The sequence below is a fragment of the Aquarana catesbeiana genome, linkage group LG13 (assembly GCF_042186555.1).
Source record: "Aquarana catesbeiana isolate 2022-GZ linkage group LG13, ASM4218655v1, whole genome shotgun sequence".
Lineage (NCBI taxonomy): Eukaryota > Metazoa > Chordata > Amphibia > Anura > Ranidae > Aquarana > Aquarana catesbeiana.
This window is the reverse complement of record NC_133336.1, coordinates 67,849,514-67,956,506: the sequence shown is the minus strand read 5'-3', so window position 1 is coordinate 67,956,506 and position 106,993 is coordinate 67,849,514. Positions and strand designations below refer to the sequence as shown.

Here is a 106,993-nt window from a genome sequence, read left to right as displayed (position 1 = left end):
CCACAGTCCCCAAACTATCTGCTGATAGAACAGAGCCTTGGGGGTAAGTTGCACAAGCTCAGTACTGCTACAGAGTTGTTTTTACTTGGAAGAGTACATGTGATCAGCACAGGGCCAATCAGCACTGTCCAGACAGAGGGTCAGGGGTCCTGCAGCTCCATAGGACAATCAGGGGAGAATGAAAACTTCTCCTACAAGCGTTAGCCAGACACTGATAGAGAAAAGGTATTTAGCCGTTTATACTTACTAAAATAATTGCATTTCCATGTTCTGTGTACTTTGGGAGACCAGATATAGTGAATGCAGGGTCCTGGGTTTAGTAACACTTTAAATAAAGTCTTTAACCTTCCATGTTAGTAACTGGCACCTCTAGGGCCTATCCATGAGCATCAAAAGCATTCTACATCTGGCATACAAAAAAGTACATCTCAATGCTGTTGATCTCCAGCAGCCCTCTTCTTATCCACAGGCCTGTACTCAAATGATGGGTATGTGGTATTTCTCAGGGTGGGCTTTCTGATGGTAACAACAAGCAAACAATGCATGCAGACACAGCGCCCCTAAAAGCCTATTCACACCAGGACGGTCCACCCTGATGCATCAATGAAAGTACATTAATGTGCATTTTAATAAGGCAGCCTATTCATTTGAACATTTTCCTAACTTACCACGTCAAACCAAAAATTGGACCTGCAACATTTTTACATATGAAGCACGCCGTGACACATAGTAACGCTTTACGGTGTGTTGCAGTGCTTAAAGCGGACCTTCAGTAATTTTTTCCCACTTTCCATCTATTAAATCTTCTGCTCTTGTTGTTTTAACTTTGGATAGCAAAACATATTTTTTGTCTGCCAGTAAATACCTTATACAGCACACTTCCTCTTTCTTGTCTTGTCATTGGCCTAAGCTTATGACATCATGGACAGCGCTATCTCTCACTCACTCTTGTGAGAGGTTGCCAGGAAAGGAGGGTGAATGAGTCATAAGAGGGCCAATGAAAGCTACAGAGCAGGAGGTGTGCCTCTGTGCATTTGTGTAAATCCAGAAAGTGAACAGGCAGCAGCTTCAGCTGCCCACAGTTAAAATGGATGCTGCCAGACTTAGTGGAGGGAGATTTCTGCAGCATATTTGACAAATAAATACAGAATCACAGTATATATAAAATATTATGCAAAGCGGTTGAAGGGAAGCTTCAAAAATGGCAAAGAAGTTTTATTACAAATTACGTGAGCAGACTGCAGTTCCTCTTTAAGGTTGTAATTCACAATGAAAGCTACCACAGCACACAATGTGAATTAAAGGAACAGACTGATCAATAGGACCCTTAGTCCCCACCAGAAGAGAACATATCTGCATTTGGAGCCTGTATCAATGTGCATGCTTTACACAACCCCAAGCATATAGCCATGTACAGTCACATCTTCTAATTCATTTCAATGGACGGCTGTAGGCAGCAGCTGCAGGTCCCAGGAAAGTGGTTAGGCGGGCTCTGCAGGCTGTATGGCCATGTGCATAAAGTTTCTAATTATTGGGTTTACATCCACTGTATCCCCAATGCCTCCTCTGTATCAGAGGACATACTACACCGCCAACCTCTTTTCCCCATATACTTTAAAGTGGACTTCCACCCATTCTGACATGTTCCTGGGATCACAATGTCACCTACAGTACAGTCCTAAACAGATAGTAAAAAAAAAAAAAAAAATCCATTTCTAAACCACCCTCTTTATTTTCCTCCTTTTATGTACTTAGGCAGGACTTCTGGTCCCAACCGACTACGCAATTTCTTTATTAGGCGATTCCCTTGGGATATCAGCGTCATCTATCCCAGGTGTCTTCGGGAAGCCTTCCGGGTTCTCTGTTGATTGACAGGTTACCATAAGGGGTCGGTAACTTCTGCCGACACCGCCATTACTACGGCAACCTGTAATCAACAAAGAACAATGTGAAGTATCATTACTGCACAGACCTGAAGGTGCATGCTGGGTATCCAGCTGCACCGAATCCTGGAGATACACAGGATCGGACTTCAGATGCCCACATCCTCCATGGCCCCACCTGCCGGGATTAAGTAAGAGATTATAGATAAGAAAAAACCATAAGGACAGTTATCACAGAATCCAAATTAGAGAGTAAAGCCTCATACACACGATCCGATTGTTGGCCAACAGAGCATCAGACCTTTGTCCAAAGGGCGTGTGCCAGGAACTTGTCTTGCATACTAACGGCACACAATTGTCGGCCAACAAACACGAAGATAGTGACGTACTAAGTGGAATTTCATGATGCGAAAATCTGACAACAGATCGTTTGTCCGCCGAAAATTTACTAGCCTGCCATCCAACATTTGATTAGAACCCCACCGCTCAAGTAGATCCACGAACAAAAAGTCCTTTACCTCCAGAAAAGGAGCCCCAGGTGCTGACTAATGCATATGCAGATGAAGATAAATGGAAGTGTTCTGGACAGCCGCACACCGATAGAAGTTTCTTATGCCTTTATTTGTAAAACCAGGATCACAAAATATACAGGACACCAAAGCAGAGTGGTACAGAACAGCTGACGCATTTCACACTTATGCCAAGTGCTTACTCATAGTATGAGTAAGCACTTGGTATAAGTGTGAAACGCGTCAGCTGTTCTGTACCACTCTGCTTTGGTGTCCTGTATATTTTGTGATCCTGGTTTTACAAATAAAAGGCATAAGAAACTTCTATCGGTGTGTGGCTGTCCAGAACTCTTCCATTTATCTTCACCTGCCATCCAACATTTGTTGATGTTAAGTTGGACAACAATTGTCTGAAGGAGCGTACCAACGCTCTGATCTTAGGCCAACAGTCTGTCATCACACAATTCCCTGCCGAAAATCCGATCGTGTGTATGAGGCTTAAGAGTACTAAGATTTACAGGGGGTGCTTTTGTTTAATCGCTTAGGAGACTGGAGCTCTGCTTTAATTTTAGAGGTTTTTCGGCATGGAGGCGTCTAGAGTCAGAACAAGTATGTGTGTTGTGAGGTTTCATCCACTGAAATATTTCATTAAACATCTTTAGAGTCAGCTGGTCTGAAGTTGCATTTATGTTCTATTATACAGACTAAACATGAGTTTCCGCATTACACAATAAAAAAAAATGTAAATATACTCCTCAAACACAGTGGGGATGACTTCCTAAAACTGGAGTGTCCAAAATCTGGTGAAGGTCTACATGGAAATCAATCAGCTTCCTGGTTTCTTTAGTCTTTCTTACACGGGTTAGTCAGCATTGTTGGTTTTTTCTCAATTGTTTTATTGCTGGCAATGGTTTCGTTTACATTAAGCTGTCAGTGGGAAACCCCGCTGACAGCTGATTAGCCATTTGTTGTTAAGGACGAACGGGCAGCTCCGTGTCCCATTCCTTAACAACCAGCTAATCACAGGTTAAGGACGCTGGTGACTGCCCGCTCCTTAACAAAAACGCTACCCCTCCTAAACACTGCAAAAATGCTGGCAAAAAACGCTAAATACTAGCAGTTTTTATCCAGTGTTTTTTGAGCAGCCAGTGTGCAGATCGAACCCGCCAGGAACCCGTCACGGCACACCGCCAATCATAGGCAGCGAGGCATTTCCCGACTGGCAGCTACACATACACAAACTGCCTATGATTGGCGGTGTGCAGTGCCGGTGTTCTGTCGAGAAGTGCCCCCCCCCAACGGATAGGGCCCGGGCTGAAGGGCCCATGCGCCATTAAGTAACAGCACAACAGCTGATTTTAACATCAGCTGTTGCGACGGCGAGACGGCGCACAATAGCCGACAGAATTTTTATTTTCTGTCAGATTGTGCCCCGCGCTCCCATGGTGAGTTCGTGTCCATGATGGGCGGATTTCTACACATTGTGGGCGGAATTAGATGGCCAGTGCAGGCAAAAAACATAACTTTGCGATGGGTGCATTTTTACATTTCTTGTGGGGGGAACTAGACATTGAAAGATATCTACAAGAAATGTAAAAATCCGCCCATCACAAAGTTATATTTTTTGCCTGCACTGGCCATCTAATTCCGCCCACAATGTGTAGAAATCCCCCCATCATGGACATGAACTTGCCATGGGGGGGGGCCATAATCTGACAGAAAATAAAAATTCTGACGGCTATTGTGCGCCCGCGCTGTCTCGCCGTCACAACAGCTGATGTTAAAATCAGCTGCTGTGCTGTTTCGTAAGGCGCATACGCCCTTCAGCCCGGGCACTATCCGATGGGGGGGGGGGCTTCTCGACAGAACACCGGCTTCCTGGCGGGTTTGATCTGAACATGCCCGATACCAATCACTAACCGTGACTACGTCAGATCTAGGGTTGCCACCTCATCCCTTTAAACCCGAACATGAATTACACAGGTTCTGTGGCTGATTAAGGTGGGAATTAAACTTACTTGGTGCCTTATCTGCATTTAATTAGCCTGAGAACCTGTGTAATTCATATGTGTTCAGGTTTAAAGGGATGAGGAGGCAACTCAAGTCAGATTACTGGGGGATCTGTAAGAGGAAGGGATCAAAAGATATGAAGGCAGTACAGGGGAGATCACTACTGAGGACACCCATCACATAGAGGACTGTCCCCGCTCTGCACTCAGGGGACCCCCCCAGACAATCATCAACATGACTACTAACCCCTTCTGCCCCCCCCCCCATATCAAATGTCTCCCCATCATCTATATTCACCCCCCCAATCATCACCATGACTACTAACCTCTTCTGCCCCCCCCATATCAAATGTCTCCCCATCATCTGTATTCACCCCCCCCCAATCATCACCATGACTACTAACCTCTTCTGCCCCCCCCATATCAAATGTCTCCCCATCATCTGTATTCAAGCCCCCCCAATCATCACCATGACTACTAACCTCTTCTGCCCCCCCCATATCAAATGTCTCCCCATCATCTGTATTCACCCCCCCCAATCATCACCATGACTACTAACCTCTTCTGCCCCCCCATATCAAATGTCTCACCATCATCTGTATTCACCCCCCCCAATCATCACCATGACTACTAACCTCTTCTGCCCCCCCCCCCCCATATCAAATGTCTCACCATCATACAGCTACCCATTCCCTTCCTCCCCATTATATGCCCCCCCATCCTCTGCCCTCCCCCTCATATGTCCCCCCCATATGTCTCCCTATCCCCTACTGCCCCCCCAATCATATGTCTCCCATCCATCTCATGTCCCCCTATCATATGTCCCCTTATCATTTGTCCCCCTATCCCCTCATATGTCCCCCCCATCATACATCCCCCCCCATTATATGTTCCCCCATGCTCTATGCCCCCCCCCCTCTTACGTCTCCCTATCCCCTGCTGCCCCCCAATCATACATCTCCCCGTCCATGTCTCCCCCCCCCCCCCACATCATACATCTACCCATTATTATTATACAGGATTTATATAGCGCCGACAGTTTACCACCCCCTTCTCCCCCATTATATGTCCCCCCTCATCATATGCCCCCCCATATATCTCCCTATCCCCTGCTACCCCCCCCCCCCCCCAATCATACATCTCCCCGTCCATGTCTCCCCCCCATCTCCTGTCCCCCTATCATATGTCTCCTGTCAAATGCCCCCCCATCCCATACTCCCCCCCATCGATCCAGAAGGTCCGGCCAGGCCCAGGCGAGTCGATGCAGGGCCCCGGGACCGTGCCCGGTAGATCGGACTGTGACCCTCCATAGGGCGGCCTAGACTCTGATCACTACTGGGTGTCACATGGCCCCACACTCCGCCCGGAGCTCTCCACACCGGCCGGAGGTCCCCGGGGGAAGGTGAGGTGCCCCTCTCCGCCCTCCCAGGCCTCTCCCGCACTAGTACATGAGGGGGACACACGCAGCCACCTCCCCTTTGGCCCCATCCGCGGCCTAACCAGGCCCGGGACCTCACCTGCTCCGAGCCGCCGCTGCTGCTCACGCTGCCCTCGGCCTCCTGTGCGCTGGATATGCGGCCAGTCCCCCTGCTCTCATTCAGGTCCCTAGACGGGAGGAGGGAAGGGCGGGGCCGGCGGAGACTAGCAGGGAACAGAGGGCGGGACTGGAGCAGAGGGCGGGGGATAGAGGGGAGGAGAGGGCGTGAACTAGAAGGTAAAGGGGCGAGGCCAGGTGGAGGGGCGGAGACTGTAGAGGAGGACAAGTGGGGTTCGTGGGGAGGAGGCGGAGGCTTAGAGGGGTGAAAGAGCGTGGTGTGAAGGATGGGCGGCGACTAGAGGGGAGGAGAGGGTGGGGTTGGGATAGAAGGGGAAAGAAGAGGGCGGGGGGGGGAGGAGCTGGACCGGCTTAGCAGCACGTCTGCGACGTGTCTCTGTGTCCACGCCCACTCGGCAGAGATTGCCGGGTTGGCGGCGATCCATCTGGACGAAGAGTGATGAGAAATCTGTGCAGCGTGGTCCCCATTGCAGAAATCAAAGACTAGACTATATACAGTCAGTGTAGTGTGATGTGTGTGTCTGGTGATCAGTGTAATAAAGATAACATTGTCTGTGTACAGATCGGATAAGATCCATACTGGATCATTATTACCATATGAAGGTGACACACCTCAATTGAAATGATCAATGGCTCTAACCTAGAACCAAAGACCAACCTTTAACATTCTGTATATGGAGTAAGAGAGGGTTATAACTCCTTGCAGATTAGGGGTTTTGCTTTCCATCCGTGTCCCATTGGGGAGATTCCCCTTCACTTCCTGTCCAACAGCCAAAACAGGAAGTGAGAGGAAATCCATCCAGGGTGAGACAATACCTGGTTGTCACCAGAACTAGTGTCCCTCCACCCCAGTTTCCAGGGGATGGCCCCCACTGTGAGGCGTCTGTTCCCCAGCTGAGCCATTTTATATCTTGTGCCACAAGCTGTGACTTAGAGCCTTCCCACTGCAATGTTTACACTACACTGCCTGGCTCCCGGGGACATTGCTGATACTGGCAGAGAGATAAGACCAGTATGAAGAACAAGAGAATGCCCACACCCCACAGTGAGAATGATAATGCTCAAATATTCTTCATTGTAGCCGAAATGGCAGAGATATCACAGGAACATGACTTGACGCGTTTCACAAGATTGTTATGTACTTGTTCACAACACCAGTATGGCTTCAACACAAGCCATTTAAATGCACAGCTCAAAGGAGACGCACCTGAAAGGGCTTGGGTTAACTGTTGGAATTCCTTTAATCAGAGACTTTGGGCGACAACTGTTCACTTCGAGTAAGGTGTTGGCAGCAGTTGCTTTTCTATATGTACTTGTCAGGAGTTTATCTTGCTCAATCCTGATGTGGAGATTCAAAAATGAAATTTCTTTACAGTCATAGTTAAAGCTCGGCTTTATGTTCCTATTGTTTAGATTGAGCTCACCAATGAACTGCTCCAAGGTTTCAGGGATACTCTTCCAGAGCACTAGGACGTCATCTATGTACCTAAGCCATAGAAGAGCATGGCCAAGGTACATTTCCGAACAGTAGACCACCTCCTCTTCCCACCAACCTAGGTGCAGGCATGCGTATGCAGGTGCCCATGGTGCACCCATGGATGTGCCTCTAATCTGTTTGTAGTTAACTCCCACAAGTTGGAAACAGTTATTGGTCAAAGCAAACTGCAGGAGTTCCAGGAAGAATTCATTCTGGGCTGCCATGTTTGTAAAGTTTGAATACAAAAAGTGTGCAATTGCTGCTAGGCCCCAAACATGGGGTATAGATGTATATAAGAACTCTACATCTATACTTACAAGGATAACGTCAGGTGGAACTGAGAGAGTATCGATTTTCATCAGTACATGTCTTGTATCTTGTACAAAGGATGGTAGTTTCGTGACCATCTCTTTGAGAAGAGCATCAAGATATTTTCCTATTCGCTCCAATGGGCCTTTAATGGCCGAGACGATGGGTCTACCTGGTGGGTTCTGTAGTGATTTGTGGACCTTGGAGATGATATAGATTGTTGGCGTATTAAATTCTGTCACCTTCAATAGAAAGAAATGATAGAAACCAAGAAAGACAAGATGCTAAGAGACAAATTGGACTATGATACCAACTTAGTCTATGCATGGAAAAGCAGACGATTTTGGGGTAACTCATCTGGCAAACATGTCAGCTTCTCTGATACCGAAGCCGAATACATTGAGGATTCAATGGTTACATCAGACTCTGATCATTCGTTTCGCACAGCCGCCAAGATCCAAACGACAGGATAGGTATATAGGGAAAACGAAAAGGACACTAAAAGTGAGGATAGGGGAGCACCTAAGAGAAATTAGGGAGAAAAAACCCAGAAAACCCCCTGGCAAAACACTTTGCCCAATGCCACGCACAGTGGGAGTCCCACAGGCATGAAGGTAAAAGGGATTTACGTTCTGAAATTGCCCACCAGAAGAGGAGACTTTGACCGTATACTCATCCAAAAAGAAAAATGGATATACTGGTTAAAATCCCTCGCGCCAGTGGGCCTCAATACAGAATTGAACCTGCAAGTCTTCTTGGAGAGCTAATAATATTTAGTCCCAGTGATCCAGTTGAATGCCTAAAAACTGGATCACCACATAACCAAAAGGCTGGGTGGCCTTCTCAGGGAACTTATGTTTTTACTGGGATGACCACCTAACAGACATAGAGAGTTGATGTCTCTACCCAAAGATATGAACAAGTTTATACCGGTCAAAATGTCCTAGGTTTGATAATTTTTACACCACATGTACTTTTATTCTTCTGTCTGTGTGTGTTTTTTATGTTATTTCCTTCTCCCCTTCTCGTTCTTCTTCTTCTTTCTCCCTTTTTTTCTCTGCTAGTTACTCCATAAAGCCAATGGTTTACAGTAGTGAAGCTAATCAAACAATGATTTAAGCTGACTGAACTTTTCAGCGATTAATGGCCATTTTTTGAAGATCATCAAACATCATTTTGAAAACATGACACCTGTCCCTTTAATACACATTGATGGGCGGCGTCCTCACAAAGAAATGACGATGTAAGGGAGGATTGCCGTCCAACCATCGTCCAGATGAAGCTACATTATTCTTAATAGCGAAACGCGTTGATGTCACAACCGTTCCGTCATGTAACGCCGCTTCCGCAAAGCTCCACAAGCTGAGGAAGCAAACAGTGGCAGGGAGACATCCAATCGTGCATGGCAATCAGCCGAATGCACTGAACAACAAACAGACAGTCATGCATCGGGATATGTGAGTAAGACACGCTCATTAATAAGCCATGGAAGGGATTACGGAGGACGGCGGTAACCCGCATATCCATCGTACAGCACAGTAAAGTACCTCCACTACAGGGCGATTGCATCAAGCCCATAGCAGGACACTCCAAGTCATACTAACTGCACATACTAAGTCCCCTATTCCCTATCCTATAGGGATTTGATGATATAATCCATACTGTACCACCCTGCAGGGACCAAAACCAAATACCAAGTCATACTAACTGCACATACTAAGTCCCCTATTCCCTATCCTATAGGGATTTGATGATATAATCCATACTGTACCACCCTGAAGGGACCAAAACCAAATACCAAGTCATACTAACTGCACATACTAAGTCCCCTATTCCCTATCCTATAGGGATTTGATGATATAATCCATACTGTACCACCCTGAAGGGACCAAAACCAAATAACAATTAAGGTTCATATAATACCAGGAGTATGCAGTTCCTCACATAAGGATTTATATCACCAACAAAGTTGTCATTGGTACCGGGACCTTTCATAAGCAAACCCTTTTATATTGATTGGACTTCCATTCAACATTTTCTCTAGTTCCAGGGTAAAGCCACTATGGTCATCTCTTTGATGGAGTAATCCCGATCATTGTCCCCCATCACCACGTTAGCTTTCCTCTTTCCATTCCATTTTCCCCAACCTATCCTCCCTTGGAGCTACACACAGGTTAAGCTGTCATTTATTGATACAGCCTGAAGTAAAAATGATACAATAATTACTATTGTACCTGTATATTAATTTGTCTAATCCCTATAGTTAGTTAGTCTATAAAAACTCTGACCACATGTTACTGATGATATCACTATAATACAAGGTTAGCTATGAAATCAAGCACACAGCTTAGTAAAACGTATTTATTTCCCAAGAGGACAGGAAACGCTAACATGAAAATATTAAAAGGATATTACAATATTACAAAGCTTACAATCAGAACATATAATACAAGAACATCAAGGATACTTATCACAAGGCTCTCCCCGAGGCTTTGTATCATCAGCTATGCTCAGATGTTGAAGAGAGGGCCAGAGCCATGAGGCTTAGGCCCAAGCCATGATCCAAAGGGAAAAGGGAACAAAATGCCTGCGTGTGCTCTTTTTACTCAAACATATACGCACACTCGTAGCCACCCCCTCTTGCCTCCTTGTCCAATGAGGTATTGTCAAGCGGTAATTCTTCTAATATCTGCCCATTCTCCAGGAAGCCTGCTGTATTGTCCACTAATCATCTCTATGAGCCCTGGGCCATCTTAGCTAGCCTTTATTTTCTTTGAAGCCTTTGATCACACATATCACCCCAGGTGGGCTTGAGCCAAGCCATTGTTATTCTGATATGCTACACAGCTTTGATGTGTAGCTGATTACATTCCAACTTAGGCCACCTGGCTGCATCAACCAGGAAATGAAATACCAGAAGTATGATATTAAACCATGTTGACTTCCAACACAGCCACTGCTGTCTTTTCCTAAAGATATAATTATGATGAATTTTCATCTGACAACTTACCTGTGTGTTGTTTAACGGCGTTCGGACGTTTCTTTTTAATTGTAATATGTAGTGTCCTGTGTCTGTGTGTATGTTTGATGAAATATTCACAACTGTGATTTGTTGTAGGCCAATTATTGTGAAGCTGTTTTTCTTTTTTGATATAGGCCCTTGACTGTCCCAAAAGTTTTAATACAATCAATTTTGAATTTTTGATACTCTAATATGATCGATTTCTGTTCCACCTCACTAGTTGACGTGGATAAACACGTGCCAAGCCTGCTCCCTTGTTTTCTGGATGTTAGATAGGTCCTTGTTCATTGCGGATTACAAAAATAGGGATGATCTACTCAAGGGTACCGGATGGGTTGATCGCAAATGTACTAAGAAGATTTTTAATAAAAAGCGACCCATGTTCGGCACACCATTTATTCTAGAGTTTAAGGACATTAAGCGGATTGTGCATAGATACCTTCCCATCGTCTCTGAGGATAGGACTTGTGCCGATCTCCTGAGAGATGGAGTAAACATGGTGTCCAGAAGGGCCCGCACACTGGGGAATTATTTACCTCCCAGCATGAATCCTGTTAGAGAACAGTCTGTCACCTGGCTGCATTTCAGGGGCTACTATAGATGTGGTGCCACTAGCTGTCCTTGTTGCAGGCATATTCATAAAGGTAATGTTAAATGGTCTTTTTCCACTGTTAAAGAACACAGATTGCAGTCTTTTTACAATTGTAATACTAGATATGTGATATATATTATCACATGTAAACTGTGCAACATACAGTACGTAGGTCGCACCACTAGACTTCTTAGGGACACATTTTATGAACACCTATTTAGTATAGAGAAAAATCAATCCACTAACATTGCCCATCACTTTAATCAGTACCATAATTGAGATATCTCAGCAGTGGCAGTACAAGTGCTCCCAAGAGAGGGGGTGATGTTTTTAGACTTCTGCGTAAAAGGGAAGTCTTGGATTTTTGATTTCAAAACACATATGTCATACGGTCTAAATTTTGAATGGGATATAACACACTTTTATGAATGAGGTCTTGGCATATAATAATGGAGTATTTATGTGTTATATTGTTCCCTGATGTTATTTACACCAATGTCTAGTCTAGTGGTTGCGTACTTTGCCTGTCCCCATCATGCAGAGATACGACATGAGAGAAGTTATTTCTTCTATGTGATACAGCTTGGATACTTTATTATCTTTGTTTATTGTTTTTTGTTACATGTATTATTATTTTGTTACAGTGATATTATTCCAATATTGTATCATGTTTTGTCTCTGTGTTTTTGATGAGGGCGGTTTATTGTGCTTCTTTTTTGTCTCTTTTTTTCTTTTTTTTCTTTTTATTGGATTATAATTTTGATGACGTTTTCTTTCCCTTTTCTTTTTCTTCTTTCAAATCATTTTCAGACATGTTCCTAGATGTGACATATCTGATAGTGTTATTATTTTATCTTTCTTTGGTCTAAAAACACCTAATGATTGATTCTGTTTAATGTTTTTATATGTGTGTTTTAAGTGTTTTATTAGTCAGCCAATCAACCCAAGCCCTTTCAGGTGCCTCTCCTTTGAGCTGTGCATTTAAATGGCTTGTGTTGAGGCCATCCTGGTGTTGTGAACAAGCACGTAACAATTGTGTGAAATATAAGTCATGCTCCTGTGATATCTCTGGCATTGTGGCTACAATAAAGAATATTTGAGCATTATCCCCCTCGCTGTGGTGTCCAGCCATCCTTTTGTTCTTCATACTGGTCATTGATGGTGGTGAGCCGGGGCGAGCACCTGCTACGGGTTGTGGACTGATTATCGTCAGAGCGGTGTTCATATTTCTATTTGGAGAGAGATAAGACACCAGGATCAATTTGTCACTTACTTGCCTGACCCCTAATCTGTGGAGCACTACCTACCCCCTGACCCTTGAACTCTGTGTGTTACTTACTCCTGAACTCTTTGTGTTACTTACTCCTGACCCCTGCACCCTGTGTGTTACTCCTGACCCCTGCACCCTGTGTTACTTACTCCTAACCCCTGAGTATTTCCTACTCCTGACCCCTGAACCTTGAACATTACTTACTCCGGACCCCTGGACTCTGTGAGTTAATACTGAATGATGTGCAATATTTACTCCTGACCTCTGAACATTGTGTATTACTCCTGATCCCTGAGCATTACTTACTCCTGACCCCTGCACTCTGTGTGTTAATACTGAGACTTGTGCATTATTTACTCCTGACCCCTGAACTTTGTGCATTACTTACTCCTTACCCCTGCACTCTGTGTGTTAATACTGACCCCTGTGCATTATTTACTCCTGACCCCCTGAACTTTGTGTATTACTTATTCCTGACCCCTGCGCCCTGTGTGTTATTTAATATTGGTCCCTGTGCATTACTTACTCCTGACCCCTGAGCTGTGTGTGTTACTTACTTTTGAACCCTGTGTTACTTACCCCTGACCAGTGGCGGCCGGTGCTAAACTTTGGGGGGGCAGCAAACAAACCCCCCCAAGGTCCGCACTCACCCCTCCACAGTCGAAGTTGATTTGCTAGTGTCACAAGTGGGTGGGTTCACTGCGCCCCCGAGCCCAACCTTTTTTTAAAAAACCTCATAGAAACCTATTTGTCCGGCACCCCGCATGCATACCTGCATGCAAACTAGGTGGGGGGGGGGGGGACTTTGGACTGGCCGCTCCTGCTCCTGACTCCTGAAATTTGTGTTATTTACTCCTGACCCCTGAGCATTATTTACTCATGGCTCTTGCACTTTGTGTGTGTTAATACTGACCCCTTTGCATTATTTACTCCTGACCCCTGAGCATTACTTACTCCTGGCCCTTGCACTTTGTGTGTTAATACTGACCCTTGTGCATTATTTACTCCTGACCCCTGAACTTTGTGTATTACTTACTCCTGACCCCTGCGCACTGTGTGTGTTACTCCTGACCACCTGCACTCTGTGTGTTATTTAAAACTGACCCCTGTGCATTACTTACTCCTAACCTCTGAACTTTGTGTGTTACTTACTTCTGAACCCTGTGTGTTTCTTAAAGCGGGGTTCCACTCAAATTTTTAACTTATTCTTACCCCCTTCAGTTAATTGCATAGATGTTCAAATGCCGCACAAACATTTTTTTTATCGCTGTAATTACCTTTATATTGTACTTTATTGTGGCACTTCCTGTCTCTCCTCCCATGGGAGTAGGCGTGTTTATTGCCTTTCCCCGGCGCCGCACTGTCTCCTGGGAGCTTAGTGTCAGGCTTCCCAAGATTCAGTGCGGGAAACAATGATCATGCATGTGAACAAGCTGTGAATGAACAGCATTCACCGCATCCAGGATGCTTCACATGCCCACAAGCAACATGGAAACAGCCAGCATCACATTTTTTAAGTTATTCTTCAGTACGAAAACAGACAGAAGCGGAAATATTACACCCAAACTGTGAGTATTATTTTGGGGTTAGCAAAGTGTCTCAATGACCTAAAAACAAAAAAAAAAGATTGGTCGCCAGACTCCCGCTTTAATCCGGACGCCTGAAGACTGTGAATTACTTGATCCTGACTCCTAAACTCTGTGGATTAATTAATCCTAAATCCTGAACTCTGAGTATTTATTGACTCCTGACCCCTGAACTCTGTGCATTACTTAATCCTGACCTACAAACTCTGTGCTTTACACTCTCTTGACCCATAACAGCATATTCATTTAAGTCCCGCCCACTGTTACTAAAATATGACCACTCAAACTCATCATGGCAGGCTACATGCACCATATCATTGTTCTTCTTGTGGTGCCCAGGGTAATTTGTCTTTATATTTTTAACGTCTGCCTTTTGTTACAAAACTCTGTGACCAGTTGTCTTAGGGCATGTTAAAAATGGGTGCGTGAATTTGTGTGTGGCTACAAACAAGGGTGTTGTTTTGCGAGCATGGTCAGTAGGGTGTCTCCAAAATTAATTTTCAAAATCTGGTAACTTTACCCTAGATCAGTGGTTCTCAACCACCAGGCCATGGCCTACTGCTAGTTTGTGGCCTTCCTTCCTCCCTGGCCCCCATAGTACCCCCCAAACCTCCCATAGTGGCACACTATGCCCCAGGCCCCATGAGAGCCTCCACAGTGCTCCCCCACCTCCCACACCCCAGCTACCCAGCATCCCATGCCCTCCAACCTTCTTAGACCCCTTTAGAAACCTCACCCCCTACAGAGCCACCAATTCTGCTGCAACATCCCCCAACTCTGGGGTCCCCAACCACTGGGCCATAGGCCTCCCTGCAGCCGGGCCACGAGTGCAGCGGGCAAGCGGGCCGGTCAGCAGGCGTGTGGGCGAGCGAGCAGAGAGATGACATCATCACTCACCACCCGCCATGTATCACCTCAGTTCCGCCCTCACTGTGCAGCCGCAGGCAGAAGAAAGATTACATCATCCCTCACGGCCCACCCTCACATGTGCTGAAAAGCTGGGGAGAGAAGCCACTTTCTCTGCTGTCAATGTTGCAGGATAGTGACAATCGGCATCTGGTGGCAGGCAACGTGGCAAGTGACAATCCGTATCTGGTGGCAGGTGACGTGGCAAGTGACAATCCGCATCTGGTGGCAGGTGAAGTGGCAAGTGACAATCTGCACCTGGTGGCAGGTGATAGGGCAAGTGACAATCCGCATTTGGTGGCAGGTGACGTGGCAAGTGATAAGCTGCATCTGAAGGCAAGTAACATTACAAGTGACAAGCTGCATCTGAAGGCAAGTGACGTGACAAGCTGCATCTGAAGGCAAGTGACGTGACAAGCTGCATCTGGTGGCAAGCGACGGTGGCAAGTGATATGCTCAGGGCTCCCATTGATTCTGCATTATGATGAGTTGAACTATTTAATTTTATATTACACTGTTATAATATAAATAATGTGCTTCAATCATCCTGACACCATATCAACCATGGTGCCGTGATGATTGAAGCACCAACATCAGCCATTGCCCCAACAAATTGCCAGCAAAAAAATGCATCATTTTCTAACACGCAGTCGGTCCCCGGTACCAAAAAGGTTAGGGACCGCTGCCCTAACTCACTCCACGATCCCTATTAGGCCCCCCACGGTGACACCCAGCTCCATCCAGAGCCTTCCAGCATTTCAATACACATTTTTCATTCCCATACTTTTATTGTGCGAGTATAAATTTTATTTGTTACTTTTCATGCATGCAATGTTTTTGGAAGAATTTACCATCCTTGGTCTCAAGTAGGTTAACAACAGGGATGAGCTCCGGTGTGTCTGGATACTAGTCTCAGCAAACCTGAGCTATCCCACCAGAAAGCTGTCACTGCACAGCGCCAATCATAAGTGGTTGAGGCATTGCCACGCCCCCCGTATAAATGTGGAAGCAGGATGGGGAATGTTTGGGTCTCTTATGATTGGAGGTGTGCAGCTCCAGCTTCCTGGAGGGATAGCTCAGGGAGGTTCAGAATAGAATCCCAACATGTTTAAACTCATCCATAGTTGAGAAACCAAGTCTAAACAAGCTGTTTTCCCTGCAGTCTGGGGGCAGCTTCACTGCAAGGGAGAATTTTAAGAGGTTGCAACAACATCATGTACTGTATGTCTTATCTTTGTGGTAGACACTGCCATTTATTTCCATTTTGGACTGACAACAGAGATGGTATGTATGACATACATACATACAGTATGACAACAGAGATGGTATGTGAGCCTAAGTAAACGAACAGGCATATAAACGAAGGCTGATATAAATATGTGATATACGAGCCCATCTGGTAGGACACCGTTCACTTTGTAGTTGTTGGGAGGTGTGAATACAGATTCTGTGTCAGTTGCTTGAGGATCAAGTGGCTGCAGCACTCAGCAAAGTACGCAGTAATGGCATGCTCTCTCTTGTAAAACTGGATTTTTTTAATGCCTTCTGTCTGTGGCGTGGCAAATCTACTGGTTCCAACCTGTAAGAGTCATATTTTGCCAAAGGTGGCTTCTCCCATAAAATTAAAGGTTGTGCAGATGTCATATTCTATGCATTATAGCATGGTTTCAGCATGGAAAGGTTTGTTGGCTGCAGTAATTCTCTTAAACTGACACTAATCTCTGGTTAAAAAAAATTCTATTCAAGCATGTATTCTTAACTTAAATGTCCCTTCTAATGCTCTCATCCTCATCCATTGCTGTGATCTGACTTCCTGTTAGAGGGTGGCTACGTTCATTCTCTGTGGTCCCACTGTATGTAGCAATGTAGACACCCTCTCCTCCTCACTCCTCCAGAGATTGATTAGAAATTATGAATTTTGAACTATGGGATTTGAAGTGTGCATAGAGCAACGCATATGGCCACAACAAATGTGCACCGCTCGTTTTAAAGGGAAGTAAGGGGTAACGGAAAGGTTATGGAACTCACAGAGTACGTTACAAGGAGGCAGAAGACACAGTAAGAAATTATGTTATGAAAAATAGATTACAGGGCCATTAAGTGGATGTGTAGGAATTATTTTCGGAGATGAACAATATCCCTTAGTGTCACTCTTAGACAGGGGTCTCTAAACTATGACCCTCCAGTTGTTCAGGAACTACAATTCCCATCATGCTTAGTCATGTCTGTGAATGTCAGAGTTTTACAATGCCTTAGTGGAACGTGTAGTTCCACAACAGCCTGGAGGGTCATAGTTTGGGGATCCCTGCTCTAAGAGTATCTAAAGGTAAAACTTTTATTAGCTTTTGTTTTACGCTACCTATTTTCCCGCTAGGGAGATCCACCCTCAGACCGAGGAGGCCTGCATTGCTGCACAGTGCTCTGGATGGTGGTCTAAGGAGGCCTGTAATGTTGCATAGTGCTTTGGACGTTGGTCCGAGGAAGAGGCCTGTGTAATCCATACAGTGCTCCGGACGGTCAGGAGGCCTGTAAATGCTGCAAAGTTCTCTAGACAGTCATCTGTCTGAGGAGGCCTGTAATGCACACAGTGCTCTGGATGGTTGTCTGATGAGACCTGTAATGCTGCACAGTTCTCTAGATGGTCGTCTGTCTGAGGAGGCCTGTAATGCACACAGTGCTCTGTACGGTGGTCTGAGGAGGCCTGTAATGCTGCACAGTGCTCTGTACGGTGGTCTGAGGAGACCTGTAATGCTGCATGGTGGTTTTGGGAGGAGGCCTGTACTGCACACAGTGCTCTGGATGGTCGGGAGGCTTGTAAATGCTGCACAGTTCTCTGGATGGTTGTCTGTCTGAGGAGGCCTGTAATGCACACAGTGCTCTGGACGGTCGTTTGAGGAGTCCTGTAATGCTGCACAGTGCTAAGTACGCAACACCACTAAGCACGCTAGGGTCACTACCTTGCTTGCTGGGAGGGGAAACACTCACAGGCTTTACAGGTGGAGCTCCAAGGAACTCAGAAGTTCACGTGAGTAAACGTCTCTCCCTCACATTTCCATTCTGGTTTTGGAATGGAATTCATTTTTGTCAGAGGCTTATTCAGTTGATGAAAATGTAGGGTAATTTTCATTTCGTTTTCGGCACTGGAAAAATTGCGCTGATGAAAATGATATTGCAAATGTTTTCGTTGACGAAGTTAACACTGGTTATCAGAAACGGGAAAAGAGGGGAGATCTTCTAAACTTATTTCACTGACCCTGTCTAAAGCTGGCCATACACAATTCATTTTCATTTAGCCAGAGATTCCTCCATCCACACAAATGAGATAGATGGAGGAATCTGCATTATGGGAATTCATCCCTGGACTTAGTACCCCTCAAGGCACTATACAGCCCCGTCCAACCGCAGCTGCTTTTAACCATTTATGCCAGCCCTAGACAGTTCGAATTGTCTAAACCAGCCGGGATTCGAACCGTGTGTGGGCATGCTGAATGCACCAAGTTGATTGATTGATCTACTTGGGTACAACCAGCTGGCCGCATTCATTTGCGATTATCTCTAGCGGCTGCTTTAGCCACTAGAAATAATCCCTCTCTTCTCCCAGTGGGGACAGCTTCCCCCGACCACACCGGGAACAGACAATTGCTCTGCAGTAGGGATTCCCCTGTCAGCACGGTCTGTGTTGATGGGGGAATCGCGTGAATTTCTTTCCTGTAACCCGTGGTTGTGGGAAAGAAATGCGTACCGCCTATGGTCTGCGTTACAGAGTTTCACAGGCTGCCGGTAGAGAGGCTGGATGGTGCACCAGTGTGCATGAGACCTTAAAAGCCATTGGATATAAAGGTAGCAGTTCCAGAAGGAAAGGAAGCAATCGCACCATTTACTGAGCGATCCGTAAGGAAGATGTAACCCACAGTAACATACAACCTCATTCGCCCTAAGGGAACCTACCTGCTAAGGACTTTGTCACTAATGGATTTCCACCTGCAAAGGTATGCCTGTACAGTCTAGGAATAGCTAGTTAAGGTGTGGACTGTATTGTTGCAGACTTTACTGACAGAATGTCTCCTGCACATAAGTCTGATAGCCTGGTACAGATGTAAAAGATGTCACCACATCGGTGGGGAATGCTTCAAGCCTTGCTGCAATCTAGGACTGGGGATGTCTTGATACCACTACAAAAAAAACAAACAAAAGAGGGCACACCAGCCTAGTTCATTATCCCACAGCATTCATTTAAGGTCAACAAGTATAATACTTACAAACCTGTGAATTAAAATCGCTGATCGAGCTACTCATCTATAGCCCAGTAGTCCTAGACTTGGCACACTCCAGAGTGCAGGGGGATCTCACAGGGATCCTTAATGGCTAAAGAGTTTCAATTGAAACGCGTTAACCATTTAAAATCCCGGTGAGGTCCCCCTGCACTCTGGAGTGCGCCAAGTCTAGGACTACTGGGCTATAGATGAGTAGCTCGATCAGCGATTTTAATTCACATGTTTGTAAGTATTATTCTTGTTGATCTTAAACAAATGCTGTGGGATAATGCACAAGGCTGATGCGCCTCGTTTTGTTTGTTTTTTGTAACAGCCTTCAAGTAAAGTTTCAGTAATTGTTTCTGAGCCTGGTCTGAAGTTATTCAAAGGGGTGCATGGCGGTACATGGCTTATTAGGGCCTGTAAAGCACAAATGGGGTACAGGAGGAAGGCCATTACAGAGGGTTAATTTGTCAGGAGAGTTGGAATAGGAGAATAGTTGGCACTTACCAGGAACTGGTGAGAATGAATAGCAGCCAGATGGCGAGGAGCAGTGCCAGGTTAAGGTGACAGGTCCTCCGGTGGGGATGGGGTTTAGTGCTCTGGCTCCCTCTCTAGTGGTAGGTTCCCCAGAAAGAAACTGGGACCGACCCCATGTATCCAGCCGTAAGCTATGGGAAAGTGGAAGAGTTAATTAAGTGCACGCATGAGGTTCGCACTAGTGCACAGCAGGACCCCATTTTTTCACTGGGAGAGAGGTAGCAGAGATATGCTGTGTGCATAGTAGGGCCTTAAAAGCCATGGGATAAGCAATCACAACCATATACGTAAGTTTTCCTGTACAGGTTTACTTTAATGCCTCAATTTTAATTTCCTCCATTAGTAGGCCTCATGGAAATGGCAGTATTAAAAGAGAAGTATTTGACTTTGTAAAAAAAAAAAAAAAAAAAAAAAAACTAAAAAATTCATACTCACCTAGGTGGATGTAGCATTGATTCAATGCTTAATGCTGCATCTGTACCCCGCCGACTCTGTAGTGAGAATTGAGTGATCAAACACCACTTATCGCTCAGTTCTCTCCCTCTGCTCTATGCAGAGAGCAGTGATTGTCAGTCAGCGGTTCTCTGCTCTCCTCTCCAGCGCTCACTGGAGCGCTGGGCTGTGGGGGGGGGGGGTGTGAGGGGCTGTCTCAGGCTCTCGTTGAGAGGTTGAGCCAGGTGCTGGTCCAGGCTGCTGGGTGGATCCTGGCCATATAGTCAGGATCTTTTCAGAGCCTGGACTGTATCCCGCTGTCGACTGAAAACGGGTTGCAGAAGTGCAAAACAAACTGCACTCCTGTGATCCATAGGGGAAGTATGGCCAAAAAAGCTTTGGCTATACTTCTTTAAATTTAAAAAGTTAATTGCTCTGCATCTGAACCCATGTGGACAGAAAGTATGTTTAAATAAGATTAAGAGGCAAACAATACATCCACCAACCCCCCCCCCTGGGCAGTTAGGCAGTCGGATCGCCAGCACCCAAACCCCCCCCCATAGTACAGCATGTCCCTATTGCTCCCTATACCTGATGTTTTGTCACCCTTCTACTTGGAAGCTCCTGCTTCCTTCTCCTTCTATTTGTCTGACCCTCATGGCATGCGCTGGTAGGGCAGCAGCGCCATGTTGAGAGTCTGGGGCTACTCCATCATCCCTCTTGGCTGTATATCTGGATGGGTGACCTGTTGGTAGAGCGATCGGGGCACAGGAGAGGCAAGGCAGTGAGCAGAGGAGAGGAACAATGTGCGGATTGTCCACAGGAGCTCGGTCTTCTCACATGCTGTGCTCAGCTCCACCCCCACCCCTTCGGCGGCCAATACGATCGCTTCTCCTCTCAGCCAATCAGATCTCAGGACCCACTTCCTGATTGGCCGGGAGGAGAATCAGGAAGACAATAGCAAATGTTAAGTCACTATTGTCACACAACTGCGTGGGCTCAGGGCGCAGTGCTCTGCGCCCCGAGCCCACCCTTTTTGAAGCCAATTAGAGCCTCAGGCTCCAATCATGTGCTTCTAAAAAAAAAAAACCCCATTGGAATCCATGCATCCGGCGCCCTGCATGTAGATTAGGGGCCGGGCGCATGGATTAGGGGGGCAGTGCCCCTGCTACCCATATGGATGGGCCGCCACTGGTTAAGATGCATACCTTCTGTGCTGCTGCTGTATACTGTTGTTTACATTTCATGTCACATCAGTACAGGATGACTTCAGCCTTCTAAAATGACTAAAAGTCAAGATCATTCTGTGCCTGGCCAAAGCTGCATGAATGCCTCAATCAGGAGATGTAAACATCAATAGTGTGTAATCAGCACTGGTGGCACAGAATGACCTTCAGTTATTCAGAATGACTGCAGACCGAGGTCATTCTGTGCCTGTGCTGTCATTTCTGCCTACACATTGTTTGTGTTTACATGTCGGCCCGAAACTCACCAGGCAGCAGCGGTGAAACATTTACGTGCATACACTGTAAAATAGAATCATATATGGGCCACAAACGCAAAGTTTCAGTTGATAAAGCTAAATGCCATGTTCCAAAACAAAGTTGTGTGAATGGGCCCCTAACATGTAACACTGCTGAATTCAGATCTACATAAATAAAAGATCTGAACACAGTCTATTGTATGGTCGTGTACATGAGCCCCCATGAACAACCTGAGCAGGACACATACACTCTCATATTATCGCTCGGTATTACTGTTGCATACAATGTTTTTGTATAAGTGTTCTATGGAAGTAATGTGTATTGTCCGTTTAGGTGTCATATATAAATGCCTCCAGCCTTCCTACACATTCCTACATGTCACTTTCAATCTTAAAGCATAGAGCCATCACATTTCTGCATGTATACTCTGACACCTAAACATCCTTGGCATGCGGAAGACCAAATCTTCCAATTTATAAAGACATCAAATGTCTAAAAATAAGTAACACACAAATTAAATATGGAGCAGGACAAAATATATATCATATGCATGTAGCACCCTCTAGTGTGTAAATAAATGTAGCACCCTGGGGTTAAGTCAGGGAGCTCCTCACAAATTTACTTGCCAAGAGTAGTCATCTTGGTCGACTGATAGAGATCTATTGATTTCTCCCTAAGTTTGGCCCTGTTGCACTTTTCTTTTCTACCACTAGGTGGCTGGGAACTTGATGGTACTAGATATGAGAAGGGCAACCTAAGGTCAGTTTATGGGTATATGAAGTACCTCAGGCAATGGGCAGGGGTTTTCTTAAATCCCTTGGCCTGCTGGGAGAACCTATATATTCGGGTGAGGTCAGGTGATCGGCGTTCTGTACCACCTGGACAGCTGTCTGGATGGAAGTGTGTCGTATGCCCCGGGCTGCTAGGCTAGAGATTGGGCCTATCCCGGGGGCATCGGGCTGCAAGGCTGTGTGAGGGTCTATCCAGACGTAAGAGGGCAGCACAGTGTTGGGACTGCGGCTTACAGTCCAACCGAAAGTGACGGAGAACCTGTCAGTGGTCAGAGGTAGAAGGGAAGCTGTCGCCACAAAGGGACCAACCACCTTTACCGGGGACCACAGTGAGTAACTGAAGAAAGTACCGGAACCATATTCTCACCGAACGGGCACAGTGGAGAAATCGGGAAACTTCAGGAGGTGATCAAGTCAGGGACCCAACCTGCAGAGGAGACGCTTGCAGGGCAGCCTTGTGAGTCAAGCCAGGGACCTCGCCGGTTAGTAGGGGTGAAGCTTAAGAAGTATCTGGAGTGCCAAGCTAAGGACCCAGCAGAGAAGCAGGGGTGACGTTTGAGGGAGATACCACCTCCAACCTTGGAGGAGCTCAAGGAATTCAGAGTCAGTGAATCAGAGTGTCTAGTGAGAGACCGGGAGCTCAGTGTTGAAGAACTACAAGAGGCAGTTGTAGTGGAGCTGAAAGAACTGTTACGTTTGAGTTAGGAACTGTTAAAGGACTGTTGCCATAGGAGACAGCATTCCTGCATGTGCAGAAGTGGCGCCTTGCTGGGGCCTTTCCCTGCACGGCTGTCCTCCTATTGAAGTCTCGGATTCTGCCAATTGAATCTATAACTACTTAAGGATGTCCTGGCCCTAACCATTTTTTCCCCAAAAATACAAAAAGGACTGTCAAAAGAAATAAAACCTCTTTTACATCCAAGAAGTGTCTGGCGCACAATGACTTTCACCATCTTTGCACCCACTATGCCTCACAACCCACTACATATTGAAGGATGTCAGCTATCTTTGGCCTTGGAGGTCCTCATTAGACTGGACAAGGCCGGAGACCTTGCTACATAAACAAAACTCTACAAATAAAGTAGACGCTAATCTCCAAACTAGTGACCTGAGTTTCAAAAACGTGCATCTTTCCAATTGTGTGAATTCTTCAATTGACATCCCAAAAAAATATATACCAATGTCACTATAATTAAACTTACGAATCACAAACTCGTAACAAAAAATGTCCAATCAACATAAATATTTGTGGAAAAAATATATATAAATAATAAAAGAAAAAGAAAGAAAGTCTTTTGTAATATTCAACAAACAAAGTCCAAAGTTATTGCACTTGGTAAATTTCTTCCCATCCACCGTGCTTCTATATAAGTAATTCTATCACGTAACACAAAAAAGTGCTCCACTGCCAGTGATGCTATGAATGCACTCACCAGAGCGCCAAGGCCCCCTGGGCCAATCACGCCTTGTTATTTAGCCAAAAAGACCAAATTAAAAATTCACTGCTTCTTAGGACAATCAGCGTTTCCTCCTTCAGTCAACATGTATTCCCCTCACATGTACATCAATCACCAAGAAAGGAAAATAACAGAGTAATCGTGTAACACAGTTTTATTACAAATTCTCCCATTAAAGCTCATCCCACAATCCATGCGCTTACATGTTAGAGTGGCCAGACCAGCACCAGCTTGATCAGCTTATCTGTATTAAAATGTAGCCCAAAGATCCATAAAATGTGACACCGTCGTTCCTCTTACCAAGCCGCGGCGTGTGTTCCACTAGCAAATCATATGTGACGTCACTTGCGGTTGTGTTACGTGATAGAATCACTTATATACAGTGCCTTGAAAAAGTATTCATACCCCTTGAAATTTTCCACATTTTGTCATGTTACAACCAAAAACGTAAATGTATTTTATTGGGATTTTATGTGATAGACCAACACAAAGTGGCACATAATTGTGAAGTGGAAGGGAAATGATAAATAATTTTCATTTTTTTTTTGGCGTGCATTTGTATACAGCCCCCTTTATTCCGATACCCCGAACTAAAATCTAGTGGAACCAATTGCCTTCAGAAGTCACCTAATTAGTAAATATAGTCCACCTGTGTGTAATTTAATCTCAGTCTAAATACAGCTGTTCTGCAAAGCCCTCAGGGTTTGTTAGAGAACCTTACTGAAAACAGCATCATGAAGGCCAAGGATCACACCAGACAGATCAGGGATAAAGTTGTGGAGAAGTTTAAAGCAGAGTTAGGTTATAAGAAAATATCCCAATCTTTGAAGATCTCACGGAGCACTGTTCAATCCATCATCCGAAAATGGAAAGAGTATGGCACAACTGCAAATCTACCAACACATGGATGTGCACCTAAACTGACAGGCTGGGCATTAATCAGAGAAGCGGCCATAAGGCCCATGGTAACTCTGATGGAGCTGCAGAGATCCACAGCTCAGGTGGGAGAATCTGTCCACAGGACAACTATTAGTCGTGCTCTCCACAAATCTGGCCTTTATGGAACAGTGGCAAGAAGAAAGCCATTGTTGAAAGAAAGCCATGTGGGGGACACAGCAAACATGTGGAAGAAGTGGCTCTGGTAATATGAGACCAAAATTGAACTTTTTCGCCTAAAAGCAAAATGCTATGTGCTGTGGAAAACTAACACGGCACATCACCCTGAACACACCATCCCCACCGTGAAACATGGTGGTGGCAGCATCATGTTGTGGGGATGCTTTTCTTCAGCAGGGACAGGGAAGCTGGTCAGAGTTGATGGGAAGATGTATGGAGCCAAATACAGGGCAATCTTAGAAGAAAACCTGTTAGAGTCTGTAAAAGACTTGAGACTGGGGTGGAGGTTCACCTTCCAGCAGGACAGCAACCCTAAACGTACAGCCAGAGCTACAATGGAATAGTTTAGATCAAAGCGTATTCATGTGTAAGAATGGCCCAGTCAAAATCCAGACCTAAATCCAATTGAGAATCTGTGGCAAGACTTGAAAATTGCTGTTCACAGACGCTCTCCATCCAATTTGACAGAGTTTGACCTATTTTGCATACAAGAATGGGAAAACATTTCACTCTCTAGATGTGCAAAGCTTGTAGAGACATCCCCAAAAAGACTTGCAGCTATAACTGCAGTGAAAGGTGGTTCTACAAAGTATTGACTCAGGGGGGGCTGAATACAAATGCACTCCACACTTTTCACAAATTTATTTGTAAAACATTTTGAAAACCATTTATCATTTTCCTTCCACTTCACTTATCCTTCCACTTTAATTATTACTTTTCCTTCCACTTCAATTATGCACCACTTTGTGTTGGTCTATCACATATAATCCCAATAAAATACATTTACCTTTTTGGTTGTAAAATGACAAAATTTGGAACATTTCAAGGGGTATGAATACTTTTTCAAGGCACTGTAGAAGCACAATGGTTGGGAAGAAATTTACCAAGTGCAATAACGCTGGACTTTGTTTGTTGAATATTACAAAGGACTTGCTTTCCTTTTTCTCTTTTCTTTATATACCGTATACATTGTTTGTAAGACTCCTTTCACCAGATAAGCTCGCTCGCTCGGATCCGCTTTTCCGTTTTTCAGGCGGATCTGAGTGGGCCACCTATTGACTCCTATTGGCAGGCGGGTGTCAGCGGAGATGCGTCCGCTGATACCCGCCTGCCATCCGATCCACTCAAGACAGACATATGGCGATACGCTCGCCATCCGTCAGACTGATCGATGGGATCTGATGAAAACGGACATGCTGTCCGTTTTCGTCCGATCTCCCCATAGCGGGGGTCTGACAGGTCCCTCCCCGCTCAGTGAGCAAAGACGGACCTGTCTTCGGCCGGATCAACGGAGCGATCTCCCGCTGAGCAAGCGGAGGCGGCTGAGCGGGCCCGCCCCGTGTGAAAGGGGCTTACACGTTTGTGATTCATAAGTTTAATTATAGTGACATAGATATATATTTTTTTGGGGGACATCAATTGAAGAATTCACACAATTACACGTTACACAAAGATACACGTTTTTGAAACACAGGTCACTAGTTTGTATTTGAGGAGATTAGCGCCTACTTTATTTGTAAAGTTTTGTTTATTTAGTGTGTTTCACACTTAAAGGGGCAGCTGTCGCATTTTTTCACATATTTGTATGGTGTAGGTTGGAGTCATTTAATATATTTTTACAGAATTCACCCTCTAGGATGTGCTACACTCTAAAGTGAGTGTAAGAAAAAAGCATTTTTCTGGCCCAGCGATAAACCTTAGTCAATGAATTTGTGTCGGGGGTTATTAGAGGCCAGGGCTGGATGACTCATCTTGGCAGCTTTCTGGTGCCTCTGTTTCATCACATTTGGCTACCCATCACATTTTCCTACCCACTGGAGTGCGCATGCGCGATGCCGCCATATGCGTTCCAACACTGTTGTAAGACACCACTTTGCCACAGGACCCCTCGCGAGCTCGCTTCGCTTGCCACGCTTTGGGCACGGCCTCGCTTCGCTCGGCATAATTATAATCTAACACTATGTCCACTTGGATAGTGGGGCTTGAACCTGGACTCAGGGGTGTGGCCACAAATTTCTGCGCAAGCGCAGATCGCCACAGTGTTGGAATGCATATGGTGGCGTCGTGCATGCGCAGTCTGGCGGGTAACCAAACGTGATGGGTTCCCATATGTGACAAAACACCTCCCCTTGGTATCTGGAAAGTTGAAGAACATTTTGGAACTAGTGGGTGGAGGTGAGGAGGAGCTGCCTTGAATATGTATGGACTCTCAGCCAATCCCCAGTAGGGCAGGGATCTTGGATAACCCATAAATAGACATGGGCCATGCCAGCAGGGGAGTCAGGTGGAAGATGGAGAAGCAGTGCTGGGAAGAGGCTGTCGGTGGCCCTTGAGGTTACCCCTGCCGGGGAGGGGTTTTACCTCGGTCTGGAGTTCGGGAAAGCTGGCCTGGAAGGATCCCACCACAGGAGGCAGTTGGTGGGATTTATGCTGGAGAGGCAGTGCGAGAGAACAAGCAGAGACAGTGAGTAGATCAGCCTGGTGCAGGGACAATACAAGGAGAGAGACTGTCAGCTGTAACTGTGCTCTCTTGAAGACCGTGGTGTGCCAAGTCTTCATCTAACCTTGCCCTGGGGAATCTTCATGTGCCAGTCAGGAGGACTGGGAGAAAGAGCAGCCAGGGGTGGCTGGTGGTAGCCAGGTGGGCTAGCATTTTGTAGGCAAGTGGAACAGGGATTAGTGGCCACAGGGAAGCAGACGGAGAGATGTTGTGCTGTTCACTTCATTTGTGATACTTTTGTCAAGGGACTGAGAGTTCCTGCCTGTAATGGGCCTTTACTGAACTATCAATATACTACTAAAGGAACCAAGTTTGTGCAGGAGGAATGAAGGACAAGCTCTGTGTAAATAGGGAGGAAGTTGTCCCTTTGTACTGTGTCTGGCCTTTTTTAAGTTGGGCATCCCATAATTCCGTACCCCATTCAACCCTAATACATGTTACATGTTCCACCCTGAATACGGGTAGAACATGTAACATGATTCAAAGGTGAATTTAGCCTTTAACCAATAAAGGCGATCACTTAAAGTGTTACTAAACCCACAACAGTAAAATCAGTCTGTATATGCAGCATAGCATGCTTGTTATACTCACTGTGGAACTTAAGGGGTTAATCCTCTGCATTGTGTAAGAAGGCTGTTTTATCCTGTATGCACAGATCCTGCCCTCCTGCATGGTCTATCTGGAGAAGGCCAGCTAACACAGGCAGGGTAGCCAACCTGCACATGCTCAGTTGTGTCTTATGCTGGAGAGAACATTTTCTTGTTCTTAGAATTAGCCAAGTCACATGATATTGACATCAAACATGTGGGCGTGTATACAGGCAGTAGTGGAACTGGAAATCTCCTCCTACCTGAACTCCCAGCACTGGAGAAATTGTGCAGTTTATCATGTAACCGTGGTATACAGATCATCCAAAAAGGTATATAGTGGCAATATTTTAATGTAAAAAGAAGATTTATAAGCTGTGGGCACTGTGAAGGGGCTGATGAACTATTTTCATATTACTGGGTTTAGTAACACTTTAAAGGGGTTGTAAACCCTAGTTTGTTACCTTAATGCATTCTATGCATTAAGGTGAAAAACATTTTGTAGTGCAGCTGCCCCCCAGAGCCCCCCTTTTACTTACCTGAACCCGATCGTTCCAGCAACGAGCACAAGCCCAGCATTGGCTCCCGCTGCTGTCAATCAAAGCCATTGACGCGGGACCCGGGGGCGGGGCCAACTCCTGCTGTCTGTGTCAATGGACGCAGCAGGAGGACTCAGGAGCGCTCCCGTATGAGTGCCCCTGGGGAATGCGAGTCTCCGTTGGAGCACTCGAGAAGAGGAGGAGCCAGGAGCGCCGCTGGGGGACCCCAGAAGAGGAGGATCGGGGCTCCTCTGTGCAATACCCTTGCACAGAGGAGGTAAGTATGACATGTTTGTTATTTAAAAAAAAAAAAAACAAACCTTTACAACCCCTTTAGACTCCAAACTTTGTGCATTAATCTAATGGCTAATGTGGTAAAACACTCAACTACTGCTACTGCACATTTATTAAGTGCAGCTCTGGATGACCGTGGCATACCAGCAATTTGTATCTGCCTAAAGAGGTACACTCATCAACAAACAAAAGGGATTTCATGAACCAGGCTCTGCTTAATTAAATGTGAATGTTAGCAGATGGGGATGATACCCTCACACCATCTGCATATAAATGAAGCTACCTGCAAACACCCAGTTGCTCAATAGATCACAGATGGGTGTGTTCCTCTGAATTGGAAAGCATATCAGAAAAAAGGGGAGGGGAGGAAAACGAATTCTTCAACAAGGAACCAGCAGGATAGCAAAAATATATGATTTATTATAGAAAAATAATTCCACATATACACCAAACAAAAATCAAAAAATGACAATGAGTGAACCAAATACCACCATTAAGAATAAAATAGACAACGTTGTCTAAGAACAGAAACAACACACAGATGGCCACCACATACAATTACAAACAACTGGCTGGATAGACAAGAACCGTCTCATATATTGTATTTGGAAAATAATGTTAAAGGCCAGGAAGTAAATTATTAAATTATTGATAGTTTTCCAGCGTTTCCTGTGTTCTTTGGCTTTACCGTTTTTGGGCTTTTTTTCATTCAAAACACTCCTTAATAAATATAAAAACTTCTAAAAACGTCAAAAGCTTGACGCGTTTAGACACATTTTTTGGCGTTTTTCATTTTTACAGCTAGTTTTTAATGCTCCTGGAAGCACAGGCTGTCGTTTTTTCTACTGCCCCTAAACGCTTATGCCTCCAAACGCCTCTGACAGTTTATGTTTGCATGGACACATGGAGGGGCTTTTAGAGGCAGTTGAAAAAAAAAGTCAAACGCCCCTAACAGCAGCTGTAAAAACATCCTGTGTGCATGAACATTAAAGCAGCTGTGGGAGGGAGAGGAGGAGAAGGGGCTGTCAGCTGTTTTATTGAAAGCTATACAGGGAGATCGGTGCTTGTAACTCCCCCTACCATTGCACCGATCATCCCCCGCTGCCCATCAAATGTCCCTAATCTCTCGGCCCTCATGCCCTCCTCCGGCTCCCGGTCTCCTCCTGTGGCTCCCTGCCTCCTCCTGCGGCTCCCGGTCTCCTCCTGTGGCTTCTGGTGTCCTTCTGTGGGTTCCCGCCTCCTCCTGCGGCTCCCGGTCTCCTCCTCTGGCTCCCTGCCTCCTCCTCCGGCTCCCCATATCCTCTGTGTGCTCCTCTGCTCCCCCCGTCCCAGATCTTTCAGGATGGAGAGCGGAGGAAGGAGCTGGTAAATATGTAATCTGCCGGCTCCTTCCTTTTCTGAATGGACAGAGTCACTGACTCTGTCCATTCATAACTGAGCATCGTGACCTGTGTTTAAGATGTCTCAGTTTATGAATGGAGAGGAGCCTCTGTCTCCTGTCCATTAATTTTCAGTGCAGTCGAGGCTGCAGAGAAAGAGACTGGGGAATCTGTGTCCTCAGTCCCTTTCCCTGTCTCAAAGGGGAGATGTCTGGGGTCTGTTTAGACCCCAGATATCTCACCAAAGCACCCCCTCTCCCTCAGCAGAGCTCATAAAAAAAAAAGAAAATGGTAACAAATAAATATTTAAAAATTCAAAATTGTAAAAAAAAGAAAAAACAAAAACAAAAAAACACTGACAACGCCCCCCCCCCCCCACACACACACACACACAAATAAAGCATTGTAAAAAAAAAAAAAAAAAAAGAACAAAAAAATATAAATTGTAAAAATAATAAAAATAAATAAAATTGTAAAAAAAAAAAAATTGTATAAAAAAAAAAAAAAACAAACAAACTACTGACACTGTCCACTTCCTTACTGACACCATCCACTGCCAACCCCCTCCCCCAAAAAATAATTGTGAAAATAAAAAATAAATAATTAAAATAAATTCAATTGTAAAAAAAATAAATAAATAAATACATTTGAAAAAATGTTTAAATAATAATAATAAAAAAAAAAAAAAAAAACGACTGACACTGTCCATTCATAACCGTCAGCAGCCTCACCCCAACCAAAGGACTGTGAAAAGTATTATTACAAAAAAAATTAAACAAATACAATTGTAAAAAATAGTAAAATAAAATAAAAATAACCTACTTCACCATCCACTGCTCTACTGACACCGTCCACTGCCCTCCTAAAATATTTGTAAAAAACTAATACAAAAATAACATTGTAAAAACTAATAAAAAATAAAATAATAAACAAAAAAAAATTGACATTGTCTTTTGCTTTACTGACACTATCCACTGCCCCACTGACACCATCCTGCACATTCTACCCACCATCATATACTCCACACTCTTCTCCGGCACATACTACCCACTGCCATATACTCTGCACTCCTCTCCCTTAGCTGATCATTATATTAGTGTCACTGTTGATGCCAGTGTCAGTTATTCAGTTAAGCCAGCTATAGATGATTAGAATCTTGCCTGGTTTAGCAGGGACTGGCTAAGATTCAACCCATCTATGGGTGCACGCCTGAACTCTGCACTCAGTACATAGCGCACCTCTGCACTTCTTTGGCAAGAATAAAATACAAAATCTGCATTGAAAATGTTTTTCTTACCTTCTTAAAAGTTGGTATTCATATCCCCAAAAATTCTAATAAGTTTCTTTTTTTTTTTATATCTCATTGACAAAATGTGAGAAATAACGTATATATTATACAATCATTCCATAAACACATACCACATACACTGCATATATAATTTGAGGAAAATATGCTTATAAAATAGTTTGCCATTTGCCAATACAAAAAATGGGGTGCTCTGTGCCCCCCACCCCAAAGCACCTTGTTGATGGGGACAAGGGCCTCTTCCCCACATCCCTGGGCGGTGGTTGTGGGGGTCTGCAACCAGGGGGCTTATCCGAATCTGGAAGCCCCCTATGTGATTTTGTACTCACCCAAAAAAAGTGTCAAAAATAAATAAAAATAGTAGACAGCTTTTTGACAAAGTCCCTTATTAAAAATGAAGAATGTCCCCCGTCGTAGCTCCAGCGTGTCTTCTTTTTCCATTGATGTCTTCTCGCTCCACTAATGTCTTTTTCCACTGGTTCTTCTCGCTGCGTTGATGTCTTTTTCCTCTGGTTCTTCTCCCGATGCTGGCTTTGCTGTTGTGTCTCCTCCCACTGTCTGCCATCTGTTAAATAGCCATGGGGCGTGGGCATCGAGTGACGTCATCCGGAGATCCTGCACCCTTTGTGATGTCACTGCCCCATCATGCCCCAGGCGGTGACATCACCGGATGGCCATGCTCGATGGCTATATAAGAAATGGCAGACACGGAAGCCGACACATCAGCAGAAGCTAACGTCAGGAGAAGACATCAGCGGAGCAAGAAGAAACAGAGGAAGATGATATCAGTGGAGCGAGAAGAATTGGAGGAAGAAGACATCAGTGGAGAGAGAAGAAGAACCAGATGAAGACGACATCAGCGGAGTGAGAAGAATTGGAGAAATAAGACGTCAGCGAAGGGAGAAGAACCAGAGAGAGAAGACACGGAGCTATGGCAGGGGACATTCTTCATTTTTAATAAAGAATTTTGTCAAAAACCTGTGTACTGTTTTTATTTATTTTTTACATTTGTTTGGGTGAATGAGTAGGGGTACTTTGTACTCCATACTTAATTACATGGGGGGGCTGGGATCTGGGGGCCCCTTGTTTAAGGGGGCTTCCAGACAATTTCTTTTGGTGCAGTTGTGCCAGTGTTCTCAATACCTTCCACATGTATTGCCTACCCAGAACAGCCTTCTTCATGATGGGGGGGCTTTCCTCTGCCCTTCCAAACATGCATCACGGAGCTTCCAGGTTACAGGAGGGGTCTGGACCCCCTTCAAGGCTCCTGGGACCCTGTTTTACATGAACCTTTGCCATTTTACACTGACTGGCTATTGCATCCATTTAAGTTTGGCTATACCTTTATCAGTATCACCATTACAGGAGTGCCTATAGTATTGTGGAATGTCCAGGGTCTTTGTGATCCCCTAAAGAAATCTATGATTACTGCTAGCCTCCGCAGATATCACCCGGGTATTTATGCTCTCCAAGAAACTCACCTAACTAGAGACAGCTTATCCTGTGTACAATATGCCTGGGCTGGATGGTCCTATCATTCCACTCACTCCTCCTAGTCCAGAGGGGTGAGTGGGCTGATACACCGCTCCCTTGTATTTAAGGAGCTTGATGTCATTGTAGACAGAGTGGGGAGATTTATATTTTTGCACTGTCAACTTTTTACGGTACAATGTATTATTGCTAGTGTAGCACCCTCTACCTTGGGTAGGTAGGTGCTAGTATAGGTTTTTGTGTAAGCTGCCAGCACAGGTAAATTTAAGCAGGCCTATGCTGTGAGCTAGGCCTGTTTGTTTTTATCTTGGGGCAGGGGAGCATTTTAGAATACCAGTAGGTGACTGACATACACTTCAGCTCTTGGAAGTCATCTACCAATGCCACCTACTACAGGGTTTGGAAAAAATTCACTCAGCTGGCAGAATCTAGCAATTTCAATCCGCTGGAGCCTGGAGTCCAAAATATTCTACTCTTTCTGCAGTCGGGCCTGAACTTAGGCTTAGGTCTCAACATCAATATCAGCTTTAACGGACACACGCTGGGCACCAAATCCCCTCGTAGAACGTTTCCTGAAGGCAGTTCTAAGATTACGCCCTCCTAGAAAAACTCTTTTCCCCAAATGGGATCTGACAGTGGTCCTCAATGCCTTGGCCAATCCACCCTTTGCTTCCACTGAAGAGTGTTCATTGGAGGATATTACCCGGAAAAGACCTTTCTGATCACCATCACATTAGGGCGCAGGGTGTCAGAAATTCAAGCTCTATTGGCACAGGAGCCTTACGTCACTTTTTTTTGGACAGGGTAGTGCTGCAGCCTATTCACCAGTTTGTCCCGAAGGTACCCTCAGTTTAACATCTCAATCAAGAATGGGTTCTCCCGGCCTAAGGGGAGGATCCAACCTCTTCAAGACTACATGAATTGGATGTGGCCAGGTCCCTGAGGCGTTATTTAGAGCTGACACAACAATTACGCAAGGATCAGCGGCTATTTGTTATTCCCAAGGGCGCAAGGAAAGGAATGGCGGCTTCCAAAACGACCTTGGCCAGCTGGATCGTGAAACTAATCCAAATCGGGCTAGTGGTCTCTCAGTCCCAACTGCGGTGAATGCTCACTCAACGCAGGAAATGGCTTCTTCTTGGGTAGCTTTGGCTCAGGTCTCTCCTGAGACAATTTGCAGGGCGGCTAGTTGGTCATGCTTCAACACCTTCATGTCGCACTATAGCCTAGATCCGGCGGTCCTCACCTCCCGAGACTTTGGGAAAAGGACCTTAAAACTGTCTGTTCTGTAAACTCATTAAAAAATTATTATTGCAGTACCCTCCCTGTAAGCGAGTTATTTACCATTGGTATGCTGCCATGAAAGGCACCAGGAAAACGGAAAATTGAATACTCACCTTTCCGTAATTTTCCTTTCCTGGTGCCTACCCATGGCAGCATACACCCTCCCTTCAATAATCCTTAAAGTTCTGAAGACTAGTTACAAGAATACCTGAGGGGGGGGGTAACTTTTTTTTATTGAGTTACGTGGTCCTGTGGGTTGGTCGAGGGCGGAGCCACCAACCATTGGTATGCTGACATGGGTAGGCACCAGGAAAGGAAAATTATGGAAAGGGGAGTATTCAATTTTCCGTTTTCTCCAACTAAGTTCAATCCCCTAATAAAAACAACTAAAAACAAGCAAAAGACTGTTCATTGACTGAGAAGTGTGTCTAATGGAGGTCTGGGAGCGGGGTGAAATGTGTGGATGCTGTAACACGTAGCAACATCGCAGGGCCATCGCTACTCTATAGTATCTGTTCCGGCAATATTTTCATGGGGAGTGTTGCAGTCCTTATTGGCGTACCTGCTAGACAAGCCTGGGGTACCTCTCCTACTGATGAGAGACTTTAATTGCTATCCACCCATCATTGGATAAATATCTTTCCCCTACTACAGGACATCCTGACAGGGGCACTGTCCTCTATAGATTCATACAGAAGGTGGGTTGGATTGATTTTTGGAGAGCAAAGCACCCCCAGGAGAGGCAATTCTCCTGTTTCTGCAAATTGCATATGTCCTTATCCAGGGTTGATTTATGTCTGCATACCCTCTCCTTGCTGCCCAGCATTAAGGGTATTACATACACCCCCAGGGGAATATCAGACCACTCTCTGGTGGTGACTTACTTAGAGGTCCAACCCACAACTGCTTTAGCTTGTGTCCCCTGGAAGCTTAACGTCTTTTGGCTCAATTTTTTTTCCCTTGCACACTGTAGACTTTCTGCGGGCACATGAAAACCAAATTAAGCCTATCCCACACTCACCTTAGAATTGTACCAGAGCCGCAGCTATTACCTTTTGTACCACCTCCCCACTCTCTTTAAAACGTAAGCTTCATGAGCAGGGCCCTACTGTCCCTTCTGTATTGAACTGTATTGTAACTGTGTTGACCCCCCTCTACATTGTAAAGCACTGCACAAACTGTTGGCGGGTATAATAATAATAGTGTTAAACGAAAGACCAGTGGCCTGAGGGTTGAGCTTAAGCAGCAAGTACACTGATTGGAACAAGTGTATATCAATGATCCCTCGGACTCTAACAAGAGGTCTTGGTTATCTGCCCAGGATGCTCTAGATGGCTTAGTGACACGCTCGGCAGATAGGAAACATTTCTTCTCTAAGCTGGCCTTTTTTGAGGAGGGGAAGCAAACAGGGAGGTTACTGGCCAGAATTGCCAGGGCTCAGCAGTCAGGGGATACTGTAGGCGCCTTGTGGGCCAGGGACCACTACTCCAGATTCCATAATTGAGGAAATGGTTTCTTTCTATTCTTCTTTATTTTGTACCAAACAGGTGTGTATGCATGACGATGCTTGACTCTCCGATAAGTTTGGAGGAGTTACAGGCAGCGGCTGCTGCGTTCCCTAACTACAAGGCACCAGGAGATGATGGCATACCGGTGGAAGTGTATAAACAATATGGGGAAAAACTGTTGCCATTCCTCTTAACCACTTCAGCCCCGGAAGGTTTTACCCCCTTCCTGACCAGAGCACTTTTTACAATTTGGCACTGCATCGCTTTAACTGGTAATTGCGCGGTCATGCAATGCTGTAACCAAACAAAATTTGCGTCCTTTTTTTTTCCCTGACAAATAGAGCTTTCTTTTGGTGCTATTTGATCACCCCTGCGTTTTTTTTATTTTTTGCACTATATACAAAAAAAGAGCGACAATTTTGAAAAAAAACACAATATTTTTTACTTTTTACACTGTGTCTGTCTCTCTGGCATAATGGATAGTATCATAACTCACAGCAGTGGCGTCTGGTGGGCTTTTCTTCTGGGGGGGTGGCAAACAACCAGCACTACCCCCCTTTGGGCGGTGCAGCACTGATGCACCAGGGGCAGCTGCGGGGCTCATGGCACTGTCAGGCAGCACCCCCACGGAGGTCTGGCACTTACTATGTGGCAGGCTGTGTCCTCCTCTCTCCTCTCCTGCTGTGTCCTTCTCTCCTCCTGTGTCCTCTGGGCAGTGGCAGCGACGGGTCCAGCTCCAGCATGTCTCCATTTCCACAGCACTAAGCATCCAATAGGATCATCTGGCGCTTTGGCCAGTCGGTAAACAGGTCTCACTGAACTGCCTCCTGATTGGCAGGGAGTAACTGTAGTGTGAAAATAGTGAAAATGAATTTGCTATAGTCACACAATTAGGTGGGATCGGGGCGGACTCTCTGTGCCCTGAGCCCACCCTATTTTGAAGCCTATTAGAGCCTCTGGCTCTAATCTGGTGCTTCAAAAAACACACCCCCACCATAGGAATTCATGTGCCCGACGTCCTGAAAGGGGCTGGGCACATGGATAGGTAGGGCGCGGCAGAGGGGTTGGGGGGGGGGGGGCGCATGTGCGCCCGCAATGCACGGGTCGCCCCTGACTCACAGGCAGCAGGCACTCTATCATGGCTCTGTACACAAGCATAACAGCGGCCTGCCTATGTAAGCAAGGCAGATCGCCGTTCTGTCAGTATGGAGGACATTGATCCAGGGCCAGGGATCTATGCCTTCCCTTAGTAAAAGCTCCTCCCCCACAGTGAGAAAACACTTGTGAGGCACACATTTAACCCTTTGATTGCTCTAGATTTTAACCCTTTCCAACCAGTGTCATTAGTACAGTGACAGTGCATATTTTTAGCATGATCACTGTATTAGTGTCACTGGTTCCCACAGTGTCAAAAGTGTCACTTAGTGTCCGATTTGTCCGCCGCAATATTGCAGTCCCGCTATAAGTCGCTAATTGCCGCCATTACTAGTATAAAAATCTGGTTACCTTAGTTTAGAAGGCATGTGCAAGCCTTTGTTAATTCCCTCATTATGTCTGTGCTAATGTATGCAAATAGCTGCATACAGCTGTCTTCACCCGTTCATGTCTATGGGACGCTGTACACAGCTCTAGGACATCACAGACATCAGGCAAATGCAGTGTCTTTACGCTACGCAGGCAAATGCAGCCATGTTCACATAGGCTTAGGGCCAGTTCACACAAGCGGCTGCACTAGAATGCAGCCAATGGTGTGCTGAACAGTGACAGCGGTGCTGATGCACTCTTTACCCTTTTTTTTTTTTTTAAACAAACTTCAGGCTCCATTTACATCTGAGTATCGATAACTGCCGTTTTTTCGGGCATTCTTTTAACCACTTTAGCGACCAGCCGCCATCATTATACGGCGGCAGGTCGGCTCATTCCCGCGAATCGCTGTACCTGTACGTCAGCCTCCTTTAGGAGCCATAGCAGGTGCCCACTGCGCGGCGGAGGACCCGATGCGCGTGGCCGCGATGTCCGCCGGCCACCTGCAACCTTGGGCACGAGAGCCAGAATGGGGAGTTGTGTGTGTAAACACACAAATCCCTGTTCTGTCAGGGGAGGAGAGACAGATCTGCTGTTCCTGGTAATTAGGAACAGCCATCTGTCTTCTCCTCCAGTCAGTCCCATCCCCTAACAGTAAGAAACACACATGAGGGAACACATTTAACCCCTTGATCGCGCTCTAGTGTTAACCCCTTCCCTGCCAGTGACATTCACACAGTAATCAGTGCATTTTTATAACAGGGATCGCCGTATAAATGACAATAGTCCCAAAAAAGTGTCAAAAGCGATCTGTCCGCTTTAATGTCCAGGTCCTGCTAAAAATCGCAGATCGCCACCATTACTAGTAAAAAATAAATAAATAATGAAAATGCCATAAATCTATCCCCTATTTTGTGGACGCTATAACTTTTGCGCAAACCAATCACTATACGCTTAAGGCGTTTTTTTTTATCAAAAATATGTAGAATAATACATATTGGCCTAAACTTATAAAGAAATTTGTTAAAAAAATTGGGGGAATATTTATTATAGCAAAAAGTAAAAAATTTTTCTTTTTTTTCAAAATTGTCGCTCTTTTTTGTTTATAGCGCAAAAAATTAAAAACGCACTGGTGATCAAATACCACCAAAAGAAAGCTCTATTTGTGGTAAAAAAAGGACGTCAATTTTGTATGTGTATAGCGTCGCAATGACTGCACAATTGTCAGTTAAAGCGACACAGTGCCGTATCGCAAAAAATGGCCTGGTCATTAAAGCGGAGTTCCAATTAAAAAAAATAATAAAAAATCAGCAGCTACAAATACTGCAGCTGCTGACTTTTAATAATCGGACACTTACCTATCCAAGGGTCCAGCGATGCGGGGGAACAAAGCCCTGCTAGTCTCCCCCTCCTCTCTGTGGCGCCGGCATTGTCACTGTGGGCGCCTGTCTGTGGCTTCACAATCGGGTACACACTATGCATGTGCGAGTCGACGTTTGACGTGTCCCAGATGATTGCCGAGAGGGAGGGGGGAGGTTTTTTTTAAAGCGTTTTAGTGCGGTGGTGTGAACTGGCCAAGTAGGAGACAAGGCTTTTTGTCTTGTCTTGCGGTGGGACTGCATTGGAATAGTTTTCCATTGCAATACTACTGCACCATGAACAAGCCCTTGTCCATACAAAGTTGCTGATGCTTGATGGCCGAACCCTACAGGGAACAATCTCCCCCATGAGGGGTCAGTGACAGGTGCAGCCCGATTAGGACACCTGGGCTCAAGCTGGAACACATAAGTGCAGATTGATATTTTAAAGGGTTGTTCTGGCTGGGCTGACCCTGAAATCTCTTGTTAGAACAGGTGGAAGAAGAAAGTAATCAGTCACCATCATTTTGTTTCCAGCAACAACTCTGCAGCCCATCCAACCAAGCTTTGAAATAATGCATCCTGGGATTTTTCTCTTTTGTGAGAAACTTCTTGCTGAGTGTGGAAGAAGTCTTACAGGATGGATGGGGAATCCTCTCTGGAACGATACTTAGACCAATGTGAAGCTCAGGTAAATTGGATGCTATTGTTTAGAAGGTGACAATGTTCATCATTTATTTTATTTCAATGACTTTTTCTGAATTCTGTTTTTAGACTAAACTACAAGGGAGATCTATTCTTGTAGTATCAAGCATTTGTTAACGGGGAGGGGACACCAAAAGCAAACTTTATTTTATTGCGGCTTGTGATGGCTGCATTTGTTTTCTTTTTTTAGGCATTTTTTCCTTCATTTTCATCCAGCTAGTAGGCCTTTTATTGTTCACAACAGTGATTAGGGCCGGTGTGAATTGTAGTGGCAGTTTTTGCTGCGGCTCTCAGCAGGTAGGTGCAGCCACTGGCCCCATTCACTATAATGACTGGTTGCCCACAGCTGTTATTCACGGCTCTTTGCACAGCCAGCGATTAACTGCGGTGATCACTTCTGGATGCACACAAAGCGCATTCAGCAGCAATCACTACAGCCAATTGCTGGCTGTGCAGACAGTAGTGAATAGCTGCGGCTGCCGGCAACCTGCCCTTATAGTGAATGGGGTCAGCGGATGCTCCTACCCCTTGAGAGCCATAATAGAATTATTCCTGCCACTACTTTTCACACCAGCTCTAATCACCGGTGTGAATGTAACCTTCAAGCGTTGTGACAAACCATTTACCACTGACTGGGGTGCTTACTTTGCTGAAATTGCACATCACCTAGATGGCATGTGAATCGCACAGCGCGTTCCTATGTGATTCATGGGGTGAAATGGCCCTCTTTTTATTGATGTAAAGCATCCCCCCCCCCCCCCCCCCAAAAAAAAGAATGTGTTGCACTGGTGTGCACTGAGTGAAAACTGACACCACATTTAAACCTGGTGTGTTGCCCTAGAAAGCATTACAGCATGCCATGCTAAAATATGTGTTAAATGTATTTTTGCTTCCAGCTGTAGGGCCCCATTCGCACCTCTGCGATTTAATGCAAAACGCAATAAATGCATGTGTCGGAAGAAGCAATGTTAATAAATGAAACGATCCAGATCACCCCATTGCACTATGGCTTGAAAAATAAGGCTTTTTTTTTTTTTCTGTTCATGTGCTGTAATGCTCAATAGAAGAATGAAACTGTGTGTGTTCATGGGCTGCAACGCATTTTAATTGCAGTAACAACCAACAAAAGTGGAAATGCATAGACGTGAATATTTTCCTACCATAAAAACTTGCTTATCGATACAATGCATGGGGGGGGGGAAATCAACACCAGTGGTTTAGGCCTCATTCACGTGCATGTCCCTAATAATACACCTGTGCAAAGGGCCATCTTTCTCTGCACAGGTGTTGCATCCATGTGTAGGCAATCCCATTCATGTCTACTGGTGATGCAATAGCTGCTGGTCTCAATTTGACAGCCATGAGGGTGTATGTCTCTGAATGCTTATTATCATACTGTGTGGGATTTGTTTTTTTTTTTTTTCTTTTGTTTTATTTCCCCCTGTGGCACCACCTGATGCTTAGGGGGTGCCATTTAGAGTTAATGGCACTCCTGCATGACTACTAAAAGTGTTGTTTAATATGATGTTTGATATATTAAGATGAACATTTTGAGACAGAATGGGTTGGTGTGTGTGTATATGTATATATTTAAAATAAACACAGCTTTTACTAAGGGGTTAACACCCCCTAGTCAGGTTTTTGCTGACATGTCGGGGAGATTTCCCTTAACCTCCTGTACCGGAGACACAACAAAGTGAGAGAATTTCTGCATAGTAGGGGGGTTGTCCCTCACACGGTTGTTGCTGCACAGGTGTCCCAATTAGATTTGGCCTCAGCTCCTGTTCTGGTGACAATTATAACCAGGAAAAAAAAAAAAGACGACTTTACCAAATAGAACAATAAATTAATCTAATCCCTATGCTCTTTTAGGGTCCATAAATTGATCTATGGGCAATACTTTATAATCTTGCCCATATTGTGTGTTTGGTTTTTTTTTTTGTTTTTGTTTTTTGTTTTTTTGTTTTTAAACACCATCTGCCCCCTGAAATTTTATTACGATGAGCAACATGCAGTCCTTCAGTCTGGTAAATGCAAAGCATGATGAGAAAATATGTAACCTGGTGAACACACATGGCAGGGACAATACACCTGTGTGCTGTTTCTCCATGTTTGTGCTGCCACCTAGAGTATTCCAATAGAAAGTGCTCCTTCCTGCCTGCAGTTTTTCCAGCAACCATCCCTGGAAACTTCTGTCCCAAAATATTACTGGTCACATGTACACTAAAACAATGCTCTTCTGCTATTATTTATTGGATTGCATTTAATATGATTCTATTGAAAGAAATTGGTACTCTTTTTACTTTATTTTCCTTGCGCATGATTGGGTGTTCTTTACAAAGTGAAGCTTTATCTCATTTACTAAGCACTGGAACAACTGCACTTACCTTAAGGCCTCATGTACACTGCTGCTGGTAAACGGACATTCAGAGGCAGTTGGACGCTTTTTTTCAGCTGCCCCTGAACTTATCCAATGTTATCTTATGTGTACATGTACACAGGTTCGTTTTAATGGCGTTTTTAGGCAGTTGCATTTAGAGGCTTTTCTTTGAAGGCAAAAAGAGTTCAGATGCGTCTAAACGCGGTACCGGCGTTTTCGTTTAGAATCATTTTTAAAGGTGCCTTTTTTGTAATGTTTAAAAAAAAAAAAAAAAAAAAAACTTAAAAAATGATAGCAAATGATGAAAAACCACTAAAATATTTAAAAAACTTGTAATTGCTTGCAATGCTTCATAGACCATTTATATACCCCTAATGAGCCCATGATCCAATACACCACTAGCATTGCTGTTAGCCAAAGTAGAATTGGAATTTGACCTATATGTTAGATTTGAACCAGATGACCCCACCATTGAGCTTGACCCCCAACTTAATCAAACATAGTTACATGAAATTTAATATCTGGCTTTTTTTAATTTCCTCACATATGCTCATTATGGGATCCATAGTAAAAGTACCAAAATTGAGGTAGATACAAGTACACTGCTGCTCTTAGCTGCTGCTGATGGTTTCACAGAATGGCTGAAATAGTTAAATAATACTGATTTTTTTTGTGCTTTGGGAGGGTCTTATGATATCTTAAATAAACGCTCCTACACGCGAATGCAGCTAAACGCGGCATGCAAACGCTGCTAAACGGGCATCTTTAAACGCCGGATTTCAAGCTGTCAAAAAAACGTTCAGAAGAGGTTGTCTCAGTGTCCCGTGTACATTAGGCCTTAGTAAATAATCCCATTAGACTCAATTTACTAACCCCCCCCACCCCCCCCCCCCCGATGGAAAAATTGCTTCGCTTTCCTACTTAGAACAAAAACAAACTCCCTCCTTTTATTCTGGAGGGGATAAGTTATGTTAACACCTTTCAACCTGGATCCTTAACCCTTAACCACTTGCCGACCGCCCTATAGCTTATATACTGCTAGAGGGTAGTCGATGTGCACAGGATCAAGTATATATACATTATCCTGCACTTCTGGGTAGCAGGCGCAAATGCACAACATCAGCAGCTTGTTTCCGCTGTGATTATACACAGCAGGAGCCGATCAGCAGATACAATGGACTCTATGTCCTCCGGCGATCATTCGGTACTAAGGCAGAACGGCAGTCTGCCTGTGTAAACAAGGCAGATTGCTGATCTGTTGGTAGGGAAAGCATGGATCCTGTGTTCCTGCAAAGCAGGGACAAGGATCTATGTCTTCCCCTAGTAAAAGAACTTCCCACACTGTACATAAACACTAGCTAGGCACACAGTTAACCCTTTGATCGCCCCATATGTTAACCCCTTCCCAGCCACTGTCAGTACAGTGACAGTGCATATTTTTAGCACTGATCACTGTATTGGTGTCACTGGTTCCCAAAAAAGTGTCAGCGTCTGCTTTTTCTGCTGCAATATCACGATAAGTCGCTTGTAAAAAATAAGAATTCCATAAATATATCCCATAGATTTCTAGATGCTCTAACTCTTGTGCAAACCAATTGATATACACTTATTGGGATTTTTTTTTTGCCAAAAACATGTAGAATACATATTGGCCTAAATTGATTAAGAAATGTTATATTTTTTTTTTCTTTTTTTTTTATTGGTCTGTTTTGACTTATAGCGCAAAAAATCAACACAGAGGTGATCAAATGCCACCAAAAGAAAGCTCTATTTGAGTACAGTGTTGCACAACCGTGTGCAAATGGCAGTTAAAATAATGCAGTGCCCTATCACAAGAAATGGCCTGGTCATGAAGGGGGGTAAATCTTGAAGAGCTGAAGTGGTTTCAAAGGCGAAGTATAGCCAAAGCTCCTTTGGATCACAATAGTGCAATTTGTTTTGCACTCTTGTGACCTGTTTTCATGACAATAGATGTCGGGATCCACCAGGTCCCTGGACCAACACCCGCCTCAGCCTCTTAGCAAGCCACTGAGAGGCTGAGCTGGCCACTCCGCCCTCTCCACAGCTCCAGTGAGCGAGGAGGGGGCAGAGCGCTGCTGACTGAAAGTCTGCAGCTCTCTGCTCACGGAGCTGTCAGAACTGAGCCATTGGCGGTGTTTGATCACTCGGTTTTCACTGTAGAGGCACCGGGTGGACAGATGCAGCATCAGACCAATGATGCATCCACTTAGGTAAGTTACAGTTAGTCAGGTTGAAAATTTGCTACAGCAGGGGAAAAAATACCTTCCTGATCCCCCAAGAGGCAATCGGATTTTCCCTGGTTTAACTTTACCTATAAATGTTAGTAGAATCCAGGCCTTTTTTAAAGCAATCGACAGCTTGCCAGAACCACCTCTGGAGGGAGTTTTTTTTTTTTTCTACATTTTCACAGCTCTTGTTGTGAAGAAACCTTTCCGTATTTGGAGATGAAATCTTTTTTCCTCTAGACGTAAAGAGTGCCTCCTAGTCCTCTGTGATGACCTTAAAGTGAATAGCTCAACACCAAGTTCACGATATGGATCACTTATGTATTTGTACATGTTGATCATATCCCCCTTAACCGCTTGTCGACCAGCGCACGACGTACGTCGGCACAATGTTACGGCTGCGCAAATGTGTGTGTGTGTGTGTGTGCGCGCCTGTACGTCCCCTTTTAATAGGCGGCATTGTGGCCATGCGCCGCGTTCTCCGTGACTGTACCCCGCTGACTCAGTGTCCGCCAGTGTCCCGCGATCGTGTCACGGAGTGGCAGAATGGGGAGATGCCTATGTAAAGAAGGCATTTCCCTGTTCTGCCTAGCAACATGAGAGGGATCTACTGCTCCTTGTCATCGGGAGCAGTGATCTGTCATGTTGTAGTGAGCCCATCCCCCCCCCTACAGTTAGAATCACTTCCTAGGACACACTTAACCCCTTGATTGCTTCTAGTGTTTAACCCCTTCCCTGCCAGTGTCATTTACACAGTAATCAGTGCATTTTTATAGCACTGATCGCTGAATAAATGACAATCGTCATAAAATAATGTCATGTGTCCGGCTTAATGTCGCAGTAAAACAACATTAAACCTCATTTGCAACTTGGTTGTCCAATTAGACAGTGCATTTAGGTCGGCTTTTGGAGATGTTGGGATGTAAGGATGTTATTCCACTGCATAGCTTAGTATCATCTGCAAAGATAGAAATGTTACTTTTAATCCCATACCCTATATCATTTATTAACATATTAAAAAGTAAGGATCCCAGCACTGAGCCTTGGGGTACACCACTGATAACCTTAGACCATTCAGAGTACGAGTCATTAACCACTACTCTCTGAATTCTGTCTTTAGCCAGTTTTCTATCCATTTACAAATTGATATTTCCTGTCGCATCATGGCAGCATACACTTTGGGTTGTGACTCCGCCCCTCACAACCTGATAGGACCACATAGCTATAAGTTGTAAAGATGGCCCCCGCCCCAGTATTCTCTTATTTTTTCCTCACCTGAAGGACCGAAGATATCAGAAGCACCCCCTTACCGAATTCGCCCCAGCCAGGTTCTAGCCTCTCCTGGGTGGAAGTCCTTGCCTGTACAGCCCCTAAACGAGCTAGATGGAAGGAACCCCACTCTGGTGATCTCAGGGGTATGTGCGGCTTCCGTATAAGCCTTAAATAGGCTTAGTTGTGTGCAGTGGTCTCCATTTGCTTTTTCCATTCTGTGGTGTGGTTTGCTGGGCGCTGTGGTTCCTCTGTGTCCCCTGGTTCGTGTGGGCGCTTCCGCGCATGCGCAGAGCGCGCTCTCAGGGCGCTCTGGCGTCTTTGCCAGGTTCCAAGATGCGCATGCGCGGGCGGGACGTGAACCCGGCGGCCATGGCGGTGCATTTAAAAAGGACTGTCATTTCTGGTGCCTCCTCTTACCTGAAGTTTACTGGCTGTATTATCGGCTCTGTTTTACTCCTGGCGCTCCCCTTCCGGGGTAAGTGTTGCTCCCTTCCTTACTGTACCCTTGATTGTCTATTTGCTTGCTTATACCTGCCTGTACCTCTCTAGGTGTATCAGTTTTCTTCCTTTCCATGGAAACTGCTGCCCCAGCAGATCACCATCAGCTTAATAGGTAAGGGGGGGGGGGGGGGGGTGTTCATGGTAAGTAGTGAAGATTGAAAAAGAGAGCAGGATTGTGCTAATGCTACCTAATTAGTAAGCCCTACCAGGTCATCAAGGTCGTCAAAATCAAGACGAAGGGAGACCTCACGCAGGAGAAGCCGCTCCAGTCATAGGCGAAGCCGCTCACACGGCAGAAGTCGCTCAGCACACAGGGGAAGCCGTAGGAGGAGCCGTTCCTACTCCAGGCACAGACATTCCCATTACAGAAGATCCCCTGCTCGTAGGCGTCAGTCTCCTGCTCATCCTTCCCGTCCAGCGGGGAATGCATGCGGGGCCACGGCCCTTCCAGACAAATTGGCCTGCCGCAGATATATGGATGAAGCCACCAGGGAGAAAGAGCTTGTCACTATAGAACCTGCCGGGGTCCCTGCTCTGCATGTCTCAACTCCAGATGCGGAGGCTACAGCCCAAAGCACCTCACCATCTCATCCCAGCACGTCAAGGGAACAAGAATTCCCATCGGACGATGAAGAGCCGGAGGCGTCAGCTGGGTTTGATTTCTCGCTCATAGGACCCTTTGTAAAGTCGGTCAAGGAAGCGATTAGCTGGGAGGAACCCGAGGAGGTACAGCAGAAACGGAGAAAATATTTTCCGAACCTCAAAGTGTCTGAAGCCTTCCCATTTATAGAAGAGCTAGATGAGCTTATTAAAGAGGAATGGCAGAATCCGGAGAAGAAAATTTAGTCTTTCCAACAGACTTGCTAAGTTGTACCCTCTGAAGGAGCCCAAGGTGTCTCCCTTGGTTTCCCCTCCGGTGGTAGACGCTTCTTTGATGCGCCCAGCCAGGCACGTGATGCTCCCCATTGAGGACGCAGTGACATTCAGAGATGTATTGGACAGGAAGGTAGATACAGACCTTAAGAGGGCCTACATCTTCGCAGGAGGGGCCTGCAGACCAGCAGTGGCACTGGCCGCCGTCGGAAGAGCTATTTCAGGTTGGTCGTCAAGCACCACAAAACTCTTTGCCGAGGGCGCAGATCAAGACCAGATCATTAAAGCCCTACAGAAACTCAGCCTTGCAGGGGACTTTGTGGCGGAAGCTTCCGTAGATACCATCAGGTCCGCTTCAAGATCCACTTTAGCCACTGTAATGGCCAGAAGAGCGTTATGGCTTAAGCCCTGGTCAGCCGACCCTGCCTCAAAATCTAACTGGTGCCGGATTCCATATGATGGGGTAAACCTCTTTAGTGCAAAGCTGGATACAGCAATTTCCAAGGTGACAGGCAGGAAGTCAGGTCTCATCCCTTCAGACAGGAGACCAAAGCAACAAAAAGCACCCCTCTTTAAGCGCGTCACTTCTGCGCAACCAAGCTCCCTCCTTCCAGAGGAAAAAGGCTGTCCCTGGTACAGTACATCCAGGATCTGCTGCGGAAGCAAGCAATAGCGGAGGTCCCTCCATCTCAAAGAGGGCAGGGTTTCTATTCCCCACTCTTCCTGCTAAAAAAGAAGTCAGGGGATTTCCGCCCTGTCCTGGAACTAAAAAACCTCAACCGGTCAATCCGGGTAGAAACGTTCAGGAGGGAAAGCCTACAATCAATCCTCCAAGCGATAAATCGGGGGGATTGGATGCTTTCAATCGATCTTCAGGACGCATACCTGCATATCCCTATCCATGCAGAGTTCCAAAGATTCCTTCGTTTCACGGTAAACTGGCACTTCCAGTTTCGAAGTCTCCCGTTCGGGATCTCCACTGCACCCAGGACATTCACAAAGGTCCTATTGCCCGTGATAGCCCACCTGAAAGAGAAAGGATTGAGGGTCCACCATTATCTGGATGACATCCTGCTCCTCTCGGACAACAAGCAGTCGCTCATCCAGCATCGAGAAATCCTGGTCTCCACCTTACAGTCCCTAGGGTGGCTGATAAACTGGAGGAAGAGCAGTATCCATCCCACTCAGAGAATGGTCTTTTTGGGGGCCGAGCTAGACACAAGGGAGAACACGGTAGAGCTTCCAAGAGGAAAGATTCCTCCCTTAATTCATAAGGTGAAGAAAGCCATCTCAGCCAAGAGGCTACCGGTCAGAGTATGCCTCAGCATCCTGGGCTCCTTAGAATCTACCATTCCGATGGTCCAGTGGGCGCAGTGGAACTCGAGGCCTTTCCAAATTTCCTTCCTGCGCCAATGGAACGGTATCTCAATGTCCCAGTCGATCTACATCTCTCAGGAAGTGAAGCAGTCGTTGCTGTGGTGGATACGACCTCGCAACTTGAGAAGGTGCAAACACATAGTCACTCCTCACCAGGAGACGGTGACCTCAGATGCCAGTCTGCAGGGGTGGAGAGCCCACTATCAGGAATACGCGGCTCAAGGGCGTTGGCTGTTCAGGATACAGGATGTAGTGTCGAATGTGTTGGAGATGAGAGCAGCATTTCAGGCCCTCCTGTCCTTCAGTTCCCTCTTGAGGGGGAAGCATGTCCTCCTGAGGATGGACAACAAAGTTGCAGTTGCCTATATCAACAGGCAGGGGGGCACCAGAAGCAGGTCCATAATGCAGGAGGGCCGTCCTGTCCTAGAATGGGCACAGCTGAACCTGTCAAGTTTAAGGGCAGTTTATGTACCTAGAGTCCAGAATGTGCTGGCCGACTTGCTGAGCAGGAATTTCACCTCCAACCACGAGTGGTCTCTGAGCTCACAGGCCTACGCTGTCATATCCCGGACTTGGGGTTCACCAGAGATGGACCTGGCTGCAACACCAGAGCATGCGAAGTGCCGGAGATTCCTATCCAGGATACCATTCCCTTCGGCAGAGGGGACAGATTGCCTCCTGCACCCCTGGAATTTTCATCTAGGATACATCTTTCCTCCAACTCCACTTATAGTGAGGTTTCTCTTGAGACTCAAGGAGTCATCAGCACTGGTGATGGCAGTGATTCCCTTCTGGCCGAGGAGGCCATGGTTTACCACCCTGATGCAGCTGAATACGGCAGATCCCCTGCCCCTTCCGTTGTCACCAGACCTACTCTCCCAGGGTCACCTTCTTCACCCAAACCCAGAGAAGCTACACTTGATGGCCTGGAGGCTGAAAGGGCTAGGTACCTAGGGCAAGGCTGTTACCAGAGGGTGGTGGATACCCTACTCCAGGCCAGGAGGCCTTCTGCGAATAGCACGTATAGGCGAGTCTGGGAGAAGTTTATCGCCTTCGCTCAACAGCAAGGTTGGGACTCATCCTTACCATCGGTGTCACAAGTCCTGGAGTTCCTTCAGCTAGGCCTAGATAAAGGTCTTAGATCAAGTACCCTAAAAGTGCAAGTCTCGGCCCTGTCCGCCTTGACAGGAATCAGATGGGCACAAGGTCCCCTTGTGGTCCAGTTCCAGCGGGCCTGTCTGAAGTTGAGGCCTCCTAGGAAACCTTCCTTCCCAGTCTGGGACCTCTTGGTCGTACTGGAAGCCCTATCTAAGGAGCCCTTCTTTCCTAATGAGAGCATATCCTTGTGGGATCTGATGCTGAAAATCTCATTCCTGATAGCCATAACATCGACTAAAGAGGTGTCAGAGATGCAAGCTTTAATGGTCAGTGATCCATATCTGGTTGTATTTCCAGACAGATTAGTCTTAAGACCTTCGGACCGGTTCATCCCCAAGGTATCCTCATCCTTTCACTTCAACCAGGAGATTAACCTTCCAGCACTCACTACGGAACAGGGCGATCCTCACCCACTGGATGTCAAGGGTAAAGTCCTGAAGTATCTCTCAGCTACCAGATCCATCAGAAAAACGGAAAGTCTCCTAATCATTCCACATGGATTCAGGAGAGGTCAAGCGGCATCCTAACGCACCATTGCATCATGGCTGGTGAAGACCATCAAAAAGGCCTTTTCATTGAGTAGTCATCAAGTACCTGAGGGCTTAAGGGCACACTCCACCAGGGCAGTGGCAACCTCCTGGGCGGCATATTGTAGAGTCTCGGCGGAGACAATTCGCAGAGCGGCCACCTGGTCTTCCAGGAACACCTTCATGTCCCATTACAATGTGGATTCCGCCTGCTTATCCACAGTGGATTTTGGAAGATCCGTTATCCAGGCCAATTCTTCTTCTATTCTTTGTTAATAAACTTAGTTTGAATTCCCACCCAGTCTTTGCGAGTTACTCCCCAAAGTGTATGCTGCCATGATGCAACAGGAAAACGGAAAATTGTATACTCACCTTTCCGTAATTTTCCTTTCCTGTCGTATCTTCATGGCAGCATACAATCTCCCACCCGTCTAAAGGTGATATATACGGAGAATACTGGGGCAGGGGCCATCTTTACAACTTATAGCTATGTGGTCCTATCAGGTTGTGAGGGGCGGAGTCACAACCCAAAGTGTATGCTGCCATGAAGATACGACAGGAAAAGAAAAGAAAATTACGGAAAGGTGAGTATACAATTTTCCGTTTTTCAAGCCTGTAGACTTTAACTTACACATGAGCCGTGTGTGTGTGTGTGTGCGCAAAAACAATGTCAAATGCTTTTGCAAGATCCAGGTATACCACCTCCACAGCCACCCCTCTGTCCAAGGTTTTACTTGCCACGTCCTAAAAAGAAATCAGGTTTGTTTGACAACTTAAAATATTTTTTCCAGCAAGAACTCGTCTGTGGACTTTTATTAAACTCTCCAGTATCTTCCCAACTATAGACGTTAAAATAACAGTTACTTGGTAAAGACTTTTTAAATATGGGATCATAAGTGTAATACTGGAAAAAAACAAAACCCCATACTTCTCTTTTAAATGAAAGACAGCTATGGATATTTTATAAATGGTGCCAGTTTGGACTAAGGTAAATGCACTGCTCAAAAAAATTAAAGGAACACTTTGAAAACGCATCTAGGAGAAAAATATGCTGGATATCTATACTGATCTGGACTGGTTAATGTGTTAGGAAGGAAAGGATGCCACATCAATTGATGAAAATGATTTTCAACCTACAAAAGGCTTGCATTCAAAAACACCCTGGAAATCAAAGTAAAAAAGTGATGCAGCAAGCTAGTCCATTTTGCTGAAATTTCATTGCAGCAACTCAAAATGGTACTCGGTGGTTTATATGGCCCCCACATGCTTGTATGCATGCCTGACCACTTCAGGGCATGCTCCTAATAAGATGACAGATGGTGTCCTGGGGTACTTCCTCCCAGATCTGGACCAGGGTATCGCTGAGCTGAACAGACTGAGGTGCAGCCTGGTGGCGTTGGATGGACCAAAACAATGTCCCAGAGGTCTTCTATTGGATTGAGGTCAGCAGAGCATGGGGGCTGTGACAGACCTAGCTGAGAGAGAGACTTTTGGAGGGGACTGAATGCTAGCCTCTTGCCGATTGATCGTGGGCCCTGGCATTTGGGGGAACGGTGCTCTTTGTGAGCTGTATGCCTGGGGACCCTTGAGGTGGTATTACTGTGGATTCGGGTCCTGGTCCCCTAGGACACCCAGACTCTGGGGACCCTGGATTTGCCATATTAGAAATAGTGGCTGATTCATAATGCTGGGACAAATACTGTTAGGAGAAGCTGATGTCAATTCCAGCACCTGTCTGTCTGTTGCCTGCTAGAAAGTGTATTGTAAATAAGTCTCTAGTATGGGATCTAAGAGTCATTAGATCCCCATTGTTTGTGTTAATTAACTCTGCTATTGTGATAATGTTGATTGGGTTTTCTGAGCTACAAGATGGCCAGTCTGGCCTAAAGGTCATGTCTGAGTCATCTAGGCTGTCTAAAGGGATTAGTTAATTAGCCCATGTTAATTAGGTTTCTGGTCACAGGTGTATGTTCAGAGTAATATGAGCCGGAGGTACGCACCTCCTCTTGTATAAAAGAGCCTGTATTTTTCAATAAGAGATTTCTGGTTGAACTTGCATACAGCCTGCCTGGTGTTTGTTCTGAGCTACACAACTGGATTAGAACAGCACATAGCTGTAGTTCTAGTCCCGGAGTATCGGATGACCGAACCATCAGATGTTGCGATCTGCAGTCTGATTCTATAGCCACAGAGGAGTGTTGGGAGAGTGGAATTGAGCGAGCAGGGGCTTGTTACAGGGGCCATTCTATGGTAGCAATTTCTTAATCCTCCAGGAACTGGCTGCATACTCTTGTTACATGAGGCCAGGCATTGTCGTGCACCAGGAGGAACCCCGGACCCACTGCACCAGTGTAGGGTCTGACAATGGGCCCAAGGATTTCATCCCGGTACCTAATGGCAGTCAGGGTGCCATTGTCTAGCCTGTAGAGGTCTGTGTGTCCCTCCGTGGTTATGCCTCCCCAGACCATCATTGACACACCATCAAACTGGTCATACTGAACGAAGTTACAGGCAGCAGAATGTTCTCAACGGCTTCTTCAGACCCTTTCATGCCTGTCACGTGCTCAGGGTGAACCTGCTCTCATCTGTGAAAAGCACAGGGTGCCAGTGGCGGACCTGCCAATTCTGGTGTTCAATAGCAATAGCCAATCAAGCTCCACGGTGCTGGGCAGTGAGCACAGGGCCCACTAGAGGATGTCGGGCCCTTAGGCCACCCTCATGAAGTGTTTATGATTGTTTGGTCAGACATTCACACCAGTGGCCTGCTGGAGGTCATTTTGTAGGGCTCTGGCAGTGCTCATCCTGTTCCTCCTTGCACAAAGGAGCAGATACCGATTCTGCTGATGGGTTAAGGACCTTCTACAGCCCTGTTGAGCTCTCCTAGAGTAACTAACTACCTGTCTCCTGGAATCTCCTCACTGCTCTTGAGACTGCTAGGAGATGCAGGAAACCTTCTGGCAATGGCATGCATTGATATGCCATCGTGGAGGAGTTGGACTGCCTGTGCAACCACCTATAGGGTCCAGGTATTGTGCTACCAGTAGTGACCCTGACCCTAGCTAAATGCAAAACTAATGGAAAACAGTCAGAAAAGATGAATGGGGGGGGGGGGGGGGGGGAATGTCACTGGCCTCCACCTGTAAAACCATTCCTGGTTTGGAGGTAGTCTTTGTTGCCCATCTAGTGCACCTGTTAATTTCAAAGCAGCTGAAACTAACAACCCCCTCTATTTAACTGACCAGATCAATATCCCAGGAGTTTCATTGACTTGATGCTATACGCTGATTAAAAAGTGCTCCTTAAATTTTTTTGAGCAGTGTATATATTATACCTGGCTGGACTAGACTCTGCTACTCCAATGATCTCCACTTGCTTCAGAGTCCCATGCTGAGTGGCTGGCTGTTCTGAACACAGGAGGACGAGCACCATTCGGAGAATGCTTTGCAAAATCTGAATTCTGATTGAACGAGGAGGAAAGTCGGGACAGTGACTAAAGGGATTGCTTTGCATTCATTCTCTGGCGCCCTTGCTGAGATCCCAGCAGGACAGCTGCTTGGCACAGCACCTGTAAGCAAGTGGGCACGTTCCCTGGAATTCATAAAGACTGGTGCAGACAGATTTTGAGAAAAGGTCTCTCGTGTGTCCTTAGTGGTGCAGCATGCTCCAAACTCGTGTACTTGTCTACAACTTGTACTTTGGGTCATGCTACACCACTTTTTATGAAGCATGAGGCACTTTTTGCAAAATATGTCTGTGCCAGTCTCTCTGTGCACCAAAAAAGTTGGTCTCAATTGGCTCCACATATGTAATATATGAACAGTTAGTATTTCCTTTTGAATTTGTTGCGCCACATTGTAAAAGTAGCACATTTCAGAACTACCTTCATTTTGTGCATAGGTCATGGTCGGCACGCCGAAAGAGGTCTTAATTGGCTCCAAATTCATAATGACCAGTTGGTCAGTTGAACATCAGTCAGGAGAGAGGTGGCGGGTCACGTGAGTGCCGATCAGTGCTCTAAAATGAGATATATAGCTGCATTTTATATTTATAAGGCACAGACACAGGAGCAGTTTAAATGAATAAACAGAGGATGGTGTAAAAAACAAAACAAAAAATAAAACAAAACAATTTGATCTTCAGGAGCAGAGGGGGTGGACACGGACACTGAGCTGACAGGCAGGGAGGGAGGCGGAAGAGGACAGAGGAGAGAGCGGATGATTGAGGCCCATAAACTGACCATGGTGTCAGGGCTCAGCAGCCATAAAACGTGGTCAGCTTACAAAGGGGAGGGCAGAACCAAGCAGAATCAACCAGGTATTTCAGGTGATGCAAGGGACGAAAAGTGACCATTGATGTTCTTTAACCACTTCAAAACCAGCCTCGTTTTGGATTTTAGGTGTTTAAGAGTTTGAAACAGGTTTTTTTGCTAGAAAATTACTTAGAACCCCCAAACATTATATATTGTTTTTTTTCTAATACCCTAGAGAATAAAATAGCGGTCATTGCAATACTTTTTTTTTGCACCGTATTTGCGCAGCGGTCTTCTAAGCACACTTTTTTTGGAAAAAATTCACTTTTTTGAAAAAAAAAATAAGACAACAGTAAAGTTAGCCCAATTTTTTTTTTATAGTGTGAAATATAATGTTACGCCAAGTAAATTGATACCCATCATGTCACGCTTTAAAATTGCGCCCGCTCGTGGAATGGCGTCAAACTTTTACCCTTAATCTCCATAGGCGACGTTTAAAAAATTCTACAGATTGCATGTTTTGCGTTACAGAGGAGGTCTAGGGCTAGAATTATTGCTCTCACTCTACCAGTCGCGGTGATACCTCACATGTGTGGTTTGACCACCGTTTTCATATGCGGGCGCTACTCAAATATGCGTTCGCTTCTGCGCGCGAGCTCGTCGGGACAGGGCGCTTTTAAAAATTTTTTTTTTTTTTTTTAATTTTATTTATTTTTTCACTGTTTTTTAAAAAAAAAAAAATTTGGATCACTTTTATTCCTATTACAAGGAATGTAAACATCCCTTGTAATAGAAAAAAGCATGACAGGTCCTCTTAAATATGAGATCTGAGGTCAAAAAGTCCTCAGATCTCATATTTAGACTAAAATGCAAAAAAAAAAAAAAAAAAAAGTCGTTTAAAAAAATGACACAAAAAAAATTGTGCCTTTTAAGAGAAGTGGGCGGAGCCGTCGTAATGACGTCGCTCCGGCCGTCACATGGTATAGAGACGGGTGGGGGCCATCTTGGCCTCACTCGTCTCAGTACCTCAGCGGTGACAGGTCCCGATCTCCTCCGCCGCTACCGACGGCTCCGGTAAGCGGCGGAGGGTGCGGGAGGGGGGTGGCACCTCTCCCGCCGCCGATAACGGTGATCTCGCGGCGAACCCGCCGCAGAGACCACCGTTATCGTGTACAGAATCGCCGGCCCTAAAGATGGATACCTCGGTTGTGGCAGCAGCTGCTGCCGTTACCGAGATATCCATCTTTAAAACAGAGGACGTCAATATACAGTGGGCGGTCGGGAGGCGGTTAAAATCCTTTTAATAAAATGAAAATTTGATGCAGATCAACCTAGTCTTGTGAGATATTACCATTCATGGGTTTGATACAGCAGATAGACTGCATGTAAAATGCTATTCCATGGTTATTATTCCTTGAAATTAGTTTGTGGCATTGCCAGCTTGTAGGGATGAGCCAGCGGTTCAAGTTGAACGTAAGTTTGACTGAAACATTGAGTGTTCGTTTTGTTCTAAAAGGAACTGAACATATGGGGAGTTTGCGGGAAATTCGAGTGCCGCGGAACGCCACCCCATAATGCACTGCGAGATCGCTGTGCTGTATGATTGGCCAAAGCATGCACCTGACCTGCATGCTTTGGCCAATCACGGCGCGCTCTGCTGAGCCATAATTGGCCAAAGGCAGGGTGCCTTTGTGGCCAATCATGGCTCGGGGGACTAAGTCCATGCCCCACACTATATAGGGCTGCTTGCATAGCAGCTGTGTATAGTGTTGTTGGTGTGGACAGAGAGATAGCTTGAGTTAGATTAAGCAGGCAGGTTATTCAGTTAGTGGCAGTGTAATATCTGTCTGTCGTTTCTAATACACTTCAGGCGGTGTACACAGTATCTAATACAGTGTGGTGTTGCAAAACAAAAAATATATCATGTCCAGAAGACCACAAAGGAGAGACAGACGCTCACAGGCCACTAAAAGAGGGCAAGCAGCCTCTGTCAACAGTGGTGGTTGAGGACATGGTGCATCCTCTGCAGGTGTCCGTGGGGTACGCTTGTGTGTGTGTGTGTGTGTTTTTTTGTTTTTTGTTTTTTTTTTCTGCTGGCCGTGTTATTGAGACACAACATGCAGAAGAGTTGGTGGAGTGGATAACAAAGCCATCCTCATCCTCTGTCACCCAGGCTCTGAGTAGTTTGCCTTCCAACGCAGCTGCTAAAGCGGCCTATTCCACTGGCTCCTTATCCAGTCACTCCTTCCGTAGCCCCACTATAATGCACGGAGGAGTCCCCAGAATTATTCGACCACAGTGTTGGTTATATGCTGCTGGAGGATGCGCAGTAATTTGAAGGCTCCGATGTTGGTTCACAGGATGAGGAAGGGAGTAACGTGAGCCTAGAGAGAAGGGGTGCCAACGAAGGGCAAGAAACTGGCAGTCATGTTCTCCCAGCTGCAGCATACTGCCAAGTTTGCTCCAGTGACGAGAAGGGAGGGGATGATGAGGTTACTGACTGTACTTGGGTGCCTGAGAGAAGGCACAACTCCAACAAGGCAGGATGTCCTCTAGGGGGCAGCTTAAGGGCAGCAACCCTATTGCTTCACACCGCAGAGCTCCACAGGTGCAGGGCGCTGATGAATCCCCGCTGACTTTTAAAAGTTCCTTGGTGTGGGCCTTTTTTGACGCGTGTGCAGCAGATCACACCGTTGCTGTTTGCAACCTATATCTGAAGCGGATAAAGCGTGGCCAGAACAGCAGCCGCTTGGGCACCATATGCTTGACCAGACATATGATGACCTGCCATGCAGTCCATTGGCAACAGCACTTGAAAGACACACATCATAAAAAAAAGCAGACTTCTTGTTCCTCATCTGGGATCTCCAACCCTATTATACCTCCAGTCCTCTCAAAAACCTGCACTGAGAGGAATGAAGGTATAGCAATAGGTGTCCCAAGTACCTGCAGCCAATCTGCTAGCAGTACACCACCAATTGATTTTTAGCAGGCAAATTTCCCTACCCCAGATGCTGAACAATAAAAGCATCTAAATGCTATCTAGGCCCAATTGCTATCACTGCAACTGCTGCCTTTTCAGCTGGCAGACTTCTCCCCCCTTTTAGTGAGTTTGTGGAATGTGCTGTACCTCAGTGGCAGGTTCCAAAATGCCATTTCTTTTCAGGGAAGGCCATTCCGGCTCTCTACCAGCATGTGGAAGGCAATATTTTGGCCTCGTTGGACAGGGCTGTCAGCAGTAGGGTTTATATTACCACTGACTCATGGTGGTGTTGGAGCTTGTTTCGCCACCACGCCTCCAAAATGCTAGTGGTGATCCTGCCACAGCTCTCTCCTCCACCCCCTCCTCTTCCTCCTCTATAGCCTCTTCTGCAGATTTGTCCTCTGAACCAGCAGCGTGTACCTGTGCGAGTATGGCACCAGGAAAGGGGTGGAGTTTTGCTTATATTCGCCACGCTAGTGGCTACTGATCAAGGATGCATGCACTGTCCTGTCACCATTTGAGGAGGCCACAAGGATGGTGAGCAGTGACCATGCATGCATCAGTGACACTGTCCCTCTAGTCTTCCTGTTGTAGCACACGCTTTGTGGAATCGTGGACATGGCACTTGAGGCAGAACAGCAGGAGGAAGAGGAGGACTTCCTTACCACTTAAGGCCCCCTTTATCCAGATAGAATTCCTGCAGGCCAAACACACAGGAAGAAGAGGAGGAGGAGGAGGATGGTTGTATCAGCATGAATGTAGAGGATAACTCGGCAACCGTCTTAAAGGGATGGTTTTCAGTACCCAGAAACCCAAGGAGTTGTACATGGCTGGGAGCATGTAGCTGGGGATCATGTGATCCTTAGTGACCCAGAGGACTCGGAATCGAATGCCTCTGCAAACTTGTGCTGCATGGCCTCCCTGATTCTGCCAAGCCTGCAAAAGGACCCTAGGATTTGTGGTATCAAGGAGAGGGATCATTACTGGCTGGCAACCCTTCTTGATCCACGTTACAAGGGTAAGGTTGCAGAACTCACCCTGCCTTCGCAGAGGGGGCAAAGGATAAAACCTCTTCAGGAGGACATGAAGAAAGGTTTGTACAATGCATTTCCAGACCCTGGGGGATTACAATTTCCTGGTGCTGAACATTGTGTTGCTGAGGCTTCGTTCAGTCAGAGGAAGAGCGTTGGAGAAGGTAGCTGGCTGACCGATGCCTTTTTAAACAATTTTTCAGTCGCCAGCATCTGCATTACATGGTGCAGGAATATCTAGGGGCAAGAGAAGACTTGGAGACCTTTCCAACAGTGCATCCACTGGGTCTTGAGGATGGATAATTGGCCAGAACTTGCTCAATATGCAATTGAGCTACTGGCCTGTCCTGCACCCAGCGCGCTCTCTGAATGCACATTCAATGCTGCTGGAGGGTTTGTAACGAATCAAAGAGTGCGCCTGTCCAGACTCTGTTGATAGGCTCACATTCATAAAAAATCAGTCTTGGATTAGCAGCTATCAAGCACCTGATGCTGATGTAACTGATTGAATTTGCTATGGATGTGGGATCCTTGAAGACTGCCCATGATGACTATCCTATTCCTCCTCAATCTTGATGATGCTAGCTTCCAACAATATTTTTTGGTTTCCAAAGCCCAATTATTCTGAGGGGTTATAGTGCTGTGGCACCACCAACCAAGGCCCAATTTTTCTGCCCCTGTTTAACAGGGGCATGTAAAGTTTTTGTGTTTATAATATTTCACAGCAGGGCCTGTTCCTGCGCTCAACAAGAGTAACTGTGAGGGCTTACAGTGTTTTGAATCCACCAACACCAAAGGCCCAATTTTCTGCAGAGTATATAGTATGTGTATATATGTATATATATGTGTGTGTATATGTGTGTGTATATATGTGTGTGTGTGTGTGTGTGTGTGTGTGTATATATGTGTATATGTGTATATATATATATATATATATATATATATATATATATATATATATATATATATATATATATATATATATATATATATATATATATATATATATATATATATATATATATAATATGTGCCTTGGGTGCCCCAAAGGGCCTGGTACTGGACGGGGGGGGGAAACCCTTTGCTGAGTTTTTTTTTTTTGTAATGATTTTCATTTTATGCTGCCGGGATGCGACCAATACATTACAGCCATGACTAGTTTTGTATTACGTTTTTTCCTTTTTAAAAATGTCGTTTTTTTTTTTTTTTTTTTTTTTTTTAGCTGTGGTAGTATTCTAAACATAGGAACAATACGCTACTTTACAGACCTACTAAAGACACTCCCCCAGACACGATATTTAAAGGAATATTCTTTTTATTGTTTCACTTTAAGCATTATTAAAATGACTGCTCCTGAAAAAACAGCCGTGTTGTTGTTGTTGTGTTTTTGTTTTTTATTTAAACTTTTTTTTTTTTTTTTGTTGCATTGATACATGTCCCCTGGGGCAGGACACGGGTCCACAAATGCTTTTTATGGCAATAACTTGCATATAAGCCTTTAAAATGAGCACTTTTGATTTTTAAAGTCCTATAGACTTTAACGGTGTTTATGTGTTTTAACAAAATTTTTTGTCCGTTAGCATGTTTTGCTGCAAACTGAACCAGGGGGTGTTCGGCTCATTCCTAGTGCAGAACCAGAAGAGAGGTCTGTGAAGGGGGGGAGGTGGAAAGAGGTAATTGCAGCCAGGCTGACTGGCAGGGCCTGAAGAGAGCTATATGGGCGTGGTAGCTGAATAGAGGATAGCTAGCACCTGAACTATTTGTACACCACAGGGGCCTGGGGTCCCTGCCTGCAAAAGGCAGTTCATTTAGCCCTGGCTGAAGCCGTGTCAGGCCTACCCATGCAGTGCTAGCTAGCCTGGTGGAATAAGTCTGCAGCAAGGGAAGTGCTGGAGGAGGAACGGTGAGCAGCAAGTGTTTGTGCTGGAGCGACGCTTGTGGTGTATTTACCAGAGTGTATATAGGAGTCCCAAGCACGTTTGCACTGAAAATTCCTGGGCATCCCCTTAATTCCCTAATCCCCTCAAATAAAAAAAAAAAAACCCAAAACAAAGCTATGGACTGGTCTGTGTCTTTGAGAAATGGATGTCGGGCTGTGCAGGGTGACAGGTGAACCACAACATTCATATAAAAGAAAAAAAGGCGCCTCTAAGTGCATAACTTTTAATATCCCCAAACAAGATTAAAAACACTTACAGAATCAAGGATAAGAAGAAGCATAACATGGATGTACGAAGCAGGTGATCCGGCATCAGAAGGTCCCAGGATAAACAACCCAGGCTCTGGGAACATTGGTGAAGCAATCACGTCGTCTGAGTGAGTCAGCATGGAGCATGAATCCCGGAAATGACGTCAGAGGGAGGGGACGACAACCAGCATGGACCGCAAACAGGAAATATGTCATCAAAATGGGACGCGTTTCGGAGCTACTGATTGGTTCCTTCAAGCCAATGACAACAGGTTTGTAGAAGCTGAGCTTCTTATAGTCTATGGGCGGAGCTGTGGGTGGAGCTATGGGTGATAAGGGGGGGAAAAAAAACAATGCTGCAGCATCCCAGGAAGTAGTGTGATCCATGGGCATAGAACTGCACAGTAAACCTAAAGACAGAGCGGGATGCAGCCCGCACACGAAAAACGGCAAGGCAAATACAGCAAGTATATATAAAAGGAAAGGAACTTGAAATCAATGAAAAAATATGTATAAAATGGAACAAAACCGTCAAACCGTACATTGCTCCTCAGTAGCAGATGCCACTAAAAAATTATCGTTTAAAAAATGATCACTGGATCAATATATGGGGATAACAAACAGAATAAAGTTAATAGGTATACATACGTGTGCATGCATGTGCGCACAAGATACAAAAAACGCATAGATGCAAAAACAAAACAAAAAAAGTCCATTGGATGAATCATTATGCGCGCATACATACACACGCGCACACATCCTATAGGTAAAACAGAATATAATTGGCCAATGGAGGACTTGCCTAAGGGGAATATGGGCACTGTATAATGAGCATACATATGAAAATATGAGGATGTAATGGTAAATGAAGTTCTAAAGTATGGCACTGATTTCAAAATCCTCAGTTAACTCTCCAGGGGCCAAAACATTCAAAGAGAAAATCCAATACCTCTGTGGCAAAGCTTTCGGAAACGCTCAGCTGGGGGGAGGTCTCTAGGCATCGCCTCAATAACTCAAACCATTAGACTATCAGTGGATTTGTTATGGTATTCGAGATGGTGCCTAGGGACGCTATGAGCGTCTAATCCATCAGTAATGAAACGGCGATAATCGCTCGCGTAATGGTCTGATAGTACGCCCAACATAAAAAAGGCCGCATGGGCATGTCAAACAATAGACTACATGGTCAGAAGAGCATGTGTGAAAGCCCTTGATAGGGTATGTTTTTTACCTTTCACACAAAAATCCTTCTGGCCATGTTTAACAAACCGACAGGTCTTGCATAGTGGCATTGAAACATGCCCGAGATGGCTAGAAAGGTTGGAAGGGAATAACCTGGGCGTAATGGCTTACCCTTAAGTTTACTAGGTGCCACCTTACTTTTAATATTAGGGGCCTTTCTATATCAAAATTTGGGCTTATTAGATAGGACAGGAAGAAGGTGCTCGTCCTGAAGCAGCAAAGGCCAATGCTTCCGCACGATACCCTCCATCTGTCTGTAACGAGAGTGAAATTGGATAAGCGCAAATCATCCTTATTGTCAGCATGGTTGGATAGGTGCAGCTCTGTAGTGAGCGTAAGCTGTTTGCACAATATCAGCTAGAAATTCTTTGTCAAGAAATGTATCTTCCAAGATCTTACTCTGGATGTCATAGTCACTGCTTCTAGTAGAGTTCTTAAGTCTACAGTATTGGCTTTCAGGTATGTTATTAAGCCATTGGGGGTGGTGGCAGCTTTTATAATGAAGAAAAGAGTTTCCCGCTGAGACGATTCCCATCCAACAAAGACACTAACTGCCGGATCCTGACATTCTGAGCGCCCTTGACATATGTTTGATTGAACATGCCTTTGGGATTGCGTACACAGCTGCTAGCCTCATTCTCCTTTACCTGGTGCCAGACCTCTTTAAAATATTTGGGTGCTTATTTACCAGCCCGGTTTTCCCAATTGTACACCTGTAATTATGTCCCGTTGCTTTCTATTATCAGAGCGGACCTACAAAACTGGGACCGCACTGCTTTTTTTTTTTTTTTTTTTTTTTTTCTTTATAGATGGGCCGAGTCAATGTCTTAAAGATGAATCTGTTGCCCCTTTTATACGTTTCTATTTTTTATACGTTTATATTTTTTATACGTTTCCATATCACTGCCCCGGTCTTTTACTCTCATCCCTATACAGCTTGTTTTTGAAATGCATCTGGAATGGGAAAAGTCCTTGTCTGGCCCTACGCACAATACAGCGCCCTAAAAGAGGGAGAGGTATGGGTGTCCTGGTCATCTGTAAATATTATGAAGCAATAGCTTTGCAACGGATCTTGGATTGGTATCACAATGTGGGTACTAAATTATGGGTCCTGCTTGATAAATTTCTGCAAGGCAGAACTTCTCATGCTCCCTTGATACTGCCCGGGACTATCTGAGCTCGTCTCTCCTCTTGCTATCCATGCCCTAGCAATTTGGGATGCATTAAACAAACAGGGACAGCTTGCCTCTTTGATTTCTCCTCTGGCTCCCTTGGAGGGGGGGTGGGATTTCCCCTGGTTCACTCTGGGGGAACATCCCCCTCCTTTTTCAGGTCTTGGTCCTCTGATGGAGAGACGAGATGTGGCAGACTTATGCTAGATCAGGGTTTATTGCCACTGGCTACTCTAGGGATCCTTCCCTATGGATGCTTGGCGCTATAGACGGCTCCAACACTTTGTTTGCAGCCAACCCCAGGCCATTCCTTCTCTTACCACAGCGTCCCCCTTTCAGCGGCCCATATCTCTGCCTCTGTGATCCCTCATGCTTTATCGGTGCTGTATGGAATGTTGCAGTCGCTGGAAAGCAGGGGAAAGCCTATCTACATAAGGGAGTGGGAGAGAGACCTTCAGCTTGTCTTTACCGAAACCCAGTAGGACCATTTATACCGTCTCACACATACGAGTTCTATGGACACGAAAATGCAGGAAAATAGTTTTAAGATGCTCACCTGGTGGTATAGGGTTCCTACTAAACTTGCTAGGATTTATCCATCTGTCTGACACTTGCTGGAGGGCATGTGGCCCCAGGGGCTCATTCCCCCACATTTGGTGAGGGTTCCTCAAGATAAAACCCTATTGGCAGGACATAAGATCACAAATTAGGGCCATTCTGGACATTGAGATTCCCCGCTGGAGTCACTGCTGCACGTTCCTATTGGCCTTCACTGCAAGTCCGTCTTGCCTCATCTACTCAATGCGGCCAGGTGGTTAATCCCGATATACTGGAAGAGACCACAAATTCCTACTCGGGCTGATTGGATCCCTTAGTGAATAATATAATTGCTGATCCTCAGCCACACCTGATCAGCCACAGTACTCCCGTATATGTTAGTGATTTTTTTTTTTTTTTTTATTCTCCCCCCCCCCCCCCCCCCTTTCCGTATTCCTCCCTAGTTCCTACTCCACGTTCTGGGGCCTACGTCATCTTTAGACTTATGCGGTGAGGGGTTATCTGAGGCAGCTCATTTATGCTTATGTTCCTCAGATAAAGTTTGGTTATGATGCTCTACTTGCCTCGGTCCCCCCTTTTCTGGTCATTATATTGAGCACCACGAATGACGCCAACGTGGACCTGTTTGTATGCTTTGCTTTTCTATGGTGTTTTTGCCTTATGTTCTTTGTTATATGATGCAAATTTTTATTAAAGATTACATTAAAAAAAAGTTGACTATGGTAAGCACCCCTGCCAGTGTTAATTGGCTTGTCCAATCCCTGTAAACTGATATATCTGGAAGAGCGCATGTTCTTTTGAAAAACCCTTGCTGGATCACTAGATGAGAAAAGAGCCTAAAAAAGATTACAAATGCTAACATCTCATCTAATTGGTAAGTTGAGGTTTGTTTTTTGAGGTTAATATGGCATTAAATGCATGGTAATACAGATGCATATCAGAAAAAAAATGTTGGAGGTAACAAGCTCCTTGTGTGCCCCCCTTCCTTGTACCAGCCCTGGGTAATATACTGTTCTCCATAGCTCTAAAAGGTCTGGGGAGATGTTTTTAATTTGACTTTTGACTTTACCAAATTGCCTCCCATTTGAATGTGACGCAAGTGAAGGATTGGTGCCAACGTTCCGAGCCCTGCTTTTGCTTAAAAGTGCAACATGGCACTCCATAAAGAGCTTATGGAGACACAGAGCAAGCCCACATGAGTGCCCTCATAGAAAGCAGCTTCCTGTGGGTGGAGAAGCCAGGAGCGCCAGTGTGGGACACAAGAAGAGGAGGATTGGGGCTGCTCTGTGCCAAAGCTGCACAGAGCAGATAATTATGACATGTTTGTAATAAGGTTTAACATATTTTATTTTTTTTAATTATAACAATCACTCTAAAGCTTTTAAAGTACTCCTGAGCTACCTCTACCACATGCAGACATGTACATGTCTACATGGATATTACATGTAGATTGATGGAGGTCCCACCTCCCTTTTTATTATAAGACACAGGCTGGTGGGGCATGACACAACCTATGTCAGAATTGCGCACACACACACACACACACACACACACACACACTGTTGCCAAAAATTAAAGATATCATTTCAAATGTTTATTATATATTGGAATACAGATTGAAAATATCAAAGGCTTTTTTGAACATGTGACAGGCTGGGAAAGATCTCAGTCATGTGACAGCTGCATATCAATTAGGAAAAAATTACTTCGTAATTATTTTAATTTAAACATAAAAAATCATGAGTCCTCATCAATATATAGAAGGGAGAATGTAAATTGTACAGTGTGCTTTTAGTATCACTTTAAGCTCCAGTTTGGGGCTGTTAAACACAAATCCTGGAATTGCTGACTGCTGCGTTTAAACTGCTAGCGGGCTTCAGTAGTGTTCAGCACTGCATGAAGCATCTTGAGAGCGTGTTGGTAGCTGGTTTAAAGTGACAGTAAGCCTCTCTGTTAAAATCCATGTTTAACATAGTCAAAGAAAGCTGATTCAAGTTTGCTGAATGCCTTACCAATGCTTGAGGGAAGAGCTGTCTTGTGCAAGGTAAAGCCTGTGTGAACAAGGCCTAAAAGATAGGATTGGTTCTAACTCTTTCCTTTAAATTGTTTGTCTAGAGGTGTGTTTTTTTTGTAAATTTTTATTTATTTTTTTTTCCTTCACTCAGGATGTCCTTCACTCTACTCCTCAGATGTACACTCCAATGACTCCCTATGATGACCTAAATATCCAACCAAATCCTGAAACGTCCTATAGATCTGATCTGGACCAGTCCAAAGATCTTTCTACAGATCTGGACCTGAGCTTTCTACCTGATGACCTAACTCCTCATGAAGAAAAGAGCAACCTCTCAGAATTGCAGGATAGTGGAGTTTGCCTGGATGCTTCTGGCCTCTCACATCCGTACACCCCCTGTGAGAACAGAGATCCCTCCCAGGATGCTTACAGCCTTCGCCCCATGCCTATAACTCCCATGACACCCATGACTCCAATGACTCCTGTAGCAGAGTCCTCTGGAATCATTCCTCAGTTACAGTATGTTCTGTCTCCATATGGTTTGTGTGAAATGTAAAGCAAAATAATGGGGTTTGATATTGTAAAATACTGGACTGTTCGGATCCAGGACAAATGCAATATTAAAAAGCAGATCACTAAGTAAATCTGAAAAACCTAAATGGTTAGTGTTACTAAACCCAGGAGCCTATATTCACTATATCCGGTTTCCCACAGTACACAGAACATGGAAATGCATTTGTTTTAGTAAATATAAATGGCTAAATACCTTTTCTCCTTTCGTCTTCCAGGACAGCCTCTGAGACATAGGGCTCCTCCCTCCGGGACAGGAAACTCGTTTAAACAAAAAACTTAAAGGCGGTTCTCCAGGCCTCCTCCTTCAGTGTGTTTTTTTTTTTTTTTTTTTGTTTCCTGCCAGATGGGAAGGGAGCACGTTAGGAACCTTGGGGGTGGGAGCTCTATGTCCCACGGCAGTCCTGAGTGAGCCCCTGGAGTTACTTTCTCTGCCTGCAAGTGCCCCACTGCCCAGTTAGGGAGGAGTAGGGCTGCTGGTCCCACCGCTGCCGTAAGCTCAGAGCAGGACCCCTGTAGGATGAGGCAGGCCTGGCCACACATTCGGAGGGCTAGGGTGGTTATCTGGTCAGTCCTCCCGTCCATAGCCCTTGCATGTGTTACCCTGCTGGCATGCTGTGAGAGGGTGCCTGTTCACCCGGTAGTTCTGGGCATGGAGCAGGATGGACGTGTGTGTGTCGGAGGCAGGGCTTCTGTGCTCCAAGCTAAGGAAGTGACGTGGGCTTCCGGTGGAGCTGCATCATCAGGATGCTGGGAGACGAGGTTCTGGTCTCGTGGGTGCAGTGTTTGGACGGTCAGGCATCCAGGGCCAGTGGAATACCCAGCAATGGCTGTGGCGCACACCAGGGAGCTATGGAGGTCACTGCAGCATCCTAGGCGGTAGATTCCGGTTCCTCAGGCACTGGTGTCAGGAACCATGAATCAGACTGAGACAGAAGTGCAGTAAAAATCACACTATTTAATAAAATGGTATAAACAGAGCAAACGTAGTCAAAACATAGCCAGAGTTTGGTAATCAGGATGAGTAGTCAGAACAAGCCAGAGAAACGGAAGTCCAGAGATCAGGGAAGTCAGGTGCAGCAAACAGGATCAGAAACCAGAAGGTAGGTCAGCCAAGCAAAAGTCTTTCACAGGAAAACAGTCCAGATATGTTGACCAAGGCAAAGGCCCTGAAGATCTGATCCAAGGAGTTTATATAACCAGCAGCTCTAGCTGACGAGCAGGAAATTAAGACCAGGTGAGTTACTGTGGAAGGAAGAGACTTTGGCAATTAACCGACAGCTGAGCACAGAGCTCTGACAAGGAAGGGCTGAGCCCAGTCCTGACAACCGGCACCTGCCAGGTAAGAGTGGTTAGGGGTGGCCGTGGCTTACTCTGGGGGGGTGGGGTCCTTGTGACCAAGAGTCCCTTCCTGGGTGGGGAACTACAGGCGACGGGCTGGGCACTTCTTTTGTTTGACCCCAAGCACAGTGGTGGTGAGGGTGTCAGGGGCAGGCATTCATAATGTTTGTCTTTCTTTTGTTTGGCTTTTAAGTTAAAGCCCAGGATAAGGCCCAGATGTAGCCTCCTAGAAGATGTGCCGTATGCGCAGCCAAGTTGAGCACCAACTGGGGGTGGGGGGGACTCTTTTTCCCTGAGTGCATTAGTAGTTTAGTCAGGGATGACTAAGTGACAGCATGTCCCAAGACCCTTGCATCCGTTAAAGATGAGATTGCATTCACTTTACAATCCTTTAAAGGTATGATGGATAGGCTGCAGGGTCACCCTACGGCCTTATCCAGGGCCACCAGTATGCCTTCTCTTTCAGAACCTAGTCAGGACGATGGTGAGGATAGAGAAGGGAAACCCAGGTGTCTGGCCTCCTCTCAGGTAGACTCTGAGTCTGATTTAGAGGGAGAAGAGGATTCTTCCAGGTGGTCGTTAGACGGTATGGGGGACTTGCTCAAAGTGATTTATGACACTTTGGAAATTAGAGAGGAGTATCTAGGAGTATCAGCAGTAACAGACTTCTGACTTCTATGAGTGTCTGTTTAAAGCTTGTAGGAGGAGTTTTCATTCTCCCACGATTGTCCTATGAGACAATCGTGGGAGAATGAAAACTCCTCCTACAAGCTTTAAACAGACACTCATAGAAGTCAGAAGTCTGTTACTGCTGATACTCCTAGATACTCCTCTCTAATTTCCAAAGTGTCATAAATCACTTTGAGCAAGTCTCCCATACCGTCTAACGACCACCTGGAAGAATCCTCTTCTCCCTCTAAATCAGACTCAGAGGACATCGACCCTCTGTCTGGACAGTGCCGATTGGCCCTATGCTGATCACATGCACTCTCCCAAGAAAAAAAAAAAAAACTCCTAGAAATGCACACCAAGCTGAGCATGTGCAGCTTGTCCCTTAACTCTGTAAATATCAGGAGATATATTTGAGACAGTAGGAGAGGATCAGGGGAGACCAGATCAAACGGCCTTTTTGCACAATGCAGAGGATTAACCCCTTAGGTTCCACAGGGAGTATAACCAGCATGCTTTACTGCATATACAGACTGATTTTACTGTTGCGGGTTTAGTAACACTTTAATTGTAGCACCCTTGTCTTAAACAGGGCTGCTAGTAAATATAGTTGTGCTAGGTGGTAAGTAGCCTGGCTAATTTTGTAGTCTTGATAAACTGTTTTTTCTCCTAAGCTTCATTTTAATTGTTGTCTCTCTTCTGTCAATAGGTGGCACTGTTGCCTTTGGCATTAGAATGATAGATTAGTGAATTCAGGTTATGAATAGATATGTTGTCTCAGCCAATCAGCAGTTTTCTTTGGCCACTGAGCATGTTAGTCTATTTTGAAGGAGTCAGGTGATCAGGGTCCTTTTCAACCGGGTTGCAGCCTGGGTGGGGGTGTGTGGAGCAGCAGCTGAGGTGTAGGCCAGAAGCCTGAGACCTGGCCACGTGTGTAGAGGCTTTGCCCAAGGGGAGCCTGATCATTGCTGAAGGCAAAGGAGAAGCAGTTGCGAGAGGGACTACCTCTCCTGTTGCTGGTTGCAAGCATAGAAGGGAGTACCAGAGCAGACTCTTCACTAGATGGGGAGACCAGTGAAGTAAGTGGGAAAGCTTCAGTAGAGACTCATCCAAGAATATAGCGGGCAGCTGTAAGTAAAGCTTGAAGATGAGTACAGCAGGTAGCTGTGAGTTGAGACTGAGGGATCCAGTGTGTAGGTGTGAGTCCGAGGACCCCAGCGGGTAGCAGTGGGTGAAGCTTGAAGAATAGTAGCTGTGAGAGAAGCTTGAGAAGTCCATCAGGTAGCTGGGAGCTAAGCTTGAGGCTCTACAGTGGGATGCTGTGAGTGAAGTTGTTGCCATAGGAGACAGCAGTTGCTATAAGATCCAGATCGCTGCATTCAGCTTAAAGCGGTTGTATAACCGCACCAAAAAAAAAGCTTGTTTCCCCTCAGTGTGTCTTCTGGTTCGTGGCTCCGGCGGTATGAGTGGCCAGAGTCGCAATGACATCATGCGCAGGAGTCTTCTATCCGGCAAGGTCCTGCAGCATCCGCCAGACCTTCAGAGCGCATGCGCCGCTGACGTCAGCGGCTGCATGCAAGGTGAATATCTCCTAAACCATACAGGTTTGGGAGATATTAATTTTACTATAATAAGGCTTACCTGTAGGTAAAAATGGGGTATACAACCACTTTAAAGGCCCTTTTCTCTATTGCTGTCTGCCTAGTTCTATTTTTGGTTTGCGGAGTCTGCCAAGTTGCTATTGCATTTTCCTAAGGGAGTTCTGTGCCCTAACCCTCTCTCCCCTGTTCCTGTTAAGAGAAATAAAACTTTTTTGTTCATTGTAAAAGTGACTGTCGCCCATCTTTGCATCTTGCACTACACCCACCATGCCTAGTAGCCTGCATCCTGAGGAGGAATGTCAGCCCTTCCGGCCTCTGGGGGTCACCACCAGGCCCTTGGAGGTAGGGGAGACCGCTACATTTAAAAAAAAAAAAAAAAAAAAAAGCCTTCCAGTACAAAGACTGTAATTTTTATATATATATATATATATATATATATATATACACACACACACACACACACACACACACACACACACACACACACACACACACACACCCCTCACATTTTTGTAAATACCGTTCACACCAGAAGGCGGTGTGGGAATCCCACATTTGTGCGCGTTTCCCTCACGGCTTTTAAAATGCAGTACAGATGCGATCTGCAGCGGGTGTGAATATTCAGTGAACACCACCCTAAAAGCAGATTATTATTATTCAGGATTTATATAGCGCCAACAGTTTACGCAGCGCTTTACAATATAATAAATGCAGTGTTTTCCTGCACCAGATTGCATGGTACAGAAGCATACCTCCCAACTTTTTGGAATTGGAATGAGGGACACCTATTAGTAAAAGTATGTAGACATGGGACACACCTCCTGCCACTCCCCCTTAAAGGAGAATTCTACCAAAAAAAATTGTTAAACTCGCAAGTGCTTTGTTTTAACACTATTATTCCTTTTTAGCTTTTGAAATTGTACAAATGCAGAAATTTAGAAATTGGATGAAAGGTTTAGTAGTACTATGAAACACTTTTTGAAAGATAAAGTACATTTTTATATACCACTATATAGATCAGACCAAAATAAGGGAAAATGAGTAAAGAGACAGTGGGACTTTGTTCCAAATTAGGGACAGTTGGGAGCTATGGAGAACTACCATGCAACCTGGTTGCAGTAAGTTTCCCAAAGTAGTGCATGCACTACTTCTGGTGCAGTGTGATTTGAGCCCATTCAGAATGAATAGGCTCAAATCCCACCGCACTGACCTGCATGTGAATCACACAGGAATGTGCAGGACTGTGAGAAGGAAACAGATTAGGGAGGGAGAAATGAAAAGCAGGAGTGGGGATAGGATAAACTCTGCTGCCAGGGAGACAGAAGCGTTAAATTTAAGCAGGCCAACAGTCAGTGTTTCTGGGTAATCCTTCCCGCAGAGCTTTTATGTGCTTGGTTCTAGCGCCTGATGTTAAGAGGAAGGCCTCTTACAACTCTAGCTCAAGAACCACTGGGAGTGAGACCGTGGCTGCAAGTGCATGGTGAGGTATAAGTCCATGAGTAAGTCCAGTAGTTCTGCATAAGTAGGTAGCCAATGCTCCACTGGGACGAACCAGAAGACAGATGCAGCAGGACCAGAGCTGGTCGGTGCATGGCTGACTGGTAACAGGGTGCGGGTGCTTAGGCAGGCAAGAACCAGGTGAGAATTTACTGGGCAGGAGGCACAGTAGCCGACTAGATGAGCAGGATGCAGGGTCAGACTTGCTGGGTCGGTAGCAGACAGTCAGATGAGATCGGGCATTATCAAGCATAGGAATAGTCAGGACACGGGATGAGGTCAGCAATGGTGAGACGGATCAGACAAATACAGAAGATGAGCAGTCCAGGTAAAAGCCGATGTATGGGCAAGTAGTGTTCAAACATGGTGAGAGGCAAGCGGGATCAGAAGATGGAAGTCAAGCACAGGCAACAGAGTACACGGAAGACTGCAGATCAAACGGCAATGAGCCAGCGCAGCAACCCTGTTTAAATAGCCCTTTGGCCACAGCATTAATGACAGGCACGCACCCAGGTCTACACGTTGGTGCACATCTGCTTGCTCACTTGCTGGCCTGTGCATGCACATGGTAACGCTATCTGTACTATGGGCAAGCCTTCCCCAATAGCTATTGTGTTCTGCCCATAGGGAGCCTTCCCCGCCGACAGTACACCATGTCTAGGTTTGCTGGCTATAGCTTGTGGCACTAATCAGTCAGGAAAAACTCGACAGGCTGATTGTAGGCAAGTCGCTCACCCTGCACAACCAGGGTGCCCATACATGGATCAAAATTTGCCCTTCTGAACTGGCTGAATTTCAATCCATGTATGGCTGGCTTTACAAGCATAGTTTTTATTTTTTGCGACCAAGGAGGGGGAGAGGTTAACAATAAGGAAATGACTGCTCTGGGCTTCAATAATATGGCAGCTTACGTTTTTTTTTTTTTTTTTTTTTTTTAACTGGCGATCCAGCCAGTAATACACTTCCGCTTCCTGTCTTAGGGTGTCTCCATTCTGGATAAAGGAGCAATGGAGACAGCTTTTGGACATCAGCAGGGATCTGGAGATTTAAAGGGGGAAAAAAAAGGCCTAAAGAAGCAACAAATGCTTTGGGGTTTAATACTGTTTTAAAAGCAACAGTGATGAGCCGCTATAAGTGTATATGGATTACACTGGAAATGTGCTATTATGTTAAAGATTTAATATTGTATATGCAGTCTGTAGGCTAAACACAATCTGTGTATAGCCAGCTTTAATCTGACCCTGTTCTACACCTCAGGGGCATTGATCCAGCTACATCTATGCTATTTACTTATGCAGATATATCTGCCACCAAGCGGCCAATAACCAAGCACCAGTGTTGTGTGGGCAAATAGGGAGAAGATTAACATCTGATACTTTAATTCACTCCTGGTGATAGAATACAAATTGTTGTCTTGGTTTCATTTTTTTTTTTTTTTTTGTTTTTTTGTTTTTTTTTGTTTTTTAAATCATGAAGTTCATATACCATTACCACAGACCCAAACATACCTGCACTCTTCTTCCAGGAATATTGTGTCCACTGTGAATTTAGCTTGCAAGTTAGACTTGAAGAAAATTGCCCTGCATGCCAGAAATGCAGAATACAACCCAAAGGTGAGATTGCATTTAAAATTACTTTACCGAATAGAATATTAATTTACAAATACTAAGCCCTTTTATGTCCCAACCCTAGAGATTTGCAGCTGTTATAATGAGGATTCGGGAACCGCGAACAACAGCACTTATTTTCAGCTCTGGGAAAATGGTCTGCACTGGGGCAAAGAGGTAACATTGCATTTTTAGTCCAGTTCCCATTGTCATTGAAGAAATAAGACCTTTACTAGCCTACAGAGAGTATAGCATATGTGGAGTATTGGGCAAAATACTGCCTAGCTCGTACTAGAAGAAAGGCCGATACTTTGGGTCCACTGCAAATGGAAGATGGTCTTAAAATTGACACCCTGAGCCAACTATTTATCTGATGCTAGACACCCCTATTCAGATTTGTCCATTTACTTGGGTTGTGATTGGCTCTGAGCAGCTGATGCACTCAAAGCCTTCATTTACTATAGAGTGCCCCACTGCACAGCCTGTGTTCAATGTGCCTTGAGCTCATTTGTTACTATCTAAGCTACGCTGTTTTTGTTTTAACTGCCTGCAGACCAGGCCTTTTTCTGACACCTTTTATTTACAAGTAGTAATCAGTTTTGTTTGCTAGAAAATTATTTGGATCCAATAAAAACTTTATTTTATTGCTGTCACAAGTAATCTAAACCTCCTTGTGGCAGCAATAAGCATATGGCAGGTACTCTTTATGGAGAGATCTGGGGTCTGTAAGACCCCAGATTCCTCCTTTTTTGACCTTTCCTTTTTTTTTTTTTTTTTTTTTTTGAAAAAACTCAGTTTACAAACATGTCAAAAAATCCAGTTCCAGTTATTCCTCCTTTTGACCTTAAGATGGTTCTAAAGGAAGAAGGTGTTTTTTTTTTTTTTTTTTTATCTTGATGCATTCTAACTAAAACAAAATTAGACTTTAATATCACTTTAAAAGCATTTGCTCACACCAAGATCAGTGTGATCAAATGTTATTCACTTTTTAAAATGTTGCCGTTTTCATCCAGGTAAAAGTGATGTCAGGTCATTGCTTCCAGGTTACTACATCAGAGCCAAACCAAGCCAATCCGGCCACTTTGGCTCTGATCAGCCAGCGGAAGATCCCAGTAAAGCTGCGGGAGGAGGGAGAAACGTCCCCTCCTGCTTGTAAAAGCAATCCAGCAGTTAGTTGGCCACAAGAATTTACTTTTAGAAGAGCAAACCACCGATTCTAAAAAAAATAAAAAAAATAAAAATTGCTGGGATGATGCCTGCAGCTGCCAAGGTACGTCGCTGGTCAGTAATTGGTTTTAAAAAGTGCACTAAAGCAAAATGGTTTTTAGTGTGTGGAGAGAACTAAAAAAAAGGTTAGGACCTCTATCAGGTTTTCTATCTGCAGGTCTGTTAGTCTTTTAACCTGACTTTCTGTTCTTGTTTACCAGACAAAGTGAGGCAACATCTGCAACAGGAAAAGACAGTAAAAAGTTGGTGTCAGGTTCTGGCATTCCCCCCTACTATGCTTGAAAGCGGTTGTAAAAGCTCTTTTTTTTTTTTTTTTTTTTATTAAAATAATAAACCAGGGTATTGCACAGAGCAGCCTCAACCTCCCCCCCGCTTGCTCTCGGCTCCCATTCTGTGTGTGCCCTCATAAACTGATGCTGGCGCCCACCCCCCCCCCCTTTTTTTTTTTTTTGAATGATGGCAGCAGGAACCAATGGCCCAAACAAGCCATTTCAAGTCACAGTAAACCTGTAGTTCTCCTTCAAAAGATGAAGCTTCTGTTGCAGGGTATGCTTGTAATCTAATCTTGAAGTGGGAGTAAACTCCCATGTATGATTTTTACCTGTAGGTAAGGCTTGCCTATAGGTACAGTAAATCTCTCCTAAACCTACACTGGGAGATGTTTACTTTTAGGTGCAGCCGGTAACGTCACCAGCACATGCGCCCTGAAGGAACGGTATAGCCCTGCCGTTTTTCTGAGCCGTGCCGTGAACAGCAACAGCATGTACGGGAGTGACGTCATCGCCAGTGCGGCTGTTAATATCGATGAAACCCGCAAGGAAGACAAGTTGCAGATGGAAGCGCCTTCAGCAGAGAAATGTAAAGGTGCTTTTTCAGTTGTAGAATACCTTAGCTGGCTAGGAACTGAAATTGAAAATCGGCCGAAGAAAATGGTAAAGGCTTGTTTACCGTGTGTTTGTTGTTTTGTTTGTTTTTTTTTCCCTTAACGAAATTTTAGTCTTCTTTCAAATAATCCAGCAAAGTAGCATTATTCAGGAGGTTTAATTGTTTGATAGTGAAGAGCAGTCGCGGCTGGCAGCAAGAAAGTACGCTCGAGTTGTACAGAAGCTGGGATTCCCTGCCAAATTTCTCGACTTTAAAATTCAGAATATGGTTGGAAGCTGTGACGTGAGGTTCCCCATACGGCTTGAAGGACTTGTTCTTACCCACCAGCAATTCAGCAGGTACAATTCGCTTTCTAGGTTCCAAGAGTACCAAAGGCAGATTTGTTTGAAGTCCAGTCTTCGTGTAGAGCTAATACAACGAAGAGTGTCCTCATTTTTCCATTTAATAATGTGAAGTATCCCGCAGCTCCCTGAACTCATCCAAGTTACTGCTGTAATAAACTTTAAAAAGGCAATCCTCGACTGATTTCTGGATGCAAAAATAAGTTGCCGTTAACCTGGCTGCTGCACTAGCAGAAATAGAACCTGGGACTCTAAAGTGGCCCTAGTTAACCACTTCAGCCCCGGAAGATTTGGCTGCTCAATGACTAGGCCATTTTTTCCCTTATCGTCTTTCAGGACAGCACTTGAGAGAGACTCCTCCCCTTGCCAACAGGAAACACCTCTTCCACCAAACTTTAAAAGGAGGCTCCTTTCCACACATTGTCAGTTTTTGTGTTTCCTCCGGAGGGAACACTTCGTGGGAAGTCAGGGCTCTCAGGTGCTGTCCTGGGAGCTCAGGTTTCCTGGATTTCCATCAAACACTTTTTTACCTCATGAGAGCTGTTCCTCCCATTCCACAGCTGAGGTGAAGTGTTGCTGGCTGGGCTCCCTCTCCCTCTTCATATGGGCTCAGGGTGAGTCCGACTGTCGTGGGCATCGCTCCTAGGCAGCGGCAAGACAGGCGGAGGCCGTTTACTATATTTTTTTTCTCAGGTCCACCGCCTGTTGCTTATTGCACCGCCGCCATCTTGGGGATGGCAGCGGGGCTCCATCCGCCGGATTCGGCACTGCGTCGCTTTCACTGACAATTGCGCGGTTGTGCGATGCTTTACCCAAACAAAATTGTCTTTTTTTTTTTTTTTTTTTCTCTCAATCATCTTTCAGGACAGCCACCTGAGACCTTGGCTCCTCCCCTCTGCAGGAAACACCACGCCAGCTACCTTTTAAATTTCCTCCTCCCCTACTAGTTTCTCAGTTATTGTGTGTTTCCTCCAGAGGGGAGACACCGACATGGAACCAGTCCAGTGAGCCAGGGTAAAAGCTCAGGTGGATGTCCTGAAAGCAGTACAGAGCTCCTAGGACCATTGGCCAGAAAAGGCTTTCCCTGCCAAACAGACACTGCTCTCCGGGCACAGGAGAAAGCAGAGGGGGCCCCGCTTCAGCACCAAGTGCGGTAAGGAGGTCCCGTTCCCACATCCTTGCTGAGCCCCACAGGAGATGTTTCCACAGCCAGACATTGCAGGCATCACAGCACGCTTGCTATAGAGGCAAGCCGCGCCGGGCTCAGTGGATGTATTCACCGGGTGATGTCATGTCTGGCGGAAGGAACAGGCACTTCCAGTTGACCCACGGCTTCTGGTTCCAGCTGAGAATCACTGGGGAAGAACCACATTTTGCTGTAGAGACAGCATTAGGCTCCACTGGCAGCACATGGGCAAGACCTTCCTAAACATGTCTGAAGCAGAGGAACGGCAGACTGCTCCAACGAAGGCCAGCTCCAGCCACTCCAAAATAAGGGGGACCTAGGGAGGAGCTCCCCTTACCTCATTACTAACCCCACCAGCCCTTTCCAGAAGAGGGGGGGTGGTTATCTCCTCAGTGCTAGGGGTAAAAAACATGGGGCCCTGGCATGTGCGTCCGCAGAACTTTTTTTGGGGGGGGGCATTATTTTAAGGTCACCCATGCAATATAAAAAGATGTACATTCTCTAGGCTATATTTATATGGGCATGGTATGCCTGGCCTGAATAATTTCCAATACAAAGTGAAGCTGAATTATCTCTTATATAACACATATATCTTTCTAATGGAAAGCTATATGTGTTCTATGAGAGATAATTCAGCTTCACTTTGTATTGGAAGTTACTCAGGCCAGGCCTACCATGCTCATATAGATATAGCCTAGAGAATGTAAATCTTTTTATATTGCAATGCATTGCAATACATTTGTTGTGGCCATATTTTGATCTTGATGAAAACAGCCTATACAGTCTGTATAGTTTTCATCAAGATCAAAATATGGCCACAACAAATGTATTGCAATTTTATATGCCACTCACTTCAGGTCAGGATTTTCTGTGATGTGATGATGAGTAGGCACTGACGGCATATCACTCGGAGGCTTAGCCACTGAGTGGGCGGGGTCGGCACTGCGCTGGCCGGATCCACACAACACATACACAGGTAGGCAGCCAATTACTGAAGAGGAACGGCGGAACTGCCGGGCGGAGGCCCGAGCAGCTGAGCCATCTCATCCGATGATCGGTGTAGGGGAGGGATATCAGATGTGTCAGGACAGTGAGCAGCCGGCAGACTCAGAAAAAAGTCTGCAACGGCCGCAGCAGACACTGCAACTGGCAACACCTTCGTGATGATTCCGGGGGGGCGCAATTGCCCCTCCTTACCCCTACTTGTGGACGCCCATGTTGCAGAGTACGATTGCTGGGTAGAGCGGAGTAACAGGAACTGGCTGGTTGTGGATTAACAGGAACTGGAAAATTGTACAGGAAATAGAACACATCATAAAAAATGTATAGCATAGCATATCACTGACCATTAGCGACATCTAGTGTCCTGATTGTGAACTGCAGTCAATAGGCTAAGCTGAAAGTTGCTGTATCTCCAACAGCCCATGGGCCCTGGGGAAGGAAGATCACATGTTTGTTCATTTAAAACTGCACACCTGCAATATCTGCAGGGAAGTTGAGCTTGAACGTGTTTTGATACCTGTATTTCAGTGCAAAACAGACAAAACTAAAGCACCTCCTGGTTCCAGGAGAAGGTGTCCTTCATGTAAAACCACACTTCGGTACTCCTGGGTAAAGACGCTATGTAAGGAATGCATAGACAAGGTAGTTCAGGAACATTCTACTGAACAGGGCAGTGGGTTAGCCTCAATTAAAAAACTAGCCAATACTTTTCAATCATTGAAAACATTGTTCGCAGGTTTTCAGATCCCGCAGCCTCAAACTGCTCCTCTACCACTTCAGCAGGTAGCATTGTCAAAGACGCAAATAGCCTCCAAGTGCGGGCCCACCAGAAGTCTCCAGGGAGGGAGCTGAGGAGGAGCCAGATAGTGCAGCTTCAGGTTCCCATTAATCAGAGGAGAAGCTCTGGTAAGTGATTCCAGAAAACCCTCCCGGTATAAACTTTTGCTGGAGAAGGTAGAAAGCCTCCTGGGGGCCATTTATACTACCCTAGGTATGCAACCCAAGAAAAAGACCCTAACATTACATGACCAAATGCCCCTGGGAACAAAGGAAAAATGTCCTGGTCCATGAGGTCTTAGTAGAGACAAAGAAGGAATGGCAGGATCCGGAGAGGAAACTCTTCTTTTCAAAAGCTTTAAAAAGATTTCCATTTGCGGATGACCCAGCGTCGGTTTGGTACAAGGTCCCCAAACTAGACGCCCCCCCTGCCAAGTCTTTAACCACAAGGCTCTTCTTGCGGAGTTTTGACAAGGCCGAGGACCTTACAGCCATTCGTACCGATTCTGCGGATGTGTCCACTATATAGTCAATACCCTTGAGTGTAGGAAAGACATGCCTGTATGCCTCGAGACCTTTTCTCAGGTCTCGAGGCATACAGGCCTAGCCTTCGAAGACATGGGAGTGCTGTCCGACGTAATGGACAAAAGAATGAATTCTCTCCTGAAAGTCATGGGCTTCTACAGTAGGGCGTCTAAAACCAGCTATGGCAGTGACTGTGGTGGCCAGAAATGTGGAGTTCTGGCTTACACAGATACAGGCCCACATTGAGGAGTGAACACCAAAGGAACAAATATTATCATCCTTTCCTACACTCCTCAAGGGTATTGCCTATATAGCGGATGCATCCGTGGAATCAGTATGGATGGCTGCAAGGTCCTCGGCCTTGTCAAACTCCGCAATAAGAGCCTTGTGATTAAAGACTTGGCAGGGGGATTCCGATTCTAAGGCTAAGCTCTGTGGGAACCTACTAACAGGGGATCTGTTGTTCGGGCCGGGACTAAAAAAAGTACTAGACCGCACAGCGGATAAAAAGAAAGCATTTCCATTGAAGCACAAACCAACTTGGGGACAACCACAACAAGGAAAGAAAAGACCAAGAACGGATACATGGCCTCGCTTTGGACCACCCAGGGCTGAGACTCAAAGTCCCTGGAACCAGAGAGGGAAAGGCAAAGGAGGAGCAATTTTTCATCCTCCTGAGCAAACCCATAACAAAATGGTGACAAGTTTATCACGGTGGGGGGAAGATTGAGGGGGCCTTCCTTCCACACACAATGGGAGGCGATATCCTCAACCGATTCAGATTTAGAATTGTGCGACAGGTTTATCGTTTGGAATTTTCAACCTTACCCCCAAGCAGGTTTTATGCCACGGAACTGCCAGGAAACGGAGAAAAGGCCAGAGGTCTAGTGGAAGCCATAAAAATTCAGACCAATACTAAACCTCAAACCTTTTGAACCAGTCAGTGACCTACAAACTGTTCAGGATGGACTTAATCTTTTCTGTAAAAGGCACTATTATTCCCAAATTGCTGCATGGTTTCCCTGGATCTCAAGGATGCATATTTACACATACCAATAGAGCAAAATTGCCAAAAATATCTAAGACTGGCAATAAAAACAAAGTGAGAGACATTCCACCTTCAGTTTTAGGCTTTTCCTTTCGGGCTTTCATCTTCGCCTCAAATATTCACAAAAGTGTTGGCGGAACCCTTGGTGACACTCTGACTCGCTGATCTTTGCCACTTCTCCAGAAACATTAACCAAAGATCTGAGGTACACCCAGGATTTCCTTTAAAAACCTGGGGTGGTTACTAAATCTAGACAAAGTCCAACCTGCTCCCCTCCCAGCAGATTACGTACTTTGGGTGCATCCTAGTTTTGAAACAGAGGAAAAATACAAAAAATTCAAGAAGCAATGAAGATTCTACAAAACAACTGACCATGCACAATAAGAGGGGAAATGTCCGCCTTGGGACTATTAACCGGTTCAATACAGGGCATTTTCACCCCCTTCCTTCCCAGACCAATTTTTAGTTTTCAGCGCTGTCGCACTTTAAACGACGATTGCGCGGTCGTGCAACGTTGTACCCAAACAAAATTAACGTCCTTTTTTCCCACTAATAGAGCTTTCTTTTGGTGGTATTTGATCACCTCTGCGATTTTTTTTTTTTATTTTTTGCGCTATAAACAAAAGAAGAGCGACAATTTTGAAAAAAACACTTTTACTTTTTGCTATAATAAATATCCCAATTTTTTTTTTTTTAAAAAACTAATTTTTTCCTCAGTTTCGGCCGATATGTATTCTTCTACATGTTTTTGGTAAAAAAAATCGCAATAAGCGTATATTGATTGGTTTGTGCAAAAGTTTTATAACGTCTACAAAATACGGGATAGATTTATGGCATTTAAAAATTTTTTTTTTTTTTTTTTTTTTTTTTTTTTTTTTTTTTGTGACTGCGACATTATGGCGGACACATCGGACACTTTTGACACATTTTTGGGACCATTCACATTTATACAGCGATCAATGCTATAAAATTGCATTGATTACTGTATAAATGTGACAGGCAGGGAAGGGGTTGACCACGAGGGGTTAAATGTTTCCTAGGGGAGTGATTATAACTGTAAGGGGAGGAGACCGATCGGTGTTCCTCTGTACTGGGAACACAGATCGGTCTCCTCTCAACTGACAGGACGTGGATCTGTGTGTTTACACACACAGATCCACAGTCTGGCCCGGTTAACGGGCAATCGCGGGTGCCCGGCGGACATCGCGGCCGCCGGGCACACGCATCGGGTCCCGAGCAACGCGGCGGGTGTGCGCGCCCCCTAGACAGCCGGGAAGCCCAGGCCGTCATGACGTCCACCCAGGATGGGAGATCCCATCTGTGGATGTCATTTTACTATGGCCAGGTAGTGAAGTGGTTAACCTCAGCAATCCCAGCAGTACAATCGGCAGGATTGCATTTTCGACCACTTCAAATATTTATCTTAAATATATGGAATCGGACAAGACTCGCTAGACCAGTGTTTCTCAACTCCACTCCTCAAGGCGCCCCAACAGGTCATGTTTTCTGGCTTTCCATTATTTTGCACGGGTGATTTGATCAGTTTCACTGCCTTAGTAATTACCACAGCCGTTTCGTCTGAGGGGAATCCTGAAAACATGACCTGTTGGGGCGCCTTGAGGACTGGCGTTGAGAAACCCTGCACTAGGCATTCAGGTACAGTGGGGCAAAAAAGTATTTAGTCAGCCACTAATTGTGCAAGTTCTCCCACTTAAAAAGATGAGAGAGGCCTGTAATTGTCATCATAGGTATACCTCAACTATGAGAGACAAAATGTGGAAACAAATCCAGATAAGCACATTGTCTGATTTTTGAAAGAATTTATTTGGAAATTATAGTGGAAAATAAGTATTTGGTCAATATCAAAAGTTCATCTCAATACTTTGTTTTATATCCTTTGTTGGCAATGACAGAGGTCAAACTTTTTCTGCAAGTCTTCACAAGGTTGTGACACACTGTTGCTGGTATGTTGGCCCATTCCTCCATGCAGATCTCCACCAAATTATGGTGGAAAATTAAGTATTTGGTCACCTACAAACAAGCAAGATTTCTGGCTCTCACAGACCTGTATCTTCTTCAAGAGGCTCCTCTGTCCCCCACTCATTACCTGTATTAATGGCACCTGTTTGAACTTGTTATCAGTATAAAAGACACCTGTCCACAACCTCAAACAGTCACACTCCAAACTCCACTATGGTGAAGACCAAAGAGCTGTCGAAGGACACCAGAAACAAAATTGTAGACCTGCACCAGGCTGAGAAGACTGAATCTGCGATAGGCAAGAAGCTTTGTGTGAAGAAATCAACTGTGGGAGCAATAATTAGAAAATGGAAGACATACAAGACCATTGATCATCTCCCTCAATCTGGGGCTCCACGCAAGATCTCACCCCGTGGGGTCAAAATGATCACAAAAACGGTGAGCAAAAATCCCAGAACCACACAGGGGGACCTAGTGACTGACCTGCAGAGAGCTGGGACCAACGTAACAAAGGCTACCATCAGTAACACACTACGCAGCCAGGGACTCAGATCCTGCAGTGCAAGATGTGTCCCCCTGCTTAAGCCAGTACATGTCCGGGCCCGTCTGAGGTTTGCTAGAGAGCATTTGGATGATCCAGAAGAGGATTGGGAGAATGTCATATGGACAGATGAAACCAAAGTAGAACTGTTTGTTAGAAACACAACTCTTCATGTTTGGAGGAGAGAGAATGCTGAGTTGCAACCAAAGAACACCATACCTACTGTGAAGCATGGGGGTAGCAACATCGTGCTTTGGGGCTGTTTCTCTGCAAAGGGAACAGGACGACTGATCTGTGTACATGAAAGAATGAATGGGGCCATGTATCGCGAGATTTTGAGTGCAAACCTCCTCCCATCAGCAAGGGCATTGAAGATGAAACGTGGCTGGGTTTTTCACCATGACAATGGTCCCAAACACACCAAACGGGCAACGAAGGAGTGGCTTCGTAAGAAGCATTTCAAGGTCCTGGAGTGGCCTAGCCAGTCTCCAGATCTCAACCCCATAGAAAACCTTTGGAGGGAGTTGAAATTCCATGTTGTCCAGCAACATCCCCAAAACATCACTGCTCTAGAGGAGATCTGCATGGAGGAATGGGCCAACATACCAGCAACAGTGTGTGACAACCTTGTGAAGACTTGCAGAAAAAGTTTGACCTCTGTCATTGCCAACAAAGGATATAAAACAAAGTATTGAGATGAACTTTTGATATTGACCAAATACTTATTTTCCACTATAATTTCCAAATAAATTCTTTCAAAAATCAGACAATGTGCTTATCTGGATTTGTTTCCACATTTTGTCTCTCATAGTTGAGGTATACCTATGATGACAATTACAGGCCTCTCTCATCTTTTTAAGTGGGAGAACTTGCACAATTGGTGGCTGACTAAATACTTTTTTGCCCCACTGTTCATATGCCAACACAAGTAAAAAGGTCTTTTATGGTGGTGGAGAAAATCAGAAAATTTAACCAAAGGACTGATGTGGATCTTACCAGTCACTCGAGTAATGACTACAGATGCAAGTGGCATAGGTTGGGGGGGCCCATCTAGGCCCACGAATAACACAAGGAGTGTGGAAAGACAAGGAAATTAAATATCATCGAATTTGAAGGAACTAAAAGCAGTTCTTTTGGCACTCAAACACTTCCAAGGAACAACTGAAGGGTCACCACTTACAGATTCAGTCCGACAACGTTTCCGTAGTACGTAAACAAACAAGGGGGAACTAGGAGTGGAACTTTGTGGTCCCTGGCAGAGGAGATCCTAAATTGGGCAGAAAAATGTGTTCTTTCTCTGTCAGCAGTACACTTAAAAGGAGAACTCAAATAAGTAGCCGACTATTTCAGCAGAAAGATTGAGAGAAGGCGACTGGATATTAAATCAAGAGGTGTTCAAGATAATTACACAAAAATAGGGAGACCTGCAAGTGGACCTATTCGCATCAAAAGAAAACACGAAAGTCCGAGCTTTCTTCTCTTTTTAAAGAAGGATGGAGCACTCTGGGTGAAGCCCTAGCATAGAAATGGAGGTTAACCAAGTGTTATGCCTTCTCCACCCCCCCCCCCCGATACCTTTGTCAAGCACAGAGTGGATCTCTTGTCGACAAAGGAGCAAGCCTTTGGATGCAAGGTCCTACAAGCTGTAGTCCCGTAGGGGTAAGTACTCGTTTATCCTCTCAGGTGGCTGTCCTGAAAGACAATTGATGGAAAAACCTAAATTACTTACTGGTAACATTCTTTCCTGGAGTCTTTCAGGACAGCACTATTACCCACCCGAATATATAAATGACTTGAGATTTCCTGAAACGGGAACTATGGTATTTTGTTTTTGTATCACATGATCTTTTGTCTCCCCAGCAAACTGGAGGTGCTCTAAGACAACTGAGGAACCAGCAGGGGAGCAGGCAATTTAAAGGTAGCTGGCGCGGTGTTTCCTGCAGAGGGGAGGAGCCAAGGTCTCTCAGGTGGCTGTCCTGAGACTCCAGGAAAGAACGTTACCAGTAAGCAACTTAGTTTTTCCCACAAATAGAACTTTATTTTGGTGGTATTTGATCATCTCTGCGGTTTTTATTTTTTGCGCTATAAACAAAAAAAGCGCCAATTTTGAAGAAGTAAAAACCACAATATTTTTTGTACTTTGCTATAATATCAACAGTTATCCCCTTGATTGCCCCCTAGTGTTAACACCTTCCCTGCCAGTGACATTTACACCGTAAACACTAGGGGGAGATCAAGGGGATAACTGTGTTCCCTGTGTGTGTTCTAACTGTGTGGGGAGGGGACTGACTATAGGAGAGGACAGATCGTGGTTCCTAGTAAGGATGAGCTCAGGCGTGTTCGCAAACAGCATGTGCAGAGCCCACCAGGAAGTCAGGACTGCACAGAGCTAATCAGACAGTGAGACATATCCCAATCCCTGCAGCCGCGCATCGGGACAATGTCTCCCTGCTTATGAATAGCTCTCCGCAATGCCAACTTCTTGGCGGGCTCTGCATGTGCTGTTTCCTAGCTATTAGGAACTCACAATCTGCCTCTCCTCAGCTTAGAGAACAGGGATTTGTGTGTTCACACACACGTCCCTGTTCTGCCTCTCATGCCCATGATCACGCGTGGCCGGCAGTCATAGCGACTGCCGGCCATGAGCATTGGCACGATGGTCACCTTAAGACATGAAGTATATAATGACAGCTAAAAATAAGGAAAGGTTCAAAGAGGTAATCTCCCAAAAGGGACCCACGCAGTAAAAAGCAATTAAGTTGCGCAACAACATTATAAGTGTCTTGTAATGATGATGAAGGTGGTAATGCTGGAAAAAAAACAATTCTAAGAGAACCAGAATTGCAGAACACCACATGCCAAGTCTCTAGAAACCAGTGACCTTACTGACATTCACTTGTTGCATGTAGTAGATGTGAAAAGGCAGTCCTTGAGTTTTAGAAATGTTAAAGATTTTAAGAAAGGTTTGCAATGCTATGTACTAATTTGCTTTAATGAATTTAAAGGTTCTGTAGTTAATCTGCAAATGTTATATGCTTCCAGTTATGAACCAGAATTGTTTCCAGGCCTCATTTACAGGATGGTGAAACCAAGAATTGTACTACTCATTTTTGTGTCCGGAAAGGTGGTATTAACTGGTGAGTCTCTCAAGCAATCCAGTAGCAAATACATGTGCGTTACATAAAGTCAGTATCCGTTTTCCGAGGAAATAGTGGTTGTCAATAATGCGAGTGACTCCTGATTGGTGCTGTTTTGCTGGCCAATGCAGTTTTTAGTGTAAAACATTGTCTCCTCTCACCTTCCATGACAGCAACACATGAGATGATGGGCTCCTTCCTACAGGAAACACAATCAAATCACAGCGGTTTAAAAGGTCTCCTCTTACCTTCATTCCAAAAGTTCTCTTACTGCACTATCCCCAAAAAAATGAAAATGAATAAACCATGTTGTGATTGAAATATCTGTGAATAAGCTGCAACTAACTAATGCAAGACACACGCATTACAAACAATATTCAAAATAATAAGCTGCGCTATATATCAAACCTGCATGAATCTGTGAGTCATGCCAATACACATATATATGCAAAGTATTGCTGTCACCCGTGATCAGTGCACATTAAAGAAATCAGAAAATGTATCAAAACAGTCAATAAAAAAAAAAAAGAAAATTTTTTTTGTATATAAGTCCGTCACAAAAACTCGTGATTCAAAAAAAAGGAGCATTAAGTCCACTGTTATAGACACTCTCCCAAGAGATGGATTAAAGATTTTAACGTAGATAGTGACATGCAATTCCAACACTGGACGTATTAAGTGTAAGGATATGTTGAACAAAGGTGCCTCCACCTCAGATAATACTGCCGCTTACCAGCTTCCTAGGTCTCCTTTCACAGAGACCCAACGTGCCTTAGGCTTTTACCCAGCCCCGGGTGTTGTGGTAGCTGTTGGCGCCAGAAAAGATCTCCCCCGCTTTCAATATGAGATGTCTCCAGATGAATGTTGCAGCAAAGGCCAGTTGCAGGGCCCCTGAGGATAATGAGACATCTGTCTTTGTGCCAGAAACCTGAAGACAAGATCAGCTGTCACAATGTTTTTGTCCAAATACTGTCTGACTAGCCTGGAATAGGACTTCTCAATGGCAGGAACTGTAGTGTTGCACTGGAACTTGAAGTCAGTCAATTAACTCTGCTCTTTAGTCCCTCCATAGCAGTGTCATGACAAAAGAAGAGAGCATCCATCGAACAGAGGGCCCAATCCGTATAGTGCTCTCTGAACACAACAGAGTCCAAATGATGTAAGACACCAGGTGGCGGACTTGGCGTGCTCCAAGCCTCGCTCCTGAAGCCGGAACTTTCAGTCAGAGCAGGTAAGGGTCAGAGCGTGCCCAGCGTGACCCAGGAAGTGGGGATAAAGCGCGGAGGAGACGCCAGACCCGCACAGCTGTGGAGGCTGAAGGACTCCTGTTTGCACCAGGACTCAGCGAGCTGCAAGGAGCTGAAAGTCTGTCAGGACCCACCTCACAGAGGAGGATGGAAAGGCAGCACAGGTGGCTGCAGGCAAGAGCAAGTTGGGGCTGTTTACCTACTATGGGGGGGTGACGCCAGGCTAATCCCTTAGTTATTCCTGGTAAACCCCCTCTGCGCTCACCTTTGGAGGGGTGGGGGGGCTGCAGCCATGATAGAGAGGGCAGGAAGAGTGACCGTTGGTTGTTTCCTCTTCTTCTTTTGCAGATTCCCCAAGCGGAGCTCAGGAGGTCTCTGACAAAGCGCCTTCTACATCCGCTAGCACTAGTGCCAGTAAAAAGTATGGTAATTGTGGGGAAAGGTTGTCTAAATCCCACACCAAGCCGTTTTGTTATTGGTGTATTAACAAACTGGCTGGGAAAGAGGCCTCAGGATTAATGAGAGATTTTCTGTTCAAGAGGATATGTTGGCCACTATTCAATCTTCCTGCACCTCTGTACCCACACAAGTGGTAGACTCAGAGGAACTTGCCCCTAAAGAGGGCCCCTCAGGAGAGTTCACTGTCAAAACCAGGACCAAGCGTCCCTTTGCCATACTCTCAAGGACTTACCCCGGCTCAGGCCAGGGAAGCAGAGTTGGAGGAAGTAGAAAGCCAGGCAAAATCTGAGCCCAGCTCAGAAGAGGCGGCTGATCTAGGTCTGGATAGTGATGTGTTGGACATGAGGTTAAGCAGGCATCTCTTCAGCCTATAGGACTTGGAGGGACTCCTTTTTAGGCTATTTATGCCACTGAAGAGATCCCTGAACCAGTTGAAGAAACCTCTGCACAGGATAAGATGTACAGGGGGTTGGTAAAAAACAGTCAAGGGTATTCCCCTTGCATTAATTTTTGAAGGATGTAGTTCTTCAAGAATTGGAATTTCCTGAAGAGAGTTTGGTCAGACCTAAAACCTGGAAAAGAAGATTCCCCCTTTAAGGAGGAAGCAGAAAGATTCCTGAAGGTTCTTAAGTTGGAAGCCACCCTTTCCCAGGTAACAGTCTGACCTCTTCTTCTTTGAGGACTCTAGGAACATCTGGGATTCAATGGATTGCAAATCTGAGTCCCTGCTGAAAAAAAGCTTGGGAGGCCAATTCCTCTGCTATGGCCCCTGCATTAGCAGCAACCTGCATTGCCAGGAATGTAGACTTCTGGATAGAAAAACTTGGTAAACACCTTTCACAGGGTAATAAGTCTCAAAGTCCTAGATTTCCTTTCGGTCATAGGAAAGGCTGTAGCCTTCATGGCTGATGTGGCTGTTGACTCGGTAAAAGCCTCAGCCAAAACAGGTGCCTTCATTAACTCGGCCAGGAGGGCCATATGGGTTAAAGCCTGGGAAGGCAATCTTGCTTCAAAGGCCGAACTGTGCAGTCTGCCCTTTGAAGGTTTATTGTTGTTTGGGCCAGGCCTAGATAAGGTTTTGTCCAGGTCGTTTGAGAGGAAATGTCTTCCCTTTCTAACAGACTGGAAAGGTACAGGAAATGTTTTTGAGGCCTCTCGGGACAAAATCAACAAAAATCTAAGAAGGAACCCAACAGGCAGTGGGGGTACAGTAGAGGTAGACAAAAAGGTAATTTTCTATTTCCCTCTCCAGGCCAAAGCACCAAAGGATGCCAAAATCAAGGTAGGGGGCAGACTATCATTTCATTTCCCAGTGGGAGGAAATGTCAGACTATACATATATCATCAAACTGATCAGAGAAGTCTACCGCCTAGAATTCTCATCAGAGCCCCGCCTATGATTACGCTAACGCATCCTCCTAAGGATGCATTAAAAAGGAAAGCCCTGCTAGAAGTGATTCAGGAACTGGTAGAACAACAAGTGGTAGTTCCAGTGCCAAAAATACAGCTATACCAAGGCTTTTACTCCCACATTTTGTGGTACCCAAGCCTTCAGGGAAGTACCACCTTATCATGAATCTCAGGAACCTAAACAAATTCCTAGAATACAAGAGGTTTTCCATGGAGAGTATTTACAGAAAAACCTGTTTAAAGGATGTCTTCATAACTACCCTTGATCTCAGGGATGCCTATTTACACGTCCCGATCTTCCCGGAAAAACCAGGCATTCCTGAGATTTGCGGTGGTAACCCAGGAAGGGGTTTTCCAGTGGAACTTCCCTTTTGGACTAGCGGCAAGTCCAAGAATCTTCACAAAGATCCTAGCAGAGGCAGTAGTCTTTCTCCACCTCCAGGGGTTAGCGGTAATACCATACCTGGATGGCTTGCTCATATTTGGTCCGTCAGACGCTCAGGTGAAAATATACCCGAAGGGTTGAATTAACGAAGTATCAACACATAGTGGTTATGGGGATACATAGATAATGCTAGGTGCCACGTCCTGACATAGTACATATAAAAAGAGAAAGGTTGGGCTTTGGACTTTCTTGGCACAATAATCACTGTAGTTGATATAATTAAAAATCCGATTTATTAAAGCTTGTTTAAAAAATATATAAAAGGACAGACAAATCAGTTCATAGACCATACATTTACATTTTATACACTCCATACAAAGCTCTGTATTTGTAAAGATCAGTTATGCAATATTTGGGATAACCAATTTACATACGGTTGTATTATATTTGAGGAGCTATGCAGAGATAATAATCAATAGCAAGGACTCGCTCAACATGTTGCACGCCAAAGCGCTTCTTCAGGAGCACAGAACAGATTACTGGAATATACAAAACATACAATAAATAAAATGCATTGAAATGAAAAAAGCTACACAAATATAGCCAAATCAAAATGTTGCACATTTGGTATCACTGCCACTAAGGCCCAACAGATGGTGCTAATACATAATCCAGGTACTATTCATATACCATGGGGACATATGTAACATAGTAGTGATATTAGTAAATGTATAAGACTAAATAAGTCTATTTAAATCAGAAGGATTGTGACTGCCGAGGAAGGAGAGATGAGGGGGGAGAGAAAGCAATGGGAGGGGGAGGGGAGCAAGAGGAAAGGGGGGAGAGAAAGGAATGGGAGGGGGAGGGGAGCGAAAGGAATGGGAGGGGAGCAAGAGGAAAGAGGGGAGAGAAAGGGAGGGGGAGGGGAAAGAAGGGAAGGAGAGGGAAGTGGACATGGGAGGGAAAGAGAAAGGGAAGGCAAGAGAGAGATAAGTAAGAAGGGAAAGGAAGGAAAAACTGGGAAGGGAAGGATAAAAGCAAAAAGGAGGAAGGACAAAAGAGGGAGGGAGAGGGGAAGGAAGGGAAATGGAGGGATTAGAGATATGTAGGCTCAGCCTGGGAGAGGACCCCCTAAAGATAGGGAGGTAATTGCTCTAACAATATAAAGGTGTAGGTCCATAAGTGTAACTATATACGTGTCTCACGGGTGTCACTTGGAAGGGAGATATATATAGTTGTAATAATTTTACTATAAACGAATACCCATGATACCCATTATAATATACAAAATAGGCCAGTTAGAAAGACCTATTAACAACTTAGTACAATATGGTAATATGTTGCCAGTACCTAAGCGGGTATACATATATCAGTGGTAAGGGGTATTAATCGGGTATCCTATATAGCTGATAATGATGATTATTAAGGTATGAATTATTAACCTAGTAAACAATATATGTCCAAGTCAGTAGGAGTAAATGTAGATATTGATTTTAATTTTAAATATACTACAAACGCTACGTGTGCATAATAATTAATAAAGTAAGGGAGAGTTTCACTTACCAAGAGTGTTTCGTGGATTGAAAACTATATATACATAACAGGAATAAAAAGTGTCTCCACTAGGTATCTAGACATTCAGCCATCTATTGCTGAAATAAACCGCAGTAAGCGTGTAGCCAGAGAAGATAATACATTGGCTAGAGGCAGGAAAGAAGGATATATCGAGCCTCTGGACGACTTTGCCTGTGTGTGGTAGTATATAGGGGTTAATCCATATCCAGATCGTATGGCTGTAACATCAGATCAGCAGACCCACAGAGAGAAGAGAGAACGGAAAGATAACATAAATAAAAAGAAGAAATGTCAAGACAGCATAATAGTGTAGAAAATCTGCCTATTATGTACTCTGTATAAAAAGCCAAGCAGTCACATACCTTACTGGTTCGAAAGTAGAGCAGACACTGTAGTCAGAAGATATCATCCACACAGCCGCTTCGGTGTAGAGCGACTGACAGTGTGGAGCGTGGGGAGAGAGACGCAAGGAGCGTCTCTTGTACACACGCCCCGCTTGTAGTCACCAATCCGCGAGGCCGATGTGACGTCATCCAAGCCGGCCGAAGAATGCAAACCGCGCATGTCCCAGTCCGTCGCATCGGCATGGAAACCGCTGACTCGCGGGATAGGAAAAGAGCGGCTGCAGTCCTGGGTACCCTGGAAACCAGCACTACCCAGTGCACCAATCACCCTCGTGAGGGGGCGTGGCGCTAGGCGGCCGCATGGTAATGAAGTTAAACCCTGACGATGCATGTGCACCTGTTGTGGGTAGCAAAGCAGCAACAATAGGTAGAATCACACCTATAAAAACAATTAAAGCTAGATAATTCAATATACATGGTAAATATATTTTGAACGGCTCATTCTTATGACAATATTCAGGAAAGCACAAAAGAATTGAGAAATGAATAAACAAAGGAGAGAGCACCAAGGACCACCAACAATCAGGGCAGTAGAGACTGGTGAACAAACAGGCCCGCAGAAAGCTGGAATAGCCTTGAATGCCAAAATTGTTACCTTGTCATAGACAACCAGGGGGGGGAAAATTTTTGGACTAAGAATAGGAAAAGGGATTAAATTACCAGCATAAATATTATAAAAATGGCTTATATGTGTGAGCCTCATTAATGCCCGGGGGGTATATGGCACCGAGGCGTTCGATCCACATACTGTATTTATTGGCGTATAACACTCTCACTTTTTCCCTTATCGTCTTTCAGGACAGCACTTGAGAGAGTGACTCCTCCCCTTGCCAACAGGAAACACCTCTTCCACCAAACTTTAAAAGGAGGCTCCTTTCCACACATTGTCAGTTTTTGTGTTTCCTCCGGAGGGAACACTTCGTGGGGAAGTCAGGGCTCTCAGGTGCTGTCCTGGGAGCTCAGGTTTCCTGGTTTTTTTCATCAAACACTTTTTACCTCATGAGAGCTGTTCCTCCCATTCCACAGCTGAGGTGAAGTGCTGCTGGCTGGGCTCCCTCTCCCTCTTCATATGGGCTCAGGGTGAGTCCGACTGTCGTGGGCATCGCTCCTAGGCGGCGGCAAGACAGGCGGTGGCCGTTTACTATATTTTTTTCTCAGGTCCACCGCCTGTTGCTCATTGCACCGCCGCCATATTGGGGATGGCAGCGGGGCTCCATCCGCCGGAAGTGAGGCATCCGGAGGGGGCGGCGCCCACGGAACAGGCGTGCGGCGTCATTTCCGCCGGAAATCGCAGAGGGAAAGGGGAGGAACGGGGCTGGTGCTTATTTAGCGGTTCTGGTCCGGCGCACTGGCGCTATTGGAGTCCGGAACCGGCGTTTAGCCACACAAACACAGCAAGCGCTCCTCGATGGAATCGATGGCGGCAGCAAGTGGGACAGGCACAGGCACCAGCAAGGCCCAGGTAAGGTGCAGTTGTATACTGTCTTCCCTGTACTGTGGGGTCTCTCTCTCTCTATCTCCCCCCCCCCGGTGGCAGGGGCCTGTCTGGGCACATAAAGCAGTTAGCTCTTACTGTGCACCTGTGGTGAGCATCCTTGGGTATAGGACAGGTTGTCTCACTGGGATGGTTTCTTCTTTTGTCTCATGGCAGGCCAAGAGCTCTGATCCAGTGGCAAAAAGAAAATGTCCTTCATGTAAATCCAAGGGTGCAAAGGAAGAGCAGTTTCACAATTTAGACGTAAGACGTATCCTATTACAGTATTTGGAAGTAACAGGAGGGTTTAGAGTTTCAGATTCATTATTTGTTCTTTTCTCTGGAAACAAGAAAGGCCAACAAGCATCAAAAGCATCATTGGCTAGATGGCTTAAGACAGCTATTTCTGTAGCCTATTCTCAAATGGGTTTATCTTCCCCGCTGGGAATTAGGGCTCATTCAACAAGAGCCCAGGCCACTACATGGGCAGAAAGAGCTGGTGCCACCCCAGATCAGATTTGTAAGGCGGCTACGTGGTCAAGCTACTTAACGTTTGTCCGTCATTACAGACTGGATCTCCTATCAGCAGGTGATCAGGCTTTTGGCAGAAAGGTTCTGCAGGCTGTGGTCCCTCCCTAGGGGGGTAAGTCTCTATTATCCTCTCAAGTGCTGTCCTGAAAGACGATAAGGGAAAATTCAAGTTAGACTTACCGGTAACTTGTTTTCCTTGAGTCTTTCAGGACAGCAGCATCCCGCCCTATTGTTTTTTCATATATATACTGTGACTAATCATATCTCGATTATGTGTTCCAGTTTGGGGCCGGAGGTTCTCTACTACTACTGACAATGTGTGGAAAGGAGCCTCCTTTTAAAGTTTGGTGGAAGAGGTGTTTCCTGTTGGCAAGGGGAGGAGTCACTCTCTCAAGTGCTGTCCTGAAAGACTCAAGGAAAACAAGTTACCGGTAAGTCTAACTTGAATTTTCACCATGAAAATCGAGTGCAAATAGCGTGTGCGTGTTATACGCCAATACTTTAATTTCAGCTGCCTCGGAGGGGACAGGGAGGGGGGTGGGACGAGCGCCGTCAGATTACATACAGTGAGAATCTCCTGTTTAATTGGCGGCCTCTGTAATAGAAAGTCCTGTCTCCTGGGCCGCCATTGGACCACTGTTCTGTCTATCATAGGAGATTCTCACTGCATGTAATCTGTTGGCGCTCGTCCCACCCCCCCTCCCTGTCCCCTCTAGGCTGCAGATGGGCATCGATCAGGCTGCACTGATGGCAGTGGTGAGGCTGCTGCAATGATGGCAGTGGTGAGGCTGCTGCATTGATGGCAGTGGTGAGGCTGCTGCATTGATGGCAGTGGTGAGGCTGCTGCATTGATGGCAGTGGTGAGGCTGCTGCATTGATGGCAGTGGTGGGGCTGCATTGATATGGACTAATAAGGCTGCATTGATGGCACTTGTGAGGCTGCAGATGGGCATTGATCAAACTGCATTGATGGCAATGGTGAGGCTGCAGATGGGCATTGACCCTTATTTTGCGTCAAAGTGCCTTATTAAAAATTTAAGTTTTTTTTCCTGAAACTTCCCTCTTAAAATGAATGTGCGTGTTATACGCTGATAAATACGGTAGTTTCTGTTTGTCCCAGTCTCCACCTCTGGGGTCCTTGGAGATCACTGATAATACAATGAATGATATTGGGGAGACATCAAATCTGTGATAAAGATCTAGATGTCTGCTGACTGCTGTGACCATCTTGCCCTCCGCTGAGTAGTAGACATGGTCTTTAATTCTGCATCTTAAGTGTCTGATGGTTTTGCCTACATAAAAGTAGGGATGAGCTTCGTGTTCGAGTCGAACCCATGTTCGACTCGAACATCGGCTGTTCGATCGTTCGCCGAATTGCGAACGTTATGGGCCGTTCGCGCTAAATTCGTGTGGCGCGTCACGGCCCATAATTCACTGCGGCATCGCAGTGCATTGCTGGCTGATGATTGGCCAAGCATGCACTATGACCCGCATGCTTGGCCAATCACAGCGCTGTCAGTAGAGAGAGCTGTAATTGGCCAAAGCCAGGGTGGCTTTGGCCAATTACGGCTCAGGGCATTTAGTACACACCCCACACTATATAAGGCCGCCTGCACGGCGGCCCTGTGTAGTGTGTGTTCCGGTGTGCTGAGAGATAGAGAGAGAGAGAGACAGTGTCATTTGATTTGAGTTAGATAGATTAGGCAGAACAGTCAGTCAGTTAGCTGCACTTACAGTGTATTGTGTATATATATGCATCCCAGGTGTTGCATATATATATATACACTGTATTCAGTTTAGCTAGATCCGTTCCTGTTATCTTCTATCTAGACTATTTACATTTAATGCAGTGCGTCCTGCTCACAGTGTTCAGCTAGATCCGTTCCTGTTATCTTCTAGACTATTTACATTTAGTGCAGTGCGTCCTGCTCACAGTGTTCAGCTAGATCCGTTCCTGCTATTTACATTTAGTGCAGTGCGTCCTGCTCACAGTGTTCAGCTAGATCCGTTCCTGTTAAATTCCTACTGACCGGCAGGCTTGTCTGGTTACAGTATATAAAGCTACCTGAAGAAAATTACAGGTGTTCTATTTGATCCTATTAGTACCACGGTCAGGCAGCTAGACTATTTACATTTAGTACAGTGCGTCCTGCTCACAGTGTTCAGCTAGATCCGTTCCTGTTATCTTCCTACTGACAGGCAGGCTTGTCTGGTTACAGTATATAAAGCTACCTGAAGAAAATTACAGGTGTTCTATTTGATCCTATTAGTACCACGGTCAGGCAGCTAGACTATTTACATTTAGTACAGTGCGTCCTGCTCACAGTGTACAGCTAGATCCGTTCCTGTTATCTTCCTACTGACAGGCAGGCTTGTCTGGTTACAGTATATAAAGCTACCTGAAGAAAATTACAGGTGTTCTATTTGATCCTATTAGTACCACGGTCAGGCAGCTAGACTATTTACATTTAGTACAGTGCGTCCTGCTCACAGTGTACAGCTAGATCCGTTCCTGTTATCTTCCTACTGACAGGCAGGCTTGTCTGGTTACAGTATATAAAGCTACCTGAAGAAAATTACAGGTGTTCTATTTGATCCTATTAGTACCACGGTCAGGCAGCTAGACTATTTACATTTAGTACAGTGCGTCCTGCTCACAGTGTTCAGCTAGATCCGTTCCTGTTATCTTCCTACTGACAGGCAGGCTTGTCTGGTTACAGTATATAAAGCTACTTGAAGAAAATTACAGGTGTTCTATCCCAGCTTAGTGCAGCTACAGGCCATTAGTATGTCTGGAAGGCCAAGAAGGAGAGGCAGACAGTCACAAGCCAATAAGAGAGGGCAAGCAGGCTCTGTGTCTAGTGCTGGTCGTGGAGACGGTGCATCCTCATCAGCACGTGGCCATGGGACACGCTTGGCCTTTTTTTCGGCAGCTGGCCATGTTGAGCCGCAACATGCGGAAGACTTGGTCGAGTGGATGACCAAGCCGTCCTCATCCTCCTCATCCTCTCTCACCCATGCCCAGGGTGCTTTGTCTGGCAAAGCAGCGGCCTCTTCCTTCAGCTCAATGTCATCAGTGACTCCTTCCCTAGCTCCACCATGTCCTCATGAGGATTCCCTCGAACTGTTTGACCACAGTGTTGGGTACATGCTCCAGGAGGATGCCCAGCGTTTGGAAGGCTCTGATGACGATACTGAGCTCGATGAAGGCAGTAACATGAGCGCGGACAGAGGGGGTGCCCAAGAAGGACAGCAATCTGGCAGTCATGCTCCCCCTGCTGCAGCATACTGCCAGGTTTGCTCCAGTGATGAGGAGGGAGGGGATGATGAGGTCACTGACTCAACGTGGGTGCCTGATAGGAGAGAGGAGGAGGAGGAGGAGGAGGAGGAGGAGGAGGAGGAGGAGGAGGAGGAGGAGGCGGCAGCACATCACCAACGAGGCAGGATGCCCTCCAGGGGCCAGCCTAAGGGCAACACATTGACTGCATCACACCCCAAAGCTCCACATGTGCAGGGCGCTGCAGTCTCTGCGCGTTATTCAAAAAGTTCTTTGGTGTGGGCCTTTTTTGAGACGAGTGCATCAGATCGCACCGCTGCTATTTGCAACATATGTCTCAAGCGTATCTCGCGTGGCCAAAATATCTCCCGCTTGGGTACCACATGCTTGACCAGACATATGTTGACCTGCCATGCAGTTCGTTGGCAAGCGTATCTAAAAGACCCACACCAAAGAACAAAGAGGATCTCTCCTTGCTCCTCATCAGCTGAGATTTCCAACCCCACTAGACCTTCAGTCCTCTCTGAGACCTGCAGTGAGAGGAATGAAGGTGTAGAATTAGGTGTGTCACAGCCAAGTACTTGTGGGCAATCTGCTTTTGGTACACCGACGTCAGATTGTACCAGGCAAATTTCCCTGCCCCAGCTGCTGCACCGCCGAAAGAAGTTTGCTCCCAGCCATCCACATGCCCAGCGGTTGAATGCTAGCTTGGCAAAATTGCTAGCACTTCAACTGCTGCCTTTTCAGTTGGTAGACTCTGCCCCCTTCCGTGAGTTTGTGGAATGTGCGGTTCCTCAGTGGCAGGTACCCAAACGCCACTTTTTCTCACGGAAGGCGATTCCGGCTCTCTACCGGCATGTGGAAGGCAATGTCCATGCCTCGCTGGACAGGGCGGTCAGCGGTAAGGTGCATATTACCGCTGACTCATGGTCCAGCAGGCATGGACAGGGACGTTACCTAAGTTTCACGGCGCATTGGGTGACTCTGCTGGCAGCTGGGAAGGATGCAGGACAAGGTGCAGTAGTGTTGGAGGTTGTTCTGCCACCACGCCTCCAAAATGCTGATTGTGACACACCTCTCTCCTCCACCCCCTCCTCTTCTTCTTCCTCCATGGCCTCTTCCTCGGAACCAGCGGTGCTCCGTAGGCGTTCAAGGGGCTACGCAAGTACGCAGGCCAAAAGATGCCATGCGGTGCTTGAGCTGGTGTGCTTGGGGGACAGGAGCCACACTGGGGCAGAGGTTCTGTCAGCTCTGCAGGGGCAGGTTCAGAGGTGGTTGACGCCACGCCAACTTAAGGCAGGAATGGTGGTTTGCGACAATGGCACCAACCTCCTCTCTGCCCTCCGACAGGGACAAATGACCCATGTGCCCTGTTTGGCTCACGTCCTTAACTTGGTGGTGCAGCGGTTCTTGGGCAGGTACCCGGGCTTACAGGATGTCCTGAGGCAGGCCAGGAAAGTCTGTGTGCATTTCCGCCGGTCATATAATGCCAGTGCTCGGCTGACGGACCTCCAAAAGGAGTTTAACCTGCCCAAGAACCGCCTAATCTGTGACATGCCCACCAGGTGGAACTCAACGTTGGCCATGCTGCAGCGGCTGCACACGCAGCAGAGGGCCATCAATGAGTACCTGTGCGACTATGGCACCAGGACAGGGTCAGGGGAGCTTGGTTTTTTTTCCCCACGCCAGTGGGCCATGATCAGGGATGCATGCACTGTCCTGTCACCATTCGAGGAGGCCACGAGGATGGTGAGCAGTGACAGTGCATGCATCAGTGACACTGTCCCCCTTGTCCACCTGTTGGAGCACACGCTGCGTGGAATAATGGACAGGGCACTTGAGGCAGAACAGAGGCAGGAAGAGGAGGACTTCCTTAGCTCTCAAGGCCCCCTTTATCCAGACAGTGTTCCTGCGTGCCCGCCGATCACACAGGAAGAGGACGAGGAGGAAGAGGAGGAGGAGGAAGATTGTGTCAGTATGGAGGTGGAGCCTGGCACTCAGCATCAGCAGCAGTCTTTAAGGGATCAGTCCCAAGAAACACATGGACTTGTACGTGGCTGGGAGGAGGTGGCTGCGGACCATGTCGTTCTTAGTGACCCAGAGGACTCCGGACCGAATGCCTCAGCAAACCTACGCTGCATGGCCTCCCTGATCCTGCAAAGCCTGCGTAAGGATCCTCGTATTCGTGGTATCAAGGAGAAGGACCAATACTGGCTGGCAACCCTCCTTGATCCACGTTACAAGGGTAAGGTTGCGGACCTTATCTTGCCATCGCAGAGGGAGCAGAGGATGAAACATCTTCGGGAGGCCTTGCAGAAAGGTCTGTGCAACGCGTTCCCAGAGACTGGGAGGTTACAAACTCCTGTTTCTGGACAACGTGTTGCTGAGGCTTCGGTCAGTCAAAGAAGGAGCGGTGGAGAAGGTGGCCGTCTGACCGATGCGTTCAGACAATTTTTTGGTCCGCAGCCCCAAGGTATGATCGGTTCCAGCAACCATCGCCAGCGTCTGTTTTACATGGTGCAGGAATACCTAGGGGCAAGATCAGACTTGGACACCTTTCCCACCGAAAATCCTCTGGGTTACTGGGTCTTGAGGATGGATCACTGGCCAGAGCTTGCACAGTATGCAATTGAGCTACTGGCCTGTCCTGCATCCAGCGTTCTTTCGGAACGCACATTCAGTGCTGCTGGAGGCGTGGTAACCGATCACAGGGTGCGTCTGTCCACCGACTCGGTCGATCGGCTGACCTTCATAAAAATGAATGAGTCTTGGATCACCACCAGCTACCAAGCACCTGATGCTGATGTAACCGAATAATTTTTTTTGAAATCTCAGATCCCTTCAAAGACTGCCTATGCTGATGCTGAGTGACTATCCCTGAGTAATTATCCTCTTCCTCCTCAATCATCACGCTGATAGCTTGTAAGAACATTTTTGGTTCTGGGCGCCACCACCAGTGCCTAAGGCCCAATTTTTCTGCCCCTGTCTAACAGGGGCGTGTAATTACAATTTTTGAAGCAATAATTTGCAGCAGGGCTCGTTCCTGCGTTCCAACTAGAGTGTCTGTGAGGGGTTGCAGTGTTGTGGCACCAGCACCAGTGCCTAAGGCCTAATTTTTCAGCTCCTGTTCAACAGGGGCATGTAATTACAATTCTTGATCTAATATTTCACAGCAGGGCCCTGTGAGGGCTTACAGTGTTGTGGCCACAGCAACACCTAAGGCCCAAATTTCTGCTGAGTATATAGGGCAGGACCCTACTTTCAAACATCTAACTTACAAACGACTCCTACTTGCAAACGGAAGGAGACAACAGGAAGTGAGATGAAATCTACCCCTAGGAAGGGAAATTCTCTCCTGTAAGAGTTAATATGGGAAAACAATTTCTCCTTTCCACTGATGCTTTCCAATCCTTGTTCCACAAAAAAACCCAAATTTTCAAAAAACATTTTTCATTGGGACAAAAAAGTGAGGTGAAATCTTCTGAAGAGGAGGAAAGACAGCAAAACAAATGTCACAGGGGTGATAACCCTTCCCTATGTTTTCCAAAAAGCTTAGAAAAGATTTTTTGGCTGGAGCTAAACACGTTAAAAATGTTCAAAATTACAAACAGATTCTACTTAACAACAAACCTACAGTCCCTGTCTTGTTTGCACCGCCTGTATACTGCTGTTCAGAGTATATAGGGCCTGGTGGCCCCACACCTTTCCTTATTTTAATTTGGGTGCGGGGTTCCCCTTAATATCCATACAAGACCCAAAGGGCCTGGTAATGGACTGGGGGGTACCCATGCCGTTTGTCTCACTGATTTTCATCCATATTGCCATGACCCGACATGACATTAAACCCGCAAGCAGTTTTAAATGAGATTTTTTCCTTTAAAAATGACATTTGGTGCAGGGACTGTTCTAAACATGGGAAACACGCGTCACTTTACAGGCATACTATAGACACCCCCCAGGTACGATATTTAAAGGAATATTTCACTTTTTTTTTTTTACTTTAAGCATCATTAAAATCACTGCTCCCGAAAAAACGGCCGTTTTTAAAAGTTTTTTTTGCATTGATACATGTCCCCTGGGGTAGGACCCGGGTCCCCAAACCCTTTTTAGGACAATACCATGCAAATTAGCCTTTAAAATGAGCACTTTTGATTTCGAACGTTCGAGTCCCATAGACGTCAATGGGGTTCTAACGTTCGTGCGAACTTTCGGTCCGTTCGCGGGTTCTGGTGCGAACCGAACCGGGGGGTGTTCGGCTCATCCCTACATAAAAGGCACCGCATTGGCATAACATGAGGTACACAACTCCCTTCGGTGTCGCAATTGGCATGAAATTTTGGGGTGAAGGTTTCCCCATTTGGTAGTAGAAAGGTTTTCCCTGTTTTAACCCATGGACAAAATGAACATTTGCCACATTGTGAGATCCCCTGTCTAGATTGTTTGTTTTGGGGTAATCGAATAATAGCTGGAAGTTAATTTGTCACCCAGGGATCTAACTCGTCTAAAGGTAATTTGTGGACAGGGACCAATGTATTTTTTGATAATAGGATCCTGCTGGAGGATCGGCCAGTGGCTACTTAGAATACCGCGCAGTTGTTTGTGTTGTTGCGAGAATCTTGTGATAAATCTCACCGGGGGAATAACATCAGCTGTTTTTTTCTTTTTGTATAGTAAGGAGTTTCTAGACTGCCGTATAGCTTTATTATAAGCACTGCGTAACAGCGTTTTAGTATATCCCCTCGCTAATAGTCTGATGCGAAGCGCATCCGCTTGAGATTTAAATTCCTCCGTATGAGAACAATTGTGACGCAATCTTAAGTATTGTGCGTAAGGGATGCTTTTGATGAGCGGCCTAGGATGGGCACTGTTAGCGTGTAACAGGGTATTCCCTGTGGTCTCCTTCCTATAAAGGGTGGAAGCTAGGCAGTTCTCATTGTCTTTGAAAATGGTTAAGACCAGAAAAGTTATCCGTTGAGGGTTAGTGGAGACCGTAAATTTGAGATTAAGACAATTATGATTGATGGTTTGAATGAATCTATCAAGTAATTCCTGGGTGCCTGTCCATACCAGAAAAATGTCATCAATGTAATGTCGCCAGATGAGGGCGTGGTCAGTAAAGAAGGTTAGAGAGTCATCTGAAAAAATGTTACGTTCCCACCCCCCCAGGTACAAATTGGCGTAGGCCGGTGCACAGCAAGTGCCCATGGCCACGCCTTGTACCTGGAGGAAGTGGGAACCTTTAAAACAGAAGTAATTATGGGTAAGCACAAATCTCAGTAACTCCAAAATGAACTCGCAATATTCCCAGCTGTAGTGGTCCTGCTCTCATAGAAAGGTGCGAGCCATCCCGATGCCCTGCTCGTGAGGGATGCTAGAGTATAGAGACTCAACATCCAAGGTCACGAGGAGGGCATCGGGAGGGACAGGCAGCCCCTCTATTTGTTGTAGGGGATCTAATGTGTTGTTGTAGGACGGTAAGCCCAACACATGTGGCATAAGGACAAAGTCTACGAGGCGGCTAGCATTCTCTGTCAGAGAACCAATTCCGGAAATAATAGGGCGGCCTGGCAGCATCGTACAGTGCTTGTGGATTTTTGGTAAGGCGTAGAATGTGGCCTCTCTTGGTTTCTTAATATTGAGATAGGTTTTATTGATCAAGACACGTATAACTTTCTGGTAGGCTGCTCCAATAATACCTAGATATTCCTGTTTGATTTCCGAAATCCGGGTCTCTGATAGCTGATAGCATTGTTTGTTTTGTAAAATCCTCATGACCATAGACTCATAATAAGTCTTCATGAGGACAATATTCCCACCCTTGTCTGAGGCCTTAATCTCCAGGTCTGGGTGGTTTTGTAAGGATTCAATGGCTCGTATTTGGGAGCGAGTGAGATTCCCCGGGTTCGATACGGTAGTCATTTGTTTGATGTCATTAATGGTTGCCATTAGAAATGCCCATATATGGGGGTTGGTGGTTAATTCCGGGAACCGCTGAGACCTGGGCTTGAATTTTTTGATCGTAGGTGTAGATTTGGTAGACGCCACCGCATCTTGAATCGGTAAGGAATTGTTAACTACTTGTGATGACTCATTTTCTTCAAGTAGAAGCATTAGATCCCGGAGGGCTCGAAAGTCCTCCATGGAAAAGTGCTTCACTTGTTCTGAGATGGATTTGTCTTGTTTCGATTGTACGACTTCCCTATCAAATAGGAACTTGTAGGTTAGATTACCTGAGAATAGATAGACATCTTTAATCGTTTCGTATTTATCGATGTTTGCGGAGGGGCAAAAGCTCAGCCCATATTTGAGGACATCAAGGGTTTCGTCCTCAAAGTGGTAGGGGGTTAAATTTATAACATCCAGACCCGATGTTATGTCAAGGCTTTCGTGTCCATCGATGACTGAAAATTTAACTGTGTAGTGTTAGGTTGGATATGTGCATCCAATGTGCTCTGTCTGGTGTGGGAGGGACGTTGTGTAAGAGGTGGAAATGTGATTTGAGAGCTAGGTCCTTGGGATTGTACTAAGTCAATGGGGGTAGTATTACTTCGGCCTATCTCAGTATGGCCTGGAATATTCGTTTGTGAAGTATTATGTGTCTGTGCTTGAGTGCTCAAAATTTGAATGGCTTGTAAAGCTGTGGTGCCTAAATATTTAGGTTGTAATGGTGGTCTCTCATTCTGTTGTGTTGTGTGTTTTTGGGGATGGGGTGATAAGTTAGTGTCTAAGTTAGGGGGGGCGTTTTTTGGAGGAGGGTGTATAGGAGCCTCCCCCGTAATCCCGTTTTCGTGCTCCTGAGTTGTTGCGGGGGTTAGTGGTGTTCTTAGGGCCTTGTCTGGGAAAGGAGGAGGTGGATCTGAATGAGGAATCTGATTCAGTAACCTTGTCCGTAGCCCTGTCATTGGTATTTGTGTTGGTTGCACGACGATAGTTTCTAGAGCCTTTTGTTTGTGCCGGGTTGTGCCAATGGCATGCAAAGCCTTCAGAGAAGGCCAGTCGGTCCTTACATAACTTATTTTGTTTTTTATAGATAATATCCCTAGTAATCCTAGTTACATAGTCTTTGATTTCTTGAACCCGTTTGGGGAATAACGCATGGTCCCGAATGTTCTCATTGAAAGTTTGCAATAGAGTAATTTCCTGATCCAGGGTATTTAGTTCCATTTGATAGTGAGAGATCAGGAGTTTTATAAGTTCCGAACTACATTGGGTTAGTATACTCTGCCATGCGAGTTTCAATTCTGGGGATATTACTTGGAAAGATGGGTGTAATTGAATCCTTAAGCCAAGGGGATTGATGTTCTCCCACACATATTTCTGTAGGAACTCTGTGTGCCAATGTAAATTGGATTTCTTTTTAAGGAAACGTTTTAATTTTGCTATGTATTGGTTTATACCCACTTCCTGTTCAGTATCTGTGTTAGTTAGTTTGGATCTCCGTCATATACCCCAGCCAGCCCGGACCAACAAATTCCATGCAGATCCAAAGCCCTTTTAGACTTGGTGAAGGAGATCCTTGCCTGGGCTGAACACAGGGTGGTCTCATTGTCAGCGGTCCATATAAAGGGCACGAACAACCAGGAAGCAGACTTCCTCTGTCACCAACCTGTCAGACAGGGAGAATGGGAACTGAACCCCAAAGTATTTCAGGTACTAGTTCAGAAGTTCGGCTGCCCAGAGATGGACCTCTTTGCCTATCGTAAGAACAGAATGGTAGATGGTTTTTCTCCCTCTTTCAGGAAAGAGTCAGAGGGCCTGGATGCCCTAGCACAGAGCTAGAACATCCAGTTGGCTTATGCCCTCTGGCACGGATTTTGCCAGTCATTCAGAAACTCAGCCAGTCTTCAAGCCTATTCCTCCTAGTGGCCAAGGGGGCTTGGTTTGCAACCTTGAAGGTGCTGTCAGTAGCGCCTCCCTGGAAGCTCCCGGACCTTCTCTCTCAGGGTCCAGTGCTGCACCCCAGACCAGAGTTTTTTCATCTGACAGCCTGGTTAGTAAGCGCCAGATCCTCAGAGGTAAAGGTTGCTCAGAGTGATGGACACTCTCCTCTTGAGCAGGAAGCTGGTAACACAGAAAATAGACTTTTTAAGGTATGGAAAATCTTTTGTACTTGGTGTAAACGAAAACAAATTGTTTCCACCTCTGTTCCTGTAATTCTGGAGTTTCTTCAGGATGGAGTGGACAAGGGTGTGGCTGTCAATACTCTTCGAGTACAAAAGGCAGCTCTTCTGTTTTTCTTGACGCTAGAATAGCAAAGGAACCTTTAAAAGATTTTTGGTGACCAGAGATAGGGCTACCCCTATTAGAAAAGATCTTTTCTAACAAGGGATCTAGCGGCTTTATCTAGGTACCCCTTTGAACCTTTAGAAGTTTCATTAACATTTTTTGACCATAAAGTTAGCCTTCCTCCTAGTGAATACTACAGCTAGAAGGGTAGGGGATTTACAGGGTCTATCAATTTAAGAACCCTTTTTGTTGATCCTACCAGATGGGCTCACCCTCAGGCCAGATCCATTGTATCTGCCCAAGGTGTCATCAGAATTCCATAGGACACAGGTAAGAACCCTAAGAATGAGGGGGAAAATAAATTTAATTGTTTTAGATGTCAGGAGATGCCTCCTCACTTATCCACAGAGGGTAAAATAATTTAGGAGATCTAATCCTCTTAATCCTCTTTTCTGGACCAAGGTAAGGACTTCAAGCTTCAAAACCTTCAGTCTTTAGGTAGATAAAGCAAGCCATTACTGTAGCGTTTGAGAGCTCAGACATACCTGCACCAGCAAAGTTGAAAGCACGCTCAACTAGAGACCTAGCCACCTCCTGTGCCTAAAAATTCGTAGCGCAACCACCTGGTCCAACCAAGACACCTTTCTGAAACACTACCGAGTGGAGGTTCTTTCGCAGTAAGACCTAGCTTTCGGTCAAAGTGTTACGGGCAGTGGTCCCAGCCTAAGGTAGGCCTGTGGATTACTTTATTATCCTCTCCATTTTTTGCCATCCTGGAAAGTGAGATGAGAAAACTGACAGATTTACCAGTAACTGTGTTTCTACGAACCTTCCAGGATGGCAGGCCTACTTGCCGCCCTGTTTAAGGGTGGAGGAGAATGTGTATACGTTAGGTGGTAAGTGCCGAAGTGATTAAAGACGCCTTATGAATTGGTTGAGAGAATTAATTTACAACAACTGAGGGACAAGGGGTAAGGTTGGGCCTTTTAAATGACTGTGATTTGATTGTGTTTCCTGTAGAGGAGCATATCCTCTCATGTGTTGCTGTCCTGGAAGGTTTGTAGAAACACTGACGGTAAGTCTAATCGCCAGTTTTTCTAATCCTGCGAAAAAAGACCACTGACAAATGCTTACAGTAGCAGGGTTGAATAGACAGAGGTGGCTGGTGTTAACTCGAGATATAACTCGTTCCTAAGCCATAAATGGTCAACTAAAACTCCTAGGCATTGGGGTTTTGCACCTGTTATAGGGAATTAAGCCTGCCATTGTTTCTATTTGGCATGCAGTAGATGCATGAGTAGCTGTATGCACACAATGCAACTCTGTAAATTGATTCACTAGAAGCATGTATGTTTTGAGATATTTGAAAACATTAGTACCAACATTTCTGTCCGAATAAAACAATCGGTTATGTGCTTCCTCAAACTGATGTGGTTTATGAAGACAGGTTTTACACTGGAAAAAAACAAAAAAACAAACTCCAAATAAAACTTAGTTTTCACATAGTGGAGAAGGGATGGAACCTCCTGTGAGGTTTTGTTGCTGCCTACCTCCTATTGTACAATACCCTCGCTTTCTGTTTTGACATGCATATCACAGTACAAAATGTGGTTGGGGGGGGTTAATTCTCCCCAACAGTGGGACCTGGCAATGAAAATGTGGCATTTCCCTATTCTAGGCAAAATGAAAATCTAGGTGACCTTAACCTATTGCAACTTCTAAGCACCAGACGCCCATCAACTGTACACATAGTGGGGTTTTTTGGGTGTTAAGAGGCTACCATGATCATGTAGGGTGAAAAGGTACTGTTCAGTGCTTCCATTATTAAATGGCTAATTCTGATTGTTCTCTTTTGTAGGTGCTAAAGAACGTTCTGAAATCTATGAAGCATTTGAAAATATATATCCAATCCTAAAAAGTTTTAAGAAGCAATAAGTGCCTCATTCAAGGCAATTCTTGTTTTTGTATGTTATTTATGTATATAGTTAAAAAAAAATAAAATGCGTGCTTTGTAATTTCTTAGACCTTCTCTCCTCCTTTTTGTTTTTTTGTTTTTTGGAGCAAGAGATCTCAATGGACTTGTATGTATTAAAGACAAATATGATCATAGGTACAGTCCTTGTATATCTACAGAACAGTGCTTTCCATTAAAATAAAATGTAAATGCATCTAAAAAACTGTTTTGTAAACGCATGTAAAAACTGTTTAAAGTATAGGGACATTGACACAACTGTTTGCTGACAGCTTTGTGACCCCTCCACTTGCCGCCCCCCCCCCCCCCCCCCCAAAAAAAATAATTCTGCCAAAAATGGGTCAATAGAAAATTCTGCATGCAAAATGCTTCCAGTGTTGGATGCTTGATCCAGTACCGTGGTTCCTAAAACCATCCACATACAGACCAAAGTTCTTTTGATAAGCCAGGACCCACATGCACCCCTTTTGAGTAACTTCAGACCAGGCTCATAATGGTTAATGTAACTTTTACTGAAGAAATATGGCACAACAGTTCAATATGAACAATGTCTATCTTCTAATCCTAACCATGGTAGTGTGCTGGTCCAGGGATGCCTCGTGAGTCCCTTATGGCATTGTCCATGGCTGGATATCCAAAAAAGATCCAAAAACCCTGGTGCC

At 45.5% G+C, this 106,993-nt stretch overlaps 2 protein-coding genes across 15 annotated transcripts in view; one reads left to right on the top strand and one right to left on the bottom strand.

The window, feature by feature from the left end:
• The window catches only part of KTN1 (kinectin 1), a 199,892-nt gene extending 193,817 nt beyond the window's left edge, over positions 1-6,075 (bottom strand). For all 14 annotated transcript variants that reach the window (XM_073610590.1, XM_073610597.1, XM_073610596.1 and 11 more), the window contains exon 1: positions 5,919-6,075. The gene's annotated coding sequence lies outside the window, so the exon portion shown is untranslated. The remainder of the gene's footprint in view (positions 1-5,918) is intronic.
• Positions 6,076-47,020: 40,945 nt separating this feature from the next.
• TBPL2 (TATA-box binding protein like 2) lies at positions 47,021-106,294 on the top strand. The gene is made up of 7 exons (XM_073608933.1): positions 47,021-47,272; positions 65,589-65,956; positions 72,641-72,728; positions 72,808-72,899; positions 75,005-75,172; positions 85,277-85,371; positions 106,218-106,294. Exons 1-7 carry the CDS (start codon positions 47,021-47,023, stop codon positions 106,292-106,294), a joined length of 1,140 nt encoding a protein of 379 aa, XP_073465034.1.
• The last annotated feature ends 699 nt before the right edge of the window (positions 106,295-106,993 follow it).

Bases quoted from the DNA above. Each gene is read 5' to 3' on its own strand.
- TBPL2 (XM_073608933.1), top strand. From the start codon at position 47,021: ATGCTCCCCATTGAGGACGCAGTGACATTCAGAGATGTATTGGACAGG. The intron at 72,729-72,807 runs GTGAGATTGCAT...TCCCAACCCTAG, and splicing joins ATGCAGAATACAACCCAAAG to AGATTTGCAGCTGTTATAAT. The intron at 85,372-106,217 runs GTGAGTCTCTCA...TCTCTTTTGTAG, and splicing joins CGGAAAGGTGGTATTAACTG to GTGCTAAAGAACGTTCTGAA.